This window comes from Pleurodeles waltl, chromosome 11 (genome assembly GCF_031143425.1).
Source record: "Pleurodeles waltl isolate 20211129_DDA chromosome 11, aPleWal1.hap1.20221129, whole genome shotgun sequence".
Lineage (NCBI taxonomy): Eukaryota > Metazoa > Chordata > Amphibia > Caudata > Salamandridae > Pleurodeles > Pleurodeles waltl.
Genome location: NC_090450.1, coordinates 328016038 through 328160216, shown reverse-complemented (window position 1 = coordinate 328160216; position 144179 = coordinate 328016038). Strand labels below are relative to the sequence as shown.

The following is a 144179-nucleotide window of genomic DNA, read 5'->3' as shown; positions in this document are numbered from 1 at the left end:
AGACTATCCTAAACTGCATATGAAGTATAACACTTTAAACAAAACACATTTTAAAAATGGCATAAAGAAATTAATAACTTACAAAATATTAATACCGGTTCCTAATAGCAATAGATGATCTAATAAAATTTAATACATGAAAACAAATTTTGATATTTGACAAATTCTGAAAATATATCAAAGCTTCCTTATAATGGATGGGTCTTAACTTACGTAAAATTGGTAAAAAATAAAAACATTTCTAGGTTTAGCGTAAAGGGAACCGAAAATAAAAAAGTGAGAATTACTCTGCTTTGAACTAGCATTGCAGGGGCAAGGTGGTAAATCTTTTTGCCAGATACACTGATTGGGAAAGGCCACCTTAAAATTAATCAAATTCAGTCTAAATAGAGTTGAAAGAGAATATATTTTTGGACATGAAAACGAAGTCAAATAGGGTTCCATATGTGAGGTCGTAACAATCTGAGTATAGGAATCCAAAGATTTCAGGTTCAAACAACTATGAAGTCTTATGTCTAAAGTATGCTCAGAATGACATGATTTCAGCAGAGACCTTGCAGTTGTGGTTAGGAATTGTGGTTCTTCAAAAACATGCCTAAGCCCCAGCTTTTCAAAAGATGATCGCAAGTACGAGAGCCAGGGAATCCTATTCGAATTGGCCAAATGCATGCAATCAGTAATACATTCCTGCACAAGACTTGCCACTGGATTCGTCCAACATCTAATCCACAACAAAACGGGGGCAATAAAGACCGTGTCCTCTAAAAAGCATTGGCCCACCTCCTCGTGGCTAATAATGTTTGCTATACACTTGGGTACCATCAATAACCTACGCATAAATTTATTATCAATATGTTGGAGAGTGGGTACTTTGATGTGACCCCAGACACCTTCCCCATATAGGGCTGCTGAGACACACTTGGAATTATATAGCGTCAATTACCAAGTTTACGAGTAAAACGAAAAATCGCTTCAATATTCCTTCCCATTTGTTGGGTTTTATATTTAAGGTGAGTATTCCATAACATGGAGGAACTTATATGCATAACTAAATAACAAAAATTCCTCACTTTATTAATAATATTGCCCCGCCATAGTAAATTGTTTAGACTTAGTATTTCGAGGGCCACATGTCATAACAAATGTCTTTGAATAATTAACTTTCAAATCAAGGTCCAGCATGAAGTTCAAAAAGAGGTCCAACTGGCATTGTAAATCATTTGCAGTATGGGCAGTGAGTACAGCATCGTCTGCATATAAAAAAACTGGGAGCAATCTCTGACCCATCTTTGGTACATCCTTCCCATTTTTTTATCAAAAAATCATAGAGCCCATTTATATATATCAGAAAAAGAAAAGGGGCTAAAATGCATCCCTATCTTACTCCCCTAAATGAGGAAATGGGGGCGTTCTCTATCCCGATGGGCCAAATTGAACTGAAACCTTTAAATCCGTATGGAGGTGCTTTATAAGTTCCAATAGGGTCGCGTCGCACCCCAGGGTTTCCATGATTTGCCATAACTTCTCCCTATTTACCAAATCAAAAGCGCTAGATAAATCAATAAAAGCCATGTGAATGGACTCCTTTTTGGCAGTTACGTATTTACTAAGAATAAGTTGCAAGTTTAATACTTGCTCAACTGTACCCAAACCAGGTCTAAAACCAAACTGAATTGGAGATAAAATCTGTGCCTTTAACACCCAATCCTCCAGGCGAGATAAAATCACACTGCCCAGAATCTTGGCCGTAGAATCAATCAAAGATATTGGTCTATAACAAGAAGGATCTTGTCTATTGCCCTTTTTGGATATAGGAATAATAGTTGCTATCAGTCAAAAGCCAGTCCACAAACACTGCCAGATGAGCGCCAGTTCATGCACACCAGCAGCCAAACCCCAGTCCGCGCACACCACTAGCCAAGCGCCAGTACACACATAGCCAACAAAACGTCAGTACATGCAGACCATCAGCCGAACTCACGTTCACATACAAATACTCAGAAAGTTTCTCTGGTGTCTAATGGTTTTCTGTCACCCTTGGGGGACGATGGGCCTAAAATTATGGCCAATTTGCCACCAAAGGGGCAGAAAAACAGCCAAAATATTGCCCCCATATGGGGTGCGACCCTTGCTCAAGAGGACGCTCCCTGACATATAAAAAAGAAAATCTCTGGTGGCTTTTTGTTCCCTTAGGGCCAGAGGAGGCTTAGAATTTGGCCTGAAAATGGAAAAATATTGCCCCCATAATGGGGAGCAACCCTTGCTCAAGCATCCACTCCCTGACATAAAAAAAAAGAAAATCCCTGGTTTCTAGTGGCTTTCTACCCCCTTGGTGGCAGATGGACGTAAAAATATAGCCAATCTGCCCCCAACAGGAGCAAAAATGGCCAACATATTGCCCCCATAATGGGAAGCGACTCTTGGCCAAGGGGCCACTCCCCAACACATACACAAATAAAATCCCCGGTGCCTAGTGGCTTTCGGCCCCCGTTGGGGGCAAATGGGCCTAAAAATATGGCCGATCTGCCCCCAGGGGGGACATCAAATGGCCAAAAGTATGCACATAAGATCTGCCTCCACAACTGGGGCGACCCTTGCACAAACAGCCAAACCTGAACATTTATATAAACAAAACCCTGGTGCTAGTAGCTTTCTGCCCCCCCCCCCCCCCTTTGGGGGCAGTTGGGCCTAATATGGTGGCTGATCTGCCCGTGGGACAGGCCAGAAAATGGCCAAAACAATGTCCCATAAATTTGGAGTGGATTTTCCTTAAAAGTGCTGCTCCCCTAAACAAAAAAAGAATTCTGGTGCTAGTGTACACATTCTTGCTGCATCGTGCAGCAGGAATGAACTGCAAAGTGACACCAGGGGAAAGGAAACACTATTTAATTTCCTGCCAGTGTCTCGTTGCACACTTCCCATCCCTTCCAGGAGGAAAACATACCTCCTTTTTGCTCCCAGCACTGGAAGGAAATAGCTTCCAGCGCCTCTGGCCTGTTCTGGTGATGTGTGCACGTTGACATAATCAGATCACCAGGAGAGAGGGCATGGGTGGCCAGCCCAAGAGGTCAGCACCAGCGATTTCCCCCATGCGTGGGTGCAAGGGCGGCTTGGATCTGTCATCCCACATTCTGACTGTGTGCGTGGAAGGCTTCAAGCCATCCAGTGCACACAATGGGTTATGGGGAAGCAATATTTGTTTTACATTCTCAAAAGGGAAAAGGGGACCTATTTGCAAATGGATTGGCTCCAGTTTTGAAGTATTCATTGTTTTGCAAGCAGAATTGGGCGCATAGCAGTAATACACACCATACGTGGGGGGTGTGGCCAAGCCGCCAACCATGATGGCTGCGTGGCTCTGAAGCTCTGCAGATTGTTACCCACATTGTGCTGCCATCATCCACTATTCCCAACTGGAAGGGGCTCCCCACGGCCCTGATGTTGCCTAAAGCCTGTAAACACCCTTGAGGTGCATGTCACACTCATGCCTGGACCCGCAGTGAGCTTACTGAATCCTGAGCTTGATGCAGCCCTCGGAGGCCCCGCAGGGACATGGCCTTCGGGAGAGCCTGAGGGTGGGACAGCAGCAGATGCACCGACTTCACCTGCTTCCGTGGGACTGCCTGCATTACTACACTGTGGGGGCCTGATTGCGGCTCCCACCTAATGCATCATGTTTTCCAGGTGCTTAATATGCAGCGGTCTCAGCGATTGACACCCATCATGCCTGAACATACCATCAGCTGCACCGGGGCTAAGCTCCATTAATGTTTTCCTGCAGCCCGTGACGGTGTACTGGACCAGCTCTGCTCTGGACTCATGTTGCTGGCCCCCCTGCTGTGGGGCAGCTGATCTAGCGGTGAGTGGACTGCTGCCTTACCTGTGTGCCCGTTTTACCAGGACTCCTCTATGTCTTGCCTCTCCTATTGTGACGACGGCTCACCGCTGCACTATGCCGAGACCCCTGCCCGCAATTAGCTCTGCTGCCACACCGCGCCTGTTGCTGCCTCAGTCCGCCCAGGCCTGCAACTCTCCCCGCCTTGTTTGTCCCACTACTCTAAACCACTTTGCTGAACTATTGGCACTGCCAATCACCCTTCTTTTTCCCCCCGGTGGATGACAACTACGAGGGGCTTCACTGACACTGCTCCTTCTTATTTTCACTTACTCCTGTGCCCCAAAAGCCGCATGACCTCAGGGGGCATTTTTTGATTCAGCTTCACCTCTTTGCTCGTGCTGGGTTTGCGCCACCCTCAGATTGCAAAGGGTCGTGGGGACCCCATGCAGAGGTAGCTCTCCTTTGACTCTGCCCAGATCTCCAAACAGCAGTCCTCAACACCTGGAGCGATGCGTCCCCCTACAGAATGAGACAACAATGGTCCCCAGTGGACAGCACTGAAGCAATTATGGCTGAACTCAAGGCCGGATTTCAAGCCATTGACACTCGATTGGATACCCTCTCTGACCGTTTTGATAATGTGAGCGAACATCTAGATGGCCATGCCACTAGAATTGAGGGGGGTCAAACACAGAATTTCAAAATAGAGGTTGGCAATGTTGACGCCCTGAGATGCCTAGAGAGGGTGGAGGGCTTACTTAAAACAGTAGCTGCAGAAATCGAAGACTTGGATGCCTGGTACCGTTGCAACTATGTACGTATTACTGGTCTGGCCAAGACCACGAATATTGGCCTAATGGACCTCTTCATTGAAAAATGAATCCCTGAATTATTGGGTCGGGAGTCTCACACCACTGTGGTTAAATGAGCCCATTGATCCCTCCTGGGGCTCTAGCCTATTCAAGGGCCCTCCTCGTCCAGTCATTGCCAAACATTTAAACTACAGGTTTCGAGATACGGCCCTGAGCATTGCACGGGAGTGGGGTCTACTGCAGTATGGAGGCGCTACTCTCTCTATCTATCCAGACTTCACGCAAATGGTCCAGGATGCCTGACGCAAGTTTACAGATGTGAAGAAGGCACTCCAGAGATGGAGATTTAAATATTGCATGCTGTACCCAGTGAAAATTTGTGTGGAGGTGGACGGCCAATTCCACATTTTTGCAATCCCAGCCAAGGTCCAGGACTTTTGCAAGACATTTTGAGCAGATAATTCTCCATTTGCCCAATCCTCACTCGCTGGCTCCCCGACTCCGGATTTATCCGGCTCATCGCCAAGGCCCTAGTTGTGGGCCCCATGTACTTCACTGTGTGCTTGTTACTGTCCTGGGCCTCTCCACTAGAGGTGCAGTGATCTTCCCATTGTCCTATATGGGGCAATGGACTGATGCTGGGAAGCTTTGATTGTCAAGGAGTCCCACATCCTTGATGTGTTTTGTGCCAGAACTGGTCATGGGCTGATTATGGGCCCTCTTTTGCTACAGATGCTACTTATCAAGAATCTTGATGGCAACCCTGACGCTTTAAACACCTGCTACTGATCCTTTACCTTTACCGTCTTGGGGCATTGTTATCTTTTCTTGGTGTACGCCACAATGTTCTTGATTGTTCATTTGGGTGGGGAATGAGGTACTAGCAAGCCTCCATTTTGGCTGGTGTAGTTGGCAGTGTGTTTAGTTTGTTCTTTGTCTGTTTGTTTTATTACAGCCACAATTGCCTGCTCACACTACATTTTCCAATCTATGTTGCTGGTTACTCACCACAATTCCATTACTCTGTTAATATGGCAATACCTAGAACACAGTACGCACCCCTAGAACCTTCTTGTTTAGTGTGGAACATCAGGAGACTCAACAATCAAAGAAAATGGAAACAAGTACTGACCTATCAGAACAGGCATGGAATAAGCTTGGCTTTTTTTTACAAGAGACCCACCTATCACAAACTTGCAAGAATAGATATGCCTCTCACTGGGGTAAAAATCGCTACTTTTCTCATTACAGCGCATATTCACAAGAGGAATGCATATTGATACATAAGAATAAACAGTTCACTTTACAAAAATGTGTACCCAAGCCGGAGGGACGTTATAAACTGATCCTGGGTAGACTTGCGGGTGGAAATTAATATTACTAGTGAATGTCTACACCCCTAACATCAATACCCCTGATTTTTTCAGGACCTGTCAACTTTAATCCATACTCATCCGGCTGTCTATGTCCTTCTGGGTCGGGATTTTAACATTACCTATGCTCCCCTCTTAGATTTTATGGGCTCCATGACACTATCCAAACCACATTCCCCTAATGCCCTCATCGATCTCTTGAACGCATTCCAACTAGTGGATGAATGGCACTATCGCCACCCCATCAAGAAAGACTTTACATTTTACTCAGCACCACACAACGTTTGGACTCCCTTAAACTATTGGTATATTTCCAGAGCCGCGTTGTTGTGGTCCACTGATGCCAGACATCTTCCTTGCACCTTATCAGTCCATGTCCCTGTCAAACTCACTCTGGCAATCCCTACCACCCATACCACATTTCCGACCCTGGCGCTTTCCAGTGAACGCACTCCTCGATGAGGTCTTCAGGGTGGAAGGGTATAACCCCTCTAGTGCGGGTCACGACCAGTGGCCAACACCAGGGAGGGAGGTTAAAAAATTGTCCAATGCGTTGCACTGGAGGATATATATATTCTTAAACTCCATGACTCCACCCACCCATGTGCGCTGACGTCACACTTGTTTTCCCCATCAGAACAAGAAGCAACAGGCAAGGCCGCTTCCTACTTCTGGTGGGTAAAACGGGTCCAAACACACCTCCCCACCGTTCGGGAAGGCCTCGTTTGAAAGGGGAGATTCTCCCCTTTCAAATGAGGCGTTCCTGAATCAAGGGCCAGGAAACCCCACTGGACACTAGTGGAAATTCACTTGTGGGGGGTAGAGCCCATCTATATATATATATATATATATATATACACACACATATATATATATATATACACAGAGAGAGAGAGAGAGAGAGATCACTTTGTCAAAGTGTGTGTGGTTTCCCTGGGGGGTGTAATCGGCCCCAAGGAAAACCACACCCACATATAAAGGTGATCTCTCTCTATCTATATATATATATATATATATATATATATATATATATATATATATATATATATATACACACACATTACACCATCAAAGGTCCACCTTATTGCGCACAGATTTCATGGTAAAGTATGAAAAGATGATTGAGGAACGGAAGCAAAGGAAGTTCAGAAGAGATGAGATCGATTATGAAACTGGGAGAATCTTAACTTTTGCTAAAAGATTTGACACATTGAAACAGCAAAATCCTAATGTTCTAGAGAAGAAGATGCAATCTCCTGAGACATCTATCAGTGAATCTGATGTGGAATTAAGTGAGGGAGAGGAAAGACCAGTACTGACGAAGAAGACAACTTTTTTAGACGCAATGAAACTAGCTTATATGGATCAAAGAACATTGAGGGGAAGAGGACAGGGCCAAACACGAGGTTGAGGAAGAAAACCTATTTGGGATCGAGGAAGCATCGGAAAACAAGAAGGGGCTCTGGAAAGAACAAAAGACTATCCATTGAAAAGCAAACAAGCAAACAAAACCAAGTAATTGAAAGCAATTCAAGTGAGAATGTGGTTGTAAACCGTTCAAATCATGAATTGACGCAACAAGAAATGACCCTTCTTAATAAAGGCCTGTCCTTCTGCCCGGAAAAGCATTATGATCATGTTGAAACAAGGATTGATTTATATTGTTTTTTTCTAAACAAGTGCCAGGAATACAAGCATTAGGTGCACAAAAAATGTCAGCAATCAACTTAACGATTAAACAAAAATCAGATGTGAAAACAGTATATGAGCTAATGCACGGTCTGGAGGATCATGAATTATCGGAAACACAAGTACTGGAAGAATTAGACATTAACATAGATGGACGCTGTCACACAAATTTCAAACCTAAATCAAAATTCTGTCCAACATTGTCACCGGGTAATAGGATGGATATATTCTACGATCTGGTGGTTGAAGATCTGGACAGATTAAATAAAATCAATTATGTGAAAAAGGAAAACATTACTAAACAGGCACGTGAGGCCCTCAAAGCATTGATGAATAATCATGATTTGGAAATCAAACCAGCTGATAAAGGGGGAAATATAGTGATTACGGAAAAACAAGATTATATGAACAAAGCATATAGGCAGTTGAACATTAAAAATCATTATCTTAAACTCAAAACAAATCCCATCAATAAATTAACCATACAATTAAACCAATTGTTGGATACATGGTACAATGATGGTTTACTAAACAAGGATGAGAGATTATTCTTGGGGAATGATAATCCAATTATGCCTACAATCTATTTTCTCCCAAAAATTCACAAAAGTTTGGAAAAACCACAGGTCGCCCAATAATTTCCAGCTGTGGTTCCTTATCTTAGAATTTATCAATATTTGTGGATTCCTTCTTAGCCCCGATAGTAACAAGTCTGAGCTCTTATATCAAAGATACAGGGGACTTCTTAAGAGCACTCACAGGAATTAACTGGGAACCAGAATACAAACTTGTCACAATAGATGTTGTATCTCTTTACACAGCAATTAAGCACGAGTTGGGTCTCATGGCAGTACATTATTTTTTACAACAACGGGATATGAAGTATTTAAAACATTCAAAAATGTTAATGAAGATGATAGATTTGTGCTTGAGGAATAATATCTTTCTCTTCAATCATCAGCTATATGCCCAAATATGTGGGACAGGGATGGGGGTTTCCTTTTCGCCCAGTTATGCAAACCTGATGATGGGATGGTGGGAGAAACATGTAGCATGGAGTGATGACAATGAGACATTTGCAACAAAAGCCATTATGTGGCTGAGAGACATTGATGACCTGTTCATCATTTGGAATGGAACTGAGAAGGAATTTGTACAGTATTTTGAATGTTTGAATGAGAATGAAGTGGGTTTAAAATTTACCTATAACATCAGTTCCCGGTCCGTTCAGTTTCTGGATGTTCTAATCTACATTGAGAACAATAAGACTGAAACGACATTATATCGTAAAGCTACTTCCACAAACAGTATATTACATGGAGCTAGTTTTCACCCGACATCCCTGAAGAAAAGCACACCACATGGAGAGTTTATTAGGATCAAACGCAACTGTTCTACGGAACATGAAATGGAATTGAAATTCAGAGAAACTCGATAAAGATTTGTACAGAGGAAATACAAACTAAAAGATATAAATTTGGGAGAATGTAAAGCTAGATCTAAAACGAGAGCTGAAATTTTGAATAAATTTAATTTGAGAGGGACAATAAGGATTCCATTATCAGGATGCTCATGATATACAGTAAAGAAAATCATCTGATCCTAAAAATACTCAATAAATATGCAGATGTTATAAGGAAGGACCCTGATATTGGTAAACCTATTGGGGAAAGACCTATGGTAACATACAGGAAGGTATCGTCTATACATGATCTTCTGGTGAACAGTCACTTTAGTTTAACCAAACCTTTGAATTGGTTACAGACTCAGACAATAGGGTTTTTATGTTGTGGCAAGTGTAAGGCCTTCCGGATAGACGTGAATACAAGAGAATACCCAGATTCAAATGAAGATGAATTAGTATTACAAAGAGAATTACATGTGAAACTACTCATGTGGTATACATAATTGAATGTGAATGTGGTCTTCGTTATGTGGGAAATACAATCTGTCCTTTAAAAAAACGTATACTTGAACAGATCAGGGCTGTGCAAAATAAGGATGTAAACTATGCTTTGGCTAAACATTTAGTCACACATGAAGGAAAAACCTGGACGAATATGAAGTTCTTTGGGATCGCGACCATTGAGCATAATGAAAGAGGAGGAAACCATGAGCTCAGGTTTAGACGTTTGGAGTCTAGATTAATAGTACAACTCAAAACAAAGACTCCGAGGGGATTGAATGGCGATGAGGAGCTTCATTACCACCTATTATGGTTTGTGGCTAAAAAAGAAAAAGAAAATTGGTGTAATTAGAGGCCATTTAATGAAGTGACAGTGTGAAGGGTAAACAAGCACTTAATGTCTGTGAGGTAACAGACATAGGATCAACCATATGGAGGAACGGGTCTGAAGGTATAGATTTTGAAGACATTTACATGTACTAAGATGACTATTAGGTCTGCAAGAGAGATATACATGAAGTAATTAACATTTGGCCTCAAATACTATACCAGGTATACACAGCAGATTTATAGATACAAGGTAGATTAATGTCCCGGAAACTAGGTAAACATCATCATTCTCACAATGTAAAAATTGTCAACAATATTTCATGTATAAGACATAAATTTCAGCCCAACATCCCATAAATATGGTTAGCATGGTAACATCTATCCCACAGATACTATTTATTTATCTGTAAATTATTATTAATTAGTCTTGGCTTTAGGGATATTTTCGTAGTTAATCATTCAACTTCCTTTTAGATGTTTATAGTAACAGAAAAGTTTAGTGAATTTTGTATCATGTTTTAAATGTCACAAGTTTTGTAGGGGACTACGTGTCCCAGCATGCACTTGGGTGGTGGTAGCAAGATGAACTATAAATAGAGATTCATGGGAAGGTTTTCTTTGTAAAACTGTGATCAAGACCGAGAGGTTGAAACGCGTTGGTGGTGTCTTTTTATATTTTTCTTGAATAGAAGCAATTAAACTCTCTGTAGGCAATTGTTTGGCAATTGTTGGTGTTGGAGATATATATATATATATATATATGTGTGTGTGTGTGTACTCGCCACCAGTTCACTTGCAAATGTAGATTACGTCTTAAAAGCAATGTATATAGTTCAACTGATGCGTTTTAACTGTAGCTTTTAGGCAGCAATGAAAAAGTCAAGTAACTCTTATGATTATGTGTGAGGATCTGACTTTTGTCTAGTGGCAGTTTTTGATGCAATAATGTAGTGCAGAAGGTTTATCTGTATTTTATGTAAATAGCTGAGTGGATTAGTAAAGCCAGCCATTACCTGCACCTTAATGCAAATGAAATGTATGTGCAAGGGGGCTATGGAGAGATGAAGGGCACTTTTGCTGGGTGGTAGTGAGGGAATCCAAGGAGGAGGTCAATGGAGTGGGAGCCAGAGACTGTGGCGATTAGTATAGGCCATTGTCTGACTCCGTGGAGGGCATTAAAGGAACCTACCAGGTGCACACTGCCATCAAAAACTCCAACTGGAGCTGAGAAATAGCAGTTAAGAGAACCGTTCTGGCGTCTGGTGGGGTTGTCTCTGGTAGGATGCCTCCCCGTGTTTCTGGGAGGCATCATTGGAAAGGGAAGTCTCCTGGCTCATGGTCGCTCCGCGATCCAGGAGCAGGAACACCACTAGACACCAGAGATTTGTCTTGAGGGGGTCGCCCCTCCCCGGTACAAGGTGCAACCCTCCCAACATAGGCATATTTATTTGTCAAAGAGATCTGCTTTCTCTGGGCGATTTGCACCCCCATGCCCCCACAGGGAAAACCAAATCTCTTTGACAACAATAAACAAGTGAGGGAGGGGCGCAGCTCTTTCTGAATATGGGCTATGGAGGTGTTTGCTGTTTCCTGGGGGGCACAATTGCACCCACCAGTGCATGGCAAACATTTCCATGGTTCGTGATGGCCGCTCAGCTGTGAAGCTCTGGCTGCAGATACTGGACAACTGGCCTAACAGAATTGGCCCTGAGGGGCCAACCTTGACGATCGGTGGCTGTGATGGGGGTGGGGATGCGTTATATGTGGCTGGCAGCCTGGCCTGTGTTTCGGAGGACCTACAGTGATAGGGACCGTGGGTGAGCCTGAGACGATGACCTACCCAGCCCTTCCGGACGCCTCCCCCGACCTCATCAGGCCCAATCCTCTGCTCCGTCAACACACCTCCGGCTGCCGGCTCAGATCATCTCCGGTGGCTCGGCCAGCCGTGCAGCACTCCAGCTTCCTGAAGCAGCCCAGGGAACTGCACCATACCTTGGTGGCTAAGTCAGGCCACAGTGCTCCTTCCTCCCAAGTCCTGATTCCAGGGTGTGCACCTCTCTGTGGTATGCCTGCCCCCTGACAGCAGCACCTGGATGGCCCGATTCTCCATTTAAGCCCGTGGACCTTAACAAACTGAGCTGATTCTGCGCAGGACCATGGGAACTGTGCAGATGCTGTACCCTGCCGACCACTTACCCCAGGATGTCATAGATCCTCTGGAGGGTGACTGTTCCTGTGCGGAGCACCCCTTCCATCAGACACACAACAGCCTCAGGACCCGTAGGTGAATGGTAAGCGTGCCTGGGTTTTTTGTTGGTCGCCCTCCCTTTACCGTATGCCTGCCTGAATTGCTCATTAGGGGAAGAACATATCCCCATGAACTGAAAAGTGCACTGCTTGTCCCCCACCTCGACTCCTCCATAGGGTGCTACCCATATACTATACTCCCATGTGTGTGGGACCCCACTCCCTGTTCTCCTTGAGGGGCCCCTCTCTGGAGCCCCACCTTCCATTCCTTGCTGCCACATTCCTGCCTTTGGCAGCTCTGTATTCACCATTCGCTCATCTCTCTGCTACTGTGGGGCCATCTGACACTACTGTGCCATCCTGCTGTTGGACCCCCTACTCACCTGACTGGTCTTGGGGGCTAAAAACGGCATCCATGTAATGTGAGGGACATCACGGCATACTCCTGCAGCTATACCATCTTGCCATGAGCACCTGATAGGTACAGACACCATTATGGCGGAAATTTGTGTGGGGTACTGCAGCATAGATACTCGCCTTGACACCCTAAATGGCAGGCTAGATGGGATGGGGGAGCACCTGGACAGTCAGCATCCCCAAATGGAGGGCACCGAAGAGCACATTTTGACTCTGCAAAATAGTGCAGAAATGACCAAAAAGTGATTGGAAAAAATGGAACGACTTCTTAAGACTATAGCCATCAAGAATGAAGACTTGGAATGTAGACCCCCTCACATCAACCTGTGGACCCTGGGTGTTACAGAGTCTACTGGCACTGGTAGGATGGACTTATTTGGTGAGCATCTCCTGACTGAGGTTTTGACCACCAGCACTTCACTCCCACCTTCATGGTGGAACCAGCACACCGCTCCCTCACCTGCCCCACACCCTATAATCGTCTGCCTACTGCAGTGGTTCCCAAACTGTGCGCCGTGACACCCCGATGTGCCACCAGTCTCAGCCAGGGTTGCCATGGTCACTGCAAAACTATTAATGCTGCACACATCGTTCAGCAGTAAACCTTTGCCAATCGTTTCATTGAACTGCAGTTCCTGTAATAGCCACTAGATGCCAGTATGAGCACAGATTTCCAGACTTCGGAACAGCAGCTCTAGTTGCATCATTTTTATTGCTGAAGGATAGCTTTAGTTCTACTCATCCGTGTTTCTACTTTTGTAAGCCACCTCATCCTGACAAAAAGTGCAGTTTTTCAGAAGAATGGTACCCCTGTCCTACACACTCAAGGTGATTCAGTTTTGTTTTTATTGTTGCATTCTCTCAGCTTTGCTGAAATATTGCTGATATTTTCCTCTCTTTTGAAGTAGCGAAACATGCCAGTGTTAACATGTTTTTCTACATTCCTGTGTTAGTAAGTCAGTCTGGCCTTTAAATTACCATGGATTCTCAGGCTTACCCCTGCAACAAATTGATATAATTTTGATTCCAGAACGTATGCAGTAGGGATTTACATATATCCTCTTTCAGTGTCTGATGGTGTATAGAAACAACGAGCTGCCAGGATTGTATTTGGCATTTTAATGTATTCTCTTTTCCTTCACTGTGAACTGATGCTGCATTACCCATCGTTATATAACGCCTCTGCTAGAAGGCTGATGAATGAGAATTACAGTGCACACTGTAGCCCCTTCCTGCCAAATCAATGTAATGGGGAGCTGCGGCCAACGACCAACTGGTCAAGGGAGCCACGGGTCAAAAAAGTTTGTGAACCACTGGCCTACTGAATTTCAGGGACCATGACACTGCACTTCGCTTTGCATTTAAGATGGGAGAGGTACAATACCAGGGCGCAAGACGTACGCCAATGTCTCCAATATGCCAATGAGCACCAGAATTTGCACGCAGCACCCCTGAGTGCTCTTCTCTGGAGCTGCACGCCTCGCCCAGCTCGGAACTCTTCCCACAAGACTGAATGACTACCATTCACCACCCCACCCCTTATCTATTCCTATCCAGTTCTCTCCTGATCTATTGTTGTCTTCCAAGAGAAGATTTGCTATTGTTCACTTGATGATTCCCTCTCTTAATCTCCCCCCTATTGTGGTTTGTTCACTTTGCACCTGGAGCTCTGCCACCTTAGCATTGCTCACCCCAAGAGGTGCACACCGCTTTACTCATTCTTTGGGTTTCTGTAGTTTAATGGTCAAGTTAATTGGGATTCACTGGGCATTGGTAGGCCTGGTGTGGGTGTGGGGTGGAGGGCGGGAGTTATTTACAGTTTGGACTGTGTTTGTTTGTTTGGTTGTCAGGATGGACCCAGGTGACACCACGCATCTCCACTTCACCATTCACTGGAATGTTTGGCCATGTCATGTAATAACAGCGGCTCAGAGCTCAAATTATCCTTTCTATCCTGGAACATTACAGGCATCAACATCCCCTGAAAAGGCAGGAAGGTACTTCAATACCTCACCCCCCCATGGCATCAAGATAAATTTTTTGCAGGAGACACACCTCCCTCCTGGGAACCCTCATACCTACATCTAATCTTTAGGTCTGCACAGATATTTCTCTAGCTCTAGCACCTATTCTCATGGGGTGTGTATATTAATACACAGATCTGTTCTGTGCACCCACAAGGTCAGCTTCACCAATGATGGAGGACGGTATGTTGCGGTCGTCGGTCTCCTGGCAGATCATAGCGTAATACTGCCTAATGTCTAAGTCCCAGATTTTTTTCAAGATGTATTATCCCTGCGGGGCGAGTAGAGGCTGACCATGTTATACTGGGAACCAACTTCAATATGATACTGGACCCCCTCTTAGACACTACTATCTCAGCACCCAGTGGCAAGCCACATTTGTTGCGAGTCCTTTACAACAATTGTGATATATATTCACTTAGAAATCCCTGGCACAATACTACCCCGGAATACATATTTTGCTCTGCAGCACATAATACATGGACCTACATAGATCACTGTCTACTTTCAGCACTGACCCTCCCTTGGCTGAACAATGTATCCCATTTCCTGTGGACAGTATTTGATCATTCACCGATTCAGATGGTGTTGACATTGCCCTTCTGGGGCCGTGTGGCACGCCACTGCAATGCCATGCTCAATGAGGTTTTCCAAAAGGAACTCTGCACATCCATTGGTGACTCTTTTGAGGTTAACATAGGAACAGTCTCTACACAGGCTTCTCTCTAGGAGCCTTCAAAGCCTACATTTGTGGGAGTTGCAGCATCGCACATCCCTAATGGATGAGTTCTGTGAGCTTGCTGAAGGGGAGGTAGCCCACTTGGGGAAACACGCTAGTGCCAAGCATTCTGGGAATGGGGACAGTTCGGGCGGTACTCTGGCATGCTTACTTCACCCCCACCAGGGCAGTGGCCACATCTCGGAGCTGCTCCTTAGTGACAGTTCCCACACAACCAGTAATACGGCCATTTCAGCAGAGTTCCAACATTACTATAAGCGACTCTATACTACTCGCATTACCGACAAAGGGAAGACATGGTACATGACCTCTCGGAGATTGGCATGGTGTGGCAGAGACAATTCTCAGCAAATCTATCTCCACTGAGGAGGTGGTGCAGGCAATTGATTCTCTGGATGGGTCCAAAGTTCTTGGCCTGGATTGTCTCATGGAAGTTTCTTACAAAACCTACAAACATCTCCTTGCAGCGCACCTGTAGGCAATGTATGATGAATACCTAGAGGCTGGAGCCCCCCCCCCACCTCTGTGAGGCAGTTGTAACGCTGCTGGTAAAGTCTGGAGAAGACCCACAGTGCTGCATATCTACCGGCCCTGAACCTTACCCAATTTTGAAAATGCTTGCTAAAATCCTCGCAATTCAACTGGTGTTCCTGCTGGATACAATTATTTTGCGCTTGCAATTGGGGTTTGTCCCGCACCGTTAAACCTCCCTCAACCTGTGTACATTGCTTTCGGTGCTGCATAGAATGTCTGTGGAAGTCCCAGCACTGGCGCCCTTACTTGGTGCAGAGAAGGCCTTTGACTCTACAGGAGAAACATCTCCACCGTAGATTGTAATACAAAAACGGTCCTCTCTGCTAGTGTCCCTCTACGCAGATGATGTTCTGCTATTTGTACGTCATTGTGCAGACATTTTGGCCCGAATAGTGCAAAAAGATTATACGATTTGGTTGGTTCTCAGTTCTAAATATCAATTGGGGCAAATCTGAGATATTCCTGCTTAGGGACGCCACCACTCCACAGGCAGGTGAATTCCCCTTAACCCCTAAAGTGCAGGTGTTGGCCATTGGCCGATGCCAAAACTACCTCCCTGGTTGGGTCACGACCAGTGGCCGATGCCAGGGAGGGGGTTAAAAAAGTCCTCTGGTGCGTCGCACCTTTGGAAGGCTGGCCTGATTTGTAGTGGGTACCTAAGGTACTTACACCTATACCACGTCCAGTTATCCCTGATTAGTGAAATGTAGGCAGTGTCTAGCAGCATAGGCTATTTAGAGGTAGCTGTAGCAGAGCAGCTTGGGCTGAACTATGAGACATTCAAAGCTCCTGCAATACCACTATAGTTACACAGTACTTATACACAATAAAAGACAATACTCAGTGTTACCAAAAATAAAGGTACTTTATTTTAGTGATACAAGGCCAAAAATATCTTAGAGGCAATACTCCTTCGGGAGGTAAGTATTATACACAATATATACACTAGTAACCAAAATCAGGTAAGTTAACGGTCATAGAACAGTGCAAACAGTAGAAAATACAATAGATTGCAATGGTCCAAGTGGCAACACAAACCATATACTAAAATAGTGGAATGCAAATGTTGAATTCCCCCCTAGGCAAGTGTACTGTGTAGAGGGGCGCTGGGAGTGTAAGAGAACACCAAAGTTAAGTAAAGTACCACACCCCAGAGCCCAGGAAAGCAGGAGTAAAGTACAGCAAGTTTCCTCAGAACACACTACAAATCGTTATAAAGGATTTTGCAAGAACCAAGCAAGACTGCAAGCAACAAACAATGGATTCCTGGACCTGAAGACCTGTGGAGAGAGGAGACGAAGTCCAGTAGCCCCTGCCAACCTAGAAGAAGGTGCAAAAATGGATTCTCCGGTCAGAAGAAAAGTACAGAAGAGCACCAAAGGAGATGGCTGCAGGTTCCTGCTTGGTGCAGGAGATGTCCCACGTCGAGTTGTTGGATGCAGGCTGTTTGCGTTGCTAAGACCCAGGAGGGACCTATGGGTCTCAACTCAGACTAAGGAGACAGAGGGGGCTCTCAGCACTTCAGAGAGCCCTCAGAAGACAAGGCAGCACCCACAGGAGTCCCAGAAGACGGGGACAAAGAAGATGCAAAGTGCGGTCATCGCAGTACTGCACAGGAAGGACCCACGCCACCGGAGAACAACTCAGGGAGCTGTGTGTCACAGGATGGAGTGCTGGGGACTTGGGCTACACTGTGCACAAAGGATTCTTGGGAGAAATGCACAGAAGCCCTAGGAAATGCAGAAGACGTGGTGCATAGGGGTACCTTCGCAGCACAGGGAGCCAAGCTCTTACCTCCACCAAATCTGGACAGCTGGACCTTTGGACTTCGGACAGTCCGGGTCACTTCGGTCCAACACCTGTGTTGCAGGGAGGACGCTCGTCGTCAGGAGAAGAGTCCCAGAGTACCGGTTGTTGTCGCAGAAGGGTACCTGCAGAAGCAGGGAAGTGATTCTGTCAGTTTTTCTGGTGCAGGGTGAAGACAGGCAGTCCCCAGAGAGTGCACACCTTGGAAACTGTTGCAAAAGCTGAAGTTGCAGGTCACAGGAGTCGTCTTGGATACCTTGTTGCTGCTACCGTGGTAACTGGAACAGCCTGCAGTTGATCCAATGGTCAGAAGCTGAAGCAGGGGATGCAGAGGAGTCCTGGAGGAATCTTGCAAACTGAATCTGAGGAAACACCCAGAAGAGAGACCCTAAATAGCCCTGAGAGGGGGATTGACTACCTACACAGGTATGCACCTATCAGGAGGGGTCTTTGATGTCACCTGCTGGCACTTGCCACTTAGAGGTCTCCAGAGGGTCTCCACACCTTAGGATCCAAGATGGCTAATGCCAGAGACACACTGGAGGAGCTCTGGGCACTACCCCTAGGGTGGTGATGGACAGGGGAGTGGTCACTCCCCTTTCCTTGTCCAGTTTTGTGCCAGAGCAGGGAAGGGGGGTACCTGAACCTATGTAGACTGGATTATGCAAGGAGGGCACTGTTTGTGCCCTTCAAGCATTTTCAGAGGCTCTGGGAGGCTACCCCTCCCAAGCTTGTAACACCTATTTCCAAAGGGAGAGGGTGTAACACCCTCCTCCAAAAGGAAATGCATTGTTCTGCCTTCCTGGGATTGAGCTGCTCAGTCCCAGGAGGGCAGAAACCTGTCTGTGAGGTGGCAGCAACCGGGGCTGCAGTGGAAACCTCAGAGAGCTGGCTTGGCAGTACTGGGGGTCCATAGTGGAGTCCCCAGGGTGCATGGGATTGCCCCCTCAATACCAAATTTGGATTGGGGGATATTTCCATGATCTTAGACACCTCACATGGCCATGTTCGGAGTTACCATTTTGAAGCTACATATATGTATTGACATATATGTAGTACACGCTTATAATGGTATCCCCGCACTCATGAAGTCCGTGGAATTGGCCCTGGACGACATGGGGGCACCTTTGCTAGTGCAAGGGTGCCCTCACACACAGTAACTTTGCACCTAGCCTTCAGTAAATGAAGGTTAGACACATAGATGACTCATAAGGTAATTAGGCCCATATTTCTACTTTTTTTATGCTGCATTTGCGTCATTTTTTTAAGCAAAAGCAGCGCAAAGTTACAAAATATGATTATATTTTGTAAGTTTGTGACACTTTTGTGTCAAAAAATGATCTAAATGCGGTGCAAAAAAAGTATAAATGTGGGCCTTAGTGGAGTGAAAACTGGCTGTGAAATAGTGTGTCCACTATTTCACTCAGGCTGCAGTGGCAGTCCTGATGAAAGGTTTGTCTGAGCTCCTTATGGGTGGCAAAAGAAATGTTGCAGTCCATGAGGATCTCCTGGAACCCCAATGCGCTGGGTACCTAGGTACCATATACTAGGGACTTATAAGGGGGGCTTCCAGTGTGCCAATCCGAATTAGAATATGGAGTCACTAAAGTGTAGTGACAATCTTGGTAAGCAGAGAGAGCATAAGCACTGGAGTTCTGGTTAGCAGAACTTCAGTGATACAGTTAAGCATACTGACAACACATAGGCCACAAATTATGAGCACTGGGGTCCTGGCTAGCAGGATCCCAGTGAGACAGGCAAAACACACTGACAAACAGGCAGTAATTGGGGTTAACATGCCAAGAAAGATGATACTTTCCTAAAGCACCCGAGGATTTTTTTTATTTAAAAATACCCAGAGAGATCTTCCCCCCACTCCCGTTTGTGACATCAGTGTGCCATGAGGTGAGCTGATGTCACTGTTTGTTTTCTCCACCGGAGCAGGACAGCCGCTTCCTGCTCTGGTGGGAAAAACAGCAGCAAACGGCCTTCCCAACGTTCGGGAAGGCCTCTTTAAAAGAGGAGACTGTCCCCTTTGAAACAAGGCCTTCTCGAACTGGTTTCCTGGCCCTGGATCGCAGTTAGGGGTTTCACTTGGGGGGGGGGGTCGGCCACACCGACAAACGGGCCGCCCCCCCACCTGGGGCATTTTTTTTTTTTTAGGTAGGTTTACCCCTGGGGGGACACGATCGCGCTGGATCGCACCTCCAGGGGTGTAAAAAAATAATAATAATTAAATGGACTGGGGGCCGCCCGTGAGCAAAGCAACCCCCTGTGGGGGCAATAATGTTTTTTTAACAGCTGCATGGTTTCCTTGGGGTCACTATGGCCCCCAAGGAAACCATACAGCTGTTAAAAAAAAATATATAGATAGATAGATAGATAGATAGATAGATAGATAGATAAAGCAATCACTTTTGTCAACATGTGTGGTTTCCCTGGGGGCTGCGACTGCCCCCCAGGAAAACCACACTCAAATATAAAAGTGATCTCTTTACACATATATATATATATATCCAAACAATGTTGTCCTATAGTGGCGTGTTCTGGCACGCTTTCTTTCCGCAGTGGTGCCGGTTTAACGGTAGGACACCCGTTATTATCTTCTATTGATTTCCTTAACTTCCAAAGGAAAAACCGCACTCCAAAGATGTAAATTAATCCAATGCTTTAAGCTTTCCTTTGGAAGATAAGGAAATCAATAGAATATATATATACATATTTATATATATGTACAAAACTCAGAATGCTCGTCCTGGGCTCAAATGGCCCGAGAGGGGTGGTGCGAGAAAACGGCACGAGCAAGCCAATAATACTAGAATTCAAAGAAAATGATAAAACTGACACACTGAGGACTCAAGGAGAAAAAAACAAAACTTTAACCACAACGCGTTTCGACTGACACAGCAACCTTGATCACGTGAGGATTACCACCAATCAAAATCAATTAAATACCACCTATTCAAAAAACATAAAACTAGGACAGACAAAGAAACAAAGGAAATACATTCCAATTATCACATAATCACCCGATTACTAATCGCAAAAAACTATTATTATTAACGTGTGGAAATATATTATTATAAATGAATAAATACTCATTGCATATCTAAAATGATGTAAATAGTTAATTGTGTACTTATCTCATACACAATAATTTATATATTTCTACATATATTAAAAATTGCAAACATTACAGAAAATATCGTGAGAAACAATTCACAAAGCGAAATACACATAATTTTAGAGCGGAATGTACATATTGTTGAATTTTGTATTCCTGTACCATCAGTAATAAATTTCAATATTGTCAATGAAAACTGTAGGTACTCATATTGAACAAAGACATTAACTTCCTCCAAAAAGTATATTAAACCTAAGTACTCGAAATCCGTCTTAATATCAATTCGTTCAGTAATTTCTTTAACTCATAATACGCAATAACTTCCCCAAATTTAAATCATAAACATGCAGAAACAAAAAACTAAAAAGAAGACTTAAGACAGTAGTGTAAGAAATACATTTAATTATCTTATCTGTGTATCCAACACCAAAGAACATCACCCGGTGATAAAGATAAACAGAAAAAGGTGCAGATAGAAGGGATTCAATGGTTCTCGATACAATCTTCTGCAACCTAAAAAAATATAAATATAAATACTTATAATTTTAAACAAATCAACAGTCTCCTAAAAATTTCAAATAATTATTCCAATGAATTCCAACATTTATAACTACTATACCAAAATATATTGATTGAAATCCTCCAACATCCAATTCATTTTCATGCAAATGGGTATTCAATTCCTCACCCGTATTCAATCCTTTGGGCATCTTAGTTTCTAAATCTAAAATATATTTGGACTCTTTTTTCCGTAATCTCAACTCTGTTACCACCTTTATGACACAATGGCACATGTTCAATTCCAAAATACGATAACAAAGTACAGTCCGAATTGTGTTTCTCCTCAAAATGTCTAGCTACCGGATAATGTTCGTCTTTTGATGTAATAGCTCGTGCATGTTCCAAAACACATTTCTTTACACTGTATTCCGTACTTCCCACATACCACCTATGACATGGACATTCAAGTACATAGATAGTAAAGGGGGTACTACATGTCATAAATTGATTAATTTGTCTGACCTTGCCTGGTTTGCAAGTAGCATGTTCTTATGGCATGACACTGTTCCGGCATGCCTTACAGTGTCCACAAGGGAAGAATCCTTGTAAATCATGTTGTCTTACTTGAGGGATAGTTGTAATATCATTAGATCTTAAAATGTCATGGAAACTCCATCCCTTTCTAGAAGTAATCTGAGGCATTTTCTGTGTTAAACTCCCAATAATGGGGTCACTTTTCAAGATATTCAAATTATTTGAAATTATATTATTAATCTGTGTTGTATCTTCATTATATGTCATAATAAGTCTAATTCCATCAGTATCATCTTCCTCCCTTCTAGCAGTATTATCAAATATGGTCTCTACTCTTTTTACCCCCTTAACTCTTTCCATTGCTTTTTTGACCACCCAATCGGGATAACCCTGTTGTTTAAATCTCCAAATCATATCTGTTTGTTCCCTCTCAAAGGCTACATCAGTACTACTGATTCTCTTCGCCCTCAATAGTTCTCCATATGGGATACTCCACTTTAATCTCTCAGGATGTCCACTTGAGGCATGTAATAAGCTATTACATGACATGGATTTACGGATGAGTTCTGTGCTGATCTTTTTGTCATTAATCTTGATCATAGTATCTAGAAATTCTATTGATGTTCTGCTAATATTATAGGTTAACCTTATATTCAAATCAGTGTTGTTTAATTTATCAATAAATTCTATAGCCTCTTCTTCAGTTCGTTTCCGAATAATAAACAAGTCATCTATATATCGAAGCAACAAAATAGCTTGGTTCATTTCCGGATACCTGTCATCATCCTTAAACATTTTCTCTTCCCACCAACCTAAGAACAATTAGGCAAAAGTGGGAGCAAAGCAAGTTCCCATAGCAGTTCAGAGAACCTGTGTGTACAGTATTCCATTGAACAGAAAAATATTATTGGTCAAACAGTATCTAATCATGTCCATGATCAAATCAGTATGTGCTAAATATTTTAATGATCGAGCATGAAGGAAATGTCTACATGCTTGTATTCCCTTGTCATGTTCTATAATAGTATATAGGGAATTAATATCCAAGGTTAATATTTCATATTGCTAACCTTGGATATTAATTCCTTATATACTATTATAGATCATGACAAGGGAATACAAGCATGTCCCTGCAACGCACATGATTGCTAATAATGAGTAATCATGTGCCTTGCAGGGATAGGTGATCTCTTAACAATACCGTGATTAAGCTACTAAGTAATTTTCAGTCTTTCATTTTCAAATTTTATGTTTCATTTTCTGAGTTTAATTTCTTTTCATTATGTAACCGTTCAGAAACGTTATGTGATTCTGTGCTAATATTTGTTGTAATGATATCTGTGCGGTCAAAAGTTGAAATAGATATGCAATTGCAATTGCCTGTTATATGATATAACTATTAATCAAATACTTTTTGGATGTTCTATGATAATTGTGTTGCTTTTCATTGCGTTTAGATTAAGTTTTGAATCACATGATTGAATACGAGGTACAAATGTAAACATCAATATGGCGACCGCGAGGTGATGAGGACAGTCCTGCTGTCCCTTCGCAAGTACAGTCTGTGCAGCGGGACAATAGCGGGTTAGCCCAACCCAGAGAGCAGGTGCATGCGATGGCAAGCACAGAGAAAGTGCTCTCTTGGGAGCTCCCTAATTTAGTTGTGCCTCAATATCCACCGCCCAATCGTATTATGGAGACATCAAAATTGTCTATCCCATAACAAACTGGTTTTATAAGGCAGGCACCTGCATTTTTGGTCCTGGGCTCGGCGGCCACATGGGGAAACATACCACACGCAGACATTTCTGGAAACTAGACATCCAGGGGAGTCCACAGAGGTGTGATTTGTGTGGATTCCCCAAAGTTCTCTTACAGAGAATACCCTGCAAAGCTGAAATGTTGAATAAAAACTCTATTTTTTCTTGCATTTCTGTCACACAAACTACAGGAACATGCTAGAAACCACAAAATTCCTACCACCCAGTGTTTCCCCACCTGTCCTGAAAAAAAACGCTACCCCACTTGAGTGTCTGCACCTAGTGACTGCGTCAGGAACGGATCATCCCAGGGTCAACAGTTGCCCTCATGTAAGGACCAACATTGATCATTGTGTGATCTATTCCTGTTGCAGGCATTAGGCCTACCCACACAAGTGGGGTACCAATTTTATTGGGAGATTTGGAGGAATGCTGGGTGGAAGGAAATTTGTGGCTCCTCTCAGAATCCAGAACTTCCTGTCACCGAAATGTGAGGAAAAAGTATATTTTGGCCAAAGTTTGAGGTTTGCAAAGGATTCTGGGCAAAAGAACCTGGTGAGAGCCCCACAAGTCACCCCATCTTCGATTCCCCTATGTGTCTAGTTTTCAAAAATGCACAGGTTTGGAAGGTTTCCTTCGGTGCCGGCTGTGCTAGAGGTCAAAATCCACAGCTAGGCACTTTGCAAAAAACAACTCTGTTTTCTCTGGGAAAATGTGATGTGTCCACATTGTGTTTTGGGGCGTTTCCTGTCACGGGCCCTAGGCCTACCCACACAAGTGAGATACCATTTTTATCGGAAGACTTGGGGGAACGCTGGGTGGAAAGAAATTTGTGGCTCCTCTCAGATTCCAGAACTTTCATACACTGAAATGTGAGGAAAAAGTAGTTTTTTGCCAAATATTGAGGTTTGCGAAGGATTCTGGGTAACAGAACCTGGTGAGAGTGCCACAACTTACCCCATCCTGGGTTCCCCTAGGTGTCTAGTTTTAAAAAATGCACAAGTTTGGTAGGTTTCCCGAGGTGCCGGCTGAGCTAGAGGCCAAAATCCACATGTAGGCATTTTGCAAACAACAGCTCTGTTTTCTTAGGGAAAATGTGATGTGTCCATGTTGTGTTTTGGGGGCATTTCCTGTCACGGGCACTAGGGCTACCCACACAAGTGATGTACCATTTTTATTGTGAGACTTGGGGGAATGCTGGGCAAATAGAAATTTGTGGCTCCTCTCAGATTCCAGAACTTTCTGTCACCGAAATGTGAGGAAAAAGTATTTTTGGGCCATATTTTGTGGTTTGCAAAGGATTCTGGGTAACAGAACCTGGTGAGAGCCCCGCAAGTCACCATATCTTAGATTCCTCTAGGTGTCTATTTTTCAAATATGCAGATGTTTGGTAGGTTTCCATAGGTGCCCGCTGAGCTAGAGGCCAAAATCCACAGCTAGGTACTTTCCAATAAACAGCTCAGTTTTCTTTGGGAAAATGTGATGTGTCCACGTTGTGTTTTGGGGCATTTTCTGTCATGGGCACTAAGCCTACCCACACAAGTGAGGTACCACTTTTATCAGAAGACTTGGGGGAACGCTGGGTGGAGGGAAATTTGTGGCTCCTCTCAGATTTCAGAACTTTCTGTCACCGAAATGTGAGGAAAAAGTGTTTTTTTTGGCCAAATTTTCAGGTTTGCAAAGGATTTTGGGGAACAGAACCTGGTGAGAGCCCTGCAAGTCGCCCTATCTTAGATTCCTCTAGGTGTCTAGTTTTCAAATATGCACAGGTTTGGTAGGTTTCCATAGGTGCCGGCTCAGCTAGAGGCCAAAATCCACAGCTAGGCACTTTCCAGAAAACACATCAGTTTTCAAAGTAAAAATGTGAGGTGTCCATGTTGTGTTTCTCGTCATGCGCACTAGGCCTACCCACGCAAGTGAGGTACCATTTTTATCGGGAGACTTAAGGGAACACAAAATAGCAGAACAAGTGTTATTGCCCCTTGTCTTTTACATTTTTTCCTTCCAGATGTAAAACAGTGTGTAAAAAAGACGTCTATTAGAGAAATGCCCTGTAATTCACATGCTAGTATGGGCACCCCAGAATTCAGAGATGTGCAAATAACCACTGCTTCTGAACACCTTATCTTGTACCCATTTTGTAAATACAAAGGTTTTCTTGACACCTATTTTTCACTCATTATATTTCAGCAAATTAATTGGAATGAAAAGATGCAGCTCATTTATTGGCTCTGGGTACCTAGGGTTCTTGATGAACCTACAAGCCCTATAAATCCCCACAACCAGAAGAGTCCAGAAGACATAACAGTATATTGCTTTCAAAAATCTGACATCGCAGGAAAAAGGTACAGAGTAAAACATGGAGAAAAATGGCTGTTTTTTTCATCTCAATTTCATCTCAGTTTCAATATTTGTTTATTTCGGCTGTTATTTTCTGTAGGAAAGCCTTGTGGGATTTGCACAAATGACCCCTTGTGGAATTCAGAATTTTGTCTACTTTTTAGAAATGTTTAGCTTTCTGGGATCCAATATCGGTTTCACACGTATTTTTGTCACTAACTGAAAGGAGGCTTAAAGCACAGAAAATAGTAAAAATGGGGTATGTCCAGTAAAATGCCAAAATTGTGTTGAAAAATGTGGTTTTCTGATTCAGGTCTGCCTGTTCCTAAAAGCTAAGAAGATGGTGATTTTAGCACTGCAAACCCTTTGTTGATGCCATTTTCAGGGAAAAACCCACAAGCCTTCTTCTGCAGCCAATTTTTCCCATTTTATTTAAAAAAAACAAAATTTTCACTGTATTTTAGCTAATTTCTTGGTCTCCTCCAGGGGAACCCACAAACTCTGGGTACCTTTAGAATCCCTAGGATGTTGGGAAAAAAGTATGCAATTTGGTGTTGGTAGCTTATGTGGACAAAAAGTGATGAAGGCCTAAGTGCGACTAATCCCAAATAGCCAAAAAAGGGCTCAGCACGGGGGCCAGCAGCTAAGGGGTTAAAGTGATGCACTGATTCGGTCAAGTATCTGGGTGTTCATATCCACTGCAAGAAGGAGAAGGCTATCTGGCTGAACTATAGCCCTGCCATAGAAAACTTGATGTCACAGATTGAACGGTGGATCCAGCTGCCATTTTTCCTGGCTAGCCAGATCGCCATCATCAAGATGGTGGTCCTTCCCCATTTTTGATATTAAGTACCCATCCTCATCACCAATTATTTTTCACTATGCTGTGATCCCTTTGTCTGCAACTGAATTGGCCAGGCTGCAGAACCCCAGTCGGATGGAACACGTTGGTGCTCCCCTACGAGCGAGGAGGTTTTGGTGTGCTACATTTCCACCTCTATTATCTAGTGGCGCAATGTAAATTTGCATACCACTGGTACCACAGGGATGCACGATTGCCATATGACAAGCCTAAGTGTGACCAGGTGGGAGCACTAGCCCTACACGCCATACTACTGCATGAAATACCACTAGGTCCTGCTGATAACCAGACACTCTCCACCACCAGCTGAGCTTGGAACAAAGTCCTTAGACTACTTGGCAGAAATGTGTTTAATTTCCCCGCCTTGCCCCTTGCAGATAACTAATGGTTATCCCCTGCACATCAGTCAATAGTCAAGCGCACCCTGTCCTGTCTTATCCTCAGGCTCCTGAAGACTTCACCCCACTGACAGCCTGGATAATTCACCCGGATGATAAGTGTATCGTTTCCAAGCTATATCATATCAGTGTGACACAGCTACAAAAACGACAGGGGAAACTCAGGGAGACTGGGAACAGGAGTTGCAACGCCCACTCACAGACAAAATCTATTACTGTTGCCAACAAATGGCGCACATATTCCCAAACCACAGACATAAGTTCAGACATTTCACATTTTTGCAATGGGCATATACTACACCTTATGCCTTGGCTAAGATTGAACCCTCCAGATCTTCACATTACCCTAAGTGCCACATAGAAGAGGCCTACTTCACACACCTGACATGCACTCACTTCGGAGATTTTTGGCAAGACATCTTCTTCCATCTCTCCTGCACGATAGGGACTGCTCTGGAACCTGACCATCTCATTGCCCTGGTGAAGTATGTGCGGGATATGCCACAGGGGAGTCCGTACGTTTACCAGTTAGCCAGTGATCCCCAACTGTTCCGGCTTGGCATGAAAAACGTCACAACGTTACCTCCCACGGCCAGACCAAAAGACATTTGAAAATCACTCAAGGACTACCTGTTGAAGCATAGATCCCAAGAATCTGAATAAATTGCAATGTTTATACCGAGCTATTGCTTCCTGCCCTCTGCTCCCCTCCCTATTGTCGAATGTGGGGCGTGTGGGTATCTACACACCCCAGTTGTGCCTGTTATGGCACTGTTTGTTTTTGTAGCATTGTTGACATGTACTTTGCTTTTCATTGAAAACATGGATTAACCAAGGTCACTGATTGGTCCTCCCTCCAACCTGCTGTTATTTGAAGCTGTTTTTGTTTTTACAACCCACGCTGTCATCTGTATGGGTTGTATGTGCTATAAAAATAATAAATACAATTTTAAAAAACATCTCCACGGCCAGAAAAAAAGACTTTGTATAATGTAACTGGTAACAGGGTCGACGTGGGATAAAAATAGGCCAGGGCACCAAAATAAAAGTGCCCCACATTAGAAACCATGTAGCTAAAAATGTGGCCTATATTTGCCCTCCTGACACACAGGTCAATACTCTTTAGGCCTACTGGCGCCCCCAACAATGAAGTCATGAATAAGCCATGACAAAACAAGCTCTGACAAATAGGTCTAGCGATTAATGCCAGCCCTTTGGCTTTGCAAATTGTTGCTTACTTATCAGATTTGTTACTGGGGGACACACCTATTGTCGTCCTGATCCTAGTTTCGGTCCTGTCTTACTTACATATGTTTATGGGCGAGCGCAAAGCGCTCCGTCCATAAAGTAATCTCTCTTTGGGCTTCAAACCACGCACAGGTCACGTCAGTCTCTTTCATTGGTTCCGGGGCTTGCTCTTTAAAATCTGCTTGCTTTCATTTGTGAAAGGCATGCGTACATCATGCCTTTTCCTATGTTTAGCCTGCCTACACAGCACTGGTAAACTACTATAAACATACGAGGATCGATGTTTTGAGCCTGGTTTCTGGACTACTTTAGCTGTAAATTTTCCCCGCAGCGCGATCGCGCTGGGCTTTACATAGCGCGATCGTGCTTTGTTTTTTCGTTTTCAATTTAAGCGCAATCGCGCTGCATTTTACATAGCGTGATCGCGCTGTTTTTTTTCTTTTAATTTGTGTGGCAAGAAAGTTTGGTTAGGAGTTCCCAACGCAAATAGCTCAAACTCGAGCAAATGCGAGCTCAGTTGCATTGAAAATGCCTGTTTTATTTAGTTGTCCCCCACCTAAAAGTTGCTCATTGTCACTGCCATAATAAATTAAAGTGGCTACACTGGGCACACCCCTTGTACTTTGATATTTGCTGTGCTATTGTACATGTGGTAATACTTTGTGTTTTTTTTCAGTTTTTAGAGTCTTTGGAGAAGGTAGATCAATCAGATAAGTGTTTTTTTTTTGTTTTTTTACTGTGGCCACATCTCACAGTCACACACGATAAATGCTTTTACACTCACTTTGTCACACAAAACTCACAGTTCAACACACTCAAGATTGATTTAAAACCATATCTCTGCGTTCTAGAAACATTTTTTGAAAAAAGGTTTTAGACAGGTTTTAGCCAGTCAGCAGAGATGCCGTTTCAGTGAATAACTGCTGCCCAGGCCCTAACTCTGGTTATGGAGGACAGCTCTGAGGCGGGATCAGATGCTGAGACAGACTCTGAAGAAGAGGAAAATGGAGCTGGATTTGGATGTGATTTTTCAGTCAGCAGAATTCTATCTAATGCTTCATCTTCCAGCAATTCCGAGAGAACATAATGATGGCAGTTGTGTTGTCCCTTCACAAGTACAATCTTCAGCAGAGCAACAGTAGCAGGATAGACCAACACAGAGAGCAGTCACATGCGACAGCAAGCAAAGACGGTGTGCTCTCTTGGCAGCCCCCCGATTTAGTGTAGACCCAAATTCTGTCATTCACTGGTGACCCTGTATGTAAAGTTGACACAGCCAATTTTTTTGACGATTGATTGCGTTCATCTCTTTTTGGATTTTGACACCCTTAAGCATATTGTGCAGTCAACAAATCTGTGCCAAATAATTCCTGAGAGAGAATTCTAGGGCACAAATGTCGACTCCCACTTCACTTGACGAGCTGAAGATATTTTTAGGCCTCAAAACGGGGTTAGTGCATAAAGCAAGCCTGCAGTCCTACAGGTTCACGTGCATAGTTTGGGTAACACCCATCAGCACATCGTACATGAGAAGAGATCATTTTTTACTATTACAGCATATGCTGCATTTCAATAACAATTGTGTTGCATTGCCCCAGGCCCATCCAGACCGTGACAGGTTGTTCAAAATTCAGCCTATCTTTGAACATTTGTCTGCCAGGTTTCCAGAAATGTATACTTCTGGAAAGAATATAGGGCCAGATGTATCAAACTTTTTTGCATTCGCAAATGTTGCAAATCGCAAAATTCGGCCGTTTGCGAATGCAAAAATGCCTTTCACGTGTATGAAAGGCATTCGCAGTGCAAATAAAAGGAATCGCTAAAATAGCGATTCCTTGCAACTGCGACACAAATTTGTGTGTCGCATTCTGTGTATTGCAAATAGCGACATGATTTAGCGAATCGCAATCTGCGTAACGCAAATTGCAAACTGGATTTGCAGAATGCGACACGCAAATTCCGTCTCACAGTGCTATGCATCACCAATTTGCAAATAGCGATTTTTCGCATAATAGCCTTTTGCAGGTGCAATTTAACATGAAGTGAAATCAGGTGGTAACCAGGTGCAACCTATATAAAGAGGCCCAGAATGACTCAGCCTCTTTTCCACAATGGCTGCACCCTACATGATGGCGAGGAGAATGAGGATCCTGGCAGGTTTGAGGAGAGGGAAGAGGAGACAGGAGCTCATTTCTAGAGTGCGCATAACCCTTTTTGACCAGACAGAGGAGAATATATGAGAAGTACAGGTTAAGAACAGCCATGATTCTTGACCTGATAGCTGATCTACAACCCATATTGCAGTGCACCACACACAGGACCAATACTATACCCACCCATGTGCAGGTATTGTGCTCCCTGCACCTATTAGCCTCAGGGAGCTATCAAGGGGTTATAGCCGCAGCTGGAGGGGTCTCACAGAGTGCTCTCTCAAGATTTATCAATGCATTTCTCAATGCCATGCTGAGCTAAATTCAGCAACACATAAGATTCCCCAACACCCCACAGAAATTTCTACAGACAAAATTCGATTTCTACTAGATTGCCCAATTCCCACATGTAATAGGCGTCATCCAAGGGACACATGTAGCTATCTGTCCACCATCGGCCACAGAGTATCTTTATCGGAACTGAAAAAATTCACAATTCATGAACATACAAGTAATTAGCAATGCCCCAACATTGAAACCGATCTCGTGGCCAGATATCCAGGTAGCACACATGACTCCTACATCTTTCGGCACAGTGCAAGTTACACGAGACTACTAGCTGAGGAGTTTGGTGAAGGATATCTACTGGGTAATGTAATAGTTGACAATGTCGCATTGATGTAAATGTGACGTCACGTATAACAAGTACTCATTTTACTCTCCTGTCATTCCAGCAGACAGTGCCTACGCCGTGCAGTCATTCATACTGACACTCTCCCTGAGTCCTGCAACTCCAGCTGAAAGGAGGTATAATGCTGCTCACAGGACAACCCGCAATGTTGTGGAGAGGACCTTTGGCCTGCTGAAGAGCCGCTTGAGATGCATCCACAAGAGTTGTGATGAACTACAATACAGCCCTGAAACAACATCCAAAATTGTGGTTACATGTGCTATGTTGCTCAACATTGCTAAACCGAGCCAGACTCAGATGAGGATGGTGATCCATTGCCACCCCTTCACCCAGTAGACAGAAGCAGTGCAGCAGAGGGCAGACAAAGACGTGCTGAGATCACGTGCAACAATTTCTCATGTAAGTAATGACAATACCACATCTGTTATATATATTGCTGTAGGTAGCATCTTTCTTGCCTTTACTTCAGGTAATATATGTGTGATTAGGACATAGCTATGCACTATACACAAACAGGTGCGAGTAACAGTGTCACTATTAGCATCATAGTATAACTGTTTTGGTACATGTTATGCTAGTCCCCTACACCCCTCTTCATTACTTCCTACGTCCACGCACTCCACTTGAGTGCTCAGTGGCCTCGGTGGCACCTCTTGTAGCAGGTTCAAAGACAGTACTGTGTCTGCTACTGCGCTGCCTAGAATCCATCATAGGGACTGAGACTAATGAGGCTAGAGAGCTTCTCACTATTCCCACCTCCCAGTTAGCTGTTTGTAGCAATCCGTGCTGTCTGCATTGTGTCCAAAACATTGGTTATTTGCACCAATCCTTGTGCAACGTCTCGACTGCAATGTGCCATCCCCACTTGTATGCCCACAGCACGTCATGATATCAAGGCAGTTGAGGTAGAGAGCCGATTGACAGATCTGCAGAACCTATCCAACCTGCCCATTAGTTTGTGATGGCGCCTACAGTGGCTGACATGCTCCTGCTGAATCACAGTGCTGAGTTCCCTAATGACATTTGTCATCTCCTTTGTGTTTTCTGCTGCTGTTTGCAGTCCCTCATGCAGCTTGCACATGTTATGCATTACTCCCATGTTGTCTTTGTGAGACTCAAACTGCGTGTGCATTGCACCCATGTTATGATCGATTGACCTCATGTGTTGGCATTGCAGGTGCTGCACTTTCAGCATGGAAGCTTCAAGGCCGCCAAAGAGTGATGGGCCCTCACCTTCATCAGTGCACTGTCTGCCTGCATCGTGACGCCTCCTGACAGGAGTGGACTGACGCTGGGGCAGGGACTGCTGTTTTACTGTGATCTAGCCTCTGGGGGTGGTGTGTGTACTTCTTCCAGCATTTCATCACAGTCGAGGTTATACTCTGGGAGAGGTAACACTCTTGCCCTGCGTCTAGTTGGTGCATTAATGAAGGACTCACTGGTGTTTGAGTCGTACTGTGGCTGTGTTTCGCTATCCCCCACATTTCCACCTTCTGCTGCGTCAGGGCCCAGACTATCTACAACAACAATGTGCAGCATATCAGTTTTGATTATTACACAAATAGTTGCATAATAGTATATATATATATATATATACTTTATTCGACCATAGGTCATAAAAGTTACACATTAAATTATACAAAGAAGGTGCATTTGTTCCATTATACTTTCACACTGGCATAAAATAGAGTTTAGAATAAAAATAGCTTCTATAGGCCATGGCCTACTATAGTCCACCATTGTTCCCGATACATAACTTAACATTTAGATGCCAAGGTTTCTGAACATCTGCTTCATAGTGTTAAAAATAATACAAATATTTAAGGCTCTTAAAACAATATGAGATGGTTTCAGATTCAAGTTTCCCAGGTGGTACCATCACCAAGATAAGTGCAAGCTATCAGGCCCATGATTTAAGCTTTAGAGTGCTGAGTTGATGTTACATAATAGTACAGTTTCTTGGTAGTTTAAGTGGCATACTTTAGTAAGGGCGCCTGCAACCGGCACAATCGTATAGGCAAATTTAGGCACTGTCAAGTCATTAAAAACACAAGCACAATGTAATAAAAGCTTATATAGTAACTTAAAATGGTTATCAGATTCATGTTAAAATGGCACTAATGCCAGACAAGTGCATAAAAATAGCTCTTTGCGGCTAACACTAGTGATACAGTAGCAGAACCACAAAATGATTACCCACGTATTATCTAAGAAAAACCTGTTCCAAAGCCCTGTCTAAACCACATGGTCAATAATTCATCATCATCATCATCATCATCAACTTTGTTCGATCCATGGCCATAAAAGCACATAAAACAAGATAATAAATAATTCTTAAGGAATAAATAAGTACACATCTTTAACTTGGTGTAAAAACATTAGGACAATAACTTGAATTGCACATGTGGCTCTAAAACTTATCTATAAAGGGATGGGACTTTGAATTACTTTTTGGAGACGGCATCGTATGCGCCAAGCTGTTGCTAGATACTTGCTTACTGAGAGAATTACATCGGTTGAATTATGGCTTTTTAGAACCCGTAGAGCCAAAGAGCAGTTCTTGAATCCCATGTCCCTGCAAATATTGCGAATCCATTTTAAACGTGGAATCGCATAGGCTGGGCAGAAGAACATGAAATGCTCAATGGTTTCGAAAGTACTGCCACAGGCAGGGCATATATCGGGAAGATTAGTCGGCCCCCACCTATGAATCAGTGACAACAAGGGCAAAGAGCCAAAGCGAAACCTTGCATATAAGCTCTTGCCCTGCGAATCCGGTATCACATCCAAATAGGATTCAAACTTTGGGGACCATTTAATATCAATGAAGGAATTAGTTAAGCGACCATGGGATTTGTGAGTTATGTAGTTATCCTTAACATAAGACCAATAGGTTAACTTTAAAACGTTTTTGTGCCGTCTCTCTAATTTATGGGGATTATCCCAGTAATCGCCCAGACCCAATAGCCGGAGCCAATGGGCCACATGGCGAACCCAGGGAAGAGTATTAGCGTTTTGGCATTTCAATAGATCGAGTAGTGCGGTCTTGTATATATCTAGTTCGGGGGTTGTCCACAACCTAATCCAATAGAGGAGAGGTCTTAGAGTAGCTAGATCTGCTACTCGGCTTAACCCCAGATCTAGAAATAATGGGAGCAAGGGTGTGGTACGTGGACATGCAATTAAGGCCCTTGCAAAATTGTTTTCCCCCACACTGATCTTGTTACAGTTAGCGTAACCCCATACCTCCGCTCCGTACAGGGCTGCACTTTGAGCCTTAGCTGTGTAAATTTTTATTGCTGGGGAAACTACTTTTGTAGAGGTGCTTTGATAAAAACGCAATATAGATGAGGCTCTGTGTTGTAGGAGCCCTGCACTTTTTGTAATCTGCTCTTCCCATAATAGTTTGTTAGTTAACCTAACTCCCAGGTAATCTATAGAGCTTACTTCCTTCAACAGTACTCCCTCAATATGGATGGAACATTTTTTCCTAGGTCCCTTAGATAACACCATCAGTTTAGTTTTGTTAATATTAACCTCCAACCCATGATCACTACAAAATTGGCTAAACCGGTCAACAAGGGTTTGCAACCCCATTGGTGTCTTAGAGATGAGAAGTGAGTCATCGGCGAAAAGCAAGATGGGAATTTTTTGTGTATTCAGGGAAGGGGCATCATTCTGGCCTATGGACACAGTCTTTACTACTTCATTAATAAATACGGTAAACAGTAGGGGGGCTAGCACACAACCTTGGCGAACTCCTCGTCTAATTGGGATCCGCTCTGTCAGTTCGCCTTGTTCACCCCACCTCACTTGGGCATAGGTGTTCTCATGTAGTCGTTTTAACAGGAGTAAAAGATCCTCTGGGACTCCCAATCTACCCAGCACTTCCCACAGCTTGGCTCTTGGGACCAGGTCAAAAGCCGATCGCAGGTCTATAAATACCACATACAGGCATTGCTTGGCCACAAGAACGTATTTCCAATGCAATATGGCTAATCGAAAGACCTGGTCTGTCGTGCTAGTTTTTGCACGAAACCCTGCCTGTAAATGAGAGAGGATTTGGTGCTTCTCGACCCAGTTGATTAGCCTCTGCAAAATTTGTTTAGCAAATATTTTTTGTAGGTTCTCTATGAGGCTAATTGGCCTGTAGTTAGCTGGAAGATTAGCATTTCCTTTTTTATAAATGGGTATGATCTCTGCCCCCTTCCATGTATCTGGAATTAGCCCCCCTGCAGCTATGCTATTTGAGATGGCATTAATATACCAGGACCAAATGGATGGTTCCGATCTATAAAGATCTCCAGGGAGCTTGTCTGGTCCAGGTGCTTTGCCAGGTTTTAGGCTAATTATAGCCTCAAGGGTCTCTTCTATTTTAAAGATAAGGCAACCCTCGGGGACACACTGAGCCACCACTTGGAGGGCCATGCTGGAGTTTGATTCCAACAATTTAGTTGGAGAGTGGACCACATTAGTGTCCATTGGGCCTTCTGGTAGGGCATAAAGAGTAGTAAAATGCTCTACCCAGCTTTCTGGTTGAATATGGTTGCTGGGACAGCTCCTGCCTCCATTTTCTCTTTTGGACAGAAGTTCCCAGAAACGCTTGTTATTCTTCTCTCTGGAAGCATCTAATAGTTCCTGCCACAGGGAATCCTCCCACCGCTTTTTAGCGTTAGACAAGGTTACTTTGTATAGAGACCTGGCTTGTTTAATTTCCCCCTGGGAGCCAGACATTACTGCTACTCTTAACCCGGACTTGTCCTTTGAACACCTCTCATCAAACCATCCCTTGCGTGCCCCTGTCCCTTCATGTGGCTTAGACCGCTTTGTTTTATAAAAGAACCCCCGTAGCTGGGTAGTCATGCTGTCATGTATTTTGAGAATCGGAATATTCCCTACAGCCTGATCTTCATACTCAGCCAAACTATTTAAGAAAATCTGATATATTGCTCTGATGTGGTGGGGGTTGGACATCACTTTTGGCCAAGTAATCTTGGTAAATTTGTTGTTCCAGCAAGGTGGCGGAATTATTGTAGCATAGTTGTTGAGTGTTCTCCTGAACATTTCTCCAGAAAGGGTAAGGAGCAAGGGGAAATGGTCACTATCACATCTCACTTCTACTTTCATGTCTACCAAATGGGGCCACAGCCTAACATCAACCAGGAAATAATCGATAGTGCTTATCGACATGCCCCTTTTAAAAGTAGGTGCACTATTCATATCAGATGGAGTTCTACCATTACAGGCCCTAAGGCCATGGTTTAAACATAATGTGGCTAATTGCATGGCCACCCGAGATTTTTTACAAGGCCGGGTAATATATAATTGTGGGATCCCCCACTGCTCATCTTCTTCATCTGTTAAACCACTTATGAGAATAGAAGGCTCGAAGGTACAATTAAAATCTCCAGCTATGATTAGGATAGTTGAGGGGTCGAGGCTTCCTACAAATTCAGACAGAATAGCCAGGGTACGGGACTCGGAGCCATTTGGGACCGATCGTATATAAACATTAACAATAACAATTGATAATCTTCTGTTGAACGTAATACACATGGCTTTTAGATCTACAGAATCAATTTCAAAAAGCTTATGGTCGCACTGCAAGTTCTTGTTAACAAGTAATAGGAGCCCACCTTTTGCCCGACCCCTCCCCTTCTCTGAAGGTATAGCAGGTGCACTAAATGAGAGAAATCCATCAATATTAGTAGCATCCTCCGCCCAGGTTTCCTGAAACAAACCTATGTCTATTTTTTTAATAAAAGAGGCCCATTCATCATCATCTAATTTCTTTGCCAGGCCGGCAATGTTCCATGACATGAGTTCTAATGTACATTTGTCTTGATTTATCACCACGCTTGAGCATCCAGCCTCTACCGCGCTCGGGTCATTACTACAAATGTTTGATGATGGTGTTTTATCATCCCCCATCAAATGTGGGGCCTTGGGGCGGGCTATCACATTAGTTACTAGGTCAGTAGACAGTCATACAGGGTTAGGCAGCGGCCTGGGATTAGCTTCCTTCCGTGCAGCACCTCCACGGGAATTATTTAAACCATCGAAACTTGCCGGTCCCATGGCTGGTCCAGAATTATGTGGGTGTAACATGAATCTTATTCCCCCCCTGGTTGTTGCGTTATCCAAGTGGGTACGACAATCAAAGTCCATTAGTTGTGACACCATATGCTTGTCTTCAAGAAAAATAGTTATTGTGTCAAAATTGGTCCCTGTGATGCTGCATCTGTGATAGTATTAAATGTACACTGACATAGTATCCCTAAGAGTCTTTTGTGTTGTTTCTCTATTTGGCTGAACACTATCTTGCTATTTATGTGGAAGTTGCATTTTAGGGGTTGGGCTACCACTCCCATAAGGCATTGTTGCATTGTATGTAAGCTGTGGCATGGACTACTTATCACACTACATCGTGCCAATAGCTGTTTTCTAGGGGGCATTTCTATATATGCATATATGGGGAAACACATCAATACTGCCCTTACCTTTGCTGGTGCTGCGTGTCCCTGAGGTGTCAATGTCAGTGACACCACTGACAGCTTCAGGAAGCAGTGTGGACTCCACCATGTCTTCTATTGGTGTGGGCGGTATCTGGGTGGGTGGTCCTCCTCAGGTGCTCCTTACCTCCTTTAGCCTGCTGGCTACCCTCTCACTGGCATGGGAATTCAAGTCATACCATCGCTTGCGTATCTCCTCCAAGAAATGCTTCACAATGCCCACTGCGCATATTTTGGTTTGGATGTCTGACCACAGTTTTCTCTTCTCACTTTCAGGTACCTGGAGTGAGTTCTTCCCAAAAAGTTTGTTGTGGTTCCTGACCACCTCCTCATTGAGCACCTCCAATTCCTGCTCACTGAATTTGAGCTTGCACTTCCTGTCACATTTCTCATTCACATTCCCGTCAGTGACCATGTTGCTGTTTCGTCCTGGCTGGCTTACAAGGCTGCCTCCCTGGTGCTGTGCTGTGTCTCTCTGCCTGCTCCTGTGGGTGTGGCTCCTGGAAACAGCATGGGCTGACTCACTTCCTGGTTGTGATGTCATCAGGCTGTTCCGGTTTGCCATTTTCACAATTTGCGATTTTCAAGTACCGATTCGCTATTTTTGAAACTTGCAACTTGCGTTTGCGAATTTTAAGAAATCGCTATTACCAACTCGCAATTTTGATACATCCAATTTTTTATTTCTTAAATAGCGATTTATTAAAATGGTGATGAGATGGCGGCATCCTCGGGTGTACAGACCCCTGGGGGACCTGTCGACAATGGAAGACAGACACATAAATATCACTTACAGACTTGATCGTGCAACAATCCAGGAACTGTGTGCCCAGTTGAAGCCTGACCTGATGTCAGCTATTGGCCATCCCACAGGAATACCCCCTCTAGTGCAGGTCCTGTTAGTACTCCATTTACTGGCCAGTGGGTCTTTTCAAACAACAGAAGCCATGGCATCAGGGACGTCCCAGCCAATGTTCTCTAACGTGTTGTACATTGTGTTCCCTCACGTGGAGGATTCTCTGCCACAGCTCCATCTTCCTAGCAATGGAGGTGTGCTGCACCTGTGATCCGAAAAGCTGTGGCTCTACCCTCCACCATGACCCTGAGCTCCTCCTCTGAAAACCGAGGGTGTCTTTGAGGTGTCATGATGTGGTGTGGGTGATGTGTGAGGTGCTGTCTGTTGTGATGTGTTGGTGTGTGTTGTTTGAGGTGCGTGATGTTGTATGGGTGATGGTGTTGTGTGTCTGTGGATGCTGGTGTTGTGTTTGCTAATCTCTCTCTCTGCTCTAGGCTTCTTCCAAACAAGTCGTGGTAAGGGTTTGTGAGGAATGTGGGTTTGTGTTTTATAGTGTTGTGGGTGTGTGGGTGTGGTGAGTGTATGTGTATCAGGTGTGTGTATTTTGAATTGTCCGATGTAGTTGTGTTTTGTAAGTGTGTGTGTATTTTGAGCGCAGCTGTGTGTACCGCCAATGGATTACCGAAGTTGAAAGACCGCCGCGTTGATTCGCTGGTCGTGATAGTGTGGGCGTATTCTTGTTCGTGTGACGGTGTGGTTTATCACTGACCTTTGGTATGGCGGACTTGTGTGGGTGTCTGTATTGTGGCGGATTCCGAGATGTGGGTCGTAATACTTGTAGCGGAATTCTGCCGCTGCAACGATATGTTGGCGGTCTTCAGCACAGCGGAAAGCAGGATTCACCGTCAGGGTTGTAATGAGGGCCAATGTCTTGAATAGTTTTTGAAGTGCTCTTTAGGGAACTTAGGCATTCTTCCCCAGCAGGTTTGCTTTAGCTTCAAAGTTAGATAAGCTCACTCAGGACTGTGTGCCTTGAATTGCAGTCTCGGACACCCCCAACTTGCATCCACAAACTGCAAGGAATTTTATTTAGTACAGTGAGTGTGCTGAAGGTGCATGAAATCATTTTCTTGATCTTCAGGTTTGCTAGCAATGGAAGCTATCAGAAAAGGTTCACGTGAAGAGTATACAGGACTTTCAAGGGGGCAGAGACATGAACAGGTAGGAAAAGCTTAGGTTAGGTGGGCTTACACAGGGATATCACATAGGTAGAAAGCAGATAGTCAAAGTCGAACAGATACACATGCTATCACTTCATTCTTGCTAACGGACTCAACTTTATTGGTGCTGTACTTTCCCAATACTGAATTACTCCCTCACTCAACTGAGCAAATTACTGCAAACATTGCAGAATGCAGCAGACAGCCTCTCACCTCAAATTCTTCCATCACACACACCATGTACCTCAAACAGCTTCACTGGCTCCCCATCCCCAGCTCTTTTCAAACACCTGACACATTCAAAGCATTACAAAGCACTGGCCCAGCAGATCTCAAAACCGCTTCAGATTTCAGAAACCTTCCAGACACCTTAGCTCCAGTGTGGTGTAACTCGTATTGATCCCACTCACATTCCCAAAATGTCCTGAAAAACTTGAGTTTGGGTAAATGGCTACGATCACTCCTTTATTTACATTTTGTGATGGGTATTTCTGAAATCTGATTAGATTTTTAAATTTCACAGCCACCCAGCATTTCCACATGTCTCCACATCAAAATGAAACCCAATTTTTGTGATTAGCCCTAGGGCCCGTGATTGGAAAGTGCTAAAAATGTAACATGGATACATTACATTTTCCCTTGAAAACCACCCAGTTTTCGCAATGTTTGCACTTGTGGATTTTGGTGCTTGTTTTGGTAGAATAACCTACCAAACCCTCCATTTTTAGCTATACACAGAGGGGAGTCCAAGGGTACGTGGCGTACATGGCTCCACAAGGTGCTCAGATGTCATTGCGCACATCAAACTTTGGTAAAAAAGGCACATATATTTTCCTAACATTTGTGTGACAGAAATTTCTGAAATCTGCAGGGAGCTACAAATTTCCCATCACCTGTCTTTTGATGTACAGGTTTGTTAGGATTCTCTATGTGTGGCTAAGCTAGGACCCACAATCTATAGCTAACCTCTTTGCAAAAAACGCATAAGTTCTGAGAAGAAAAATGTGATGTATCCATGTGGTGTTTTGGGCTGTTTCCTGTTATGAGCCATGAAAGTCACCTCACCCTGAATTTTCCCAGGTGTCTAGTTTACAAAAATGTTCAAGTTTGCTAGGTTTCCCTAGGTGTTGGCTTGGCTGTGTGCCCAGTTGGAGCCAGACCTGATGTCAACTATCCACCATCCCACAGGAATCCCCCCTCAAGTGCAGGTGCTGTCAGTACTCCATTTCCTTGCAAGTGGGTCTTTTCAAACAACAGTGGCCATAGCATCAGGGATGTCCCAGCCTATGTTATCCAACGTGTTGTCCAGAGTGTTGTCTGCCCTGCTGAAACACATGCGCAGCTACATCGTGTTCCCTCAGGTGGAGGATTTGCCTACAGTGAAAGGTGACTTCTATGCCCTGGGACATATCCCCAACATCATAGGTGCCATTGATGGGACACATGTGGCATTGGAGTGAACAGGTGTACAGAAACCGGAAGAGTTACCATTCTATGAATGGGCAGATGGTGTGTTTGGTCGACCAGTACATCTCCCATGTGAAAGCCAAGTTTCCTGGCTCAGTGCATGACACTTACATTCTTCGGAATAGCAGCATCCCTTTTGTGGACCCCATCCACTAGTGTGTCCAACTCCTCCATGCTGAAGGCAGGGGCCCTTTCCCCACACACATGAGCCATTGTCTTTTCCAGACTGAGGTCACAGCATCACTTGCAGTGTAGGTCCTCTCCTGTCGAAGATCAGGTATCAAGTGAGTGAACAGACAGAAAATGGCGGTGAGGTCCGCGGCGGTGCGTACTGTCACCGCCAGCGTACATCGTCATTGGCTCCTGGAATCCATAGGGTACAATGTTAACCAATGCAGGATTGCGCTGCGGTCTTCGACCGCCTACCGCGACGGTGTACAACACCAGCGCAGTTACATCATATCCCCTTGACCCACCGTACAGGTCAGGCAGCCGCCATTTCAGAGGGCCATGTGGCATTCATTTTGACTCCGTCACACATATCTAGGCCTTGCATAAACACTAATACAGGCATATATCGATTTACAAAAATTATGGAATAAAGTTGTGTTTACGAAACTCAGTGTTGGTTGACTCTGCTCACTGTTCTCCTCCATAGAGCACGTCCGCTGGGGCAGGTGAGGAGATGGCGGCATTCTCCGGTGTACAGACGTACAGACCGCTGGTGGACCTGTCGACAATGGAGGAGCGACATGTAATTGTCACATACAGACTTGATTGTACCACAATCCTGGAACTGTGTGCCCAGTTGGAGCCAGACCTGATGTCAGCTATCCGCCATCCCACAGGAATCCCCCCTCTAGTGCAGTTCCTGTCAGTACTCCATTTCTTGGCAAGTGGTTCCTTTCAAACAACAGTGGCCATTTCATCAGGGATGTCCCAGCCTATGATCTCCAACGTGTTGTCTAGAGTGTTGTCTGCCCTGCTGAAAAACATGCGCAGCTGCATCGTGTTCCCTCACGTGGAGGATTTGCCTACAGTGAAAGGTGACTTCTATGCCCTGGGACATATCCCCAACATCATTGGTGCCATTGATGGTACACATGTGGCATTGGTCCCCCCGCAGGAATGAATAGGTGTACAGAAACCGCAAAAGCTACCATTCTATGAATGTGCAGATGGTGTGTTTGGCAGACCAGTACATCTCCATTGTGAATGCCAAGTATCCTGGCTCAGTGCATGACGCTTACATTTTGAGGAATAGCAGCATCCCTTATGTGATGGGGCACCTCCAGAGGCACCGTGTGTGACTAATAGGTGAGCCTAAAGTCCCCACACAGTTTCATTTGCTGTCTGGGTATAGGAGATTCCCTAATGTTTAAGGATGTCTAACTGTTGTCCTTCAATATTTGCAGGTGACTCTGGTTACCCCAACCTGTCATGGCTACTGACCCCAGTGAGGAATCCCAGGACAAGGGCAGAGGAACGCTACAATAAAGCACATGGGCGAAATAGGAGGATAATAGAGTGCACCTTCGGCCTCCTGAAGGCCAGATTCCGGTGCCTCCATCTGACAGGTGGATCCCTATACTACTCACTGAAGAAGGTGTGCCAGATCATCGTGGCCTGCTGTATGTTGCACAACCTGGCTTTGCGACGCCAGGTGCCTTTTCTGAAGGAGGATGGGCCTGATGCTGGTCTTGTGGCAGCTGTGGAGCCTGTGGACAGTGAAGACGAGGAAGCAGAAGAAGAGGACATAGACAACAGGAACACAGTGATTCATCAATACTTCCAGTGAGACACAGGTAAGAAGACAACACTGCCTGCTACATCTGATTTAATTCTTCTACCTCTCATCTGTCTGTCACTTTCACCCAGTGTATGGACCCTGATTTGTCATTTTCCCTTTAAATTTCACAGATGTGGTCCCACTGTGTGACATCTGCTTTGTTTCTGCATGGAGTAGAGCTGTGTGACATAGGTATGTTGACAATACTTTGGATATGGCATTTTTCCACAGTTATTGCAAATACACATTTTCGAAAGCACAGACTGACTCCAGATTGTTTTGTGATTTAAGGGTGTTTATTTAAGTGCAAAATAGTGGAGGGGGTTGTAAATTGGTCAGGGGTGATGGTGGAGGAATGTCCATGGCAGAGTCCAGTCTGTTAGTCTCACAGGTGCATTGTCCAAAGGGGCATAGGAAGTGGATCTAGGATAGTTTGAGTATGGACAGGGTGACAAAGTGGGACGGAAGGATGACATTCAGGGTGGTCTCATTTCTTGGCGGGGGTCTTGGCATTGTTCTCTGTCTTTGTACTGGATCTTAGGGACCGTTTGCGGGGTGGTTCTCCATCTACAGGGGGTGGAGTGTTGGTGTCGTGGTCCTGTGGCGGTGCCTCCTGTCTACTAGCACCGGCGGAGGTGGGGGGCAGTTCATCATCCGGGCTAGTGTCAGGGGCCCCTTGTTGTGCCACAGTGTCCCTCCTGGTGTTGACGAGTTCCTTCAGCATCCCTACAATGGTGCCCAGGGTGGTGTTGATGGATTTGAGTTCCTCCCTGAACCCCAAATACTGTTCCTCCTGCAGCCGCTGGGTCTTCTGAAATTTGGCCAGTACCGTTGCCATTGTCTCCTGGGAATGGTGGTAGGCTCCCATGATGTAGGAGAGGACCTTGTGGAGAGTGGGTTCCCTGGGCCTGTCCTCCCCCTGTCGCACAGCAGCCCTCCCAGTTCCCCTGTGTTCCTGGGCCTCTGTCTCCTGAACCGTGTGCCCACTACCACTGCCCCCAGGTCCCTGGTGTTGTTGGGGTGGTGGGTTAGCCTGGGTTCCCTGTAGTGGTGGACACACTGCTGCTTGACATGTCCTGGGGACAGAGGTATGGGCCCGCTGGGTGGGTGCTGTGCTGGTGTTTCCAAAGGCTCTGTAGTGGCCTGTGCCAGTGTGAGGGGAACCGACTGTCCCGAGGTCCCAGATGGGCCGGGCTGGTCATCTAGATCCAGTTGGACAGAGCTGCTGTCATCACTGTGGGCCTCTTCTGTGGGTGGAGTGGACTTGTCTGGAACCTCCTGTCCGGTGACGTTGGGTAGGGGTCCTGCAAGGGTGTAAAGGCATGATTATTGCATCTGTATGTGCCATGGTGTGCAAAGGGTGGGTGACTCTGTACCCCAGTGCTTGCATTCTTGTATGGGACCTTGTGTGATAATGGTTTAGGGGGGTGTATGGGTATGTGCAGTGGCTATGCCTTGGTGATGGGTGTCCATGCTTTGGTTTGCATGCAGGGCTTGGGATATGTGGTTTGTGATAGTGGGACACATGTGAGGAGTTGGAGTGATGGGGGTGAGGGCGAGGGTGAGGGTGGGGTATGTGATAGCATGCAGGTAGGGTGGGGGATGAAGTAGTTAAGATTTGACTTACCAGAGTCCATTCCTCCAGCTACTCCTGCAAGGCCCTCATGATGCAGTATAGCCAAGACTTGCTCCTCCCATGTTGTTAGTTCTGGGTGAGGAGGTGGGGGTCCGCCACCAGTCCTCTGAACTGCAATCTGGTGTTTTGAGACCACGGAACGCACCTTCCCCCATAGGTCATTCCACCTCTTCCTGATGTCATCCCGTGTTCTTGGGTGCTGTCCCACTGCGTTGACCCTGTCCACAATTCTGCACCATAGCTCCATCTTCCTTGCTATGGTGGTATGCTGCACCTGTGATCCGAATAGCTGTGGCTCTACCCAGATGATTTCCTCCACCATGACCCTGAGCTCCTCCTCAGAATACCTGGGGTGTCTTGGCGGTGCCATGGGGTGGTGTGGGTAATGTGTGGGTGGTGTGTGTTGTGATGTGTGGGGTGATATTTAGGGGTGTGTTGTGTGAGGTGCGTGGATGTTGTGTGAGTGATGGTGTTGAGTGCCTGTGGATGCTAGTTTGTAGATGGTGGTGTCTCTCTCTGGCCTTCTTTCTCAAATTTTGTCAAAGGGGTTTGTGGGTGATGTGGGTGGGTGTTTTATATTGTATTGAGTGTGTGGGAGTGGTGTGTGTATGGGTATCAGGTGTGTGTATTTCGATTTGTCCAATGTGGATGTGTTTTGTAAGAGCGTGTGTATTTTGAGCACAGCGGTGTGTACCGCCAACGGAATATCGTGGTTGAAAGACATCCGCGTGGTTTCGTGGGTGGTGATAGTGTGGGCGAATTCCTGTTGGTGTGACGGTGGAGGTTTTGTTATCGCCAGTTTATCACTGACCTTTGGTGTGGCAGACTTGTGTGGTTGTCTAAATTTTCCGAGCTGTGTGTCATAATAGCTGTGGTGAAATTCCACGGCGGTGTGTTGGCGGTCTTCTGCACGGCGGTAAGCGTCATTTACAGCCAATGTTGGAATGACCCCCATTATGTTTTGCCTTATTGTTTTGTTTGTCTTTTTTGATTTTTAAAGATTATGATTTAATTTATTTATATTTGAAAGAAGTATCTCATTCTGTAGTACTTTGAATTTTCGCTTACAAACTTGTTTATTCTTCTGGTGCACACAGACACATTGTTCTAGATATATTTGTTTTTCAACCATTTAAAAGTGGAGTACACACTTACTATATTTTAAAATCATAGTTGCCCTTTGTTATTCTGCTCTTACTAATAGATTCCTATGTATTTTATCCTACATTGTTTGACAACAACACTAATCTTACCTATTTCTAAACCTGACTGCACATATCATGTAATGGCATGCAAAATACCTTTTATTTACCACTGCAACTGTAGTTCCTGCAACAAGTGCAGTTAGGACACAAGTAACATCCGATACACAGACCCTGCACACATTGATTTACAGTTTCCTGGACATGTAATTTCCAATGTGATCTTGCAAATATTTATTTAAAGACAATGAGTGCTGCAAATAATCATTTCTAAATGAATTGTAAAGGTTAAGGAACCATATCAATGAAATATGCCAGGTATGTTGAAATACCAGGAGAAATGAGAGGGAACATTTAATGTGCTCACCCTTCAGAGAGGGCAATATAAAACAAATGTAGAGCAATATAAATCATACTGTGGGAACCCATTTCATATATGTGTTCTCGTGGTACATTGTTTTCCAATTAGATAGTAGAGTATGGTATGAAACTTTGACATTAGGGGTGTATGACACACACTTAAAACTGTGTCTCACAGATGCTGGAAATACTTTGCTTAAAATTACTCATTTACTAGTAATTATGTGATATTTTTATGCACTTCTCTCATGATGATGGATAATGACACCAGGTACACTATTTCTAAGACGTTTTATGTGTCCACAATGTGTCTGACCTTATGTACCCTTTATTTAATTCACGTTGAAGTTCAACATAAAATATGGTTTTTTTCGGCAGACCACAATTACAATGTATATGTTAATTTTTTTAAGTTAAGATTTGCAGTACTATCAACAGATTACGTAACATGTGTACAGCCACAATAATGGAGAAGTTAATAGGATAAGAAACATTTCAGAGACTGCCATCGATGTGGTTGGTCGTCATCCATATCCAATTCCAGATATGTAGCATGTTGCAACACCAGGTTCATCATAACTGGTTTATTGCAACAGATTGGTAAAGGTAGCTTATCTACTTTTATCTTTTTGAAACCGCCTGCTCAGGTGTGGAGGTTTAGCCGCCATAAGAACAATGTCAGAAAGCAACATTGTGGTTAGGACATCAGAGTTGTGGCTGTAATCCTGCTGTCATTCGCTTTTCAGTTCTTGCTACATCGAGGGCAGAGTCCACACAACGGTGACAGCGGGTGTCTGACGGACTTTTATCCGTCAAATCACTAGCATATATATCAGGCGGGAGAACAGTTTGGATATCCGTCAAGCTATCGGGCCCTTAGTCTCCAACTGCTGAGAAAACTTTTTCCGGTCCATTCTGCAGGCTCTAGCTTCTGAGGGCAGGCTTCTGGGCAGCAGTCCTCTCTCTCTCCGGCTAGGTCACCTGCAGGGGATAGTTCTGTTTAGTCTGCTGAGCACTCTGAAGTCAGGATTCCTTCTGCTTTTTTTGTGCCAGAAGCAGGTAAACAGGAGGCCAACCATTAAACCCAGGTCCCTTGGAACCAGCAAGATCCTTGGGTCCTTGTGTTAGTCATCTTCTTCCAGTAGGAGTCAGAAGTCAGGATTTTATTCCAGCTGTACGTTAATCTTGAGAGAGCGCCTAGAAATGTTCTCAGGGGGTGGTGGTTGAGGTGCAAGATGTATCCAACTGCCAAATAGCCAGTGATTGGAGAACATTTACCACCTAGTCCCTTTTCTTGTAGTCCCTGACCACATTTTGCAGCACTTTCTCATTGATTTGTGATGAGTGGTCAGCAGTTCGCGCCCATTTGCTCTTCCTTGGCCAAGATGGAAGCCACTGTCCTCTGAGAAAAAGTTGTTAATTCTCTCTCATGCAAGTATGCATATGTCAGCCCTGGAGGTGTAATACGTGGCAGGTCTAGTTTTAAGCTAGTTCTAGCCCAGGTAGCCTAGTGTACATTTTTACAACTTTACTTTTCTGCTTAAGGTATCAAACATCTGATTTTCACCATTAAGTCAGATTTTAAACACTAAGCAGCTAAGAACTGGTAACTCTCAGCCTAGCCCTTTGGGCTAGCTAGCAGCACTTCATCCAAACCTAAAACGTTAATGTGATTTGTGGCAGCCTGAGGCACGAGACTCTGACTACTCAGGGAAGTCATGGTTGGCAGATCCTGCTCCTTTCTCATGTTTGCACAGGTCTCACACAGTCAGAGGTAGACAAAAGATGCAGGACAATTTTCAATGCATTTATTGAAAATACTACAATCTATGATAAAATATATGAGCAGAAATTATTAGGAGGATGAAATACAGCACAGTTAGAATTGTTACCATGAATGAAAACCAGACAAACAATCCCGGCATATTGGAATAAACATGTGCCTAAAGATTTCTACCCACACTTTCTAGCATCTACATGAAAGCATAGAAGTGATAGATTGCCCCACTGTGCCCGTACTAGCCCATGGAAGGAACACCCCGAATACCTGAAAAACAGGGGCCTGCCTCTTGTCTCAGTGGTTAGCTGTAGAGACAGATTTGAGGTCCGCAAAGTGAAAATACAGTGGCACACAGCATAGGATGACTTCTCTGGCTGGAATTACCTCTCTAATCTGCTTTGGCCTGTGTGATGTTTTTTAACAAAACGTGTTGTGTTCTAACAAACAGGCCTGATGTTGCAATGTGTCTAAGTGTCGAAGTTGGCTCCACACTCTTGTGGAGGCAATACTAGATAGATTATCATGTACAGCCTTGGGCGGAGGTACACAGTGAAATGTCATGCAATGCAAGTAATAACAACACTTTTTCAGAATAGCAGCCGATTAGAAAAATAAAACATTCCAGCTAAAAGCCAGCTATGCTAAAATGATTAAAAACGAGGAAAATAAAATGAAACATGTAACTAGGTAAAATGGCACAGGCCGCTCAAATAAGTGTGCCTAAGCAAGGCTCTAAAATGAATCCATGACAGTCCCACCTAGGCTTCCTAGAGAAAAGTCTGGCCTGGCCTACATACTGAAACATCTTTTGGATTTTATTTTACTTTATGAGCACACTAACCCCAATGTGTGGTGTGCCCTATTTTTGTATATTAGGACCCTGTCATCTGGGCTTACTGGCATACATTAAGAGTCACTTATAAATATAGAACAATAGACTGTTCTTGCCATTACAAAAGTGTTTCCCATCAAGGTGTCACCGCAGTGCATTTAAACTGCAGCCTAGCCAGATCACAATGTTGCTGTTTACAGAAATATAGTTTTGTCACATATGTAGGTGAGGTAAAAATACACTGCAGCCCACATATGTCATTCAACTTTCCAGTCCATGGGCACACTTGAGCAATATTTAAAGAGGATTTATAGGGAGGTTAAATGGGATTAATGGGAAGCTCCAATGTACAGCAGGTTTTAGAAGGGAAGCAAAGGCATGTTACTACTGTTTAGCAATGGTAAAGTGAACTGAGTACCAGGGTATCAAAGTAGGGTCCAGAAAAAGAGCAGAAATCTGAGGTGACCATGCATCAAAGGGGGATATTTGCTCCAATTGAAAATGCCCTGCACATCCTACTTGAGCTACCGAGCCTGTTGGTACTGTCAACAACATCCTCCATCAATCCATAATGGATCTCATTGGTTTTCAAGAAAATGCCCTGAACTGATTCAAATCCTACATTACAAATCAAACTCAACAAACCAAGTTAGCCTGCTCATAATCTTACCCTGTTTCTAAATACCTAGAAGTTCCCCAAGGTACGATCTCAGCAGATGCTATGTTCGACCCATAACTTGAACTCCTGGGAGACATCATTAAGAATTCACACATGGTACATCATCAATATGGGGACTACCCTCTACTTGTCTTGAAGAATTTCTCCCCTGATGATGCCTCCATTCTAGTTTAGACTCTAGGCAAAAAATAATCCTGGATTGCTGACCAACACTTTAAATTAAAACCCAACAAAACGTAGTTCCTAAACATCTCACTCTACATCTCTACCTTCATATGTATTAGGACTCCATGAATTTCCTAGATTGCACTTGGCTTTTATTCTAGTTACTGAGCTTATCCTTCACAAACACATCAAAACATGGCGAATGATGCCAATTACAAGGTGAAACTAATCCGTGGGTTAAACTCTTTATTCCAGAACAAGACCTCAAGGCCATTGTCCTATTAATGGTTCTCTCTGGACTTGACTATGCCAAGTCCATTTCTATGGATATTCCTAAAATTCGCCTTTTGGCCCTTAATTCTACCCTACCTGCTGCCACCCAAATGATCTCCGAAACTAACGCTTTGACTACAATGAGAACATATGTTTCGAGAAACTTGCCTCGGCGGGTGCGTTATTCATCCTTCAAAGTACTCACATGCGCCAGAGAGCTCGACTGATCTTTTGACCCAGAAAGATGTGCGGTAAACCATCAACAATACTTCAACACCACCCCAACAATTTAGACACCATGACCAATGTGGCCAAGGAAGAACAACTTCAATCAGGAATAAAGTTAAAAGCTTTATTACAACCACAAGCTCAAAGTCATGAAGACAGTGTGTAAAACCAAATTATAAAGATACAGAATCACCAGGGGTTGCCCAAGGCATCAAAATAAGTTCAAGTGAATAAACATTAGTAAAACAAAGCATTCAAGAATAATCATACATAGCGTCACAAAATTATCTGACTACTGAAATAAGGTGGTTCTCAGAAGGAAAAATCATTTATCAATTCATATTGGCAGAGTCAATATTCTTTGTCTCGGTACAAGTCAACCCTACAGCTAACCAAATTATGTAAATACATGTGTGGGGAGAAAGACATGCTGGCAAAATACAAAAACATAATGAGGACAAAAATAATTTGGAAAAAGAAGAAGAACTCGGGCTACTAACTAAAAAATAAATAAAAATACAGCATCAACATATTGGAGTGTCTAACGTAAAAGGGCATTTCAAAGGGGCAATGGAAATTGGCAGAGAGGAAGATATCTCTCCAAGGGTATAGCATTCAGGGAATCCTCAACAGCAAAGCATCAACAGGATGACAGTAAGCATCAGGAGAGCAACTGGAGAGAGTGTGAGTGTCCAAAAGAATGAATGTATGTTCAAATCCAAGTGTCCATAAATAATATAAAATGCACAGAGCAATCTTATTTGACAAAGGTGCCAGTCCACATTACGTTCAAGGGGCAAAATCCAATCAAAATTAATCAGCAGGCGTCAGTTTTCAACAGTTCAACAGTTTCCCGCCTACCATGGGAAAATCTCCTTCCCATGTGACTCCGAACAGGTTGAAACAAAAGTGTACAATTTCAGTCCATGTTCCTGTAATGCTATTTTCACAAGGATAAATGGGTACAGTTCTCCATGCTTTAACAATGAACCTATTATAACAGGACTTTGCTTCTCAGAATCTGAAAAAAGACTTTACATTATGAAAAAAATAATTAAACACTTTTACATGACTGCAAAATACAAGCTCTGCGGGTCTCATTTAAGGTAATGTAAGGAAAGCATAGAAATGCAGGCAATTAATACTTTTTAATAAATCTCATATAATATGCAAACTTGTAAATTCAACATTAATATTTCATCAATATAAGTAAAACATTTCATATCAATGGAAAAAGTTTGTTATTGCATTACAATTAGTATCACAGAGAAGTGCATATTCCTCATTTTTGCACATAGTTTTAAAATCATAAATCGGACATTCATCTTTAGAAATTCAATATTTTTTTGATGTGCACATTTAGTCTAGATGCTGTTCTTACTAATGCAACATGGTAAATGTAATATGTGTAAGACTGACTTTCCCAGGAGAATACAATAGAGACACTGACTGGAGTATAAGTTGCAACAATATTGTTACCTGACAAACTGGATGATGAGAATAGTACAGAAGGATCCAATCATCGACATGTGAACTGTGTACTAGTAGAAATGCAGATTTTTAGTTTTAGTTTGATTGAACAAAGTGTGAACTTGTGATCCCATGACCAATAGGGACTTGGGAAACTTTTTGAGAAATCTAACTTAGCAGGACTGCACTGAGAGAAGACAACACATTTTGCCCATTTTCCATCTTGAGAAGAGACATGCTTAATTTTAATGCTTAAAAGGCTTTGCCTTTTTTGAACTCTGATGCCTTTCTGACAACACTGAATTGTCCTTAGGACGAGGACAGTCACAGTTGCTGATCCAAACTGAGGATAGGTATAATGACTATGAAATTGTTTGCTCTGTCTATTTGATTTTCTTTCTAGGTACCAACTGCGCTATTTTTATAGAGCATAGATAGATGTTTTTCCAAATTTGTGTTGACTAAAATGTTTTGCATGAAGCCCAACATGCTAATTCTAATCTGGTGTTAGCTATGATCCTCACTAGTGAAAATTAATACACATAGTAACCTTTGATCTCTTTTCTTTGCTGAATCTAAATGTATGTAATATCATTTGTGCAGGTATTATTGCTATTAATTTGCATTGTAACCTTAGAATGTATAGTAGCCCAAGCTTTGATTAGATTGCGATTCTTTCATCATTTCGGTCAGCCAGTGTATGTTTATCATTTGATTTTGAGATTATCTTACGTGACATTAGCAATGTTAATATAGGGAAATGAAGCTTCTATCTTTTACATAAAGGTGTGGTTATTCATGACTGCAAAGTCATGGTGCGTGACAATTACTGACTCATTGATTGTTAATGTTATTGATTGCTAATGATTATTGATCTACAAGTACTGGATATATGTTGGGAACATGTTAAGTGAGTCAAAAGGTTCATTGGCCTATTTTCATCCCCTTGTAAGTTTACTTATTAAGTTCAGACGCACCAACACATTTAAACAGTAACTGAACACCTCAATTGAATATCACTAGCTAGTTATCACACTAGAGCAGAAGGCCATTTTTCTATTTTCTAGGAAGAGATGACATGTACTGGTCAGTAGCTGTAGTAAAGCCTTAAATCACCATGTAATCTATTGGGCTGCGTTCCCTAAACTGTGGGTCGCAAGCCGATTTTTGGTGAGTCGCAAAAGTCCAAACAATAGATAAAGATGCCTTTAAATTATGTATTTATCTTTTCACATTTGCTGTTTTTCAAAGACAGAGGTCAAATGTCAGGCTATGCCTTCTGATTAATTGCTGTTCATATGTTAACATGGTTGATTGGTATTTACAAACTACTCTCACTTTGCAGTTAGAGAAAGAAAACTAAAGGGAATAATGTGATAATTTTTCTGGGGCACATGGAATGTAAAAGGAAAGCAGTAGGATGCCATTTATTCAACACACAACAAATTGTAAATACCTGTATGTTAATTGAACACGTTTAGCAGTTAGGAAAGCAAAAAGGAAGCACATTTTTGTAATTCTAAAGTGTGATGGAAGCAAAGATCTTCATAGGATCAAAACAAATCAAGACACTGTACTTGGTGATGCACAAATGATAAATTCACTGAAACTCGATTTCCACACATTATCATTTGTGTGCAATACACTTTCTTTTAGTAAAACTGAATGTCTACGCAAGTTTAGGGTCATTTCGATTGAAAAATCTTCTGTCTGTAAATGACAGTGGGGTATCACTCTATTCTTTAGTTACATTAAAACTTCACCCACTATATGTCAATTAAAGCTAGGTAGTTCGCAAAAGCTTGTCTTTTTAAGAATCGGGTAATGGTTCTAAAACATTTGGGAAGCACTGCTATAGGGGAACATCTGTTAAGCACAAGTGCTCCTTTCCCCCCAAGCATACTGTAACTATTTGAGGTTAATGTTGTAGTGTTATTTTTCTCCAGTTGTAAGAGCAAGCCTTGAACTCCAGATATAATTCTTATGGTTGGTGGCATGTACTTTAATGAGCATTCTGCCAACAGTTTTTCTGCTCACTAGGAGTGAGGCCTCTGCTGAAAGATTCCAATAAATAAAGCCTTGTCTCTTACAAAGTTCTTTGGGGTGTCCTCTTTCACAGATTTTTATTTAGCGAAACTGCAGCCTTTCCTCGCTTCAAAAGGTAGCGCTTGGTCCAACTTAATATTTTTTTAGGTCTGGCAGTGACCAAGACCTTTTGATTTTACTAATATTATATGTAAAATATACTTATTTAAACTTACTGTAAGGCGCCTCCAGCTACCTCTCTTCATCCATTGGTCATTCACATTTTGCTTCTGCCTATTACAGCATACAGCCTGGGGCAACAGCTTAGCCTACTTCAGCCACTGGCTAACGTCACTTGAGCGACTGCATTTAGGCCATTTCACAAGGAGCACACCTACACATTAGGTAGTGCCCTTCAGTGCCAGTGCTTTTGTTTTTACTTTATTTCTACTTTATTGTTACCTTTGGTTGTAGAGCCTGGTGTGATAGCAGGATGCTTTCTACCAGATGTGAGCACAGGGCACATTCCAGCTTTATGAAGTCCTGTCTCTTGCCAGTGCTTTTGAAAATTCCTTTTGCAGTGGTCTTTGTTTATCTGACTGCTTATTTTTTACTCCCTAATAGCAGCTCAAAGAACTTTGAATATAAGTTCATGGGGGTGTTCTGGCTGTGGATCCCTATCTGCCTGTCCCTCCTCATTCTTTACTTCTTTTGTTCTTTTTTTGTCCTTTCTTTCCTTCTTTCCCATTTCTCGATTTTCTTCTTTCTTTTCCTCTTTTTCTTTTCTTCATTCTTTCCTCTTTCTCTGCTTCTATCTTCTTTCATTCTTTCATCTTCATTCTTTTGTCTTTTTTGCTTTATTCTTTCTTCTTTCTCCATTTGCTTCTTTCTTTCCTTCTTTTCTTCTTTCCTTTTTCTCTTTTTTCTCTTCTTCATTTCCTTCCTCTTTTCTTTCTTCCTTCTTTTTTATTTCCTTCCTCATCTTCCCTTCTTTCTTGCCTTCCTCTTATTTTCTGTTTTGCCTTCACCTTTCTTTCTTGCCTTTTATCTCATTTTTTGGGGGGCTTACACATTTCTTTATTTTTTTTACTAATTTTGGTTCTTTCTTTCTTCTCTCGCTCTCTCTATTTCTGTCTCAAAGGCAAGAGGCTGCCATCCAATGACAGACCAATTGGCTTTTTTTTTAGTCTGTGTTAGCCAAGGCCTTTTGATTTTCCTAAAATTATGCATATAATTACTTATAAGAGTTTTCAGCCAGGCTTCATCCATTAGCCTGTGGTGTCATTTACCGTTTTCTTCCACCAATGCAGCATGCATCAATGGTCTATGTGTCAGCCCACTGCTATGAAAGGCTGGTCATTTTAGCTCCAGCAGTCATTTTGTGGCTCTCAAATACTACTTTGAGTATGAACTGGGGACAGAGTAATCAATCCACACCCCTAGAGTGGGCTGACACAATTCCTAGAGGTGCAGACAACTAATTATTACAGCTAAAGTGGCTGAATTTTGATCACTAGGTTCACATGATCCACAATTCCAGCTTTTGGTTAACAGACAAAAATGCACATCATTTTTCATGCCATGCCACACAAAGTGTGACCTATTTCCCTCTCCCATGTACACTTGATACTAAACCTAACACTAGCTTTAACACTAAGTTTAAACTGACTTAAGTCCTAATAGGAACACCTGTTTCCGGGGTCTGAAGTCAATGCGCTGTATGTATGGTATGACGTCTAACATCAGATGTGTAAGTGCACATTCTTAAATCAATTAAATTTTCATAACAACTAGACTGTTGCTTCACTTACTAAAGAGTTCATTGTACTACACTCCACACACAAGGCTTTCAAGTAAAATACATCTTTATTTAAAATAACACGTACAAGAATGCCACAGCCCCGGTAGCTCATCTACAGCTGTCACCGTTGGGTTTGATTCCTCTCTTTTTCGGGAATCATACATAGCATTCAATTTAAAGGAACATACCCAATACTACACTCATATTGCATTGTTTAATCCATCTTTAATGTTTCATCTGTACAGTATGCTTCCATCCACTCTTCTTTTTGTACACTGCTTGTTTCCTCATTATCAAAAATACTATCTACTGAGAATTTATTCCATGGATCCTGATCCATTTCCTTCAGCGGTAAAGACAATCTGCTCAGGAAGTCAGCTCCTACATTAACAGTAGTTTTGTCAAGGGTTTATGGTAAGATAGTAAAGTAAATTTTCAACCCCAAATGAATTTCCTGAAATGCTCCATTACCAGTAAGCATACCAGTGTCTCCCTCTCTATCACCAAGTATTTTATCACTGTGGGTGACAGAGAGCAAGAAGCAAATGCAATTACCATTTTTCTGAGATACACACACCCTAATCCCAAAACACTGACATCCGTAGTGACATATGTGTCTGCTAGAGGATCAAATCCTTGTAATGTAGGAGCATTAGCAATGTCTTGCTTAATTTCTTTAAAGGATTTCTGGCATCCCTCATTCCAATCGAATTGAACTTTGTGCCTAATCACTAACCTCCTTTGATGGGTTTTCTGTGAAACATTTTCTACAAATTTAGGGCCAGATTTATGTAAAAGTGGTGCAGCGCTGCCCCAAAATTGGCAGTGCTGCACTGCGCCACTTTAGAAATGAAAGGATGCGCTTATTTAAGTGAATATGGCGCACCCCAGTGTTGGACCCTGCACTGGCGCTAAATTTAGCTGCCAGCGCCAACGCAGGCATCCTTTCACCATCGTGCAAGGATGCCCGCTTTCAGGGGTGTGATTGTTTATGTGGGGGAAGGGACATCTTCCCGCACATAAACAATTATTAATGGTGCTTTGGCACTTCTGTGTGTGCTACACAATGCAGCACACACAGAAGTGCCAAAGCATCATTTTCAAATGATTGTTTATGTGCAGGCAAGGACACCTTCCCGCACATAAACAATAATTTCTGGCATTTTGCTCTTTCTATGCGTGCTGCAGAATGCAGCATGCATAGAAAGAGCAAAAAACAAGGTGGAATAAAATAATTCCTCCTCGTTGCACCCTGCTAACGCCACCCCTGGGGGTGGTGTTAGATTTTGGTGCTGCCTCAGCGTCAAAATGCAATGGGTGTTGCTATGGCATGCCCAAAGCAACACCCATTACATGCCCCTTCCACGCACAGTGCAGGTGGGAAGGGGCCGTTTTTACAAGGTGACGTTAAGCCACAAAATGTGGCTTAACTCCACCTTGTAAATACGGCGCAGTGCTTAGTGCCACAGGAGCGTCACAAAAAGTGACACTCCTGTGGCGCTAAGGGCCTATAAATACGCCCCTGAGGGTAAAACCTGGCTAGCCCAAGGAATTATCTTACCTTCTTCTTGTTCTTAGGACCTGCAGCATTCACTATAGCTTCCACAGGCTTTTTTTAGGTTTAATACCAATGATAACGCGTCTGATACTTGCTAATTTATCTTACAAGGAGACACGTTTTAGGACGATTAATCTTTTGACCACGTTTGGGAACTTTCCAGAACGAGATATCTGTTTAACATTCCAATCAATAGATCAATAACCTCATCAATATTCACAATAACTAATCAATCAAACTAATCAATAACATTTAATAAGAATCAGACACCCCATGACCTTTCAGCCATGAATAACCACACCAATCTAGTAAGATTTAGGATATTTATTCCCTATTAGTTACACTCTAGTATCCTATTTATTAGTCACAATATCAATAAGCACATCAATACTACTATAACTTGGCAACTCGAGTAAGACTTTAGCAAAGCATAGGTCATGAACATTAGAACAAAGCACAACGTTAACATGAATCAATTTTAGCAGAGTATCATTAGTACATTATTCAACAAAGCAAAGATTCAGTCATTTGTCTATTTGCGTCAGTTTAGTGAACTCCTTAACTAACCTCGAATTAGCATCAGCATGTTGGGCTTCATGCAAAACAATTTAACAAACCCTAATTTGGAAAACATCTAACTATGGTCTCTATCAAAAGAGCAGTTGGTGCCTAGAAAGGAAAGGCAAACAAACAATTACAATTTATCATCAGATAGTTACCCGTCCAAATGGGTCAGCATACAGAGTCAGTCTTCGTCCTCAGGACATCAGTCGATTCGCCATCAGCCAAGTTAGAACAGGTAAGGTTCAGCTGGGCATAGCAAGAAAGGACTCTTCCCTCATAAGGAGGAGAAGTGCGTATCGGACAAGGAATAAGGTGAGGATGCTTTAAGGTATAAGATAGCCAAAGACAAAGTCTCTCAAAAGGGCAAGAATGACGAGGTATGGCAGAGTGATAGCTCAGTAATGGGTGATTTCTCCTTGGGTCATGCCGTTATATCAAAGTTGTTGAAGAAGTCTCTAATTTCCCATTGGGCAATATTTGGTGCATCGTTATCTCTGTCCAATAATCCGTCACACACCTTACTAGAATTTTCACCTAAGACAGTTCTCACGCAGTTGATTGGTTCCTGTGATTGACGTCTTCAACGTGTGGAATGTCAGGTAAGAAAAGTTACACTTGTCACTCCAGTCAGTAGTTCCATTGTCTTCTCCTAGTCCAGGCGACCTTACACCTGTTGTGAATTACACTGTTGCATTCGGCAAGAATGTCTCCTTGAGCAGGTCGGGTCTCATGAGAAAGATTTTACTACAGCTACACACATATCTCTAGCTTCTGGAAATGTACAGCTTCGTGTCCTTCAGGAAAGCAGCACATTACACGTTTAGAAAAACAGTTAATATGAGACCAGGCAGCTAGACCCAGATTTTAGATGACAGCCATAATCCAAATATGCAAGCTATAACAATTAATATTCCCTGTATTATTTTTCCCAATATCCCATGCCAAATATTACTAAACCAACTTCCCACTTTAGCAAGTCCCTTTCCAACCTTTTCCCAAAGGTTCTTTCAGCTCCTTCAAAATGTACAATCTCGTTAGGTTAGTAAGCATATTTCTAATCTCATTGCTATTATCAGGCATGTAAGCACAACAATGTCACTCATTAAGCATTTTGCAAACTCTGCCATTTTTCGCTAAAAGAATGTCTAAAGCAAGCCTGTTTTGAAGAGTCATAGCCCTCTCTGCAGCAAGTTCAATATCCATCAGGAGTATAGCCCCTGTGAAATTTGTTAGTATGTTATCCACAATAGTAGACAACTTCCGAATCTTTATGGAGTTTAAGATAACTCCCACTGAAGAAGTATCGCCCCAAATATGTCTCCTACTACACCAGCAGCAGTCTCTCTCCTTTGTCTAGTACGATGTAATTCAGACACTTTCTGAAACTTTTTCAAATACTCTAATTGATAAATCTTTGGGAAAACTATCCCCAAATAACATGTCCCATACCATCCCTTTGGAAGATGGTAATAAGCATTAAGTCCACATATATAATAGATCCCAGGGATTGGTGGATCCTGTACATTTAACATGAACGTCCATTTACTCTGAAACAAAAACACATGCTTAATTTCACTCGTTCACACAGACACATTATCATAATATGACTTTGGTCGCATTATGCAAAGCTTACCTACGTCTAGGGCATCTAAAGCTAATTTCCCTTGTTCCCTAACTGCACTATAGCTTTCACTATTTACAAAAGCACGCTGCTGCAAGCCTTTTTCTAACTTCCCCTTCAATGCCCTCCTTCTATCTTCCATGTGATCTAGAAAGCTTTTCTCTACAGATGTAAGCAAGCATGTCAAGTTATTGCAGTGAGCATAAGATGTACTAATTGTTAATGTTGCCTCAAAGAACCCCTTAACTAATTTTATATTATAGTATTTTGCTACACTATTTAATTTCTCTAAGATAGGCACATAAGAAAACGCAAGGTCGTTATTTGTATAAAAGTACTGAATCTCTTCTTGGTTATAGAACTACAGCTTATCCCATGCATTAAAGGAAGACTATGATAGGTAACTCCCTCTTGTACTGAAACAAGAATCTGTGTACACACATAACAATCATTCGCATCCATAGTGTCAACATACTCTCTCAGCAAGCGATAGAAAACATTAGTTGATAGTTCCCCTTTTACGTTAGTTCCCTCATGCAAATATCTTGTGTCCTGCTCCAACCTCTCCCAAGCTGTTAGTGTAGCAGCGGTCTCAGCAATTGTAGCATTGTCAGTTTCACTCTTATCTACCAATGGCATTCCCACAATCAGAACTATGCTGAAAATCACACACGGCACCCAAACCAACGCCCAAACATTTACAGCGCCTACTTCCCCTTTTATCATCTCTAGTGTTAGCCATGATCTGTAAAGAATCAGAAAATTAAGTATTATTAGTTCAAACAACAACCAACAGAGGATGGTTAAAGCCTCTTTTTTTCCTTCTTCAGCAAGTCAAAGCAAGCTAAAGTCTTTCTTCAGCAATTATTTACAGCTTTCACATTCACTCCTAGGATCCTTGTCAATTCCGATTAGCAGCTTGTCAAAATCAGTTTTCAAAAGTCAATTCAGGTTAACAGTGTCACATCCAGTGATTTATCAGTCTTTTTTCTTAGTTTTCTTTAACTCAATTTTCACATCAACACAGTCTCTTCCTCTGGCCAGACTTGGGACTTCGTGATCAAAACGGAACGCTAAGAACTCTTGTTGCCACTCGGCTGACGTTGCATACGCCCATTCAGGACCTGAGTACCTTCTGTTTGCCACTCTCTTTCTTTTCAACTTACGATCACCTTGCAATTTTCCTTCACTCAGATCTTCTTTCCTTGTTGTATCAACCTCCTCCTCTATTGTATCTTCGACAACCACCCTTCCTTTAGTCATTTTCAGTTCTGGCCACTTATCTCCTTTCAGTGACTCTTTGACCTTTTGTCTTCTCTGATGCGACCCTTCGCCCTCCTCTGACTCTAAGGTGTTTTCTCTTGATGGGCCTGCAATTTGCTCAGGAGTCTGGACACCCTGATTCTCTTCCGCCTCAACATCTTCACCTTCTGGGTCTGTCAGGGGCTCATATTCTTGTCCATATCCGTCTGCTTCTGGGAGAACCTCCTTCTGACTCGAGCCTCCTGGCCCCTCAGTTGAGATAGGCTCACCGTCACCCCTCTGGGTCTCTTCTCCTTCGTCTCTTATTGGAGTGACTAAGCCGTCCTCAACGGGCTCTCCTTCTGTCTCAGTTCCCCTTCGATCACTCTCCGTCCCTGAGACTTCCTTTACTGTTGCTGTTACTTTTGACAATTCAATTTTCTCATCAGTTGGACACATCACCTTTTTTGTGTGACTGGCATGGATCCAGTTTGGAATTCCAGCACACTTCACAGCAGTGGTAGTCGTTAGTATTACTTGATATGGCCCCTTCCAACGTGGCTCCAAACACAACTTCCTCACGTGTTTCTTGATGACAACCCAGCACCGGCTTTCAGGTTGTGACCTGGATCATTTATCGGTGGCAGTGTGGTAGCTTCCACCTGGTGAGAGAAAGAGCGGACCACATCAGACAGACCCTTACAGTAGTCCAACACCATATCATCCGTGATATTCACAAGAGCATTTTCAGACACTGCGGGCAGTCTCATAGCTCGGCCCATGAGAATTTCGTGAGGAGACAGTCCTGTTTTTTTGTTGGGTGTATTTCTCATTGACATTAGCACCAAAGGCAATGCATCAGGCCATTTCAAGTTTGTAGCTGCACACATTTTTGCCATTCTCGACTTCTGGGTACCGTTCATCTGTTCCACTAGTCCTGATGCTTCAGGGCGGTAACTACAATGCAACTTCTGCTCAATGTTTAATGCTGCACACAATAGCTTAATCACCTCGTTGTTGAAGTGACTTCCTCTATCTGATTCTAAAGAGATTGGAAACCTGAAATGTGGAATCAACTCCCTAAGCAGCAGCTTCGCTACTATGAGATTGTCATTTCTGCGTGTAGGGTAAGCTTCAATCCAGTGACTAAAGATGCACACAATCACCAACACGTATCTCAGACCTCCACACACAGGCATTTCAATAAAATCCAACTGCATTCTGCTAAATTGACCACCTGCTCTCCCAATGTGGCTCAAGTTCACCACAGTCCCTTTCCCCGCATTCATCTGTTGACAGATGATGCACCTGTGACATATTACTTAAGCTTGTCTGAACTTCGGGTTAAACCAATCAATCTTGAACAACCTGATCCTGGCATCCCTTCCAATATGTGCTTGACCATGGTAAAACCTTGCAAACTGTGATAGAAGACTGTTCGGCAAAACCATTTTCCCCTCGTATGAAACCCACAAATCATCTGGCCTTTGTACACACTGCATCCTAACCCAAGATCGCTTCTCATCTTTGCCAGCACGTCCCTGCAACAATTTTAATTCCTTCCAAAGTATCAACCACCCTTAAAGCGTAACCTGTGCATGTCTCATTTTCTGTTTCAGGTAACAATTCCCACTGATCCTTGAACGATATACAGTTCAATGCGCAAAACCTTGCGACTTGATCCACATATCCATTTCCCATTGAAACAAAGTCTTGTGATTTCAAATGAGCGCTGCATTTTACCACAGCAATCTCATGAGGTAACTGAATCGCATCCAACAACCCCTTAATTCTTTCACCATTTTTCACTGGATAACCAGAAGAGGTCAGGAAACCCCTCTGTGACCATAGCTGGCCAAAATCATGGACAATTCCAAATCCGTATCTGCTGTCAGTATAGATAGTCACTCTCAATTGGGCAGCAGCATGGCAAGCTCTGGTAAGAGCAACCAATTCTGCCACTTGAGCAGAATATACTCTCTCAAGCCAAGACGCTTCCAGGATACCAGTGATCGTACACACAGCGTATCCGTCTCTCAGCACTCCTACTGAGTCTTTTAGACGTGAGCCATCAACAAAAATAATTTGGTCATTTTCTTCCAATTGAGTATCTTTAATATCACGCCTCGGTTTGGTGCAAATTTCTGTTACCTCAAGACAATCATGTTCTAGATCATCAGCATCCTCAACTTCTGTGTTTTAATTTGGAAGCAAAGTTGCAGGGTTCAGCACTGAACACCTTTTCAATGTTACATTTGGTGACCCCAATATAATCGTTTCATATTTCATCAGTCTTGCATTTGTCATGTGCTGTGTTTTGGTACGGGTTAGCAAAATGTCAACTGAGTGTGGGACCATAACTGTTAAAGGATGTCCCATCACTATGCCTTCACATTGTGTGAGGCTTTGACCAAATACTGCTACTGCACGCAGACAACCCGGTAAGGCTGCTGCAACTGGGTCCAAAGTAGCTGAAAAATATGCTACTGGTCGGTTTGCACCTCCATGGACCTGTGTCAATACAGATAAAGAGCATGCATCACGTTCATAACAAAACAGGACAAAGGCTTTGTGTAATCAGGCATACCTAAAGCTGGAGCCCTGCACATACACTCCCTTAGCTCAGTAAACGCCTTCATTTCCTTCTCTGACAGTGTCAGGACATCTGGCCCATCTTTAGCCGTCAGTCTCACCAATGGTTTGGAGATGACTGAGAAATTTGGGATCCTCTGGCGACAGTATCCCACCATTCCCAAGAACATCCTAACATCTCTTCCTGTTGCTGGGGGATTCATCTGCAATAAGGCGGTCACTCTCTCCCTAGATATTTTCCTCGACCCTTTCTCAATTAGATTACCTAAGTATTTCACTTCTTTCTGACAGTACTGCAGCTTCTTTGGGGACACCTTATGCCCATTCTTTCCCAAGTGTTCAGCCAGGCAATAGTATTGTACTTGCGATCATCTCTTGTTTTGGATGCAATCAACAAATCGTCAATGTACTGTACTAGAGTCGATTGAAAAGGCAGTTCCAATGACTCCAAATCCTTTTTCAGTATCTTATTGAAGATGGAAGGTGATTCCGAAAACCCTTGAGGAATTCAACACCAACTGTAGACCTTGTCCAAGAATTTGAAACTGAAAAGAAATTGACTATCCTCAGGAAGAGGCACAGAAAAGCACCCTTGGGCCAGATCTACTACTGTGAACCACTCTTCATCGCATGGAACCTGGAACATGATCACAGCTGGATTTGCCACCACTGGGCAACATTTCACCATTATGTCGTTAACCTTTCTCAAGTCTTGGACAATTCGAACTTTCCCACAAGGCTTTCTCAGTCCCATTATTGGTGAATTACATGGACTGCTCATCACTTTTTTCAAAACCCCTTGCTTCACAAAGTCTGCAATTATCTGTGTTACCTGTATAAGGACATCTTGCGCCATGCGGTACTGCGGTACCTGGGGGAACGCAGCATTTGGCTTCACACTAACTTTAACTAGTTCTACTCCTTTTATCAGTCCCACTTCCTTTCCTGTCAAGTCCCACACTTTCTCTCTGACTGCCCCCTGCAAATCTGCTGGCAGATCAGTCACTGTGGACATTGGGAAGAAATGTATTAGAGGATACACCTCATCTGTTGTCTCTGTTTCAGGCTCTGAGATCTGTCCATCATCCCCTTCATCATCACTGTTGGTCTGCACCTCAATCCCCTCATTGGAGCAGGTGATCGAACATCTTGTCTTGCACAGTAAGGCCCATATTTATACTTTTTGATGCACAACTGCGCTAACGCAGTTGTGCGTCAAAAATTTTAACGCCATTCTAAAGCGCCATGCGGGCGCCTTATTTATTGAATGACGTTAGCCGGCGCAGCTGACTGGTGTGCATCAAAACAAATGACTCACACCAGGCAGCGCCGGCGTAGGGGAAAATGGAGCTTGGGCGTCAAAAAATGGGGCAAGTCAGGTCTGAGGCAAAATTTTGGCCTCAACCCAATTTGCGCCATTTTTTTTTTACGCCCAACCCCCATTGAAATGACTCCTGTCTTAGCAAAGACAGGAGTCATGCCCCCTTGCCCAATGGCCATGCCCAGGGGACTTCTGTCCCCTGGGCATGGTCATTGGGCATAGTGGCATGTAGGGGGGGCACAAATCAGGCCACACTATGCCACAAAAAAAATACGAAAAAAATACTTACCTGAACTTACCTTAACTTCCCTGGGATGGGTCCCTCCATCCTTGGATGTCCTCATGGGGTGGGCAAGGGTGGCAGGGGGTGTCCCTGGGGGCATGGGAGGGCACCTCTGGGCTCTTTCTGAGCCCACAGGTCCCTTAACGCCTGCCCTGACCCAGGCGTTAAAAAATGGCACCCATCAGGCTGGGCGCCGTTTTTTAAGGCCTGCCCCCTCCTGTGCGTCAAAATGACGTCACAGTATAAATAAGGCGCACAGGCCTTAAAGTCATTTTTTGGAAGGGAACGCCTACCTTGCATATAATTAACGCAAGGCTGGTTCCCCCTTCTAAAAAATGACGCATATGGTGGAACTTTGACGCCCGCGGGGTCGGACGTCAAAGTATAAATATGGGGCAGTGTTTGCGCCGATTGTGCGTCAAAAATGTTGACGCACATTCGGCGCAAAGAGAGTATAAATATGCCCCTAAGTCTCTTCCCAGTAGGGACACAGGACTTGAATCGCAGACTACAAACCTGTGCAACCCCTGAAAAGTACCAATCTCAACCTGAACCGGATCTGTGATCGGGTTAGTCAAGAGCTGATTCGCCACTCCCACCACTTTGACTGTACGTCCCGAAAGGGGCAACTTTGGAACCTCTGCACTTCTAACTGTAGAGCGGATAGCTCCTGTGTCAACCAAGAATGAGACCTTGTGACCCATTACTTTCCCTTGCACATAGGGCCCTCTCTGATCTACTTCTAGGGACGCTGCAAGCCTACACTCTTCACTATCTGAACTCTCATCCGACCATTCATTGTTTATTCCATTCTCACCACGCAATGTGAACTTTTGTACTGCTTTATTTTGGCTCATTCCTTGACTTGAGACCTGTTGAGGAAGCATCACCTGTTGCTGTCCCACTGGTGCTAAGGGCAACTGCATTTGCTGTCTAGGTACCAAAGGAACCTGCTGTTGCATTTGCTGCATCTGCACCGGTTGTACACGTGGCATCTGCAACTGTTGCATGGGTTGAAGACCCTGCATCTGAACCATGTTATTCTGAAAATTCGGATTAGGACCTCTCATCCTTGGTCCTTTAACGTTTTGGAATGGATTAACATCATTGCTTTTTTGAACAACACCCTTCTGCACCATCATCGGGCACTCCCGCTTCCAGTGTCCGACGCCCCCGCATGCATGACAAGGTGACACCTTCTTTATCCCCTGCACATCATTTTGAACCACTACGGTATTCAGATCTGGACCACGGTTCACAAAACCTCCTCGACCTCTGCCTCTCACTTGCGCCTCAAACATCCCGTTCCCTTGCGGCTGTTGCACCATCTACTGTAAACCATTTCCCTGCATCCCTGCTTGTGCTGCCTTAATTTGCATCACCATCACTTTCTCCTTCAACTTTCTCTGCTTCAACTACATTTCGTCACTACAGTACTTCGCATACTGCAACACCTCACCAATTAGCTTCACTTGCCAACAGATCAAATGATTCTTAATCTTCTGACTAATCTCAGGTCTCAGTCCCTCAACAAATCTGAACACAAGGTGATTCATGTCCTTCGCCTCTATGACCTCTGTACCACTGTAGTGCTTGAACGCTTTAAACAACCTCTCATAGTAGGCATGTATCGACTCTTTGGCCCCCTGCGCCGTCCGATCAATCTTTTGCCAATTAATATTTTGCAGCAACACCTTCTGCTTCAAAAACTCAATCACCATATAGTAGTACATCATCACCTCAGGAGACGGTGCTCCTGTGACTCTATCTCTCGCTAGTTCCGCAGTTGGCCAATCCACACTCCTCTTGCACTCAAGCCACAAATCAGCTGGAACTATAATCTCAAAGAGCGTGTTCAAGTCTTCCCAAAGACACTTCGCAAGCTTCACAAACCTATCCGTCTGCTGGTACCATTCTATCGGCTTCTCCCTCAGTCCGGGGAAGTCATTTGTGAATGACAGAATGTCACCTCTAGACCATGGTACATGGACAAGAACACTTCCTGCCGTCTCTCTCATTGGTAACATCTTTATTGTACCTGGTATCTGGCACCGGTTTCGCCTATTGCTTCTCCGGGCAGTCACTTTTCCTTTTATCTCTTTTCTTTGCCCACCTGCCTTCCAACTTTTCTAAGGCTCCCCAAACTTGTTCACTCTGCAGTATTTCTTTAAGGTGTGCCTTCATCCCAGTAGACCTCATGTGTTCAAAATCCTTGGGCTCAAAATCTAACCTGTAACTCCTCTTCAGATGTTTAGTATTGTCTAAGTCTATGCCGTATTTATCTGCCAGGTTTGCCAACTTCTGGTGCACTTTGCTCACTTCTTTAGTTATCTTTGGGCACAGATACCTCAATTCTGCTTCAGTTTATGACTCTAGCCTGTTCACTCCTATGCTCCCTTCGACTAGTTCATTTGCCTCCATACCCAAACTCACAAAATTCAGGTACTCTTCTCTTTCCGATCGCTCTGCTGTCGCAGGGGTAGTCTGTGGTGAGTTTAACTTGTTTAACTATTCATTCAATTGTTGCGCAGTTGAACCTTGCAAAGAGATATTTCCAGCCTGCATTATCGGTGTTTGCTGTACATTCGCACTTGAGATCTGCGGAGTCAGCAGTCCCAGACCTGATTGTCTCATGGTATCTGGAGGAACCCCAATTGGACTGAAGTCTAACAGGGATCTAGATCTCTCTATTGTCTGTTCCACTGGAGTCATCCCTTGAGAGCTCCCTACGAACCCTTCTCTTGCCGCTACTTCGGTCATTACTCCCTGATCAGATACACTAGACTTCGCCTGTGCATACAATGGTACTGGTGGACCAACTGTAATAGGCAGGGATATGGCGGCTGGCGACTGCCTGCTTCCCAAAGCCTGTGGAGCATTAGCTCCCATGTTCTGATTCATTATTGGTGCTGTGGCTACCTGCGGTCCTGCAACCGAGGGGTAATTCGGAATCATCTGTTGCTGTGCCTGAGGCAGTAAAAGTGGAGTTGGCTCAGTCTGTATTAGCTTTGGTCTCATATATGCCGGATCTGACGGCACCATCAAATTCAGAGTAGTCTCTAATATTGGGACATCAGGGTAAAGCCTCTGAACCGGTGGTGGCTGCAGCTGTGTCTGCATCTCTGGAGCAGTAGACACACTGACACTATTCTGTACTGGAGCTGGTGTTGCAACATTATTAACCTGTACTGCGTTTGTTGTCCCCTGGTCCTGCGTCGAATTTATAGGACCTGCACTAGTACTTGGTCTATTGTCATCTAGGGCGTATGGCGGTGGTCAATCATGTAGCAACTGATTAAGGAACTCATCATCATCTGAGTCATCTGCCTCTGCCCAGGACTTCTTAGTCTGCTTTTCTTTGCTAGAACCCTTATCTGTCTTACAAGTGGCTTTCCCTCCTTGGGTCCCACCTTCTTGAGTTATTGCTGGAAACATCCTAACTCCGTCTATTATCTCTCTTCTCCAAACCCTCTGCTCGCTATCCCACCTAGCCTCTGCTAGTGTATTTTCAGCTTTCCTCATTCTCCTCTCAAATTATTGTTGCCATTGTCGTATGGCCATCAGTTCCCAAATTGGTAATGCCTCAAACTGTGCTGGCCTCGAAGGTGGCTTTTGTTCATTTAACACCCTCTGCAAATTTTCCAAAATCATTATATTGAACGTTCCGTGCTCCGGAAACGCCAAACACCCTACTTTCTCTGTCATTTTGCACCACTGCTTTAGCCAAAGATATGGCAAGACTCCCCTCTCCCCATTACGGCATAAGACGGTGTGTCCTCTGGCGGTGTAGGCTCCCCTACACTTGCGGTAATGTACACATCTCCCCTCAATGCGCTCTTTAAAGCCTTGAAAAACTTCATTTTTGCGTCTTTTATTTTGCTAACAATCGAATCAGGAAGTGACTTAATTCCCAGAACTCTCTTTGCCCACCTTCTCAACCAAATGCCTCTCGCGGACAGCTGCCAATCCGTGTGCGACCCTTCTTTCTTACTGACCTATCCCAGCGCAGCTCCAATGATGTCACACTCACACACACTGCAGCTGACAAAGTCTTGCGGCTTGTCCTCCTCACTCTCCGCTAACTCAAAAACGAATGCAATATACTGCGAGCACTATCAAAACTCAAATTTGCCGGTTTATTACAGGAAAGGGTAACACAATCGCTTCAGAACTTTACAGAGATTTAACCTCAGCTGCTACTCTCTCCTTCTCAGATCCCGCACTCGCAAGCAAATTCTACTCTCAACTTGTCAATGGATTGTCCTAGTGCTCTTTAGAACTCACCAAATCTCCACCGAAGTTTTCATTCACTCACTTTGACTCAAACTAGACTCATCAACCACACCCGATTGACCTATTAAACCACGCAAATTACAACATAAACCAAGTGTCTCATACACTTATCAACATACTCCGGAATCTTAGACCACGCAGGCTCTGTACATCACCAACAACCACATGGACAATTTTTTAGCACAAAGCGCCACACTCACATGAAGTTTGCCAACTTCCCTACTTTCATACTGCGGAGTACGCACACTCCTACTAAAATATTTCCTGTCCTAAAATTTCTCACACCTCACAATTCACCTGCGGTATGCATAAGCTGTGCAAGCGCAAACCCTACATCACTCACACTATCACTAGAACGCCGAGAACATACCAAACTCACTTCAGCAAGCTCCGAGGTTCCGGGAAAGTCATTTAGGACTTAGGGGCACATCATCTCTCCAATTTGCATTATTTTCAAAAACAATTTTCAACAGTGGTCCCTCGTCCTAGGGCCCCAAAGGGACTAAACCGTCCTCTGCTACCAGAACTGATAACGCGTCTGAACCTTGATAATTTATCTTACAAGGAGACACGTTTTAGGCCGATTAATCTTTTGACCACGTTTGGGAACTTCCCAGAACATGATATCTGTTTAGTATTGCAATCAAAAGATCAATAACCTCATCAATATTCACAATAACTAATCAATCAAACTAATCAATAACATTTAATAAGAATCAAACACCCCAAGACCTTTCAGCCATGACTAACCACACCAATCTAGTAAGATTTATGATATTTATTCCCTATTAGTTACACTCTAGTATCATATTAATTAGTCGCAATATCAATAGGCACATCAATACCACTATAACTTGGCAACTCGAGTAAGACTTTCGCAAAGCATAGGTCATGAACATTAGAACAAAGCACGACGTTAACATGAATCAACTTTAGCAGAGTATCATTAGTACATTATTCAACAAAGCAAAGATTCAGTCATTTGTCTATTTGCGTCAGTTTAGTGAACTCCTTAACTAACCTCGAATTAGCATCAGCATGTTGGGCTTCATACAAAAAAAATTAGCAAACCCTAATTTGGAAAACATCTAACTATGGTCTCTATCAAAAGAGCAGTTGGTACCTAGAAAGGAAAGGCAAACAGACAATTACAATTTATCATCAGATAGTTACCCATCCAAATGGGTCAGCATACAGCGTCAGTCTTCGTCCTCAGGACATCAGTCGATTCGCCATCAGCCAGGATAGAACAGGTAAGGCTCAGCAGGGCATAGCAAGAAAGGGCTCTTCACTCATAAGGAGGAGAAGTGCGTATCGGATAAGAAATAAGGTGAGGATGGACAAAGTCTCTCAGAAGGGCAATAATAACGAGGTATGGCAGAGTGATAGCTCAGTAATGGCTGATTTCTCCTTGGGTCACGCCGTTATATCCATGTTGTTGAAGAAGTCTCCAATTTCCCATTGGGCAATATTTGGTGCATCGTTATCTCTGTCCAATTATCCGTCACACACCTTACTAGAATTTTCACCTAAGACAGTTCTCATGCAGTTGATTGGTTCCTGTGAGTGACGTCTTCAACGGGTGGAATGTCAGGTAAGAAAAGTTACACTTGTCGCTCCAGTCAGTAGTTCCATTGTCTTCTCCTAGTCCAGGCGACCTTGCACCTGTTGCGAATTACACTGTTGCATTCAGCAAGAATGTCTCCTTGAGCAAGTCGGGTCTCATGAGAAAGAATTTACTACAGCTACACACTTATCTCTAGCTTCTGGAAAAGTACAGCTTTGTGTCCTTCAGGAAAGCAGCACATTGCACGTTTAGAAAAACACAGTTAATATGAGACCAGGCAGCTAGGCCCAGAGCCTTGCTAACTAAGGCCTAGTGATTACTTTAGCAAAACCCTAATACATAACTCTTAATGCTAATACAAAATCATACATTAGTACATTGTTAATTCATCATTAGTCAGTTTCATTAATCATCGTATACATTGGTGGCCACTCCCCGTGGGCACATTTCGAACGCGTGCATTAGTGCTACATTAACACATTTTTTATGCAGCTTCATTAGACATTATATTGCAAGCTTTTCATGTTAATATTGATTTTAAAAGTCACACTCCAACACCAACAACAGTAATCTCATGGCTCAAATACGTGATCTTCCTTTTGGTGAATTTGCATTTAGAACCTTCTTCAGACAAACCTTTTTTCTTTCAGAATGCTAAGTACATTTCTCAAAATTCTATCATGATGTTTTTTATTCCTTCTCATTATCAAAATGTTGTCTTGGAAAAAAACAACCCTCAGTATATGCCCACACAACAGTGACATTAATCTTTGAAACACTGCTGCGGCTGAAGCCAATCCAAATGGCATGCACTTGAATTGGAAACAGTCAAAAGGTGTACAAAATTTAGTAAAATGCCTGCTTTTGGGATCCAACATCACTTGATTGTATACTGCAGGCGAATCTAACGTCAAAAACCACTTTGCTTTTCTGGTTAATGACCAAATTTCATCAACTCTAGGTAACGGAAATTGATCTATTAGTATGTTCTCATTCAACCATCTCAGATCCATGCACAAACGAAACTTGCCATTGGCCTTTCTGGCTACAACCAATGGAAAAACTCATTTGGATGCCTCCACTGGCTTAATGATGTTCATTTCCAATTATTTTTTTAATTCTTGCTTTACGTCATCCCTAACAATAAGTGGAATACACGCAGGTCACAGCAAGTGAAGATGGGCTTGCAAAAGACTTCTCACTTTGTTCACCGTTACATTGACTGCAGCACTCTGGTGAAAATTTGCACTGTACTCACGCAGATGTAGATTGATAAATAATTCTCGTTGCAACAGTTTGATGAACCCTTTTTTCATACACACAAGAAAATAGTTGCAAATGGCGGCTGCGAAGAACAGATAAACAGCTGCAAATCTTTCTGTTGTGTCCAAAGTACCCAACATACACATTGTCTGGTTTTATCCACTTCCCGCTCATCGCCAATTGTGTAATATACTCCACACACGCGATTTACATGTAAAATGCATCTTTATTCAAGGTAACGAATTCAAGGATGTTACAGTCCTGGCAGGTCATCTACAACTGTCACTGCCAGGTTCGATTCCTCTCATTTTCTAGAATCATACATAGCATTCTATTTAAAGAAACAAACCCATTACTACACTCATATTGCATTGTTGCGATGTAGCCTGCATGTCTTAAAATATTTTTGGAGCTTTAGTAAACGTGAAGCCCCAAAGAAAAAAGGAAAGGGGGTGGGGGGTAACCATTATAAAAAACATGTTTAAAGGAGTCACAAATCTAAGTGAGTAGATCTTAACCTTGATCCAAATGTTTTTGTGCATGGATGGAAGCCAACAGATAATAATTAAAGACAACGCATTTAGAAGTGGTTTCAACCCAGTCATATATTGGAATTTGAAATGGATTGCTAAAGCCATTGAAAGTCTTTTGAGTTTATAAAGAACAATCGTACGCTCACAAACCTTGTAATTTTGAGAATCGCAGGGTTTTCTATTACAAAATGCACATCTGGCCCACAGAGAGGTGAATGGGAAGTATGTATGTGCTTCCAGGGGAGCATTTAAAATTACATTCAGGTATGAATGGTTAATTGGCAAGCAGAATAGATATGGATATGTTTAAGCAGACGGGTGAGGCATGGATGTGTGAAGGGTTAGAGCTTGGCATAGGAGATGACAAACAGAACAGCTAGGTCTCACCCAGTACAGCGAGTCAGTATATGCGCACGACAAACGTTTAATTCCACTTGCTTCTACATCGCAGCTCCATGCAGCTACATTGTCAATTTAATACCTTATATTTCTGTTTGTTTATCAGTTTTATTTGACTCCTGCATGCTCCTTTATCCATATTGAGTCCTGCCCAGTGCTTTAAATGGGCCGGTAGTGTCCGGTAATGAGTACCGGCACTTTTTTATTTTGAGAGGGAGAGTACCTGCACTTCTCAAGGAAAACGTACTACTTTTCATTGGAGAGCACCAGCACTTCTCAGAAACAAGCAGGTACTCGGATACAGAGTACCTGCACTTCTGTTTTTCCATTTCAAGCACTGGTCCTGCCACAATTTGTAGTGCTCATTTTAAGTGTTCCTGCAGTGGCAAACCAGAATCCTGTGGCAGCTTCAAAGGGACAATGAGCTAACATTTCACCACCATTAAGAGACCCTTTTTTGTTTCCAACAATTTTTGTCCTCCAAGGCAAAGTCCTTTTCCCTGCTTTAGCTTTTCAGGTGTTCCATGTAGCTAGGTTGAATTGTAGCGCCCCTTGTGACGTAACCACGTTGGCTGCACAGCAGGCCTGCAACATCTGGGCCCCACCATTGCAAGTATCATAGTCCTGACAGTTTACAGTGCATGGCCGCAGAGACAGTCTCTAAATGCTTTTCAAAATATTTCCTCAACGAAGGAGAGCCCTCAGCCTAGACTACAATAGACAGGGGCACACAGTCAAAAACTCCCACACACTCTCCCTCTCTGTTTTAAAAGTCCTAAAAAATATTGGTTATTTTACAAAATATTGTGTTTTTTCTCTTAGTACTCCTACTAACCCACATTCCTCTCCCTCGCCAATGCCCCTTAGACTCCTCCCATGCTCTGCAGGTCGTGTAATTTATTTAAACATAAACATTTTATGCCAGACTGATTGTCGGAAAATCGAAATCTCGCCGTCCCAATCTTACTGACCAAGCTACGCCCCTGACAATATGGGACCAGTCTCTCCTACTTCTTTAAAATGCATTCCTCACTCTGAATCCATGGTTGTTTGATATTGATATTTGTCAACATCTGCCACTAGCAATCCACCATCATCATCCAGGGTAAGCAGGACTTGCCAGATGGAAGATGGAGGGGGGAGCATCACTCCGTTCTATGCCCGTGGTCAGGCTTGCTCCTTGGTTGTCCTTTCTTTGGATCCCACAGGTCCTTGGCTTCATCCTGTTTCAAGGAAGCTACTTTTCCCTTTGGGGTACGGTACTTGCTTTTCTGATAGTACAGAAGGTTTCTCTGGAACAGTAGCGGGATGTTGCCGTGATAAAGGAAGACGGCAACCACCATTCCTGAAAAAAGATGAGTGAATTGATTTAGAAAACAAAGGAGTGAACTATTCAGAGATTGCATCCAACTCTGGTTGAGCCTGGGACATTTCATGAACGGTATCCGAGCTATTTACCTCCATTTTGTTCAGTTCACCACAGCATGAAAAAAATAAGATATACAAAACATTACACTGAACGCATCAGACAACAGAATGTGTTTTTTGTTTTCTAATTTTGCCTTTAAACTGCAATGTAACTTAGGAAAAACATGCAAATGACATAATTCTAATTGCTGCTAATATAAAACTGCAGGTGCAACTGTGGAATGCCAATAGCAGAAGATCTCATTGTGCCCAAGCTACCTCCTTTTGGACTAGGGCATTAGGAAATAATAGCATGCAGTGGCGGTACTAGGGAGGTGCAGGGAGATAAAGGCAGACTGGAAAAAAATGTTCTGCTAGTCCCATACTGCTAAGAGGGCGACTCCGACAGTCTTTAGGAGGGGGTTGTGGTTCCCCCAGCACAAGAACCTCAGGCCTCCAACAAGCTACCTTTTGCACTTGATGCACCAGCTTCCTTCCAACCACCTGACAGCACACTACAGGAATTTGCACTAGCATCTAAACCAGAAATTAAGAACAGAGTTTCTTCCTTCTAGAAGTCAACCCCTTCTTGGGGCATACGCAATGGCAATGTTATCATGCAGGGCACTTGTGATGAACCTTATCACTAACTAACCTTACAAAAAGCTCCTTATCCACTAGTGAAATCCCCAGGCCATAATCCATGCTACCATGGTCTCCAAGCATTTTAAAGGCACCAGCTGCAGATCTCAATATTGTGGCAAATAATAGACCAAATACGGGCCACTGGGCTGCCAAGGCATTTGAAACAGTCACCACCTGCCAACTCTTCCACCATCAGAAACCAATAGCCTCCTTCGTGACTGTAAATCTTACTTTAGGCCAAAAAGCAGCACTGAACATGGCCATCCCTATGCTGCAATTCTACTTGATGTCTCTGGTGCATTCAATACCATAGAAAATCAGGTGCTCTTTCAAAGACTGCCCACAACAGTGGACTGTAGAGGTACAGCATTGGCATGGTTCACACCATCCACACACAACTGTATCCATCAAGTTAAAATGGGACCCTTCCTTTCAAAACAGCCAATATCCATTGTGCTGCATCCCAAGTCAGGCCTTGTCTGCCACACTATTTGACATCTATATGGCAACACTGACAACTATATTGGCTTCTCATAAGATCAGCTACCAAATATATGTGGATGATACCCATCTCTACCTACAGATCGAGGACTAACCTGGCAAGGTTAGCAGGCTTTGACACTGCCCTTCCAACATCTACCACTGGATGTTGTACAATGGGCTGTGACTCAATGAAATCCTACTCTTAAGTTTGGTAAGTACATCATCGATCTCCTTTAGGGACAAAGGATCTAGGACCTCCACCAACTCCAGTGAACAAAGCACATAATCTGGGTGTGATCTTTGAATGTGACCTTTCATACTAATCCCAGATAAATATGGTCTGGAAATTAGGATATTTTCACATATGCCAATTGTAAGGGATTCTGCCATTCCTACATTTCTCCCAGAAAATTGTGCGGTTGCTAGTTATTATCCTATCCATCCATCACTTGCAAAGTTGGAATGAATACAGAACCAGGCTGCTCTCAAGGTTATTGGTTTGAACCTCTAAGATCATATTATCCTAGGTCTGAGATCCCTCCATTGGCTGCCAGTGAAAAAAGGAACTTCTTTATAACACTGAGCATTGTTCACAAGGCTATTCATGATAGAACTCCGAAATACATTTTTAACCTATTTATGCTTTACCGTCTGCCTCGGAATCTCAGGTTAGTCAATTGAAGTATACTGTCTCCCCATCGGGTCAAATACAAAATATTCAGAGGACTGTCACTTCATCACCAGGGCTCCTCCTGAAGGAACTTTTGACCCCCACCCACCCACTTTTACCCCACCAACTTAGATTCGAAAATTACAATTGTTTCAGAAAATCATTAAAGATTCACATCTTCACTTTGGCATTAGGCTAGACCTGTTGACTTATAAGACGTTCCATACGTCAGTGTTAATCCTCCAGTGCAACTTCACCCAGCTTTTTAGTTTCGGCTTTACCCAGTTCTATAAATTGTCTCTTCCTGCTCTCCCACTAGCACCCACCTTAGCCCTCTGAGGCCACCCAATGGGGTAGATGGTAGCACTTAAGAAGACTCTAAATTAAATATAAAAAATATACTTTGCACGTTCTAGCAGAAAAAATATCTCTAATTTTTTTACACTAGGATGAATCTACATATCCAGGGTTAATTCCTAAATGTGAAATGGGCTACATCTGAAGAAGATATTCTAATGAGTATGTTATGTTGTTACTACCCACATAGTTTGGACAGTGTGGTACCGACATTAGATGCTGAAAACTATTTGACAAAGCGAGGCATATTTGCCATTAAATGGCCTTCTCAACAACTCATGTAGTATCATATATAAAAGCCCTCACTTATCAGTATTTACTAAAGGTTTGTATCTAACCACACATTTCAAGTCAATTTGACAACAAGACAGGCAATCATTGACCATGAATTTTGTTACAAGACCGGAGGCTCATGTTATGCCTATCTTTTCTTACTTTATTAAATAACAGCCAAGAACTACAAATCCCAGAAACCCTGGGAGAAAAACTACAAAATAACATCACAATGGGTTTGACCAATCCACATAACAATTTTGACTGTGAGCAATAATCTCTCTTTTGTTGCTGCTCACAGTCAAGATAAGTACTATGCTTGCCGTTACTTTTATATAATTTTTTATTACTTGTATGGTGTTATTTCTAAATGTATTTTCATGTTGTGCTTTTAAGTGTACAGCGTTTTGGGCCTTGTGCGCTTGTTTCTTATATCGCGCTCTGCCTGCGCTAGATTGGACAGTGTGGTACCAACATTAGATGCTGAAAACTATTTGACAAAGCCAGACATAATTGCAACTAGATGGCCTTCTCAACAACTCATGTAGTATCATATATAAAAGCCCTCACTTATCAGTATTTACTAAAGGTTTGTATCTAACCATACATTTCTTGCCGATTTGACAACAAGACAGGCAATCGTTGCCCCCGTGAATTTTATTACAAGACCGGAGGCTCATATTATGCCTTTCTTTTCTTACTTGGGGCAGACCAAACCAACGTCGAGCCTCCACATAACAATCTTGTCCGAGAGCAACAAGCCCTTTTTTCTTGCTGCTCGCAGTCAAGATACATACTCTGCTCACCGTTACTTTTCTATAATTTGTAATCACTTGTATGGTGTTATTTCTAAATGTATTTTTATGTTGTGCTTTTACGTTTTGGGGCTCACGCGCTTGTTTCTTATATTGTGCTCTGCATGCGTGCGCGCAACACTCTTTGAATGTTCTCAAACGTTCATTCCGTTTTTTTGTGTATTCCTACCTCTTATGTGCTCTGTTGCTCCCTCAGTGTGGCCTACCGCTCTTCACTGTTTGGAGTGACTTTGCTGCCCTCTTCCGCTTCGTCTCTTGTCAGTCGATAAAAACAGACAGTGAGGGCTTTCCTTTTCCCAGACTTTGCTCTGTGTGGCCTCTGCCCTGGGCATGCCCCTTCCCAGCCCCCTTTCATTTGGGCCCTCCCATTTTGACTTTCTACTAGTTTTAACCTTTTAGTTGTTGTTTTTTTTCCCGATATTTGCAGGTATTTTTACCTCTGCTTTATTTCTAGTCTGTTTTTTGCCACATTTTTTATGTTTTGGCAATTTTTTCTTCAAAGTTTATTTGTATATATGTCTGGGGATGAGCAGATCCATTCTTTGAAGGACAACCTAAAATTCTTCATTAAGTACTCGGTCCAGCATGCAGTCTCGGTTTCTAAGCTGGATATTTAAAAAAATGTAGAAGCCTCTATATCAAGAATGTTACAGAACCCCAAAGATAATCCTCCTAAAAGAGGAACGAAACGTGTGGCACCCCCATATGTGCCTTTCTAAAGGCGTTTCTGTTAAGTTTGGGCCTCCCATCTGAGATGCAAATTCTTCGGGGCTCCTTTCCTCCCCCCCTTAATATTCTAAACCTTAGAGACACAGACAGTGATGGGGATGATGTTTTACACAACACCATAAATGATGACGTTTATGATAATGGGCCTTTGGAGAAAAGGCGTAAAGTTTCTCCCTCTGTGCTTTCCCCTCATTTAGTGTCTGATGATTTGGTTGATTGTGATGGTGAGCTCATGTTCGACCCTATGTCGATTCACCAACCAAACTCTTTGGAGTGGTTTCCATCCGAACATGCTGCCGATTATGTCTCCTTTTATTTAGGGTATGCACTTGACAAAGCGTCTAGAAATTAGTTGAAGTCCGAATGCCCTAGAACTTCCCTTCCATTTAAGGTGGCTCATACCCCCACTATTGACCCCAATATGTTATTATTTTTCACTAAATTTGGGAAGGATCCCAAGAAAGGGGTTGATCGAGCCTGGTCGAATTGTCAGGATAGATTTTTTGACCTAGTTGGGCCTTTAACTAAGATTTTTTATTTGCCTGAAGAGGCAAAGATGGAGGGGAATCAAGTGGATCCTGAGATGCTCTCAAATTGGGCTCTGAGAGCAATATGCATGCTATGCAATGGCAACACCTATATCTCACAGGAGCGGCAGAAATGCCTTCTGCTTAAAATTGACCCCAAGCTCAGTTCTTTGGCGACCAAGGAGGAAGGCCGTAATGCGGATGACCTTCTCTTTGGGGACTTGTTTATAAAGGAGATGAGCGGATATGTTTCTGCATTTATTTCTCTGGACAAGGCACATTCTTCAACGAAAATAATTATTTTCCCAATGTGTTTTTGGAAGAGCCGGCAAAGGAAGGAGTCGATTTGCTGGCTGTTATTCTTTAAGGGGGCGATCCCTCGGCAGAGGCTCCTTCATTCAAGGCAACCAACAGGAGTTCCATGTGGAGTACAAACCCCAATTCTATCCTCAATGTTTCAGTGGATGCCGTTACAGGGTATACAGATCCAAAGGAGACCAGTTTGCAGGAAAGGATTTCCAGTTCTGGCCTTCCTCCTGTAGGAGGCATACTGGGTTATTGTCTAAATGCTTGGCTATCTCTAACCTCAGATCCTTGGGTTATCCAAACGGTTCAAGGTTACTGCATAGAGTTGTATCAGGTGCCTTGGCAGACTCATCTGCCTCAACCTCTTAATTTTTTCCGAGATCAATTCCTTCTGGTTTAGGAGATACAATCCTTACTAACAAAACGGGTTATAGAATAATTTGCATACGGCCCTCCCAGGTTTCTCAGTACCATCTTTCTGTTTCAGAAGAACCAAAAACATTGACCATTTGAAACTTTTCAACAATTTTGTCGTATACCATCATTTCAAGATGAAGACTAATCTCCATCCCAAGGCTCTTCTATTTCAAAACAAGTGGTTGGTCTGCTTGGACCTTCAAGACGCAAATCTCTCGGTGCCCGTTCATACCTCCTACAGGAAGTTTCTTCAGCTTCAGTGGGGGACCTCCTTCTTTCAGTTCAAAACTCTTCCTTTCAGCCTTTCATCAGCCCCTTGGTGTTTCACCAAGATCCTCAAACCAGTAGTGGCCTTCCTCAGAGGTCAAGGGATAAGACTCATTGTCTATCTCGATGATTTCCTCATCATAGCACAGGACAAGTCTTGCCTCATGAAACAATTAAACCTTTGTCGGGATCTCGTGTCTCAGCTGGGGTTTCTCATAAATCTTCAAAGGTCTGTTTTAATTCCTTCCCAACGCCTCGAATTTCTCGGTTTCATAGTGAACACTGTAGATTCGGTGCTTCAGCTCCCTCAACAGAAGGTGACTCTGATAAAGAAAGAGATTTGTCACACCTAATCTATCCCTCTCTGTTCCCTCAGATCTCCAGCTCGTTTCGTAGGCCTTCTTTCTTCCTCCATTCAGGTTCCAGGTTCCCTTCATTACAGGGCTCTTCAGAGGTTAAAAATCTGTCACCTTCACAAGGGTCTAGCTTACTCAGATCCGATCGTTCTGGATCCTGAGGCCAGGGAAGAGCTTCACTGGTGGATGAGTCACTTAGAAACTTGGAACGGGGGAGATGAAGTAAACAATGCAGAGGAGTCCTGCTGGAATCTTGCACATCCAATCTGAGGAACCACCCAAGAGGGAGACCCTAAACAGTTCAGGAAGAAGGATTGGTCACCTAGCAGGGTGACCACCTATCAGGAGGGGGCTGTGATGTCACCTAGATGACCTAGCCACTCAAATGCTCCCAGGGTCCTCTGCCCACCTTGCATTCAAGATGGCAGAATCAAGTGGCCACCTGGAGGAGCTCTGGGCCCCACCTCTGGGGTGGTGATGGACAGGGGAGTAGTCACTCCCCTTTCCCGTGTCCAGTTTTGCGACAGAGCAGGGGTGGTGCAAACCACAAGGAGGGAACCAAATGTGCCCTTCAAAGCTTACCAGTGGCTTGGGGAGGCTACCCCTCCCAAGCTGTGTAACACCTATTTCCAAGGGAGAGATTGTTACCTCCCTCTCCCACAGGAAATCCTTTGTTCTGCCTTCCTCTGCCTGAGCTGGTCAAGCTACAGGAGGGCAGAAACCTGTCTGAAGGGTGATAGCAGTGCAGGTTGCCTGGAAAACCCCAGAAGACCGATAGCAATGCTGGGGGTCCTCTAAGGAGCCCCCAGAGTGCATGGACTCATACAACCAATACAGACAACAGTATTGGGGTATAATTCGGGCAAGTTTGATACCAAACATGCCCAGGTTCGGAGTTACTATTATGTAGCTAGTCACTGACCTGTGTCTAGTACATGGGTAAAATGGCTTCCCTGCACTTATGAAGTCCAGTGTAAGGGATGACTTACAGTGACCTGTAATGAAAGGGTACACACACCTTTTCACACAGGCTGCTATGGCAGGCCTGCAGACACATTTTGCATGGGCTCCCATGGGTGGCACAATACATGCTGCAACCCATGGGGAACCCCTAGTGCCCCAATGCCCCAGGTACCTAAGTACCATATACTAGGGACTCAAATGGGGGCACCAGTATGCCAATTGTGGGGTGTGCAAAGTCCTAAGCAACCAAATTTAGAGGGAGAGAGCACAATCACTGGAGTCCTAGTTAGCAGGATCCCAGTGAAAACAGTCAAAGCATACTGGCAGCAGGACAGAAGCGGGGGTAACCATTACAAAAATAGGGTACTTTCCTACAACCACCCCCTGGAATAGTGGTCCTAACCCGTCCCGAGAACACATCAATAGGAACTATATAAGGAAACGGTGTTACACCTGCTATCCCAAGAAACCGGGTTCTTAGACTTGGTTACTCTGGCCCTCATTATAACAATGGCGGTAAAAACCACCTACTGCAACGGTGACGGCCCCAAAATACCGACACCGCAGCTACCATCCATCCGCCATATTAGAGCGCTGCTGGACGTCCGCCACAAGAAAGGCGGAAATCCGGCAGTACTCATGGTCGTGGACGGTGATAAGCTGGCGCTGCTATCACCAGCACCGCCACGCAAGTTGAACGCCGCCAGCCGTATCATGACCTGTGATACGGCCAGGTGGTGTTCTGCTGGCGGGGCGCTGCTGCTAGAAGCAGCGCCCCTTCCTGTTACCTGCCAGAAAACCTCGACGAAGGTAAGTCAGGCTTCTGACAGGGGAGGAGGGTTAGAGGGTGGGGGTAGTGTGTGCGCATGTCTGAGTGTGTGCATGAATGTGTGTGTTTGTGTGTGTGAATGCATCTGTGTGTGTTGTGAATGCGTGTAAGAATGGTGATGTGAGGGCGTGTCTGCATGTCAGTGTGATTATGTGTAAGAATGTGTCTCAAAGTATGCGTTATGCCAGTGTGTGTATGAATGTGTGTATGCCAGTGTGAGTGATTGGGTGTATGCGTGGTGTGTGTCTGTGGGTGTGTGAGTGTATGGGCGGTGGGGGGGAAATGTGAGGATCGGAGGGGGTGAGGGTGTGAGTATGTGAGTTCGGAGGGGGTGAGGTTGGGGGAGTTTGGATGGAGGGGGGTGTCAGGTGTGTGTGTTGGGGGAGCCACCTACTGGTGACAGGGAAGGAATTCCCTGTCACCGGTAGGGCCTACCGCAATGGTTTTTGTGGCATTGCTAATGTTGGTAGGCAGGCTCATAATGCTGCCAGCGATACTATGCCGGCATCTTAGGCCTGGCGGCTGATACCACCATGGTGGTATGAGTGGAGAAGTGGCAGTATGTACCACCAGCCTGTTGGCAGTACTACCGCCACATTTCCACTCACCGTCTGGGTCAAAATGACCCCCTCTGTCTAGACTCTCAGGGGAACAATATGAGGCCCTACAGGCAGACCTCAGTAATGATGAGCTGACTGAACAGCCAAGGAGCTATCTCAATGTAAGGCACTGGTGGTAGGAGGGCTGAAGAAAACCCCACGAGAGGGCAGACAGGTGGGAGAGCTCCAAACGTCCATGAGAGAATCTACGATCATTATTATCTCAAAACCAGGCACAGACCCCAGAGAACAGTGATCCTATTGCCCACTCTCCATGATCTACATGGATACCAAAATACTTGCTAAGGCCACAGTGACACGCCTCCATGGAGTGTTGACTGGGCTGATCAAGGAGGACTATGTTGGTTTATGCCTGGTAGGGGGACACATATGTACCTCAATAGGTGTTCCCACATTATGCATGCGACCCAGACAGATGAAACGCAGGGGTTGGTTGTTGCGTTAGGTACTGAAAAGACATTTGACACCCTAAACTGGGATTATCTGTGGATGGTACTTCCTGAGATGGGGTTTGGTCCACGGTTTATTCAGTGGACTAAGCTGCTATATACCCCCTCCCCGTGGCACAATCTGTACAGGAGGTGTCATCTTGGAGGACATAGATATCACTCCAAGGACAAGGCAGAACTGCCCCCTGTCCCCTACGTTTGCTCATCTTAGCCATGGAATCACTGAGAGTGTACCTGCAAGCTGTGTTGGTGGAATGGGGAGTTCTGGCAGGGCGCACTTTGTAAACTGTATCAATGTATGAGACAATACCCTCATGTATCTAAGGGTCAATCACTCCCCATACTACTACAGGCGCTGAAAACAATTGGTGCAGCCTTGAGCCTTTGGTTTAACTAAAATGAAACAGTGCTTTTTCCATTGGGGAGATTGACTAGCCAAGGAAGAGTAGAGCTCCCTGACCCAAAACTTCAATGGGAAACATGGGCATTCTGATTTCTTGACATACAGATAGCCCATGCAACTGCAGATCATAATAGCCTTAATATGGGTAAAGTGATAGTGGGAGTCGATGAGTCAATGAAATACTGGAACTCATTCCCACTCTCAGTCATGGGTAGGGTAGTGATCAGTAAAATGTTGTTTCTGCTGCAATGCCTCTATGTCCTCCAGAATTAATTCTGTATTATACCGAGAAAGGCATTTAAAAAATTGAACACTCTCCTGACCTCGCTGTTATGGGAGGGCAAAGAGAGCCGGATAAAGAAAGAGATGATGAAACTGGATAAGGTGAAGGGAGATCGGGACTACTTGATCTTCTACTGTACTACTTAGCGGGGTTATTGAAGAATGCATTGCAGTGATGCAATGAGGGACTATGAAAAAGAGTCTACTGGCTGGGGTGGTGGAAGAAAAAGAGCTCTGACAGGGGCTGCTGAAGGGATCATGGGTTTCAGGGAGGCTACCCTTTTGTGACAAAGCAGGTAGTGAAGGCATGGGAAGGTGCTGTTAAATGTGTGTTCTGCAAGTCTATATATGTCAAGATGTTGCTGCTCTGGTGGCTGCTCACCTTCGGACAGATACAGGATACCATGAATATGAGACAATGGTTGGAGTGGGGATGCCAAAGCATAGGGGACCTCTACATAGATGGGGTATTTATGACGTTTGCAGATGCACAAGTGTTTAACACCAGCTCGGAGCAATTTTTGCCAAACTGTTCAGTACATTCTGAGAGGTCAGGATGGACTATAATGCAAATGCAGTAAACATAGGCACAGTTCTAATTTTATGGGTATTCACAAACATTTTATAGTGGTTTTAGCTCAATTATCTGCACGTGTTACTTTAACTTTAATAGTGTGAGGAAGTTCACCAATATTTTGAGTTATCTCAGTTTGGTCAAGGAAAAGACACTCAAAAAACATGTTACTCCAATGAGAAGAGGTTAGAAATACAGATATGTAGTTTTCACCAATGTCCCATGTGTAAAGGTAGGTTTATGAAAACAGTCATAATTTAGAAGTTAGTAGACATCATGCTGGCAACCTTGACGTGGTTTCCCCTAACTTTTTGCCTCTGCTTCCCAGGTTGTTGCTGTGTGTTGGACTCTGTTTTTGCTGTTTGTATTACTCTGAATACTTTGCCACTGCTGACCAGTGCTAAAGTGCAAGTGCTACCTATGTGTAAATTGTATGTGTAATTGGCTTTTCCATGATTGGCATATTTGATCTACTAGTAAGTCCATATATTGTGTGCTTGGCAATGACCTGGAGGATTCCCCTTGGAAGGAGGTGGAACACAGGTCTCATTTGGAGATGTTGTGTCTGCCTTGGTGGGTGGGTGTGACCACCCAGCCAATGGCAGCCCGTTAGGGTGATCAGGAGACCCTGAAGCCCGAAAGAGTGGCCCAAGTGTCTGCCCAAAGAAGGAAGAGCAAGGGGCATGGGAAACCCACTCCAGAAGTTCCCACAGTCCGGGAGGAGGCTGAACCTGAGGGAGATGCCCCGGAGCCTACAGGGGAACAGGTGGCTGAGCTGGGGAAGGTCCATGAGCTGACTCAGTGGCAGCAGGAAAGGGGACCCACCAGGGAAGCATTCTGTGAGGCACAGAAAATGTACCCTACTCTGAAGGGTTTGCAGCAGCAGCCTGCAGATGAGGCATCTGGCAAGGAGTGTGGTTCAAATCTGATTTATTGAGAGGATGACCTCCTATACAGCGAGCCTAAGGTTGCTGAGCTTGGGGCAGCCCATGTGCTGGTGGTACCCCAGTGCTTCAGAGCCTTCCTTCTGGGTTTGGCTCATGATGTGCCTTTAGCTGGTCATTTGGGGCAGGACAAAACCTTTGAGAGGCTTGTCACCCACTTTTACTGTCCCCAAAGGCACAGGCACTCAAATGCACACTGTAGGTCTTGCCAAACTTGTCAGGCAAGTGGCAAGAGTGGGGGGAAATGTAAGGCTCCCCCCCAACCTTTTCTTGTGGTCAGCACCCCATTTGAAAGGGTTGGTGTTGACAGTGTCGGTCCTCTGGATCCAAAAACAGCCATGACAACATATTTGTCCTCGACTTGGTGGACCATGCCACCCAGTACCCAGAAGCCATTCCTTCGAGGTCAGTCCCCTCCCCTGTGGTGGGACGTGCACTGTTGGATGTTTTTACCCACATGGGGTTCCCCAAGGAAGTGGTCTCCAATAGAGGTACCAACTTCATATCTACATATATGAAGTCACTATGGAAGGAGTGTAGGGTAACCTACAAGTTTACCACTCCTTACCATTGCCAAGGAAATGGTTTGTTTGAGAGATTCAACCGCACCTTGAAAGGCAAGATCATGAGCCTGTCAGAGCCCTTGAGGTGTAAGTGGGACATCCTCTCGCCATGCCTTCTGTTTGCCTACAGGGAGGTGTCACATAAGGGTCTTGAATTTAGCCCTTTTGAGTAGTTGAATGGCCACCCTGTCAGGGGACCTTTGAGTCTGGTTAGGGAAGGCTTGGATAAAGCCTCCAGTAAGCCCCCCCAGGATGTATACAGTTACATGTTGGCTTTTAGGAACCAGGCAGCCCACTTCAGGAAGCTCGCCCAAGAAAACCTGGAAGCAAGCCAGGAAGACATGAAGCACTGGTATGACCAGAATGCCACTCTGGTTGAGTTTCAGCCTGGCTAGAAAGTGTGGGTGATGGACCCAGTGAATCCTAGGGCTCTCCAGGACAAGTGGACTGGGCCTTTTGAGGTGGTGGAGCGCAAGAGTGATGTCACCTTTCTGGTGAACTTGCAGACTCCTCGGAAACCTTTGACGGTACTACATATGACCCTCATCAAGGTCTCACTTTGAGAGGACAGAGGTGATAATGCTCCTAGCGACAGATGATGGGGTGGAGGAAGAGAGTATGCCTCTTCCAGACCTCCTGTCTGCTAAGGAGAAAGATGGGTCTATTGTGGGTGTGAGCCTCTCCCCCTCACTGAACCCAGAGCAACAGATGGACTGTCACTAAGTATTGGGCCAGTTTGCCTCCTTCTTTTCCTTGATCCCAGAGGTCACTCATTTTTTTCATAAATCTGTTTATTGACATTTATCATTACATTACTTCATGCTTTGATAATTGGTACATTAAAGCACACTATGGCATACATCGTTTGTAACATTTGTTGGTGATTAATGAATTAATAACACAATATTGCGGTTTGTCTTACAGTAAACTTTGCATTTGTTTAAGTATTTCTCACTGTTGTTATTTTACTTCTGCTTTTTGGTCTTGCATAGTTTTTATTTCCTACTGCGCTCTGTATTTCCTGCTCTATTCTGTTATCATGTTTAATGTATTTGCCAGTATGTTTAGCATATGTTATTCAGCACGTCCTTGACTGCGTGTAATGTCATGGTATCGTTTCAGCCCTAGATGTTTGACTGAGATGCTGTTGTTGAGGGGTCAGATGTTATGTAATTTATATAGATTAACATTTGAAAAGGTAAGAAGAAAAGAAGAGAAAAAAAACAACAATAACGTTTGCCGGTGTTAGATACCTCTGTGATTATTTCCCACGTGTCTGTTTCTAAGTCAGGGTGTGCGTCGTGTTACATAATATCGATTTAAGAGGTGGAGGGACTGGGCCAGTTGTCAAGCTTAGTGTGTGACGTTTTCCCACCTCTCGTGCTATGGTGTATCTTGCTAATTTTCAGCTTTGGCTCTCTTATACAGCGTGTTTTTTCCCTCCTACCGATACTCTCTCGTGTTAGTCTGATTCCACTTCTGCCAAGTGCACTCCCATGTTACGTAGTTGCAGTAACAGCCCCTCCCAGCAAGTGGTAATCGGAAACTGTTGCAACCCCAGGATCTCGTCTCAGTGCTGTGCTCTCTGCTCCCGCCCATACCTCAAGTGAGCACCTCCAGGCCTGTATCGGCAGGGGGTCTGGAGATTTCCATCTGCGGGTCACTAATCGCTTTGCCACGATGAGCCCTAGGTCTGTAAAACGTGTCTCTGCCCTGTTTTGCTTGTTTCTGGGGAATAGTCCCAGGATACATGACTCTCATGTACGGGGTATTCGTTGTGCTATGCATTCAGATAATTTGTCAATCACTTCCCTCCAATAGGGGCCCAAGCTAGGACTGGACCATATCATAAGTAACAGGTCCACTCCAATCTCGTGGCATCGGGGACAGGCTGCGTCTTCACGGGCAAAGTATCTGTTCACGTGGGCTGGTGTAAGGTAGGCTCTGTGTACCATTTAATATTGAATTAGACGAAATCTAGCATTGCGGGGTACATTGAGGTGACTCGTGAGGGCGGCCTTCCATCGTGATATCGCGATTGGACAGCCAGTGTCTGTTTCGCATGCCACACGGAGCACTTGGTTTTCAGGGGCAGTCTGGGCTCGCAGGGCGTCAGCTAGCCAGCTAACCGGGTGTTGGCCACGTACTACTACCTGCAGGTACTGAACCAGCAGGTGAGTAGGTGGAGCCTTTTTGATGTCTCCCCACTTGGATCCCAAGGCCCCCACCATGGAACGGTATAATAAAAAATGAACGGTTGGTAGTCCAATTTCCTGAAGCCAGGAGAATGGAAATAGTTGGGTTTCTTCATAGAGGTCACCGAGTGTGTGTAAGTCTATCTCATGCCATGCTCGTAACTCAGTGTCTGACGTGACTCTGGGTCCTCTTGGTGTTCCCAATAGTGCCAAGGCAGGCGCATAGGGGATCGCCGGTCTTGTGAGATAAAGTGATCTGTGAAAGCAATTGTGGGCTACCCTGAGGAACAGTTGCCGCGGGGTATGTGTTTGTGTAAGTGGGTGAAATAGATGTTGTATCTGTTGGAGTGAACATGGTTCTTCCTCCGACGCTGTGTCTGCTAACTGTGTGTCCGCCAGCCATCTGGATATCCACTGGAGCTGGGCTGCTAGATAATAGTGTTCTAGATTGGGGAACGCAAGTCCCGCCTTATCAGGCGGTCAACATAACTTTTTCAGGGCAACCCTGCAACGGCTACCGTTCCAAATGAACTCACTTAGTCCTGTTTACAGTGTCCTAAAGTATCTGGCTGGGATGTAATGCAGGAGATAAGAGAAGAAGTATAAAAGTCGTGGCAGGACAACCATTTTCAGGAGCGCTATCCTGCCCGCTACCGATAGCGGCAGTGTCTTCCAGAATGCCATTTGAGACCTGATTGAGGACACCGCTCTTACCAGGTTGCCCTCAAATATATCTTCCTTGCTGTGATATATTCGGATATCCAGGTATCTAAATGTACATGGTTGCCACAGAATAGGGCTCCCCATTAAGTGGAGTCTTGGGTCTGAGAGTCCTGGATCAAATGGGAAGAGGCACGATTTAGACCAATTAACCTTTAGGCCTGATATTGACGCAAATTGTTGCAAAAGTGAACCAGCCATTGGTGGGATCTGCGTGACATCTTTAAAATATAATAAAGGGTCGTCCGCGTATAGTGACACTATGTGCAAATTATCCCCTAGAGGGATTTCCCAGTTACTTCCTTCTGTGCGCAAGGCCGCTGCTAGAGGTTCTATAGCAAGTGAGAATAGCAACGGTGAGAGAGGCCAGCCCTGTCTTGTGCCCCAACACACCTGGATAGGTTCAGATATCTCGGGCCCCATCCGTACACTGATCAGCGGTCTGGTGTATAATAGTGTAACTAGGTGAGTGAAGGATGGTCCCATGCCAAATTGTTGTAGCACTTTAAACAGGTAAGGCCACTCCATGGAATCAAAAGCTTTTTCTAAATCTAAAACCAGGCAGCCCGCTCGTGGCCAATCGCGTCTTGCGTACTGCATGACCCGAAACAGTCGTCTGATATTATGGGAGGTATCCCTAGCCAGTACAAACCCATTTTGGTCGGGGTGTATTAGACCCGGCACGCTTGGCGCGAGTCGTGACGCCAGCTCCTTGGCTAGTATTTTATAATCAGTGTTTAGCATTGCCAGGGGTCTATACGAGCCCATATACGCTGGGTCCCTTCCGGGCTTGGGAAGAGAGACCAGCAGTGCTTCCCTTTGAGTGGCCGATAAATGGCCCTCCTGCTCAGCGGAGTCATATACTTGGAGTAGCTTGGGTGCCAGTTGAATTGCGAAGGCCTTGTATAAGTCGACTGTCAGCCCATCCGGGCCCGGTGTTTTGCCAGATGCAAGTTCCCGGATACTAGATTTAATCTCTTTGAGGTGCCTCTAATATCTCAGATTGATCTCCTTCTAATTGTGGGAGCGTCACTCCAGCAAGAAATTCCGCACTGGAGTTACATCCAGGGGGCGCCCTCGAAGCATAAAGTGCCTTATAATGTCTCGTGAATTTGGCCTGTATCTCCACAGGTGTACATATCATTTCTCCTGTCTGCACGCAAACTTCCACTATTGGTACCCTCTCGGGGTCCCATTGAATCAGCCAAGCCAAGAGTTTGCCTGCCTTGTCTGCTGATGCATGGGTTCTCGCGGAGTGCGCTGTATAATTTAAACATCTCAGGCGCTCTAATAGTGACAGGTGTTCTGCGCGCATTACCGGTAGTCTCAACCCTTCAGTTTGGCCCTTAGCTACTTCTTCCTCTGTTTGCAGGAGTGCCTGCTCCACCTGGGTCAGGTCATGCTCGACAGAGAGGCGCATGTTACTTTGAGTTCCCAAGCAGTGTCCCCGGATCAATACCTTGAATGCGTCCCACTATCAGCCCGGAAGAGGCCGTACCCTCATTTTGCTCAAAGAATTCTGGAATTATAGCACGTAATGACGCTCTAAATGCAGCATCTTCTAGTAGTTCCGTCCTCAGTCTCCATGTGGGGACAGCCGAGCGAGGGGACCCCCAGCCCAGGCACGCAATCAATGGGTTGTGGTCCGAGTGTGTGCATCCTAGGTAATCTAAGCTCATCACCACCGGGACGAAGTTTGCTGTGCAGAGCATTCGATCCAGGCGCATGTGCAGGGAGTGTGGGGCAGAGTAAAAGGAGTATACTCTGTCGTTCTTATGTCGTTGTCTCCACACATCTACCAATTGCCATTGCTGGACCCAGTCCACCAGACCGCGCAAGGCTGCCACTACCGGTGACGTGGGCAACTGAGGAAAGGAGCGGTCCAAATTCACATTGAGTATGCTATTGAAATCTCCCCCCAGTAGCCACGGAAGGGCACTCCAGTCAGCCAGGTTTCGTGACAGATTGTGCAGGAAGGTGGTCTGGTCTGTTTGGGGCGTATATGGAGCCTAATACCATCTCGCAGCCCGCTAGTTTTCCCTTAACTAGTTCAAATCTACCCTGAGGATCTACGACCTGTTCTTCCGGCGCAAAGGGGGTGCCTGCCTTAACCCAAATGAACGCGCCTCTAGCGTACGCTGAATGCCCTGTCGCGAACAACTGCCCTCTCCAGCGCTGGCGCAGCCGGGGAAGCTCGGGCCCGTCAGGTGTCTCTCTTATAGGAAAGCTACTTGGACTGAGTGTCTTTTGAGGTAGGAGTTAATAGCGTATTGTCGCTTGGGGGTATGTATACCTCTTACATTCCAGGTAATGGTTGTGTATGTGGCCATATCTTGGGTATTGAATCTTTTTTCGTTTCCACCCTCCCAGCCCCTCTACGTAGCACCACACCAACTGTCTTCCATTCCCAGTTAATATTCAGTGCTTCAGTAAGTATCAACCGGCAAGAACAAAACGTAATTAATGCCATCAGAGCAGGTAGACAACTGGACACCGCCCAAACACTGTGACTAAAACAATAACATGCAATTGCGTGTTTATACATTGCGGGCCTCCTCTGTTAGCAGTGTGGGGGGTAGGCCAACCTTGTAAGGGGCTAGTTCAATCACAAGGCGTGTTATTCGGCTATAGCAGATAACTGAGAGAATAGAGGGGGAACATGTAGGGGGGGTCTCGTTTTAGTCAATCACTAATAAGCGCAGCGCACGAAACCGGGCACTAGGCCCGCCAGAGTATACTTAGCTCCATATGTTATGGCGCTCTTGCTTTACTGTCACGTTCGGTGCTCGTTCATCTTTTAGGGCACACCCGTGCTGGTGTCTCCGGTAGGGTGGTTCCCACTGGGTGTAGTTTCTCTTCATTGTACCGGGATCCTTTTTTTTTTTAAAGTTCGTCTGCAGTGGCCGGCGTCACAAGGGGTCCCACGGCGAGACCCGACTCTGATAGGTGATCTGGTGTAGTGGGACGGTCACTAGGCGGCTGCGAAAGATCTGTGTCCGACCCCGAGCCCGGGGGGGATGTACCCATCGCTGCGGCAGTATGAATCGCCTCCCTTCTCTCCTGGATTAGCTGCTCTAGATTTGGGGCACATTTTGTTGGTCCCGTGTGGGTTATATTCCTTCTACGGTCCCGTCTGGTTCGACTGCGCTTAGCTCGGGGTGCTGGCCCGGTTCTCTCTGGTGTGCCACCAGAAGTCAGTCCCGTCAACTCAAGCTATTGCCAAGCTGCCTCAGGCATGAGAAAAAAGTGTGTTTTGTTGTCCGCTACAACTCGCAGCTTGGCCGGGAACAGCAGGGAGTAAGTTAGGCTTTAGAGGGAGGTAAGAGGCGCAGTATCTTTGTACCGCCAAGGTGTAGTCCGGGAACAACAGGATCTGCACGTCGTCCACTCGGGGAGGCGGTGCGGCTCTCACCGTTTGTAGTATAGTGTCTCTATCTACGTAGTGAAGGAGGCGTATGATTAATGGACGCGGGGCACTCCCCGGTGGTCTCGTCCACGCCGGGACTCGGTGGGCATGCTCCACAGAGAAGAAGGGGGTAAGCTTCCCCTCGGGCACCAACCCCCGCAGCCAACCCTCTGAGTACGCCGCTGGGTCTCGGCCTTCGGTGCCCTCTCGCAGGTTCACCACTCAGATGTTGGTTCTTCTGGAGCGGCCCTCTGCATCTTCCACTCTGCTTTCCAGCTCTGTCACCCTGGCTCGTATGTCCTCCATTCCTGCTTTCAGTTGGGTGGCCGCGGGTGTTAGTTTGTTTACTGTGGCCTCAATTTCATTGGTTTTGTCTGTTAGTTTGCGGTGGTCTGCGTGTAGTAGGACAAGGTCACTCGCCACCTTGTCAATCTTGGCCTCCAGAGACGTGCAGGCGCGTTCCAGTGAGTCTCCAATGCGCTCCACTGCCGTGAGCACCACGTCCAACTTGGCTGTCCTGTATGTGCAGATCCTGTGTTTTTCCAGTTCCAGCACCAGAGCTAAGCGTCCTGCTCCAGCCATGCTCCCAGTCCTTGGGGGGTTCTGTCCGACCTCTGATCAATGGTCTCGACTCGGACAATTACTGTATCTACTAAGTGCTGTGGTTAGGCTTCCGGTGTAATGATGTGTTGATGAGCAGTTCGTCTCCAGTTCCGCGCAATCTGGCCTCCGGCCCCGCCTCTGCCAATTATTTCTGAGTCTGCTGTGTGGGTCTCCCTCTGCGATCGGTCTAGTCAGGGGTTACATTTGTTGGAGTCTCCCGCGTAGTGTCCCGCGCACTACCAGCCGCCAGCCGTCTTCTGTGCGCCCACGCGCCCAGGATGGACAGGAGGGATTGGGTCTTCTTGTCGGGGGTAGTAGGTTGCCCACCCACAACAGCACGAGCAGCCCTGGTAGTCTGTTCCTCCCTTCCAGATCCCCGCCGCTCACCTCCAACTTCGAAGTACTCTGTGAGCGCAGCCGGCTCCCATTCCGCCGCTAGGCTCTAGCGCCACTATAGGTGTGAGTCCACTGAGCCCCTCAGCCTTGGTAGCTGTCCTGGGCTTCCACTCTTTGTAGATTCCCTGTCACTTTTTAGCACAAAGTTTAATCCACTAGGAGGGTGTCTCTTCCTCCCCAGCTGCCACGTCCAGGGGCGGCAGGAGGGCCCCTCCCAGCTCTACCAGTTCGCCCAGGGTCCACACTCAGCGTTAGGCCTCACCTCTAGGCTCTCCGTATTTCCTCCTCACCGGGAGGCAGGTCGCCAGCCCTCAGGACTCCCCCATCAGTAGGGGAAAGATCCAGGATTTTCAAGTCCTTTTCCGTGATTCCAACCGCTGTAGTTGCTCCGTCCTATTTTTACTGCCGCATTTCTTTTCGGCCTCCAGGCGCGGCTCCCTGGGCTCCGCCCACATACCAAGGGGGCCCGCGGGCATCCCCCCAATTCGGCCGCAGTCCCAACTCGATCCGTGCGCGGCCTGCGCACACACTCTACCGTTGGTAGCGGGGATGCTCTGCCTCCCGACAGAGTTCGCCCGACAGCTAGCAGGGGGGGAGGGCCCAGGACGCCACCGCTCCAGCGCGCGGCTCCAGCCACACCTCTTCGCGTAGGTCCCCCCGCCTCTCGGCTTAGTCCCAAGGCCCAGCCACTGCAGCCGTGGCTCGGGACGCCGCCGTAGTCTGCCAGGGGTCCACTCTCATCTAGGTTCAGGAGCCTCCACAGCTCCGGCCCAGTCTACTGGTGCACAGTGCGCCCCCCGTTAACCCCTTGATGGTGCCGGTTTGGCCGAATGCGGCGCGGAGCTCTAGCAGTTCGCTTCCGCCATTGTTGGTGGCTTGGCAACGCCCCCCCACCAAAAACCCCAGGGTTCACTCATTTGTGTACACATGATGTGGCCACTAGGGACAGTCCACCTCTAAAGATTTACAGGGTGACTGACAAGGTGAGGGCTACCATCCAGGATGAGGTGTCCTAGTTGTTAGCATTAGGGGTTATTGAATTTTCCACTAGCCCTTGGGCCAGTCCTGTGGTCTTGGTCCCAAAGGCTGCTGCTCCTGGTGCCACCCCAAACCTCAGGTTCTGTGTGGATTACTGTGTTCTCAATGAAGTCATGAAGACTCATGCGCATCCCATTCCCCAAGCTGATGAGCTCATTGATCGGTTAGGGGCTGCCAAATATCTCAGCACTTTTGAGTTAATGTCTGGATATTGGCAGATAGCTCTGAGGGGGCCACTGAGAGGTTTGCATTTTCTACCCCAGGTGGGAACTACCAGTTTAGGGTGATGCCCTTTGGGATGAAAAATGCCCCTGCCACCTTTCAGAGGTTGGTTAACCAGGTTTGGATGGGCTGGATGACTTCAGTGCAGCCTACCTGGATGACATTGCTGTGTTCAGCTCCACTTGGGAGGAACACTTACAGCACCTCTGCAAAGTGTTAGAGGCCCTGCAAAAGGCATGCCTCACTATTAAGGCAAGTAAGTGTCAAATAGGGCAGGCTTCTGTGGCGTACTTGGCACACCAGTTGGGGAGTGGCCAGGTGGCACCTCTAAAAATTGTGAATCATCCAGATCTATGTAAAAGCCTTCCATACAGGCATTTAGGGGTCTGATTCTATAGATAAACGCTACAACTATGTCACTGTACCAGCCAGGGTCAATAATGTACCTGTACAGTGTATTAATCTGTTGGAAATTCACCTGTTCACTCCATTAGGTGACAGTGCTACACAAAGCCCAGGGTGAGTAGGATAACATCTAGCCTGCCCTATTGACAGGATTGAGACTTGATGGACTGCAAGGAAAGGACAGATGGAGAATGACTGAATTGGATTAAATGTTTGTTGACAGGTGAGTCTGAGAAGAGTCCCTGAAGAGGGAGCTCGCTTCAAGGGAGGCAAATGCTTATGATGGATCCCCCTGGGCTGCAATACTGTCCCAGTGCAGAGACAGCCGATGAGCCCGACAGGCAGGAAGGTATCAGATCTATTTTGAAGCACTGAGGTGTGATCCTCAAATTAGCCAGTCTTCCAAATGCTCCCAAGGATGAGAGTGGCCTAACAAAGCATAACAACAAGGTGCATCAAAGTCTAGTCCAAGAACTGCACGTGGCCAGGCCAGCAGAAGAGCTTTAGAAGGCGTTCCAAATGTCTGTGACAGTTATAGGATAGTTATAGCTGTTGCTAGAACTTATCAATATCAAGGTGCATGTACGAAAAGCATGCTTAGTGGTGTGTGGAACACCACACGCACAATAAACAGTATCATGTGAAAATTCTCATCATATAGGTAAGAAATCCCTGATCTCAAAAAATTACCACAAATCATAAACAATACTTCTTAGAGGATAATGACTTATGGGGTTGTTCCTTTGACAAAAAAGGTGCCATGGTGACAAATACGATTATCAAATATGGTCATGGTTTCTTGTATTTTTCACATGGTCCATCTCTCATGACACGTCAATATTTACAAGTATATTTGTGAACAGTTCCGTTGTACTTAAATGTTCAAACTGAGGAGGCACGTTCTTTAAAGCACTCACCTACAATTGGCCCCAAACAGTAAACAGTGATGTTTTCCAACAGTGTTACCCCAGAGCAGTGAAACGTCAGGGTCAGTGCGAGGGTTGGGTTAAAGAAGGCTGCTGTGTAAGGTCCGGCTGCAGGAAAACACAAACACATTAGAGAGGGCATTGGAATGTTTACCTGTATAGCCAACAGACGTTTTGCTGGTAAAATGAGTTTTAGAAACCAACTGATACTCTAGACACCATTCACATGTTGTCTCTTATCCGTGAGCTCTAATAGGAGTGGTTATCTGTCAGGGAAAAAGTGATGAAGATAATCATGTCTTCACTGTCAGTCATGAAAATAACTTTACCTACTTTCTGCACGTGGTCCGAGCTTATAACACCGTAAATAATAACATTGTTTTTGTATCAGACCACGGTGAATCAGTCGTGTTCCCAGTACAGGAGCAAAGAACATCTCAAGCATTCTGCATATGTGTAAATTGGAAAGAAGTAATGCCTGATTCTGGACGAATGTGAAAAGGGGAAGAACTGGATTAGAACAAATTAAAGAAACGCCCTACAGAGCATCATGTATGTTAAAATGAAAGGAAAGGTTAATGAAAGCAAATAAAATATGTGTTGAAATATATTATCCAGGCATATCGAATGCAAGAAGAAAGCCAAAATCACCTAGAAATTAAATGGAAAAACAGTAAATTAATCAACTATAACGTGAACTAATAAAATACAAAACACTAGGAAATGTTACAAAACATTGATGTTCTGTCAACATTTCCAAAAATTACAAGAACATGGAGAAGCAAAAAAAAACAGAGGAATAAAAGCCATGCAAGATCAGAAATGTAAGACCAAGTTAGCACAGAAGCAACTGAAAAGCTAATGTTAAACAGGTCATCCCAATTCAAGTAAACAATGAAATAGAATGAAAATCGGAATATAACCCACAATCCACACCTTCAATGATTAACACAAGAGCCGAAAATACAAACAATAAAACAGGATTGTTCAAAGAAAACAGTCCTGATATCCAATAACTATATATTTGAACAGAGATGACTTGGAGCCATGTTAAGTAGATGTAGATCTTCTAGGCTGTATTGAAATGGACAACTGTAAAGAAATTCACCAAGAGCGATTACCAAAAATTAAAATTCGACCTACAAATATGGCGTTAATTTCTAACACAAATAATGCACTTAAACTCATGAAAAAATTAATAACATACACATCACAGAAATAACCAGACTTTACTATTGTACAGCTAAAGCAAGTATAAATAACAAACGTAACACTGCTTTATCACTGCAACAAGTTCCAGAAAGCTCTGCAAGCCCTAGGACCAGCGAGGAGGCACCTTCATAAACAACCAGCTCTCCGGCAGCATCCGACTCCAAGGCCCAGCAAGCCCAGGATTAGAGAAGAGGCGGGGGAGATGCCTCCATAAAGCAGCACGCTGTCCCAGTGAGCAGAACATGCTTTACCACTGCAATTGGAGGACTCCAAGGCCCAGCAAGTCCTGAAACCCCTGGAACCTGTGGGGAGGTACCTTCATAAACCAGCACATTCTCCTGCAGCACGGGACATGCTTTAACACTGCAACTAGTGGACTCCATGGCCTAGAAAGTCCGCAAATCGTGGGAACAGTGAGGAGCTGGGGCGTCGCCTTGAGAAAATAGTATTTTCTCCCACAGCGCGGGGTGTGTCTGGGCTGAGTCCTGGCAAAGAACGAGCCCAGCTGCACGTGTCCACGCCTGAGCGAGACCGGGCCAGGCCAGGCCAGGCCCTCTTCTTTTGCCTATGATACCCTCCCAAGAAGCTTTAAGGACTGAATAACAGGTAAGCACAAAGTCACGGACAACTTACGTTCACCTCCCTAATAGTTGCACTAACTGTTCTATTGCTAAATGTATTGTGTGGGATGTAGGAGTGCTGAACAAGGAATTCAAACCCGGGGAGAGAAGGTTATAAGTGAAGGGTTTTCTCAAGGCGGGGTCCAGGGACAATGTTTGTAATGGTATTACTCTCCTGCCTTGGAGCTCGTCTACAAGCAATAATACGTTCAGTCTTCCCCTCCCACCCAGCAGCCTCAGACCCCACAAATTGAATCAGCAGTCAAGAGAAAGGGGAAGAACCCATCTGTCACCTAGATATAGGTGGTAACACTAATTGAGCGGAAACCTTGGCTAGGCGTTTAAAGTAAGGGTTGAAACCCATTCCTGGCATGTGGCACGTCACTCTTGCATGTGGCATATGTGACATGTGCCACAGTATGTCACAGATTTCTGACATGCCTCTTTATGCCTAACTTCAAATAGTACTTGTGGGTGATTTCCAAAGGACACTCTTTCGTTTGGGAGTTTGGGTAAAATGAAATAAAATTCTCAAGGTGGGGTTTGAACCCTTCATATAGGAAAACTTGAAAACCATAGACTCAAACAACCGACCAATCTTTTACTTGATAAGAATTCTGAGGGTAAAAGTCGTTTTATAATCGAGCTAGTGTGGAAGTCCCTCTTCTATTTCCATGGTGATTTTTCTTTTACATGCCACAAATTCACAGTTGATTCCATGCTTTATAAATGAATAAACCTTGCTCTCTTTCACCCCGGCAATGGCCCCATGCCTTTCTATTTCTTTCACAATCTTCCTCCTTCTCTCATTCCACAAAGGGATTTCTTTCACACCACAGCTTGTCCCCCCTTCCACATGCCAAAGCATCTCACGAATTGCTGACATGCACTGGCATGACTACATGGGCTACAAATCTCCCAGACATTGCTAGGGGTTGATTTATAATGGGACCTCCGTAATAAAATAAAAAGAAAATTGAAAAACAATCTACAAATTTCTCCAAGTGGGGTTTGAAACCTCGCCAAGGAAATATATGGCTTATGGTATCACCACTACACCAAACACTCTTCTATTCCAATGTTATGACTATATACCTTCTCATCATGGATATAGTGCAGACGTTCATCTTTCATTGCCCTTGTGATTTTTTTCATTGCTACAATTTCACAGTTGTTTTTATGCTTTATACACAAATAACCCTTTATCCTTTCTTTCTTTCTTTATTTCTTTCTTTCGCCTTGGAACCAGCCCCATACATTTATGTTTCTCAAAAAATTGAAAATTCAATAGCATTCATGAACAAGAATTTGTGAAACACTTTTATAGCATTCATGAACAGGAATGTTCAATTAAGGGCACATAAGGGAAGATTATGCGCTCTCCTCTTTGCTTTATTCAAAATAGCAACCACGTAAACAAACGTAACCATATTTGTAAAAGAAAAAGCTACAAATCCCAGAGTTCCAACATGAACCAAAGATAACACATTAGAATGTCGAACATCTAATCAGCCTTCATGGAGACCTATATACATGATTAACTGCATTAACCCTTCCTCTTCTCGTGAGGAATTACTTTTTTTGGTAAAATACTCTTAATTTGATTCTTTCTTCTGATTAACAAACTGAGGCTAAAAAATATAAATATTCACACTATAACATGGATGGGGTCAAAAAGGCAGTTGCATATAAGCAATAGTATTTAAGGAATATATCTATCATAATATGACACTAATTGTTGGTTTACTGTTATCGGGTGGAATAATCTTCACCTCTGTGTCCTTAATAGGATTGAAAATTCGTGTTCACTAATGCTATTTAATTTTAAATTCTATGTCAGGACTGGAGGTGTCAGATTATTCAAGTTTAAAACTTTTCCACCACCAAAGAAAAAGGATTACTTACTGGTTTATGGTAGAACTCCTTAAACATGGAATTCCTATCATTCTGCCATGCGGCTAATGTCTTTAAGGCGTGCTTCGTAGTAGTTACAACCACAAAAGACTTTGACCCCATGGCCCCTTGGACCAAATTAGCTCCAAAAATGTTGGTGTCAATCCTTGCTTCTGACAGAAGTCATTATACCCAGAGCGTCATTGTCGGACATGACACTGGTGCATGTGGGTGTAATAAAGAAAGTAATAATGGACCAGAAGTGCAGCTCTGAAAAGGGCATGTAACTTTCTCACACTCCTGAAAACAGTGAAGTACAGAGAGCTTCTTGTCCCTGGGAAGTGCTGGAAATATTACCTTTCTGGTTGCTTATTTTGTTAGTTTGGGAATCAAGAAAGTAACACCCCTCAGGTGTAAAGGATCAAACTTCTAGGTCAAGAGCCCAAACATCCGAGACCTATTTGTAAGAAACTAAACACAGTAAGAGTGTCAACTTAGCAGAAAGCTTTTTTCTGGTAAAAAGAGACTTAGCAGGCCAAACGTGAAGAAACTTGAGGACTAAGGAAACATCTCAGGGGGAAGAGTACCTGGACGCTGTAAAGAGTACTCCTCTGAGAAGCTTAAAAACAAAGGGATGTCCTCCTAGAGGTTTGCTTGCTACGAGAAAGTGAGCAGCTGAAACTGTTGATCTTTAGGAATTGATAGTCCTGTAAGATAGACCAACGTAGGCTAAAGAAGCCAGAAAAATTATGATATGAATCATATCAGCTGCCAGAGGATCCAAACTCTGTTCAGCGCACCACCTAGACCATTTTTTCCAAGCTGTTTGGTGGCGCTTATATGTGTGGGGTCTGCCCAAGCCTTGTCAATGAAGTCGAGTACCCGTGCTGAAAGTCTTGGCACTTGCCAGCTTCTTCAGAAAGTCTCCAGGCTACTAGATTCAACTGTTCCGCCCTGAACAAGGGATGTTGGAACTCCTGACCCGTTTGAAGGACCCATAAGTTTTGAGTTATGCGGGCCCAATAGTTTAGAAAAAATCCGATCTCGCTCCCTAACTGCAGTGGAAGAAGGGCCAGGGTTCACCTTGTAAAGAGGGATTAGAAGCTGCTCTTCAGAAATTTCCAGGGTTGAACTGCCCTTAGGAGCCTCTTGCTTGGAAAGAGATGAAGGGAGTTCCTCTTTCATAATTGTTCCCTTCTGAGAATCTTATTTTGATCTGGCCATGGAATAGGGAGCCTTGATATTGGAAATGAAGGGTGGGGCCGCTTAATCTTGATCAGCCCTGGAGAAAAGGTGGGACTGAAAGGCCTTTTTTAGTGCTGTTTGAACTTATCCAATGAGGTGAATATGTTCACAAACGTTGCCACTTCTTTGACAAACAGGCTCACAAACAACTGGCAGAAGGCTGGCTTTATTAGTAGCTAATTCTCATAGTTTGGGGTCTATTCTAAGGAGAATAGACCACCAGGGCTCAGATGACAAAGCACAATTAGTGTTTCCTAATAATCGGTTCACCCGCTGGACCCCACCTGATGGAATGTTAGAATCAATAGTGGTGCCTTGGTCTTTGGCCATGAAGACCATGTCTAAAATGTTTGACAAATGGCCAGAAATGTCGAAAAGCTTGTCCTGGCAAGCTTTTAAAGATCTAACCCTTTAAAAAAAAAACTATCCCTTTTTTCATAGTTACTTTGACTACCAAGGCAGGTCTGGGACATTCTGCCCACATGTGGTTTCTAGCTTCTTTGGGGAAGGTTTATGTAATCTGCTATGCACATAGGCTGCCGTTTTAGAAGACAGGCTCCACTCCACCGACCGGGAATATATAACCTCCTCAGGTTTGAGCATATCCCATAATAATGTGAGTTATTAACAAGGATGTTATAGGTGTCATGACTGATGTATTATGTGGGGTAACTAGTAGTGCACAGCGAGGGTGTGAGTTATAGTTACCTTTGGGCACGAGTTGTAGTTTCTTGAGGGAACTACAACTGCTGAATTTCTATGGTTTTATGTGTGTAAAATAAGAAGCTAACTATAACATCTCTGTAACATTTGTGTTTTTTCAGTGCATTTGTAGTTTTTTAATGCTATTCCCTGACTATAACATCCCTGTAACCTTTGTTTTTTTCAGTAAATTACTAGGTTTTTTTTAACGTAAAGTAATACTTAATTACCATATGTTAGTTCAACCACCATCGGCCATGCATGGCAGGTAGTTGGCCACAGGGCCTGTGACCAACCCCATGCATGCAACCAACCCAATGCATGCAACCAACTCCTGCATGCAGCCACCCATATGCTGCACAAGGTCTTTGTCTGTATGCAGCAGGGGTCGGCCACAAGGCCTGGCCTGCGGCTAACCCACAGGCCCCCCTCCCTTGGCTGCCTTTGGCCCCCAGCACCCTATCCCCTGTGCCTCAAAAATTTTTAAGGGGGGATGAGTGCATGGGCCCCCTCCCCGGGCTGCTCTTGATCCAAGAACACCATCCCCAGTACCCAGCAACATATTTCAGGAGGAGGGGACATGCAGACCTCATTTCTAGGCTGATTTTGGCCCCTGTGCCCCATCCCCCGGCATTATACTTAAATGGGAGGGGGCATGCAGACCCAATCCCTGGCCCAATTTTGACTCTGGAGACCCCATCCCACAAAGCTGAGTGCATTCGTTTTAGGGTAGGAAGTATGTTGCACCTCTTGCATGGTATTTTTGGGCCTGGACACCCCATACCCCTGGGGCCCACCCCTATATGGGGGGGGGGGGGGGTGTCATGCAGCCCCCATCTTCTCCCGGGGCCTGGCCGTATTCCAAAGGGGGGAGGGGCACACAGCCCCCCCCTCCAATGGCTAATTTCAGCCCAAGGTCCCCATCAAAACAAGGCCTGACCAATGTCCAAAGGGGGGGGGGGGGATATGCAGCCCCCACTCCCTTAGCTGATTTTGGCCTTGAAGACCCCATCCCCTGGGGCATGGTCAGCAAAGGGTGAGTGCCCTGGTGCCCACTCAGGGTACCCACCATATCCTCGATGGGGCTGTGGGTAGAGCCCCAAGGCTACCACTCTCTAGCCAGCTTCCCGCAACCAGTGGAAGCCGGCATTGCTCCTGCCCGCAGGGAGCAGCTACAAATGCGGTAAGGGAAAAAGATTTTAAAGCTCCCACTAAGCGAGACCAAACACAGGTTTCCCCACACAAGTGCAGGCAGGGAAACCGCTATGTCCTGGGGGTGCACACCCTGGGACATAGCAGGGAGCCAGCCCTCGGGGTGGGGTACCCAGGGCCATTAATGGCTCCAGTAGGGGCTCAATTGCCCCCCCTCCCTTTTAAAACTGCAGCTGAGCCCCAGGGCATTGTGTCAGCAGGCCAAAATTGCCCTGGGGAGGGGCCTACATGGCACCTCCTCCTTTCTCATATGGCCTAGCCCTGGGGTATCGGGCCAGGGAGGGGAGCTGAGTGCCCCCCCTCCCCCCCCCAGGACCTAGCCCATCTGGGGGCCCTAAAAAAAAAAAAAAAAAGCACAGACTGTGCTTGTTTTTTTTTATTATTTTGCCATGGAGCTACGGATCCTCCACAAATTCATAGCAAAATAAATTTAAGAACAAATAAAACTTTTTGGGCCCCAGGCGAGATTCCTGTGGGGCCCACCACCAGGCCTAGGGGTTCTGGGTATTCCTACCCTGCACCCTTCTGTTTTTCTTCCCAAGATGGCTGCCATCACTTTCTGGTTGAAGTGGTGGCAGCCAGTCAGATATCATCATGAGATCTGTTGGTTCCACAGTGACTCCATGTCCCTAGATATACATGAATCTTTTTTCTTTGATAATTCCAAATACACTACTGAACAGATTTACACCAAATTACAAAAAGAGATCTTTCTGGACCAAGATCTACATTTCTGCCAAATTTGGTGTAATTCTTTTCAATGATTTGGATTGTAGTCATGTAAAACATCCTGATGGGAAATTGTAGGGGGGGTACCCCCCATTTGATGAATCATCCCAAAACATTTCACACAGCAGCTGAACTGAGTGGCAAACTATTTTTGAAAATTTTGTAAAGATTCTTTAAAAGCCGTCAAAGTTATTAGCAAAACAAACAATTATTTTCTTGGGTCCTAACTATAACTACCTTCTAGTGCCCGGCAGTAGGTTTTATATATATATATATATATATATATATATATATATATATATATATATATATATATATATATATATACACATATATACACACACACACACACACACACACACACACACACACACACCCAAACACACACACAAACCTCTGAAATGTGCCAGTTATAGTTACAGTTATCTCAAGTAGTTATACCTCATGTCCTCTGGTAACTATAACTTCCCCTCCTTCCATGGGTAGTGATATAATCGATGATGTCATGATTGATGTAGTATATGGGGTAATTAGCAGTACCCCTGCAGCCAGGCCCTGTGACCAACCCCATAAAGGCAGACAACCCCACATTGAATAGGGCATTCGGTCGTGCATGGTGGGGAGTTGACTTCAGTCAATCCCCTGTTTGTAGCCAACCCGACGCTGCGCAGGGCCTTTGACCGTGCATGTTGGTGTTTGGCCACAAGGGCTGGCTTGTGACCCCACTCCCAGAGCCTTTGGAGTCCATCCCCATGGCCACTAATTAAATGAAGGGGGGTACGTGGCCAATTTCTGGGACCAGCATTGTTTTTAGAGGGAGGAAACATGGAGCACCCCTCTGTGAGCCGATTTCAGCCACAGGGACCCCATCTTCTGGGGCCCGGCGCATTTTTTTAGGGGGATAGGGGCATGCAGCCCACCTCTCCCAGGGAAAGCCGCTGTAAATAGTGGGTGCTCACCCAGGGTGCCCACTAGAGACTCATTGGGGGCCCCAGCCTTCTTTCTGCATGCAGCAGGAGCTACCAATGCTCCCACCCGGAGGGAGCAGCTAATAATGCTGCTCCCTACAGGTGGGAACAATCTTTTGATCTGTTTCCCTGCCCACTTCAGTAAAGGCAGAAAAACAGATCAAAGGTCTGCTCCCATGCAGGCAAGAGCATTTTTTTAAACTCCCGCCCACTGGAAGCCGACTTTGTGACCCTGGCGGTCGGAGTTAATATGGAGGAAAGTACTGCCATCACGCTGGCGGTACTTTCCGCCATATTATGCCATTGGCGGTTTGGCCGACCGTCACAGCGGTAATGACCACCAGGCTAGAGACTTCACTCTCCAGCCCGGTGGCCGTCACTTGCCAGCCTGGGGATTATGACCCCGCCTACTGCCATGGTTTTCTTGGCATCCTTGCCGCCACGAAAAACATGGCGGTAGGCACTGATAGGGGTCTTCCCCACACCCCCTTCCCCTCCCCAGGTTTCCTCCCACCACCCCCTTCCTGTCCAGACCCTCCCATACACGCCCCTCCCTTCACACACGACACACACCCATTCCAACATTCATCCATGCATGCATACATCCATTCACACACACATCCACTCACACTTACATACATACACGCAGACATGCTTTCACACAACTCAACATACATGCACTCACAACCCCAGACATGCACACACATACAACATCCAACACACACCCGCATACACGCACGCACAGACATACACCCCCCTCCCCACACACACACACACACACACACACACACACACACAACACCCCTCTCCCCTGTTGAAGCACCCGACTTACCTGTAGTCGGGGGTCCTCCGGCAGCAGACGGGACGGGGCGCTGCTGCCAGCCGCAGCGTCCCCCAGCAGAACACTGCAAGGCCGTATTATTCTCATAATATGGCCAGCGGCGGTCTACTGGCGTGGCGCTGCTGCTGGCAGCAGTGCCACCTTACTGCCATCCGCCAGCATGGCCACAGCTAGATTTCCGCCATCCTTCTGGCGGAAATCCGGCTGTGGTCATATTCCGGCAGACGGCTGGTAGCCGCGGCAACGGTCTTTTGGTGGCTGTCGCCACAGCGGTAGGTGGTTCTTACTGCCATTGTTATAATAACCCCATTTGTGTTTGCTCCTGCTTTGTGTAAGTTTTGGAAATGCTCCCAATAAGCGAGAGGAAACACAGGTTTCTCTGCTCACGCCGCTGCATACAGTGAAACCGCTATGTCCCAAAAGTGGGCTCCACAGGACATAGCATCTGAGCCAGCCTCAGGGGTTGGGGGTCCACGGGGCCAATAATGGCTCTAGAAAGGGCCCCCCTCTCTTTCAATGTAGTGTAGTAGCCCAGGGTTTGGCTCCCCGAGGCCTTTAGAAGCTCAAGGGGGGGGCTCTCTCCTTAAGAAATAGGCCGGCCCTTGGGGACAGGGTCCCTGGGGTTGGAATTGACCCAGCACGAGGGACGCATGCCCCCCTACCCCTCAAAAAATGTGCCAGGTCCATGAGGCCAAAATCTGCCCATGGAGGGAGGTCATGCACTACCTCCTCCCCAGACAAATACATTTTTTCAACACCAGGCCTAGGTAGTCATGGTTTTTCTACCCTGCCCCATGTGTCTTTTTTTTTTTTTTTTTTTAGGTCGATCGTAAGCGTACATTCGCCCGTATACTTTAGGATATTTCTTTGTGAGCTTAATGCCCAAAGCTTTCATTTGTTTGTTTCAGTGTCCTTTAAAAATCCTTGCTTGCTAGCGGTCAGTCCTCCCTCTTTGTCCCTCCTTTTTCTCTTTCTCCTCCCACAGAGCAGGGACCAAGTACTTTATCCTTGCGCCTTGTCTGTGTATCTGTTGTGTTATGGGACTATTTTCTTCTTTGATTCCTACAGTTTTTTCTGTTTGCCTGTCTTCCCCGTGCCCTTTCCTGACCACACTTCTTATTACTAGGGGGGAAAGTGTAATCAGGGCTGTTAATCTTGTTTGTTTTACCTATTTCTCTTCCTCCCCTTTCTCCTTCACTTCACTTTCTGATTGTCCTGGTCAGGGTAACCAACTCTTTTCCCTCCCCCCCTCCCAAGGCCTCCTCTCTTACCATTCTCACACTACCATTCTCTGTTTTCTTTTTTTTACGTGCCTGTCCCCTCTTGTCCTTCCTGCAAGAGTTTGACTCTGAGCTGGATCCAGAGCATGCAAACTAAGTCATTGCACATGCACACTCTCTCGCGCACACACACTGAAACCTTCTGCATCTTTCCCCCTTTGGGATTAATGTACATCAGATACAGCGCTCTTGACAGAATCTTCCGATCCCATTTGAAGAATTCTGGAGGAAATTGTGAACGCCATGATGTGATTTGAATGCAGAGGTGCCACATCGGATGTCAGACACACCCACAGTGCAAGCACTGGCGTACAGGAGGGTTGTTGCCGCAGGGGCCGGAGTCTAGGAAGTTCGCGGGGCCGGGGTGGCTTGCCACACTGCAGCAAACCCATCCATCTGTGGTGCAGTGAGCCACGGGCCGTAGCGGATCAGCACAGCCCCACTCTCAGGCTAGTGATCGTGACTTTGCACCCCCTGAAACGGACTGGAGCAGAACGCAGAGGACGTGCACACGGCAGCATACAGTGCTCCCTTGAGCCAAAGCCTGCAGAAGCCCACGGCTTCGGTTTAGGCACTGAATATTGCAGCCAGTGCCAGCCAGTGCCAGCCAGCACTAACCAGCACCAGCTGTAATTGTTGTGACCACGTCAATGACAACGAGCGCAACAGCCCTGGATGCCACAGAAGCGGCCCATCTAGGACTGGGTGTGGCTTGTGGTCGGTTCGTCGAGACGCGCTTGCAGTTCATCTCACAGGTCATTGAAGGTCGCTCACTACTAGTGCCTATATATAAAAGGGGTCCCTGGGAATTATAGGCTAATTGCGCTTTTGGACACAGAAGGGAAGTGCTTCACCAGTGTCTTAAACTCACAACTTCAAGCCTGGGCTGCAAGCATAAATATAATCCCACCAAGCCAGACGGGCTTTCAAAGGGGAAGCCATATTGAGGACAATCTTTTTTGCTCAGCATATCTGAGGGAAGTAACTATGGTTACAAAGGGGAAACCCCTATGCCCTCTTTGCTTGACTTTTCAAACTTACTTCGACATCGGCTGAAGATCAATGCTTTGGCAAAACCTAACGGCCTGTGCAATCCCAACCAGTTTACTGAACGCTATTACTGCTATTATAGCTCTACACACAGATACATGGGTAAAAATAAAGGTCAATGCCAAATGGTCCAACACAGCAAAAATTAGGAATGATAAGGGCCTAAAACAAGGATGCATATTGGCCCTATTGTTGTTCAATCTGTATCTGGCAGACCTGCCAAACTATTTAGAGCGGGTGAGGACATTCCCCCCAAAAATGGCAGGCACCAGAATACAATCTTTACAAAATGCAGACGACACAGTGGATTTCGGACCAGACACTAATTGGGCTTTAGCGTCTTAATGCTTTGGTGACTCACTGCCAAGAAAACAGCTTGAAAATAAAAGTCACTAAAACAAAAGTTATGATAATTTCATCCAAATTGAAGAAGCATGGGGCCTGGGTCATTTAGGGGAGCCCTGTATAAGTAGTTGAAACCTACGAGTATGTGGGAGTTTGGCTGGACCATAGGACCCACACTGTATTGCATGTTCAGGCCGACAGGCAGCCACAAATTCATTGAAACAGGACTTTCACAGGTTCCGGAAATCATTGATGTACCCCGATTTAAGACGATGTTAAAAGTAATAGGCAGTAAATTTTTTCCAACTCTAATACTTGGCGCACTTACATACAGACAAAAATTGGCTGGACTTGCCACAATCAGTATGTTATTGCAGAGTATTTGCTTTACCTGATTGAACAGCACATGCTCAAATTCTCCAAGATTTTGACCTGACATCACAATGTTGGGCATTGAAAGCCACATTCTTAATATAATGCGCCAAAGCCAAGCAAGCAAAAGAGGGTACACTAAAAAGAATTAATTTGGGAAATAATAAAAAACCCTAAGTTGGACTGGAACAAGTTTTTTAACCAAGCACTGGACACTCTTGAGACTAGGGCAGTCTGGATAAGTGGTCTCCCGGGTCCAATGATCTATGACTATTGAACAAGTAGGCAAAGCTGATCTCCAAGGAGCAGGACTACAAGACAATTAAGAAACTTGCTCATGGTGGCTGGGCATCCTCTCTCTATGAACCAGGGATCATGCCTATCTTCCTCTCCCTGTCGTTTATTGTGGCCCTCAAACAAGAGCAAATTAGAGCCTGTCTGGGGCTTATTCCATTAAAAACATATGGATACAGTCGAAGGCATTTTGAAGCTCATGACAGGCAGTGCAGATTCTGTGCAAGGCAGGAGGAATATTTGATCCACATTGTGTGCATATGCAAAGTGCTGCTGCTGCTTAGAGTATTCTAGCTTCGACCAATATGGCGCACCCTACATATCCGCAACTGCAGCACTGCCGTGGAAGCATGCCTGAAAGCTGAGTGCTCACAGTTGATGGCAAGATTTACAAAGTTCTCGAGAGCAGTCTGGGCACTTCCCACAAACTCAACAGACATCATATCACGAGCCCCTGATTAACATTTGGCAGGCATTTTGGACCTCCAAAGGGCCCGGAGCTTAGCTCGAGACTTGTCTGTATTTTAGTTTTCTCTGATCAATACTCTCGTATTTTTTAATGACCAATTATTTATATAAAGTATTTATCTTCAAATGCTGAAAAGTGAAAGAAATTTTATAAGATATAACTCATCGTAATTTTTCTGTAACTTTTGTAATGATTTTAAATAATCATGCAATAAAGTATCTATCTATCTATCTCTCTATCTCTCATCCCCTCCGGTTCACATCCCCTCTGGTCTTCCAACTCGAGCACACATGGCAAGCGATGACCTCACAACTTGTGGAGCCAGGAATGAAACAGTAGCACAGCGTGGGGGTAGAGTTTTCAAAAATGGGGGTGGGTTGCTGTGAGTGAAGAAGCAGTTGCTGTCTATTTCATCCGAATCTGTGGCGCGGGCAGCCCCGGTGTAGGAGGAACCTTCCACTTCAACAGCGGGAAATGGCAGTGTCAAGACGAACTGGGTGGCTCCGCTGGAGCTGTTGAATAGTGTTAGTGCGCCTGACCTTAATAAGTAAACTTACAAGGGGATGTGAATAGGTCAATGAACCTTTTGACTCGCAATTAAGATGACCCCACCATAACTCCAGTACATCCAGATCAATAATGAATAATCAGTACACAATATCAATAATCAATTACATTAATAATCAATTGAGTCAGTAATTGTCACGCACCATGACCTTTCAGTCATGAATAACCACAACTTTTAGTAAAAGTTAGTCTTTATTTTCTATAGTAACAATGCTAATGCCATGTAAATTAATCTCTAAATCAAATGATACACATACAGAAACAATACTGGCTGTCCAAAGCAACGGAAGGAACGTAATCTAATCAAAACTTGAACTATTACACATTCTAAGGTTACAGTACAAATTAATAATAAGAACAATTCCACAAATGAGATCACATACATTTAGATTCAGCAAAGAAACTGATCAAGCATCATTCCTTATTAGCAGATTTTCATTAGTGAGGATCCTTAACTAACACCATATTAGCATCAGTATGCTGGGCTTCATGCAAATCAATTTAGTAACACGAATTTGGAAAAATATCTAACTATGGCTCTCGCAAAACAGTGCAGTTGGTACCTAGAAAGAAAAAGGAAATATGCATATCATACATGGGTGCAATAATACCTCTCCTCAATTGGATTGGCAAGTTAAGATAGTCTTCATCAGGACATCAGTCGATCAGCAACCCCTCAGGATTCAGCATGAAAGTTCAGAAAACGAAAAGTCTTTGGGCAAAAAAGTTAAGCATGTCTTTTGTCAAGACGCATGATAAAATATTAACCTTTCAGCCAGCAGGAAAATGGGCAATGGGCTATCTTCCCTCGGTGCAGTCTCATTAAGTTAATTTCACTAAAACTACTTTCCAAAACCCTACTGGTCAAGGGATCGCATGTTCACACTTTGTCCAATAAAACTAAAACTCCAAATCTATGAATTCTACGATTACTCCGTTCACATGTTACTGATTGGTTTTTCCTGCAATGTTCTCATCATCCGACTCATCAGCTAACAATTTTGTTGCAGTTTCTACTCCAGTCAGTGTCTTCATTGTACTTCTCTTGAGAAAGTCAGTCTTAAACACATTACATACATATTGTTACATTTAGCAAGAACAGCATCTTCTAGCGTTCGGTTCTCATGAGAAAGATTCTCAGCTGCAAGCACATTTACACAATACAATGGAAAATCACAGTTTAACTCTCTAGGACAGCCATTTATTAAACGTTAAGAAATACAGCTTGACATGAGGCCTGGCAACTAGGCTAAGACCTTCGCTAAGTTAAGGCCTACCAATTAATAAAGCTAATACATAACGCATTACCTTTACTATGACATATTACTACATTAGTCAATCATATGCTCAACATTTCATAGCATTAGACTATTAATAAGTACACTTTATGAACATTAGCGGCCACTCATTGTAATCACATTTTCAAATGCATGCATTATTTTTCTATGTTATTATATTTTCTACACAAATCCATTACTCAGAATACATGAACACTCATTAATAATTTTTATTAAAACACCTGCGCTAGCAACAGCAGCTGGCAAGTTCAAGAGAAATTACCTTGCCTCACATCTTAGCTTGACCACTAAATCGGACGTACATGTATTTTCTCCAATATATGCCAGCTCTAGCATACAACCATTGAAGCAACCACCCACCATTGCAAGCCGTGTACTGCTGCAGTCAGTTAAGTTACATTACATTTTTAAATCTCACATGCGGAACTGCATTTCCTGGAATGCCGTGACTAATTGGTGTTGGTGATGAAACCAGTGACAATACTGAGCATAAGTGGCAGAGCCAGGGTTCGATTTATGTCCCAGAGAGTCAGGGTTCTGTATTGAGACAAGATGGTAAGGCGGGTCTATAGGCTCATCAAGGTGAGACACAGCACAGAGTGAAATTGCTGGAGCGTACATCCTGGGATTGACTCAGTCGTAGCACTGCAAGCATAGCTGCCAACTTTTCAATTTGTTTGACATTTCCAGGCTTAAGAGATCTTATGTATGACATTAAAAAACACATTTGTAGCATTGCAAGCTATGCTAAACAGCATCAGCAAAAGCACTGCGCTTTTAAACAATTCTGTTCAGTACTGCCAAAATTAATTGGCAAAGCCAATAGATCCCAGAGGCGAGACTCGTTGGCTTTGTAAATGCTTGTTTAGGACTTTGGCCCGAGTCCAGAGTCCTAAGATGGCTGCCACAACTTTGTTGTTGATTCGGTGGCAGCCAATCAGATCTCAGCTTGAGATCTGTTGGGAACCACAGAGGCTTCGGGTCCCTAGAACTCAAGAACTACTGAATGGATTTACACCAAATTACAACAAGCTCTCTTTCTAAACCTAGATCTAGCTTTCTGCCACATTTGGTGTAAATCCATTCAGCGGTTTAGGCTGTAGCTGTATCTAAAGTTTCTATGGGAAAATGAATGGGGAAAATGCATTAAGGACTCCCTTTTTACTCAGTCCCTGCTTGAAGGATCACCCCTAAACTTTCCCTGCACAAACTAGTCAACAAGTAGCACTTGAATGGAAAGTTTTGTGGCGATTCGTCTAATGGCGTCAAAGTTATTAGCAACACAAAAAATGCATTTCACTGAAAAAAACAAAGGTTACAGGAACGTTATGTATTATCATAATAATGTATGTGTGAACTTGTATAAGTCAAACTTCAGGATTCATTACTCCAAAATGTTTCACGTAAAGGGAATAAAAGATGAAGGTACATGAGAGAAAAAAAAGTGCAATATGCAAGGAAATATAGTACAGTATACAATGCTCTGGTATGTCCCTAATACTTCATACTTCATCACATACCTAAAGTTTCATGTACATCCGTGTTGAGGGAGAAAAGTAGCATATCTAAAGTTATCCTCAATTGCAACTCATCAAGAAGGGAAAGGAAATAAAGTGGTATATGCAATGCTCTGGTACGTCCCTATTAACTTAGTTCATGACATTCCTAAAAATTCAAATACATCTCTAATGAGAGAGGAAAGGAGCATATCACAACAAAACAGAGGGGCACCCAATAGAGAAAGACGTCCGATCATAAATGAACATGTAGCTTGTCATCTGATTTGTGACCCCCAAGTGGTTTCTGTAACCAACGATAAAATAAGCTGTGATTCTTGTCTCCGTAATTCCTTCTCTCTGTCACCACCTCTTATGTGAGCTTTAATATGTTTGATTCTGTAATATCGGAAAATTTGCCAATGAACGCTCAATGTGTTTTATCAAAGTGGTAAACCATGGGGTAATTCTTATCTCTATTGGTAATATGTTGTAAAATTCTTATTTTCCATTTCTTAATTGTACTCCCCATATATAGCTTGTCACATCCACATTTGAGGCCATATACATGCTCCGTGTTGAGGTAATTCTATCATAAATTATGATTATGACTATTTGACCCTCAAAGGTCCAATAGCTTTTACAATGTAATCCATAACGGCAAGCTCTGCAAGAGCTACATTTGGTAAAGCGTTTCATGTTGTTAGATAACCAATCTCTATCTTACTTGTCACAATCAAAATGGCTGGAAGTCAACAAGTCTCCCAATGATTTTGTTTTCTTCGATGTTATCCGAGTTCCATCATCTTTCAAATGTTCATCCTTATTCGACACGTACCAATTGTTTTGCAGTATTTTCTTAATGCTCGATTGTGCCAGGTTATATTCCAAAAATAGTATTTATTTTACTTTTTGTTCATATCAATATATTGTGGGTATAAGAGTTATTCCTTTGTCTTTTCACTGGTTGTTATTATTGCACTCTCCAGGATAACCTCTCTCACTAAAGCTTTTGAGCATATCCCCTATCTCCTTGTCAAATTGCTTATCAGGTGAACATATCCTTCTAGCCCTCAACATTTGACTGTATGGAAAGCTCCATTTAAGAGAATTTGGGTGGACACTATTCACATCTAACAAAGTATTTGTAGCAGTTGGTTTTCTATGCAATTTCATTGTCAACTGATTCTCTGCCACATTTAATTCCACATCCAAAAAGAGTTCAAGTCTGCTTCAGCCCCTTCCTCTTTGATTTAATGATCAATATCCAGGGCTTATGCATTGTGTTAGATAATAAATTCAATACAACTTTAAAGAAATTACTGTTACAGTAATTTATTAATTAATATCAATTAATTGTACTGATCTCCATAAAGTTTTAGACAGAGCAGGAGTGACAAAAGAAGCAGTAGAATCGGTTTCACTAATTATCAAAAATGTGCAAGAACATCATGATATTTCAAGAAGTTGCCTGAGTGTTGGAGATAAGGGTAAAGAATGCAGAAAAAATATCCAATTGAAACGACTTTCGATTCTTGGATTCCTAGAGTGGTGTGAGGGTCCATTGGCTGAACTTTTCTTGGTATAAATTAAACCTAGTGTCCAAAACATCTCCCAAAATTATTGTCCATCAATAGGGCTCATAAGGCTCTCATACCACGTTTGCGGCCAAGTGCACCCCCTCAAGTAACAATGGCCCATTTCTGAACTTGTAGAGAATAATTCAAGATCAGAACACACAGAAAATCACACTTTCTTTCTCTGGAAACTGCTGCAACTGGATCAATGGCTGGGAAAACCTTGCAGTTTACAAAAACAGATGACACTTAAGACAGGCACCAAGAAAGAGAATACATTAACATGGATTCCTGGTCCTCTCTGCATGGAGGGTTGAACCAGGTTTTTCTTGATTGCTCTTCCCTGCTTATGCTTTGAAAATGTTGTTCTCATTCATGCTGTTTATAATTCTAACATTTAGGATGGGTGTGTTCCAAAGGGGAAAAGCCATGTCTTACTTCCTGTATATCTGATTGGGATAATGGACAAGCATCACTTTGGAAATGAAGTAAAGTTTTTCCTACTAAGGGGTAGAACTGGATTCGAATGTTAGATTCATGCTACCAATGGCTGTGATGGATAGTCATGAATTATGTATGTTAAATGTATATGCAGCAGCCATTTAAGACCCACTGTTCTTCCTAAAATTGAATAGAGGTTACCAATGCTATAAGTCAGAAACTTTAATTGTGTATGCCAATATCCCCTGACAGAGTTCCATCAATGCGAGGCCCTAACACGAAGAGCATGAAACCGCTTAGGATTCACTCATGTAATATAATTAAACTGCTGTAAGAGACTACAACACCCAACAGAGCACTCCTATTTTTGCTATTCTATTCCCCATGGAATCCATGGTAGAAATGACTGTACATTTATTAGTAGAACTCGAATAGACTATTGCATAGAAATAGGAAAGCTATGCAAAAGTGCATCTGATAATTTTCTCCTGACTCTCAGTTATGCCTGGTTGGGTCGTTGCACCAGAGTATGTACTTAGCGACAACTCTCTGAGGCTTAATCTGAACCAGGGTTTCGACGGGTGGTATGTGAAGAATTTAGAAACTATTTTGTTTGCCACAGGCACTACACTACACATTCTTTAATAGAATGGAACACTTTGGAGGTGGTCCAGAGAGGTGTGTGCATGGAATGAACAAGTGTAGTCTATGCAGCGCAAAAGATATATAACACAGGTGGAGGATGATATTGTACCTATGGAGAATGAAGTGGTGCAGATGATAAAAAGAAAGGTAGAACTGGTGGATCTTAAATGGGAATGGGCTGTGCTGAATGCTTCCCTGAAAAATTATTCTTATACCTCGTATAGAAATGGCTGCTAAGTGATAGTAATAAACCAGGTAGACTCTTCTCTTGACTGACTATTAGAAAGGGAAAATGAGCAGGAGACGGTTTTACAGATTTCAGATGGTCATGATCAGATACATAACTCGATCAGCTGTAAATCTTGTGCTTCATATTTTTCCAAATCTAGTGCTTCATGTTTTCTGTTTTACCTAGAAAGGGATCCTCTAAGTAGGAGACCAATAAGGGAATACTTAGATAATATTGTTTTCCCTTTCCTGTCTGCCAAACAAATGTCTAACTAGGTGCCACCGTGGAGAAAAAGGAATTTATCACATCCCTTGAAGGAATGCCGAGAGATAAAACACTGACTCTAAATGGCTTTTCTGTTGAGCTCTAAAGAATATTGTCAGATATCTTGATAGTCCGCACGAAGTGTGACTCGAGGAATTTGATAAGAGAAGCTTCCTGACTCGATGAGACAAGCTTTAATAGTGGTTGTGTGAAAATCTGATAAAGACCCCACAGATCGGGGCACCAAAACTCTTAGAAATGTGCTTGCCCGTTGTCTACTTGTGGTGCTATCTAAGTAATTAATCCCAAGTACTTGAGATTTAACCCCCATTGAAGCACCATAATTAATATGAAGTGACTGGCACACTTACAGCATTTTCTGAGTCAGAGTAAAGAAAACTAAGTTGTAGGGCCTTGGACAGGACCTTTCATACAGTTAATTGGGATTATTTATTTGAACTACTGTGGAAATGTAACTTTGGCCCTATGTTTCTTACATGGATTAAACTCTTCCCACAGCTAAGTTCAAAACAGATAAAGAGATATGTTACAGATGATTATTACAGGGAGAAACTAGACATAGGTACCTACGGTCTCCTTTAAAAGCTGCAAAATTTCCAGATTAAGGCCCAGATTTATCAACGTTTTGTATTGCCCTTGCACAATGCAAGGCAGCACAGGTTGACACAAAACCTAAAATTAGATTTACCTTGCCATGCATTTGCAACCTGCGTGGCCATGTGTGGCTTGGTAATTCCAGTGTAACCCAAGGCAGCAAAAGTCGCTGCTTTGCGTTACCCTGCACTGGGAAGATGTTTCATGGCTGGAACATGGGTATTCCCATGCATCCACTTTCGTTTTCTGATGTATTCCTAGATTTATCCACACTAGTAGACCAGGCATTACATCAAAATTATACGCCTTGCCGATAGAGATGCAAGGTGATGCAAGGGCAACACAATCCTAAAGTCAGATTTACCAAGTACCAAGGCCACTTAGGAGTAATGTAAGTCAGTGCAAGTCCATTCCAAATTGGCAACAATTATTTTACTTTATTGTTGGCAACCTTGACTGATGCAGTAAGGTGATAACAGCTGGTAATCTTGCATAGGGTGGGCATTAATTTAATTTTAGTTTGACATGATCATTACAGCACTAATTTTTAGTAACTCAGGATGATATGTATCGAATATAAGTAGCGTGTACTACTGAAAAGGTTGGAGATACTATATAGTGCCACCACATACCCAAGTGCCAGTGTTTGAACTAAATTTCCTTTCAAATATGTTTTCTCAATACCTCTGTTGTATGTGTGAATGTCTGTATAGCTTCCCAAGTTAGGTTTTGGGTAGATAGTTATTATATGTGTAGGTTATAAAAATGAAGCTGTACACTCGATTCATGAGGGTGCAACAGTTAAGGATATTCAGTCAAATATTTCCTTATCGCTGAAATTCAGGTATCTCCACAATTTGCATCCTGTGATATTGCAGGTTAGTATTCCTGACTTAGGTAAGTTTTTCAGTGTATGCGACAACAAGAATGAAAAACATTCCTGAGGAAATGAATGCTTGACTTGTGTTCTGTATTATGAATAGTAGAACACCAGTTCATATTACCCTTCCTGTAGCCCTGCACGACTGCATCCCTCCAGTTTTTGTCACTTTGAACTTTATTTCTAACTACTATCATGATCCCATAAACAGACTAGAAGCGATATACTTATGTACGAATATCGAACACAAATAAAACCACCTCCTACTACCCCAAATGCCTAAATTGGTGTTAAACCCTTTGCTCCTAAACTAAGAGCCTTCTTGTGCAATCTCTCTCTCTTTATGTGTGTTTGTTACACAGGCTGAAGATTATGCGAATTAAAGGTGTGGCCCAGGAATATCAAAGGCAAAGTATGTTGAAGGTTCACAAATATGATGGTCAAAATATTGAGGGATGATATATCAAAAGGTAAGTTTATATAGATTTTCAATACCTAACCAAGGCAGGGGCAGCTTTTGTTACTAGGAGGCTGGTTTTGTAGCAGTGCAACAGTTTTAAAAGCACTGCAGAGATACTTAACAGCTTTCGGGCAGCAATAAAAGTGCCAAGATAACTCTAGTGATTAATATATTGCTGGAGAGAGATCTGACTAGTGCCATGTTTTGACTCATCTAAGGCAGCACAAAGGATTAATATGCCTGCTGCAAAGAACGTGTACTATGCAGATCACAGTACAGTATTTTATTTGCAATGCTCAGTGGGATACTGCTTTTGTCACACAGATCCTTTTGTTACTGTGCAGTTCTTAAGTGATAATCATACTCCAGCACAGTGAGCTATGAATTGCCAAAGAGATGCATGCTAACTGAAGGGTACAGGTAAGAAAGTTGTTTTTTAACAGTCTTTGAATAACCTAATTTTGCTACAAAGGGTTTGTTTGGGTAGAAATACATTTTTTATAAGGAAAGTCAACCCTAACCACTATGTTACGTTCTGAATCCTGAGTTTATCCTTCTCCAAAACAGCAGTCTTTAAAAATGCCTACCAGTATGGATGACATGCAAATCCTACACCCTGTAGTCCCCTTTATCTTATGTAACATTTTCTATACACTGATTTACACACTTATGATTCAGGCGCTTTAAAACAAGTGAAATACATACATGTGAGAGCGGGTCTATGGAGAGATGAGAGGCACTGTTAGAAGGTGATGGCGAGGGAATCATTGAAGAACCCCAATTAACCTTTCCATGTCCTGGTGCACTATAAAGTAATCATTTACTATGCTTTAAAACGGATACAATTGAATATATAATGAAATATATAATGAAAAATGTGTTGTAGAATGCACCATTTTTGTCATTTTTTCCCAAATTTTCTTGGAGGTGGGCGGACCTCCTAAGCCACATTGTAGACGTCAGCTCGCTATGAACAGTGTGGGGGCTGATGTGACAAAATTTGCCAGGGCTGCTTTGGGTTCCCAGTCCGGGCCTGTACCGAACTCCACATAAATGTAACTTATATGTCTTCAAGGTACGTAGATGTGGAGTTAAGAATAGCAATGGTCATTACCTGGGGATAAAATGGAAGAAAATCTATTAATCCTTGGACAAAACCCCCTCTGACTAGTCCTTAGCCCCACCTCTCAATTCCCTCCTCACAAACCTTACTGTATGACCATTCCTACTCCTGAGACAGTCGGATCCCCTACATTGCACAAGATTTTAGGTTCAGATTTAGACCAAACAAGGCTGCTCAAATTAATTTTTTCTGTGTCTTTTATGAAGTCCTTCCTGCTTCCATGCACATAAATCATAAGTGTCCCATGACACAAATTGTGCTGTGTCGATAAAGGTTGTATCCCTTTGTATCAGCTAAAGTAAGAATGTTTTCTTTTAAACCATGCGGCTGTTATTTACAAGGCTTGGCTGTGTTCTAGTGAGTCCAGCCTGCAATGGCGCTTCTCGGAACTTGAGCTACCTTTCCGGTACCTTGCGGGCAAGGATTTAAAAGTGTAAAAGCGTATCTTTTCAAACACACACAAGGGAGTTACTGTGTTGGTCTGTAGTTACCTATATATCCTTTGGACCTCATTCTAAGTGAGATGCGTGTATCTCTCGATATTATTTAAAAGCCTTGCTCAATGGGCTAATGTTATCTGTAGTCTCCTGCAGCATGGGAGGTATTAAGTGTGCTTCCAAGAGGAGACATACTGAACAGCCCTCGGATTCACCGGAGAGTTATTGGGCATTAATATCTTTTCTTGTGAAGCTTTACTGCAAATTATACATAAAGTTGTGGCTGCTGCTTTACGGAAGTGGTGTGATGAGGATAAGCTAAAGCATGAACCACAGAAAGGGAAATTAAACCAGTGTCAGAGGTTGCCAAGCACCCTAGAGTTATACTGAATTTCCGGATTTCCGTTTGGATGGGCCTTCTACAAGCACTAAAGATGGGATTTGGGCATATCAAATTGTGATACATTGCCCCTGCACCAAGCAGTGAGAGATATTTTGACACAAGAATGGAAGGATATAGATATAACTTGCTTCTCAAGGTCTTCAATCAAAAGGTATCCTCTGGCTGACTCTGACACAGAATATCCTCAGATGGTGAAAGTAAACGCTCTGCTTAACTCAGCACGACAACTTATGCAGCATATGCTTCACAAGTTCTCATTCAGGATTTTCAGTTCCTTTATGATGCAGTTCAAAATGTGTAAGGCTGCACTGAACTGCTATGCACTATGGAGTCAATGGCTCTTATTTTTATTGAAAGCTATGTTTTGATGCCTTGTGCACTGCTGCAGCCTCATGTGAACCCATTACAGCAAGTAGGAGACATATACTGGTAAGGCTGTGAAGCTTGATGCAGTCCAGAGGCCTCTCATTTCACATGAACCTTTTCAAAGGACAAAATCGGTTTGGTCTGAAACTTGAGGTATTGTTGAAAAAACCTGCTAAAAGGGTAGCAGCTTAGGAAGCCCTTTCATGGTCAGGTACCTATGGAGCAACCCACAGTGACAAACCTGTCGCAAGTAGCATAATCCATCTTTCATTGTGAGGTCCCAGAATGTGGTGGCAGTCAGAAGAAGCCATGTCTTCCCTTCAACTTATACCTGAGACCAGAAAAAACTTCAAACTCAGACAACAGTTCTAGCGTGTCCATTTGAGATGCTTGTGTTCCAGGATTCTGTCTGGAAGCATCAAGGGTGAATGCACTATCAGTTCAATGGTCTGCAATTCCCTACTTCTATCGGTGCTGAGGACGACTGATGTGGACAGTGTGTAGGTGCTACTAATAGCACCTTACTGGCCAAGAATGCCTTGTTTATCTCTTTTGTGTCATCTGGCACAATCTTGTCCACTTCATCTTCCTCAGTCACCGAACCTATTATGTGGCTACATCTTCCACATTTGATACTGTTCGTCTCAGGCTGTCGGCATGAACACTGAGAGGTAAGAGCTCAAAAGAATGGGTTGGTCAGAGGCAACAGCATCTTGTTTACAGGAATGTCAATATCTTTCTACTAAAAACTCATACAATAACGGTTGGTTAACCTTTTCTAAATGGTGTAAAGAACAAGGTTTGTGTCCCATTTCCTGGAACCCATTCACAGGTTTAGTGTTTCTGAGTGACAGATTTTTAAATAAAGTCCTCTTTAAAAAACAAAAAACAAGTCCATAGGCCAGGAGCAGTATCTCCAGGGAAGATGATGCTCAAAGCTATTCTTTGTTTGCTGGTGTCTTTGGGCCAGGAACTATCAGGTCTTCAAACTCCTGATGCACTACATCTGGTTCCAGAGACAGCAAATCTGGCCACATCTGTAGAGCTGTGAGAGCCATATACAGCTTCTGAGTGTGGCCACCGCCCCGTAACCTTCAGGTGGAACCTGCCTTCTTGCTGGCCGTCACCCACCTTCCACATTACATGGACAGACACAAAAACCTAACTACTTATCAACGGCTCCAACTAGGTTGTATATGGGTGCAGATTTTAGCTTGTTGTTTCCCGTAGAATGAGAAACACATACAGAATGGGACCTGGTTTGCCTGTTATTGCCTATTCCAGGTGAAGCAATTTGTTATCTCTGTTATCTCATGGGGAGATACAGCCAAGCAACGTAAAACGTGGTCCCAGTATCTACCCACGGAGATAACAAGGAACTCATAATGGAACACAAAGAGTGAAATGGGCCTCCTTCAAGGCTATAAGAGATTAAGTGCATTTTCTATTCCATTTAGGATTTAGCATTAAAGCTTCTGAGAGGTTTTGCTCAACAGTGTCTTGTAACTTATTCCTTGTTGCCAGTACAGGTTCAGCCATTAGTTTTGAAGGGTTTACAGTGTGCACCGTTTGAACCACTGGAGTCAGTTCATTTCCCTCCATAATTTGCAAAATGCTTTTTTACAGTGATTTCCTCTGCTACACATTTGGGAGCAATGGGAGCTTTGATTATAGATTTTTCTCACTTTAAAACGTTGCCAAGTAATATTGTTATGAGGACTGGCCTGGGTTTATTCATAAAGTTAATTTCATGGGAAACAAGAGATTCTAGTTCTAGTTTTTGCTTCAGATTAATAAAACTTCAAGGAATAAGACCTATATGTCAGCATACATGACACATTTATCTGCAAAGCACATAATCGTTTTTTGCTTGTGCAACTCACTTCTAGTTACTTTTAGCCCAGATAGCAAAGCAAGAAAAATCAGCTTCTAGGATTAGCTGTCAGGTAGAATCTAGTAATAGCTCTACTTATAGTAACACAAAGAAAGATATACCATTAGGAGTATCATGTTTTTTCACAAGAGGTGTAGCATGCTCATAATGTGAAGCTAAATGAATTTGATTAATGGACATTTGTAGGGCAGCAACCACGTCCTCGCTGCATTCATTCAGAAATCACTATTGTTTACATGTACACTGTCACAATTCTAAATGCTTTTTGGAAGGTTATTATCCTACATTAAAGTTAAAACACAGTGCATTTTTTCCTTTATTTATTTTAGGTGAATAACAAAGTGGTACTTGCTACAAGGGCAATGGAATACTTTACAGAAAACATGTTAAAATATAACTAACAAAGCAGTTAAACAGGGGTCATGGGACGGTCAAGGGAACCCAGAGTAGAGAAGAAAGATTATACTGGAAAAGATTTGTTGAAGAGATGAGTCTTAAGGTCTTTCCTGAATGATAGGATGTTAAGGTACGTTGCAAGGGGCAATGGGGATGGGCATTGTTGCTCTGTTTATTCTGTTTCTCCTAATGGTACAAACGTACCATGACAGAATTTCTATCATACAAAGGAGTCAGGGGAGTGTCATTTTATTGTAAGACTGGAGGCTCCAATTATGCTTCTCTAATCTTGCATTTATTTAAACAGCAGCAGTCAAGAATTTAAGATAACAAATGTTCCCATCCGGCTTAGGAACAAACCTCAATGGGAGAGCAGACGTAGTACTGATAACTGCCAATGAGGTGAAAGCATCCCCTTGATACCTAACTTGACTGCGTCCAGTCCTCTTTTCTTGCTGCTCGCAGTCAAGACAAGTATTTGCATACTTTCTTATATTAAGCTGTGTGGTTTCAAAGTCGTTATATTGTCTCAGTATTCTATATTTATGTACTTACTGTATGACTCATTCCTTTTCTATCATTAGAAATAATTTCTTGTGGTTGTGAGCGCCTTCGTGCTTCACATTCCGTTCGCTGTGTTTCCTGCTGCTCGTTCCTTCCTTAGTGACACAGCAATAGTTTCCTCTGTGGGCCTCTTACTTCAGGCTGGTAATTTGTGAGTCTTTTTTTCAGCGCTATTCTGTTGTGCTCATAGTATCGGAGCTCCAAACGCTTTTTCTGAGTGGCGTAATTGAAGCTTATACACGCCCAGGTACGCAGCCTTGCTCCTCACCATCAGGTGGAGCTTCCCTATGTGTCTCCTCCCAGTGGGAGAGGTTTCTCTGTGCTCCTCCCAAACACAGGTTTAACCCATGAGTGGGCAGTTATTGTGTTTCACAAGTCCCCTTAATACTGTTTTCAAGGAGTTTCCCTGATTTTTTGTATGGTCTGTCCTGTCAAAATAGAATTAGACAATTCCCTATTTTTTAATAATAATGATGATGATGGGAAATAATTTAAAAATAAATCAAATAGTGTGATTCAGTCCTCTGTTGAACAAGCTTCAATGGAGAAGTTTACTAAAAACATTGAAACTTCTGTCATCCATATAGTGTCAAATACTATGCTGGCCGAACCTGCAGGGGAAAGCAGAAAGCGTAAAGCCAATGCAAATACTCCATGGGCTAAACCTGCTCAATCATCAACTTCCATCTCTAACGTTGACTAGAGAGGCTGCCTCAGACATGACTGATGACTTAGTTCTTTATAGGCATACTTTGAAGAAGTTGAATGATAATAATAATAAACATAATAATCATACTCATAATAACAATAATAATACTGCATCTATCAAATGCAAGTCTAAATCAAAAAATAGTGACAAAAAGAAATTGCAATTTCTCAAATTCTTGTCATAGATGATGACATGAGTGATCAAGATTCTGATGATGACAAAGATTTTACGGTGGATTCTGATTCCTTCTCCTGCCCTCTTTGGAAAAGAAGAGAAGGGTGGTCACATCCTCTCTAGATCCCTTTACAGCTAAACTAGTTCTAGACTCTGGGGGTCTCCCTGTGTTTGACCCTAAACTTATCCGCTATACAATTTCTACAGAATGGTTACCCTCTGATCATGTAAGACACTATGGGCCACATGTACGAAGGCTTTTGCGCGTCGCAAAACAGTGAATCGGGCTGTTTGCAATGTGCAAAATGCACTTTCCCATGTACCAACCCAAAAGGGATTGCGACTCGCAATTAGGAAGGGGTGTTCCCTTCCTAATTGTGACTCGCAATCCCATGTATGATTGTTTTGTGACCACGAATGCGGTCGCAAAACAATCGCAGTTAGCACCAGTGTCACACTGGTGCTAACCCATTTGCAAACGGGAAGGGGTCCTTTGTGAATGTCAGTGAAACAAATTTTGTAGCCTGCTCTGAAAAAAATGAAACAAAAACTTTCATTTTTTGTTTTTGAAATGCATCTCGTCACAGGCTGCATTTAAAAAAAAAACTGCTTTATTTAAAAGCAGTCACAGACATGGTGGTCTGCTGTCTCCAGCAGGCCACCATCCCTGTGAGGGCCGCCATTCCCAAGGGGGTCGCAAATTGCGACCTACCTCATGAATAATCATGAGGTGGGCATTTGTGACCCCCTTGCGAATGCTGATAGTGTCATTGACACTATACAACTTTCGGTTTTGCGACTTGCAAATTGCGAGTCGCTCTGACTCGCAATTTGCGAGTAACAAAACCAAACGTTGGTACATGTGGCCCTATATTGCTTCCAGACTTTGCTTGCCTCTAGACAAACAGACTAGAGCTAAATTAAAAACTGAACGGCCTAGACCCTCGTTACTGTCATATATACACTCTACTCTCACTATTGACTCCCACATTCTCACTTTTTTCTCCAAATTTGTCAAAGATCATCATAAAGGGGTGGACAAGGCATGGTCCACTTGCCAGCACAAGATGTTGGATGTTATTGGCCTGTTAGCCCATATTTGTGACCTAGCTGAATAAGCTAGACTGGCCAACATCCCCATTGATGCTGTAGAACTTTCTATGTGTGGCCAGAGGGCCTTTTGTCAGCTTGGAATGCTAACTCTGCAATTACCCATGAACGGAGGAAGAGTCTCCTGTTGAATTTAGATTGCAAGTTAGCAAATTTGGCTACCTTGGATCCTGGTATTAAGGCAGAGGGACGTTTATGTGGTGATTCCTTTGTTAAGGAACTTAGTCCATATGTTACCACTTTTGTCTCCCTGGACATGGCCCAACAATCACTTTAAAAAGTTTTCTCTCAGCGTATTTTGCCAGGGTTGTTAGAGGCAGGAGCCGCTTTACTGGCCGGGCCTTCAGTAATCAAGGATTTGCCAGGAGTACAAACCTCAATTCTACCGGGAAAGAGGCAAAGGGTTTCTGTTGAAGAGGCCAAAAGAGTTAGAGCTTCAACCCCTGGCCAACTACTGTTTTGTTTCTGACTGTTAGAAATTGGGTCTGTAGTTGGCAGAGGTATGCACTGTGTCCAAGTAGGGTCCACAATCCTGGTCAGGGTAAGTCAGATACACACCCTAAATTAACCTGTGTGCACCCTCGGGTAGCTTGGCACAGAGCAATCAGGCTTAACTTAAAAAGCAATGTGTAAAGTATTTGTGCAAAACTCGAATTATAGTAACACAGTAAAAACCACTTCAAAAATACTCCACGGCTATTTATAAACAAAGAGAATATTTATCTGAGTAAAACTAGACCAAAACAACAGAAATCCAATAAGTAAAAGTTGAAATAAGAATTTTTATGGATTAAACTAAAATTAGTGCTTAGAAGTCACTAGCGGTCACAAGGTTACTTTAGGTCGCAAGGGACTCGTGCAAATCCAAAGTTCGGGCCGACCTCGATGGAGAGTAGGCCGGCTACAGACCCACACAGAGTCCACTGAAACAGTACCTTGGATGGAGCAATCGCAGACGGCGGGGAGCAAAAGCGATGCATCGATCTTTTTCATGCAGTTGGGTCACTGCATAGTCGTCGAGCCTCACAGTGGGATCTCTCACCGGCGTCGCACTCTGTTGAGATTAGTGCAATGTATTGTTGTCAAGCCACCCAGAGCGTCGTCGTCGGGCTGCACATGCTGTGGATCTGCTGTCAACAAACTGCCTCTGAATCAGTGTCGAAAGGTGATGCGTCATTTCTGACCAGTGCAGTGGTGACAATGCATTGATTTTAGCAAGAAATAGCTGCAGAAGCCACTTCTGAAGCCCTGGACTGGAAGGGGGCACTTCAGGCAAGCGTAGGACTCTCAGATGGCAAAGTCCAGCAGCACCAGTAGAGTTGCAGGCAGTCTTTGATGTCCCTGAGACTGCAGGAGAAAAGGGGTCAGGCCCTTGAAGAAAGTTGGGTTCAAGGATGTAGAGAGTAGGTCTAGTCCCTCTCACTCCCAGGCAAGTAGCAGCACGCCATCACAGCAATGCATGTAGCACAGTAGTAGTCCCTCCTACAGCAAAGCAATCAGGCAGCAGGCCAACGCAACAGAGCAGTTAGCAAAGTGGCATTCCCTCCTGCAGCACAACAGCCTTCTTCCAGGCAGAATGTCCCTTGTTCCAACAAAGTTCTGATTTGGTTAGGTTTGGGGTCCAGTACTTACAACCAGTTAAGCCTTTGAAGTGGGGGAGACTTCAAAGAGAGGCCTTTGAAGAGCACAAGGTCTCTGCACCCTTGCTTCCCTGGTTCCAGACACTCTACAGGGGGTTGTGCAGCCCTTTGTTTGAGGAGAGGCACAGCCCTATTCAGATGTAAGCGTCAGCTCCTCCTTTCCATCTAATCCAGGAAGACTCATCAGCCTGGTGATGGCAGTAGTGAAAACAAATGTGATATATATTTTCACTACTGGGGCATGTTAAACTTAAAAGTACATGTCCAACTTTTTAAATACACTGCACCCTGCCCTTGGGACTAACCACCCCTAACAGCAGTGGTCTTCAAACTTTTTGATGCCATGCCCCCCAGATGAAAAAAAAAATTGATTGGGCCTCTCCTCAGAATTTTTCACAATTATTTTATAAAGATGGCAATATTTAAATATGTCTAGACGTATTTAAACATTTCAACTAAGTCCTGTTACCTTTTTAAAAATGCAATAACATGTTATCTGTCTAATGCTTCTTTTGGCCAGAGGAACAGGTTGTTAGATCAAGTCAGACGTCAACAAGCAACCTTGGTCAATGTGGTTTCCTTCTGGCAATGCCAGGTGTGGTTTCCTCCCCTTCTAGAACTAGCAATTGGTTTTCCAGTTTTTCTACCTTCATTTCCCGATCTCCTCCTAGACCCTAGACCCTCAGGGATCTCCTCACAATCTGATTCTAGACAATTCTCTCATACTCTCCGCTTGGAAGGTAGCAGGCAGTCCCAATCTTCCCCTATCACTACGAAAGAAGCTTCAGAATACATCAATAAATCCTGGGTCCCAGGTACTACGAAGGCTTACAAATCAGCCTGGTCTATATAGACAAGCTGGTGTAAGGGAAGGCCTATCAATACCTTTTCAGCAAATATATCCCATAATGTAAACTTTCTGGCAGACAAAGCTGGTGGGGGAAAGCCTACCAAACAATAACCTTTGCAGTTCAGAAGATTTCTATGATTCATCCTTATGGCAACGGAAACCCAGTAGGAGAACATCCGCATGTTTGTTGCCTTTAAAAGGGAGTAATCCTCCTATTCCAAAATATAGTTTGTTATGGGATGTGAATGTTATTTTATAGCTGTTTGTTTCCTGGCCTGATAACAGTGATCTTTCTCTCAAAATGTTATCTGTAAAATGAACAATGTTTTTATGTTTGGTTTCAACAAAACGTGTGTCTGATGTTAGAGCTTTATGTATTTCTTCTTGACATTTAACTCCCACAGGTGTTCTTTCCAACACAGGGAAACGTTCAAAAACAAACTTATCTTCTGTGTTTTATCCCTATTTTTCCTAACCAACCCAAACTTTGCGTTAAGAATTGCCTTAAAGTTTATGAATAAAACACAGACCATCTCAGATCGTCCTCTGTGCACTTTTGAAAATTAGAGACCTAGGGGAATCTAAGATAGGGGGACTTGTGGGGCTCTGACCAGGTTCTGTTACCCAGAATCCTTTGCAAACCTCAAAATTTGGCTAAAAAAAACACATTTTCCTCACATTTCGGTGACAGAAAGTTCTGGAATCTAAGAGGAGCCACAAATTTCCTTCTACCCAGCGTTCCCCCAAGTCTCCCGATAAAAATGATACCTCACTTGTGTGGGTAGGCCTAGCGCCCGCGACAGGAAATTCCCCAAAACGCAACGTGGACACATCACATTTTTTTTAAAAGAAAACAGAGGTGTTTTTTGCAAAGTGCCTACCTGTAGATTTTGGCCTCTAGCTCAGCCGGCACCTAGGGAAACCTACCAAACCTGTGCATGTTTGAAAACTAGAGACCTATGGGAATCCAAGATGGGGTGACTTGTGGGGCTCTGACCAGGTTCTGTTACCCAGTATCCTTTGCAAACCTCAAAATTTGGCTAAAAAAACACATTTTCCTCACATTTCGGTGACAGAAAGCTCTGGAATCTGAGAGGAGCCACAAATTTCCTTCTACCCAGCGTTCCCCCAAGTCTCCCGATAAAAATGGTACCTCACTTGTGCAGGTAGGCCTAGCGCCCACGAAAGGAAATGGCCCAAAACACAACTTGGACACATCCCATATTTTTTTTTTTTTTTACAGAAAACAGAGGTGTTTTTTGCAAAGTGCCTACCTGTAGATTTTGGCCAGAGCTCAGCCGGCACCTAGGGAAACCTACCAAACCTGTGCATGTTTGAAAATTAGAGACCTATGTGAATCCAAGATGGGGTGACTTGTGGGGCTCTGACCAGGTTCTGTTACCCAGTATCCTTTGCAAACCTCAAAATTTGGCTAAAAAAACCACATTTTCCTCACATTTCGGTGACAGAAAGCTCTGGAATCTGAGAGGAGCCACAAATTTCCTTCTACCCAGCGTTCCCCCAAGTCTCCCGATAAAAATGGTACCTCACTTGTGCGGGTAGGCCTAGTGCCCACGACACAACACAACATGGACACATCACATTTTTTCACAGAAAACAGTGCCTACCTGTGGATTTTGGCCTCTAGCTCAGCCGGCACCTGGGAAAACCTAGCAAACCAGCACATTTCTGAAAACTAGACACCTAGGGGAATCCAAGATGGGGTGACTTGTGGGGCTCTGACCAGGTTCTGTTACCCAGAATACTTTGCAAACCTCAAAATGTGGCCAAAAAACACTTTTTCCTCTCATTTCGGTGACAGAAAGTTCTGGAATCTGAGAGGAGCCACAAATGTCCTTCCACCCAGCATTCCCCCAAGTCTCCCGATAAAAATGGTACCTCACTTGTGTGGGCAGGCCTAGCGCCCGTGACAGGATATGCCCCAAAACACAACGTGGACACATCACATTTTTTCACAGAAAAAAAAGCTGTTTTTTGCAAAGTGCCTACCCGTAGATTTTGGCCTCTAGCTCAGCCTGCCCCAGGGGGGGCAGAAATGGCCTAAAATAAATGTGCCCCCCCCCCCCACTCCCAGGGAGCGACCCTTGCCTACGGGGTCGCTCTCTTTGCGTGACGGCGCAAAAAAAAAAGATCCCTTGTGCCTAGTGGTTTCTGCCCCCCTTGGGGCAGATTGACCTAAAATCTGCCAATCTGCCCCCAAAGCGGGCAGAACTGGCCTAAATACAATTTGCCCCTCCAGGAGAGCGACCCTTGCCTAAGGGGTCGCTCCCCATCTCTAAAAAAACAAACAAAAAAAAAAAAAAAACAATTGCCCTGGCACCTAGAGGTTTTTGCCCCCCCTGGGGACAGATCGGCCTAATAACAATAGGCCGATCTGCCCCCGGGGGGGGGGCAAAAATGGGCTAAAATAATTTTGCCCCCCCCCCCCCCGGGAGCGACCCTTGCCTAAGGGGTCGCTCCCCATCTCTAAAAAAACAAACAAACAAAAAAAAAAAAAATTGCCCTGGCGCCTAGAGGTTTCTGCCCCCCCTGGGGACAGATCGGCCTAATAACAATAGGCCGATCTGCCCCCGGGTGGGCAGAAATGGCCTAAAATAAATGTGCCCCCCACTCCCAGGGAGCGACCCTTGCCTACGGGGTCGCTCCCTTTGCGTGACGGCGCAAAAAAAAAAGATCCCTGGTGCCTAGTGGTTTCTGCCCCCCTTGGGGGCAGATTGACCTAAAATCGGCCGATCTGCCCCCAAAGCCGGCAGAAATGGCCTAAATACAATTTGCCCCTCCAGGGGAGCGAGCCTTGCCTAAGGGGTCGCTCTCCATCTCCAAAAAAACAAACAAAAATTGCCCTGGCGCCTAGAGGTTTCTGCCCCCCCGGGGGCAGATCGGCCTAATAACAATAGGCTGATCTGCTGGCCTAACATAAATTTGCCCCCCCACCCCCCTGGGGAGCGACCCTTGCCTACAAGGTCGCTCCCTTTGCGTGACAGCGCAAAAAAAAGATTCCTGGTGCCTAGTGGTTTCTGCCCCCCTTGGGGGCAGACTGACCTATAATCGGCCGATCTGCCCCCATGGGGGGCAGAAATGGCCTAAAATAAATTTACCCCCAGGGGAACGACCCTTGCCTAAGGGCTCGCACCCCTTGTGTGAAAAAAAAAAAAAAAAAAAACTCCCTGATGTCTAGTGGTTTCTGCCCCCCTTGGGGGCAGATTGGCCTCATAAAAATAGGCCAATCTGCCCCCAAGGGGGGCAGAAATGGCCTAAATATCATTTGCCCCCTATGGGAGCGACCCTTGCCTAAGGGGTCGCTCCCCACACCTAAAACAAAAAACAAAACAAAAAAAAACAAAAAAAAAAGTATCCCTGGTGCCTAGAGGTTACTGCCCCCCCTGGGGGCAGATCGGCCTAATAATAGGCAGAAAAGGCCTTAAAAAAAAATGCCTCCCCTGGGAGCGACCCTTGCCCAAGGGGTCGCTCCCTTATGCCAATTTTAAAAAAAAGAAAACATCCCTGGTGTCTAGTGGGCGTTTCAAAAGCCGGATTGCAAGCAATCCGGCTTTTGAAACGCTTGGATAGACTACAAAGGGAAGGAAATACATTTCCTTCCCTTTGAAGCCTCTCCGGGCCTCCCCCACGTGATCGAAAGAGAAATGCAAAGCTTCCAGCGCGATGGGGAGGCTCCTGTGATTGTCAGCGCGTTGACATCACAGGGGGGGTGGGGGGGTCGGGGTGGAAGGGATTCTCCTTTCAGCCCTGGCCTGGGGGGGGTGGCCCTCGGGGGAGCGCTAGCGCTTCCCCCGAGGGCCGGTGGCAGGACGTAATGGTTACGTCCATGGCACCACACGGGCGCTGCCATGGACGTAACCATTACGTCCATGGCGGGGAAGGGGTTAAGTGGGTTATGTCACTTGCAAGGTTAGATATCACCATCTTTGGTGCTCATTCTTGTAGGGGAACCATGGCATCTAAAGCTTTATGGGCGGGCTCCCGTTTAGAGGACATTCTGAGATCAGCTGATAGGTCAAATAATATTGTTTTTCGCACATTTTTTTGTAAATCTGTACATACTGCATTTTCTGTTGTAATTAACATGCTTTAAACAAGCATAATAGTAGCCTCCAGTCATGCAATAAAAGGTAGCTTTCTCTAGTAACTTATGGAGGAAAGTCGTAATTTTATTAAAGGCACAGAAACAAGTATTTTCCCGCCTCAATGCTGTTTTAACCTGTTGTTTTTTTCCCACCCTAACAGTTAATTCTGCTACACAGTCTTCATCATAAAAAGACCTCAATACACTATCAATTATCTTTTTCCAGACCTACCAGAAATTGAATCTCCTGGTTCTGGCCTACTGTACAGATTTCCAGCATGCCCTTTGGGACCCAGCCTTAAGGACTTTTTTCAGGAACTGTTTACATTTTCTTTGGCTGTTTCCATTGTTTTTTCTATTTTTCTCCCTTCAGTACTTACCTATAACTCCTCTCTCAAGAAAACAGCACTGTTCGCAGTTAAGTTGGGTCTCATAGGGGATGCTTCCACTTCATAGGCTGTTATTAAACTCTATATCTGCTCTCCCTTTGGCTTTAGTTTCTAAGCCTGATGGGATCTGTAGTTTTCTTATATTCTTGACTGCTGCTGTTTAAATAAATGCAAGATTAGAGAAGCATAATACTCGCCTCCGTTTCTTTAATAAAATGAAGACTTTACTTCATAACTAACTAGGAACATCTACATAAAAAAAAAAAAATTGAGTAATTTTAGTTAATATGGTCGCATTGTGTGATTTTATTTTGTTATAATCGCCTGGCAAATCCTTATACTCTAAGGACTGTGAAGAGAAATATGTGGCTTGGGGGTAATGATGTGATTACTTACTGGTAATCTTTATTACTCTTAAACTTCCTTTTTACAACCTGATTAACATTCTTGCTTTACCCATAAGAGAACGCAGAGCACTTGGTAACACACAGGGGCAGATTTTAGGTCAATCTGCCCCCAAGGGGGGCAGAAACCACTAGGCACCAGTGCATCATGGGGAAGGAAGAAGGAAGGATGTCGTAGTAGACGTAAAAAACAGGTAAACTGTTTTCTTTAGCCCAAAAGTAAAACTAAAATCTTGTTTAGTGTGGTGGATATGACTGTCTCGGCATCAGGGATGCTCATACAGTATGGGTTACTGTGATGAGAAAGACTGAGACCAGGAAAAGTGAAGATTACAGGCAAGTCCTATATACAGAATGTATGATACCTGAAATGAAACATTATTGCTTTAGATTGTAAGATATGGATCAGTTGCACAGCAGGGATATCCCTAAGTCTACGGGTATTCCTTGTTTAGGATACCAGGATCCTCACCCACTGAGGTGGCATACTTCATCACTGTTACTTGCTACTCTTTGGGTGGGGATACAGTACACAATGGGCATCCTTTCAGAGCTCTTTTAACCTAAGTTTAGCAAACCAGAAGGTATGTTAAACTTCCCTTTCTGATGATATACCTATTCCAAAGGGGTATGTTTTTTCATATTGACTGGACCAAAAAAGAGATACAAAAAAAGTACATTTACCTATAGGAATCCAGAATCAAATGGATTTATTAAGAACTGGACTTCATGATAAGATTAAAACGACATGGAAACTCTGTGCATTATTGACCTTGAGTCCAACTAGGTTGACATGTTTCATGCTTTAATGGGCAGGCAGGGTCCATGCCATGCTTCAGGACTGATTAAGAAAGGTCCTAATTTCTGTCGGGGTTTGGCCTGTATGGTAAAGTGTCAATCCCTACTGTGCTTCTTATAGTGTGATAAATAAATGCTAAAATAACTTGCACAGTATGTTAGAGTGACCTTAGCCTGTTCCTTGATAAAGAAAATAGCAAACAACCTTCACATACACGAGGAAAAACATTGTTAAAACATATATGGATTAAGGTCATTTGTCTTTTCCTTTAAAATAAGCCACGTTTTTAACGTCACTACACAGCACACATTTCTCACCATACTGCTGCCACATTCAGTGAGGCCCATGTCATGTATTGGTCAACTGCACTGCTTTGCAATTGATCCAGAAAACAAGAGTATCTCACCCTAATTGCAAAATATCACAGCACTTAGGAACGTGGGCCTGGTCACACCCCACAAGATAATTCTTCCAAGAGAGATATGTGAGCATTAATTTGCAGGTTGCCACTGACACTTACCTCGACATGGTGGGTAAGAAAATAATACCTACTGATTAAGAGTAGTACCCTGAATACAGGTCCAGGGATGGAAAGAGATTTACAGATGAAGACAAGTTGATTGTGATATAATATCATGGATATCTTTTGTGTCTTGTTTGCATGAACATATCGTCTTTACCATGGATCTCTGAAAACAAAATTACAAAAGGATAGTGGTTTCAAGATTCAGTCAATACCAGAGACAATGGGTCTTCCAGGTGGGAGGTTTTTATTAATTTTTTATAAGATTTAAAAATATGGAATCTTTGGTTCCATCTTCACCAAAAGTCTCCCTTACTCTTTACAACCCATCCTGCCATTTCTGCTTTGGTAAGCTTCATTTGGATGTTATGGAAGTGGTTCGGTTTTTACCAGGGTCACCGGAGTGATGGCCTGCTGGACCACTTGGTAAAGTTCTGGTACTACAAGGTAACAACATCCAGCACGTGTGGTTGCATGCAAGGGTGCGGTCTGCGTGTGACACATATTGTGCATGCCTTAGAGAATGACAGTGAAGGAGGCCTATGAGTTCCACTTTCGAAGCCCTTGGCCTGTTAATGTGCACAATGGTGGAGCTGAGGTTACGTTTACAGACAGTGGAAATGTATTGCTAACATTCCTAAGACTGGGGTGCCGGAATCTTAACACTGAAGTGGGGAAAGAGGAGACAGGTTTCTCATTTGTAATTCAATATGGTCTTTTTGCTGCAGCAAGCTGCTGATTAGTCTTCCTGAGAACTGCCATTTGATATTTGGTGGGAGTGATGGATAGGACTGCTGTTCCTGTTGTTCAGAGAGTAGTTGGTCCTTTAGAACAAGCCACCTACTTTTTTCTCTTTACATCTCTGTTCCTGATCATTGTCAGTGAGGCTGTTGATAGCCCACTGAAGACTGTTCACACCTCTGTGTGCCTCTGTTGTGGATGCTCCAGACTGGAGGCAACCCTAACTTGAGGAGCATCACTCTAGACAAAGCCTGAGTCTGAAAGACAGCGTGAAAAGAAAAAAAGAAAGAGAAAGAGCAATTCTAAAGAAGAGACTTTTGACAGGTCCACAGCACTACCCAAATGTTCCCAGGTGGAGTTTGTGGTAGCTAGCCCAGCTGCACTCACTTGCATGACTGCTCAAGCAGACACCTCTGTAAGTGAAGCTGCTACTTCGATGCACGTAGCCACTTTGTGCCTAACTGACTGCATAGCTGCCCAAGCTGCTGACCGGAAATGCTCCCGATCAGCCTATGCTGCTGAACTGTGAAGTAGCTAGAAGCAGCTCAGCTGTTGTCACCTGGGACTGAATGAGGACTGCGCAGCTGCCTTGACCTCTGGAGATCTTCCCAGCATTGCAGCCGACTTACTGAACATTCCAAGTAGAAGAGGCCCTCCAAAGACCTTCAGGACCCAACCTCTGACGGACTCACCATGCGGTCGAAGAAGGATGCTGACCTGAAGACATCTGCATCCTTGCCGCCACCTGCACCCTCTGCCATGTAGCCCTCATCCGTACCAAGAGCTGGAACAGAGGGATGGTGCACCTGCAGCCAGCGTATCTTCCACCTTGAGAGAACAGTATGGACAAAATCACACGAAGGCCTAATCAAGGCCTTCAGCAGACTCGCAATTGATGAGATAACAGAGGCTGAGTGGATAGCAATACCTAAAAGAGGAAGGGGAGCCCAGAATCGATGCCTGAGATTCACACCAGGATACCATCAAAATATGGCAGGCTGAGGAAAGGTGAAAGGAGAAGCGGAGGGGGCATCCTTGTCCGAAGGGCAGTGTCCATGCATCAGAGACTCTTAAGGCCTGAATTTTGAAAAGTTAGCGCTGCCTTTACGCTATTTTTTTATGCAAAAGCAGCACAAACTTAGAAAATATATTTATATTTTGTACATTTGCGCCGCTTTTTCTTAAAAAAATGATGTAAAGGCAGCGCTAACTTTTCATAAATCAGAACCTCAGTGCCTGAGTTTTAATAGTGAGTAGTATTTGGTTTTATAATGTATTAAAATTATTCTCTATTACAAAAAGAAGCACAGGGCTGGACAATCAAGTTTGTATGCTGTTGAGTGTCTGATGAATGCTGAGCTTTTTTTTTACCCTACACTACCTCTACAAGAAGCCTGTGACTGCCCACCATCGCTATTACTGAGAGTCAAGTACTAAAGGGCTGTACCTGGACCAGTTTGTAAAGCCATAGTAGACGCTTCCTGCAACATCAGAGGCAAATGGCTCAAGCATCCATGGCTGAGGCCCAGTAGCCGCTTCTTACTCTGTGGCCCCCTACACATAACATAGCACAATGTTACAAGCCATGATAAGCTGGATGCTATGTCTGTGGAAGTAATCTTCATAGTGGTCTACCACAAAAAAAAAAAATCTGGTGCTGCAAATGTATACAATTTGTTGTTTGGGATTATTCTGGGGTGAATAGGTTAACGCCTCACTGACACATATAAAAAAGTTGCCATTTCCTTCCCTTTGACAGTCACACTGGTAAACAAAAGAGACAGCACCTATGCTATCTGTACAATAATATTTAACTTACACACTTACATGATCTAAGAAGAAGATTAAATGTAAATGAAATATATTCTCCAAAATGAGAGATCTTAGGGAAGCTTTTGGATTGCTGAGGGGAAACTATGAACTATTCTTCTGGAAAACCAGGGTCAGGCTGACCACATATCCATTCTGGCATTTTCCCAGAGAGGTTAAGATAACCTTATAGTTAAGTGAACATTTTAAACTCTAAAAACCACAGAAATTAACCAGCTGTAGTTATCTCAAATAACTATAATTTGTGCCCTAAGGTAACTATAACTCATGCCCCCAGCATGCACAGTTTTCTCACCAAATTTCATTGCAAATGTTGCTGCAATATTTCCAATGATGTCATAAAGGATGTCATGAGTAACGTAATATGTTGGGTAAGTAGAAGTGTAGGCAGTGCACAGCAGGGGGTTAGCTAAAGGGCCTGGCTTTTGGCCCAGCCCTTTGGCCAACCCACCCAGAAGCGGCCAACCCCACACTGCTAGAAGTTGGCTGCAGGGCCTCAACCCACGCCGCGCATGGCCTTTGGCTGTGCACAGCTGGGTTTGGCCCCAGGCCAGGCCCTCTCTCCAACCCACCAGGAGGCAACCAATGCTTTAGTGTGCGCAACATAGGGTATGCCTTAGAGACCCAGTGACACCATACCCAGGGCTAAATTCACTAGAAAAAGGGAAGTGGGCTGTGGGACCACTTCACAAGCCTTCACAGGTCCCAGGGACCCCATTCTCCAGGACTGTGCCATATTTAAAAGGGGCCTCCATTAATAATAGGTAGGTAGCCGGTGTCCACACAGGACAGCCAGCAAACACCACGCTGGAGGCCACAAGGGGAGTCCTTGGGCCTTTGCAGTCCGAGCTGACGCCATGCATGGTGCCAGAGCTGGCATTGATCCTGCAAAGAGGGAGCAGCTATTAATGCTGCTCCCTCCGGGTGGGAGCAATAGGTGTTCTGCTTCCCTGCCTGCATCAGTGCAGGCAGGAAAGCAGAGCACAAGTCTGATCCAAGTCGGCGAGAGCATTTTCACATTTCCCGCTGGCTGGAAGTAGACTTAGGGCCTGATTTAGATATTGGCGGATGGGTTACTCCGCCACAGTACTGGATATCCCACCCGCCAAAATCTAAATCCCAGTATTTCCTGTGGGATTTAGATTTTGACAGCTGGGTTATCCATCAACGTTGTGATGGAGTAACCTGTTTTCCAATATCTAAATCAGAGCTAAGTGTTTCCTTCCATTTGTTGGGAGACTTAAAAAATGTAAGACTTAAATATGCTCCCACCAAACTACTGTGTCGCAGAGTTAGGCTCCCCAGGACTCAGTAAGTGAACTAGTCCCAGAGGATGGGGTCCCCAGGGCCAATAAAGGCTCAGGGAGAGGGCCGTGCAGCATCGCACTTTTAAAAAGTGTCATGGTCCCAGGGGAGCGGGGGTTCCCTGGGCCTATTTTATGGCTCAGTGGGGGGTAGTGGTGCGTGGCCCCATCTCTTGTAATTTAAACTTGGGCCCCAGGAATGGGGTCCCTAGGGCCTAAGTGGGCTCCAGGAGGGGGCCACATGCCTCCTACCTTATTTTTTGCTTCAGCCTCATTGGTTGGGGTTCCTGGGGCCTCAAAGAGGCTTGGGAAGTGGGGCCATGCGCCCCTCCCCCCAAAAAATAACACGGTGCCCATCATGAGAGTTTTAATAAACAGCCATAGGACCCCACCCTTGTTTTATTTTTATTTTGCCGTGGATATCCCCAACAGAGTGAGATATACGCATTTTTGTAACCTTAATTTCTCCAAAACTATTAAACAGATCTACACCAAATCACAAATAGTCTACGGGGGAGTAGTGTAGAATGCAGTGGTGTAGAGTGGCATGGTATACAGCAGAGTGAGGTACAGTGTAGTGGCATACAGTAGAACAGTGTAGAGTGGAATAGCGCATAGTGGTATGGCACAGAGTGGAGTGACATAGACTGGGGTGCATACAGTGGAATAGCATTCAGTAGTGAAACATACACTGTAATAGCATACAGTGGAGTAGTGTGGAGAGGAGTGGCATACAGTAAAGTGAAATACACTGGAGTGGCATAGGTTGGAATAGCATACAGTGGATTGGCGTAGAGTGCAGTGGCATACAGTGGAGTGGCATATAATGAAGGGTACAGTGGAGTACCATACCCTTGGAATAGTGTACACTGTAGTAGCATGGAGTGTAATGGGGTAGAATGGAGTGGCATAGAGTCAAATAATGTAGACTTGATAAAGTGGAATAGTATATACTGGAGTGGCATACAGTGGAGTAGGGTACGGGGAATGGGAAAGAGTGGAGTGGTTTATAGTGGTATAGCGTACATTGGGGTTTTGTAGACTAGTGTTGTAGAATGGAGTGGCACATAGCACTATAGTGTACAGTGGAATGGCCTAGAATTGAATGTGGCAAAGTGTAATAGTGTACAGTTGAGTCACGTAAAGTGCAGTGGAGTAGCTTGGAGTGGCATGCAGTGGAGTGAGGTACATTATAGTGGCATAGAGTAGAGTGGAGTGTTGTAGAGTGGAATGCTTACAGTGCAGTGGTGTCTAGTGGAATAGGGAGTAGTGGAGTGGCATGTAGTGTAATAGCAGAGAATGAAGTGGCCTAGGGTGGAATGGCGTAGAGTAGGCAGGCATAGAGTGGAGTGGCATATATTGGACTGAAATACAAAGTAACAGGATACAGTAGAATGGTCTACAGTGGAGTACCGTAGAGCAGAGTGGCAAGGAGTAAGATAGCTAGAGTAGAGTGTCATGAAGTGGAGTTGCGTACAATGGAATAGTGGATTGGCAAACAGTGTAGTGGCAAACAGTGTGGTGGTGTAGACTTGAGTGTTGCACATTGTAGTGGCAAACAGTGAAATGGCATACAATGGAGTGGCCTACACTGGCGGAGAGTAAAATGGAGTGAGGTACAGTCTAGTGGCGTACAATGGAATAACACAGACTGGACTGGCAAAGTGGATTGGCATACAGTGGAGTGGCATAGAGTGGAATGTTGTACAGTGGAATGCTTTTGTGTGTTATAGAATGAAGCGGAGGAGTGTGTACTGGGGTATACTGTAGTGATGTACAGTGTAACAGCATGCTGTGAAGTGGCGTAGAGTGGAGTATTTTAGAGTGGGATGGTATATAGAGGAATAGCATAGAGTGGAGTGGCATAAAGGGGAGCAGTGTACAGTCTAAAGCATACTGTGGAGAGGGATGAGGCATATGGTGAGGTGGGGTAGAATGGAGTGGCGTACACAAGAATAGCATATAGTGCAGTAGACCCCCTAACGAAAGGTAGAGGGGTCTCTAACTGGGGTTATTTGGATGTTATGGAGAGTATGGATTTTTTAAAAATGTTGTCAAGAAAGGAAATTAAGCAATGTGATTTTTGGAAAATGTATGGAATACACTTTAGAAAGATGAACAATGATCAATGTGCAGCTGCATTGTTTTTTTCTTCTTCCAGCACTTTATACATTAATGCTTGATGAATTTCTCTCTCAATAGTGACTGAGTATTTATTGTGGTCTTTCAATCAGGACATCTGGTGGGCTTTTGTTAGGATGATTTGAATATTTAGCAGAATATGGAATAATTTTCTATTTTTGAAAGGAAATGACTGAATGTGTTGTTCAGAAACTATGAGACTAAATCAAAACAATAGTGCAGTGGTGTGTACTGAAGCGGCCTACAGTAGAGTAGCATAGAGTACAATATCATAGACTGCAGTGTTGTAGAGTGGAGTTGTGTACAATGAAATAGCATACAGTGAAGTAGCATATAGTTGAGGGGCGTAAAGCAAAGTGGCATAGACTGGAGTGTCACAGAATTGAGGGGCATAGATTGTAATAGCGAAGAATAGAGTGGTATAGAGTGGAATGGCATGGTGTAGAGTTGATTAGCATAGAGTGGAGTGGGGTATAGTGGAGTGACAGTGGAGGGGCGTAGAGTTTAGTCAAGTGACTCAGAGTGAGGTAGAGTGGTGTACGGCAATTGAAACAGACGTAGTGCGAAAGTGATGTAGATGAAATGTGGCAGGAATATACATTATGAAAAGTAAATGATACCACCTCCAGCTGCATGCGGGAGCAATTCTTTTAATCTGTTTTCTTGCTCGACAGCAGGCAGGAAAACAGATGAAAAGTTGGGTCCCAGCGAGCAGAACAGTTTTCCAGCTCCCACCCTCTGGAAGCAGACTTAATGTTTGCTTTAACTTGGCGGGAGCTGTCAAAGTTCATGCCAAGTGACAGCAAACAGCTATGTCCCAAGGGTGGGCATCTTGGGACATAGGGACCCGGGTCCTGTGGGCTTGCAGTCCCCAGGGCTACTAATGCATCCTGGAGGGGGGCTGAGGGTCCCCCCCTCCTCTGTTATTGCAGGGCCTGACCTGGGAGGTAGTGGTCTTCAGGCCGAAAATGGCTCAGGACGGGAGCTGCACAGCCCGCATTCCCCTTTTTGATAATTCAGCCTGGCCTCCGGAGGTGGTGGTCCCCAGGGCTGTAAAGGGCCCGGGAGGTGGGTCCGTGCTGCCCTCCCCCATATTTTATTTATTGGCCTTGCAGTGGGGAGGTGGTGGTCCCGGCCCCCCCCTCCTACATTACATTAGCCTGGCCTGGGAAAGGTGTTGGTCCCTGTTACATTATTGGCTATGGGGAGGGAGGGGGTGCTTGTGCCCCCCACCTCCAACTAATATTTAAATTAGCCTCATGGTCCTAACCCATCCATTGGCTCAACTTTTAAAAAAGTGCAGTAGACTGCTTGTTTTTTTAAAAAGCTTTTCCCAAGATTTGCAGAACCTCTGCAATTTTTGCTGATTTTTTTTTTCCAAAATGCTATTTGGCTCTGGCGGGGTCCCTGGGAGACCTAACCATCAGGCATAGAGGTCAGGGTATTCCTACTCAGATCTCAGCATGAGATATTTTGGATTCATGCAGGATATGCGTCCCTAGTTATACAATTTTGTTTTTCTTTATTTACTCCAAAACTACTGAACCAATTTATACCAAATCACAAACAGGGCTCTTTCTGGATCAACAGCTAGCTTTCTGAAACATTTGGTATAATTCCGTCGAGTGGTTTAAGCTGTAGTCACGTCTAAAATCCCTATGAGATGGGGAAAACACATTTTGCCCCCCCACCCCTTTTTCTCAGCCACCACTTAAGGAATCACATTGAAACTTTCAACACAGCAGCTGAACTCAGGTGTGTACTAGTTTTGAAAATTTTGTGAAGATGTGTCAAACAGCGCCAAAGTTATTCGCAAAACAAAAAACATTTTTCCTAAGGAAAGTAGGTCATAACTATAACTACCTACAGACGACCACTATTAGGTAATATATATATGGCACATAAGAAAATAAAACCGTAAAATGAACCAGAGTGTTCACCCATAAACTGTGACCTTTATGTGGCCTGTGAAGGATTACTATGCCACGGATGAGAGTTTATGGTGATTAAAGTTCAATATATATATATATATATATATAAACATTTTTTTTTTGTATGTCATCTAGTTATATATGTGGAGTTAGGTATAGAGAATATATTCTTATCTTTTGATATTTTTTATTTGATATTTTGTCCTCAATATTTGTACACCTTGATATTCTAGCTTTGATATTCAGGGGCCATACCTCCAGCTTCCCGCAGTTAATGGCAGCAGCAGACAACAATAGAAAGAGAGATAGAGGGAGAAATTGGAAAGAAAGGCACACAAAGTGTGTAGGATTGGTTTGAACACCTTTGCCAAGGCTGCCTTTGTTTCCCAGTCCGCCCCTACACAACATCTGCGTAAAATACAAAAGTGGATGTGTTCAAGAAACAAATCCAAATCCTGCTGTTCTCTAACGCTGGCCAGCACCATGGCAGTTTAAGAGCCAGTTTTGCTAACATTTTCTGCTGGGTTTGGGTCACAAACCTGAGCAGACCATCACAAAATGTTTTTAAGTAATTTAACTTCCAGTGCAAAACTTGTTTTGTGCCAGAAAATAGTCTGAAAGTAAAACAAACCAGTGCGAAGTACTGTTTTACGATCCTTATCGTAAAGTGGGTGTTCAATAGGTGGTACTTGGGCGTTTCCATACAACCATTCGACTAGGCATGTGTGCTGCACTGTACAATACACATACAAAGTTGGAAAAGTTTTAAAAGTTGGCTAAGCATAGTATTTTGTACTGGAAGGGAATTCTTTCAGTACAGAACCTATACTAGACTCATGCACATACCCTTGCACTATGGCACACAGGTATGAATATGGCTCTCGGCAGCAAAATTCTGCAGCGTCTCTAGAGAGTAGAGGGAAAGTGTCATATCTCTGTAGATATGGCACGCTCCTGCTCTCTCCTTGTCACGCATGGTTAATCTGGCCCTAATCGTACCTAGACTACTCAACCACACTCCTAAAATGTCTTCAGGGGCTGGCTTTGTGAGGTTCGCTGTGGCTCAGCGAGAGAACTCATTTTCTAAATACAGATTGCTTCCTCTTTTGTTGTCTACATTCTGGGAAAACTAGTACCAACAACGTATTTTTGTGGATTGGAAAATGCATAGTCTAAATATGAGAAATATATAATTCTTACCAGTATATGCCAGGACGGTGACTATCAGTGCCACAGCAGGAACTCGGTACATGGCATGGCTGTGATGGAACCGAAGGAGGGTGAAATGAAACAATAAGGCACACACAGCTTCGACAAACATGCCCTGTGACACCGAGGAATGGAGGGGAGAGCTGCAGTCTTGGGCCATGAGGTTCTGAATCATGTGAAAGTCAGTGAGCTCCCAGGCCCAGTAACGCGTGGTTAGCACCTTGGCAGCCTCCATGCCAGCGTACTGCGAAATAACCTTACCGAGGGTGGACAGGCAGGAGGAATCCTTCGTCAGGAATTCCTGAAAGGAAACAGACGGGTTGCCTGAGGCCCCAGCAAAAGATAATCCGTGGGTCAAGAATAGGAGAAAGAGTAGTGTCAAGACTACATCGGGACCAAAGCCTCCACCCCACGGACCGATTTCCACCAGCATTCTCAGCTCCTGGCAGCAGGATGCCAGCTGCAGCGATGCGGCAAATTCCTTCACAACGCTCTGGTACAGACCAGAGGGACACAGTCTTTTCGGAAGTCTACGGCAAACTTCACAAATCGCCACCATAGACACAAAAAAAGCGATAGAGATGTTGAGGCCAGCCATGGCGAACTGAGTCGTGGGTATCTGGCCATGAAAAAAAGAGCGCGAGAGGCAGAGTTTGCTCTTATAAGGGAACCTTTAAGTAAACGTGGCACTATCTGCAGCTTACAGCGAGGGCTTCCATATCAAGGGCAAGGCTGGGAAACTGCACCTGTGCCACTATGGAAAGGGCAGCTGCTAGCTGAGTCGACTCCACATTTTCTCAGCGGCCTGTGCAGCTTCGCCCCTTTTTACTTTCTTTGCCCAAAGCTGCTGGTCTCAGGGGCGTAACATAGCCCCCAGCAGCCCTGGCTCGTCTTTGTGTACCTTGAGGTGCGTTTGCCCCAGGCTGCAAATAATAGGAAAGGCGAGAAAGCCAATGTGCATGTGATTGCACGTTTCTAGAAGTGTCGTTTAACAAAAAAAGAGTTAAACACCTGTCATATAAGAAATGTAAGTGGATTATGAGCACCAGTTATGTGTTGTTTTAAACTAAGTATTAGGTTGTAACCCCAGTTTTCCGCGTCACAAAGAACTCCTTCCCCAGAAGAAACGTGACTGATATTTTCATCAAGGAGGAACACATAAACTGTGGATTAGCAGTTTAAAAATATGGAAGGCTGAGGTACACAGAGCAGTCTGCGTTTGCCCCAGGCTGCAAATAATAGGAAAGGCGAGAAAGCCAATGTGCATGTGATTGCACGTTTCTAGAAGTGTCGTTTAACAAAAAAACAAGTTAAAGAAAAAACACCTGCCAGATAAGCAAATTACGTGGATTATGAGCACCAGTTATGTGTTGTTGTAAACTAGGTACTAGGTTGTAACCCCAGTTTTCCGCGTCACACAGAACTCCTTCCCCAATAGAAACGTGACTGATATTTTCACCAAGGAGGAACACATAAACTGTGGATTAGCAGTTTAAAAATATGGAAGGCTGAGGTACACAGAGCACAACCCTTTGTTGGAGTGTGACCTTTAAAATCAATATTAACATGAAAAGCTTGCAATATAATGTATCATGAAGCTGCATAGAAAATCAGTTAACGTTGAAAATAATTCACACGTTTGAAATGTGCCCACGGGGAGTGGCCACCAATGTATACGATGACTAATGAAACTTACTAATGATGAATTAATGATGCACAAATGTATGGATTTGTATTAGCATATTATAATTAAGAGTTATGTATTTGGTTTTGCTAAATTAATCACTAGGCCTTAGTTAAGCGAGGGTCTGGGCCTAGCTGCCTGGTCTCATATTAAACTGTGTTTTT

The 144179-nt window shown here is 44.1% G+C and overlaps 1 protein-coding gene across 1 annotated transcript; it reads right to left on the bottom strand.

The window, feature by feature from the left end:
* Positions 1-72074: 72074 nt before the first annotated feature.
* Positions 72075-142950, bottom strand: LOC138266611 (aquaporin-12-like). Its single transcript, XM_069215439.1, has 3 exons — positions 142323-142950; positions 95576-95692; positions 72075-74139 (listed from the first exon to the last, which is right to left on the bottom strand). Exons 1-3 carry the CDS (start codon positions 142927-142929, stop codon positions 73940-73942), a joined length of 924 nt encoding a protein of 307 aa, XP_069071540.1. The 5' UTR covers positions 142930-142950; the 3' UTR covers positions 72075-73939.
* Between the last annotated feature and the right edge of the window lie 1229 nt (positions 142951-144179).

Coding starts and splice junctions, on each gene's coding strand:
- LOC138266611 (XM_069215439.1), bottom strand. CDS start 142,929: ATGGCTGGCCTCAACATCTCTATCGCTTTTTTTGTGTCTATGGTGGCG. Junction 95,693..142,322: donor CACCGTCCTGGCATATACTG/GTAAGAATTATA, acceptor GTTTTCCTGCAG/CCGGACCTTACACAGCAGCC. Junction 74,140..95,575: donor CTGTTTGGGGCCAATTGTAG/GTGAGTGCTTTA, acceptor ATCTTTTTTCAG/GAATGGTGGTTGCCGTCTTC.